Here is a 114663-nt window from a genome sequence, read left to right as displayed (position 1 = left end):
AGCTGTTGAGGATTCTGGTCACGAACAGATCACAGAAAATCCAGGGGTTCATATATGTGCTCTCAGCTCCCCCTCAAGACACAGGATGTGAAATGGTATGTGGGAAGATTCACGGAACTGATTTCTTTTGACCACCCCTTCTGCTACCTGAGAACTGAGAGATCTGGGGAGGACTGGTGCTTGGAGAGCTGGAGCTGGTCTGAACAGTGTTAGGGAACCACGACATCTGTTTATGATGCTGTTTTGGGGTTATCTTCCAGGCAGTTGTATGCACAAGGAGCATCTGAGGAGCTGTCTTCCCCGGTTGTCATCTTCATCTACAGCAACTTCTTTTTATAACCGGTATTGAGTCTTTTACTTGGACCAAGGATAAGAATGAAGCATGTTGATGGTGTAGGAGAGCAAGGGGAGAATGCTGCTTTTCAAGCAAACACCTTATTTACTAAGAGCACAGGCTCAGTCTCAGAGAAACTCATTTCAAATTCATGGTGAATGATTTTGACCAGGAAAAACAAAGAACAGAAGGACAAAATGTCCTGCACCAGTGTTTTAGGAGGAAACAGCCCCTATTTTCCACTTTGAAGAGACATTTGTTTTGAGGTCTACTGTCACGGGATTCTCCAAACTTAAACAGGAGATGAAATGTTTTATTCAAGATGCTTTTTGTCCCTTCTGGTATTTCAGTTTAACCAGCAAGCTAATAAAACCTATTATTTACAGAATCCTGATAAGCACAGACCCAGCAGGCCATGCTGCCACAGTAAATGAGGGTTTGATTGTGCAGTCCTCACTGCAGGATTTAGCCCTGGGAGATGAGGAGGCAATTCCAGCCCTGGCCCAGGATCCCAAACCTTGCTAGGATTGCAGTGCTTTCAGAGGGAGCCGCCCCAGAGCCAGAGAGTCCTGTATGAGCCTGTGTACATCTGCAGCCCTTTCTGAGTCCCACTGTGCTCTCTCAAAAGCTCCTTTGCAGTGTCAGTCGTGAAATCTGTGCTACCTGCTCCCGCATTGGTGGGTGGTGGTTATGACTGCAGGCTGGAGCACAGGCAAAGCTCTGCTCTCCCCTTCCTTGTGCAAGGGGCTGGTCCCTCCTTGCCTCAGGCAGTGCCAAAGACAAGGAGTGTCATTCTCCAAAGGAGACTGTTCTTCTGGGCTATGTCAGGAGTGCTGTACTGGGGGAAAACAGATACAAGTGGAGAAAAGTATTAACCCAAGGTGTTTAGGAGCTCATTTCTGCAAAAACTCAGGTTCTTGGCATTTGCAAAATCCTCTTTCAAGGGTGGAGGAGCAAGGTGACTCACAGTGGGACTGGAGGACCCTGGGCAGAGAAAGACCCCACAGGGCTGTGTAGGAGCAGGCTGGCAGAGCTGAGGATGCCAGGACAAGGAGCTGCTGGGGTATTTGCAGGCAGCCCCTGCCAGGGCCATTGCAGCAGACAGCTCTGAAGGGCTGGATGGAGGTGAATTTGCTCTTCCTCCTGTCACTGCTCCACATCATCTGTCTGAGGACAGAGCATGGTTAGAGCCACTGTCCTTGATGCTCACTCTCCTCCTGGTAATGAACCGAGGCTCATGCTATTACCTAGCCAGTGCATCCTCCGGGAGCAATGCAGGTTCCCGTGCCAAGGTTTCCCACGGATCTCCTCCCCAGTGCTGTGAGCTGTGGCAGAGGCAGAGGCTGGTCAGGCTGCAGCATCCCGTGAGGCTGAGTATGCTGACACACCTGGGATGAGAGCGGTGAAGGATGTCCAAGGAGAAGCTCCTTACAGGGTCCCTTTGGAAAACTTGGAGGATGAAAAACCCTGTATATGCCTCAACCCTTTTCTCTGAGCTGGGGCATGTCCTGCATGGTAGAAACATTTGTTTACTCTACCAGGGCATTTGTTCAACATAGCCAAGGTTTTGTCTTTTTCAGGCTCACCAGGCAGACCGGGCACAGCAGCAGATGCTGCATCTGGACTCATCAATAACCTCTCCAGCTGGGCTCTGGCTTCCTACCATTATAGACAGCAATGATATATGAAGTAGACAGGACACAGTTTGGTTTTTAGGTGCTGGAATGAACCTGCCATGCTGACATATTAAAAAAAAAATGTGTTTGGAGCCTGAACAAACGTGATGTGAACATTTTCCAAGGAGAATGAAGGGTGTGGGAGGACAGCCCAGGCCGTAGCAAGAGCTGGTGCAAGCTGTCCCAGAGAGTGACAACAGCGTTGACGGGAGCAAGATCTTTACTTTCATCCTCTGCTGCTGCGTCAGGCCGGGCCTGAAGGAGTCTCCACATCTCCTCCACTGTGGACAGTTGCTCTTCAAAATTAGTTGCTTAGTGGGAAGAGATCACTAAACTGATGGGTGATCTGATCCTGGGTGTCAGAACGATTCTCGCTGTCAGCCTGGGGATGGCAAAGATGCCGTTTCCTGCACTTTTGTGGTTCTGCTCTTCTGGCGCTCTCTCCAGATCAGAGCCTAGCATGTTACATTCCTCTTAGGGATCAATATGTGAAAAGAGAAAACGTACATGAGAAAGGGTGGGGTGGGGAAGAGAATTGGCAGCATTTGACAAAAAAAAAAGGAAAAATCTCAGCAAATGGAGCACCAAGTGTTTCAATACTTTTTCAAATGGAATTTGCAGCTATGTTATCTGTACCTCTGATGTTATATGTCCAGTACAGGACCATAAGCTGGTAGTTTAGCAGGTTGCCCCCCAGAATAACTCTTGGGCAATACCTCCATATTTTAAATACTGTGCAACTGCTGGCACAAACTTTGGGGACATGCAGCTGCAGGAACAGAAGCAGCTGCTTCCTTTCACTGTAGAAATGCAGCTGCCTCTGATGAAGACACACTAACTCCTTGTCAACCCATGCCACAACAGTTCAGGGTAAGGGAAAAGGAGCCAGGAAGGTCATGGAAGCAACAAAAACTGTCATTGGGATGCAAACTGTAGTTCACACAGTGATTCCTCCCCGGGTTGCTCAATAGCTGGGAAAAACCTGGGCTTAGGTCTCTCCAGAGGACACGCTGGGATTCAAAGCAGAGCCTACAGATGCAGAACAGTGCTCACAACCAAAGTCCCATGGATGGACCTGGCCAGCAGTCACCATGCCTGATGCTTTCTCTGCTGCAGCTCTGAAGGCACAGCTGAGGGCACATCATCACCCACTGGCCTCCGTGGCAGGATTTAAGAGAGTGAGAGAGGGAGGCATGATTGCCTTTCATTGTTAACACCCTTAGGCATTTCTGTCTAGAGATGCGAGGATTTCAGTGACTTCACTATACACTGGCTCAGGAATGTTTATACACCAGTAAATAATGTTAACTGCTCATCTGTGGCCGCGTTTAGCTGTTGCAGTTACAGCCATTTCCAGCAGCTGGTCTGGGTCCTGCGCTCTGCTTTCCCTCTTGCCCCAGCTCTGTGGTTTGCCTGGCAGTTTGACCTTTTGTCAGCCTGAGGAGAAAGCAGGGCGGTTGGCACTGGAGAAACCAGTGAAAACAGCTTTCCTCTCAGAGCCGAGGCAGAACGGGGTCCCTCCTGTGGTAGGTACTGGGTGATGTGGGGTCACATACGCTGTGTTGCTTTGCTGTCTGTTACGGAACTGACTCTGAAGCCCTGGGATGGATGCCGGCAGCAAGCTTGTATTCTCACACCTCTTTCCTTCTTGAAAGCTACTAGGCATGTTCAGAGCCTCTTTATTTCCCTCCTCTGTGAAGCTCTGGTGTCTCCCCCAGCAACAGGGGGAACTTCTCGTTCAAGTACCTAAACGCATTTTGGAGGGGCTGTTTTTTGTTGTGCTGTAGGGAGGCAGTGCTTGGGACAGTGGTGCTGCGGTTGCAGTGCCACGCCATTAGCAAGAGCTCATGGGGGAGGTGACAGGCTGAACGAGCTTGGCACGCCTCGATGTACTTTGCCCAGCCAGCGTGCAGGACCCGCAACACACACCTGCTCATGGCAGGGACAGTGCCTGGTCCTCGCCTGGAGCAGCTCGGCAGCCTCTCTTCAACCCCTGGCCCAAAGCATCGGTCACCCAGTGGGCAGAGAGCATCCTCTGTGCTTCTATTCCCCACTCCCAGATGGAGGGACTGCCTCTCCTTCCATCTCCTCTTGGCCCAGGTGAGACACAGCAGGACAGCTGGCCCCCATGGCAGCCCTGGGAGCCCCCCATGGTCATGCCAGCAGAGTCCCCCCTCCTGGCATCTGTGGCAGAGCAGGGCTGCTCTCCCACTCCAGCCTCCATTCAGTGGCCAGCTGCTTTCCACTGCTGGCACTGCCACTTGCACCCTTCCCACCTCCACACCCTTGTAAACCTCTGTGATGCTCCTCAGCCCATGTTTGCAAAGTATGTGGAGAAATGCCAGCACTGCTCTCTTCCTCAGCTCCAAGATCTCCCGTGAAACACTGACCCAGATCAACCCTGTGCTGTGCACAAGCTCAGGCTGTGCTGCTGTGGCTGCTGGGCCAGGTACCGCTTCAGGATTGTCCTGGTTTTGGCTGAGATAGAGTTAATTTTCCTCTTAGTAGCTGATGTGTTTTGGATTGCCTATGTGAAGAATGTTGATAAACACCCTGATGTTATGAGTTATTACTAAGGAGACCAAGGACATTGTCTGGCTTCCCAAGTTTCACTAATGTGCAGGTGCAGGAAACTGGGAGGGGTATAGCCAGAACAGTTGACCCAAACTGGTCAAAGAGAGCATCCCATGCCATGAATGTCACAGTCAGTATTTAAGTGAGGGTGGGCTGGTGAGCTGGCTCTCATTTTTCTTTTGCTATTCGGAATTGTTCCGGGATCGTTTACATTTTTTTTTTCATTCTGTGATTGCTGCTCAGGATGGGCTGTATCAGTCATTGGGTCATTGGGTGGTGAGAAATTGTGCATCATTTGGGTTTTTTGTTTGTTTGTTTTGTTTTTTTTTTAAATTACTATTATTATTACTACTATTGTTTTTCTATTATTATTATTATCATTATAATATATATATAATTATCACTTTCTTGGCTGTCCTAGTAAACTGTCTTTATCTCAACCCATGAGTTGTCTTTTCTTCCTGATTCTCTCCCCCATCCCCTGGGGAGGGTGATTGAGCAGCTGTGTGGTACTCTATTGCTGACTGTAGCTAAACCATGACAGGGATTTTACTTTCCAACTGAACAGTCCTCACACCTCATCAGATGGAAATCCAGACCTCATCTGGCCAACGCAGTCGGTGCCACAGTGCCCAGCATCCACCATCCCCCTCACACTCAGTTTTCTCCCCCTCCATCTCAGCCCCTCCAGTTGCCGAAAGCAGTAAGTGGCAACTGAAGTGCAAAGAAGCTGACACTGTGAGCTGCGGCTTTCGTGCTCAGTGCCCTCCAGCTTCTGCACTCCTGCAGTCATCGGAGCAGAAATGGCAGCACACACAGCACCTCTCCAAAAGAGAGATGCTGGCTCTAGGATCTGGTAATTGCCAGCACATCAGGAATGAGAGATCTTCTCATAATACTCACTAAGCTCCAATCTTAATCTTGTTCGTTGCTGTTAAGTCTCAGAGAAATCGGGCCAATGTGTTGAAAGGAGGTAAAATAAAAAGATTCAAGAGGAGGATGAAGTCTCTTCAGAAAACTGAAAAGAAATAATCTTCAAAGGTTCCCACAAGCCTGCACGCCCCAACTTGGAAAAGCGGAACAGATAAACATGGAGAACAGCAGCGGGAGCCTTGCTGGAGTTGTTTTTTAGTCTAGTATTTTGTGGGAGGAGACAGAAGAGTTAAGGCTGGAATATCAAAAAGCAGTTACGGGATCTCAGCACCCAGGGCTTGACCCTTTCCCTGGGACTCCATTCCTGGGGCCACTGCTGCCTGGCAGGCTCAAGTCCCTGAGGCAAGGCCCAGTTCTCGTTTACCCACCAGACTGGGGACCAGCCGGAGCAGCAGCACATGTGGGGCTGGATGCTTTTTCCTGGATGAGACCCCCAGGCAGGTCTGTAGTCCAGCTGGAAAGATCTGCAGAGAAACAACCTGTTCTGGGAGTATTGAAGGAGTTGCCTTGGGCAGATGGCCTCTGCTTATGTCCACGTGGGGGGTTTGCTTCCCATCATCTGAGGCTCTTGGGGCAGGGAGCCAGAACAGTGCAGCACTGTGCTCCCACCACCCTGCCTGGGGCTGCCTCTCCCCTCCCGCATCCCATCGCCTTGCAGCATCCCTGCAGACAGCCCCGTGCCAGCACCCTCGCACAAGGGACCCTCTCCTTATGTCCTCCCCTGAGGCCTGGGGGGTTCCTGCAGTGGAAGCTGCTTCGAGATCTGTCACTGCCTGCTCAGCTGCTGCTGAATCTCTTCCTCAACTCACAGGCACTTTTAGCCTTCCTGACAGCCCAAGGCTGTCAAATAAGGCCCTGTGATGAAAGACCCTGCCCTTTCACCTTGGAAAAAGTGCATTTGTGTGGAAGAGATCCAAGATCACCCCCGGCATACTCCAAATGCACCCCAACGCGGCACACCAAGCACGCACACCTTTGTCCCATGCACTGCAGAGGTACGTGCCCAGCCCCGGGGTGCTTGCAGAAGGGGTCATGGTGCAGAGATGGAGATAAGCTGAACTAGGTCTGTGCAAGCAGGGTGGGATCTAACAGGGCTCCCGCAAAGTGGAAGCAGCCTGTCTGCAGGCAAATCACCAACTCCCCAGGCAGCTCTATCAGCTTCAGGCTTTGTAGCAAATTTTGCCTTTCTCATTGCCCATGTGTTTGGTGGACAGGGGACTCCGGTCCTCTAGGACGCTATTAGAAAATGCCTTTCAACAGCAGTCAAATTCATCCAAAAGAAAAAAAAAAAGAGAAAGCCATAATTACACCCACACAGCTCTCCACACTGTGCTAAGCTTCACCCCCCTGTCAGAAATGCACCCACGCCGTTGGAGTGGATATGTTGATTAATGGTACTCAATGACTTTTCTGCCTCAGTCTTCACTGACAAGAGTTCTGTAGAAGGTGCAAGCAGGGACTGCGAGGATGAAGAACCACCCACTGTACTCGAAGAGCAGGTTCGGGATCATCTGAGGAACTTAAAGGTGCACAAGTCCATGGGACCTGATGAGATCCATCCACGGGTCCTGAGGGAACTGGCAGATGAAGTTGCCAAGCCACTGGCCATAGTATTTGAGAAATCGTGGCGGTCTGGTGAGGTCCCCGATGACTGGAAGAGAGGCAACATAACCCCCATTTTTAAAAAGGGGAACAAGGAAGACCCGGGTAACTACAGGCTGGTCAGCCTCACCTCTGTGCGTGGCAAGGTCATGGAGCAGATTCTCCTGGAAACCATGCTAAGGCACATGGAGAGCAAGGAGGTGGTTGGTGACAGCCAACATGGCTTCACCAAGGGCAGATTGTGCCTGACCAATTTGGTGGCCTTCTATGACAGGGTGACAGCATCAGTGGACAAGGGACGAGCAACGGATATCATCCACCTGGACTTGTGCAAAGCTTTTGACACTGTCCCGCACGACATCCTTCTCTCTAAACTAGAGAGACATGGGTTTGATGGATGGACCACTTGGTGGATAAGGAGTTGGCTGGATGGCCGCACTCAGAGAGTGGTGGTCAATGGCTCAATGTCCATGTGGAGACCGGTCACGAGTGGCATCCCTCAGGGGTCCGTGTTGGGCCCAGCCCTGTTCAACATCTTTGTCGGCGACATGGACAGTGGGATAGAGTGCACCCTCAGCAAGTTTGCCGATGACACCAAGTTGTGTGGTGCCGTCGACACGCTGGAAGGGAGGGATGCCATCCAGAGGGACCTTGACAGGCTGGAGAGGTGGGCCTGTGCCAACCTCATGAAGTTCAACCAGGCCAAGTGCAAGGTCCTGTACCTGGGTCATGGCAATCCCAGGCAAAAATACAGGCTGGGCAGAGAATGGATTGAGAGCAGCCCTGAGGAGAAGGACTTGGGAGTGCTGGTGAACGGGAAGCTCAACATGAGCCGGCAATGTGCCCTTGCGGCCCAGAAGGCCAACTGCATCCTGGGCTGCATCAAGAGAAGCATGGCCAGCAGGTCGAGGGAGGTGATTCTGCCCCTCTACTCTGCCCTGGTGAGACCCCACCTGGAGTACTGTGTCCAGTTCTGGAACCCCCAACACAAGAAGGACATGGACCAGTCGGAGAGGGTCCAGAGGAGGGCCACAAAGATGATAAAAGGGCTGGAGCACCTTTCCTATGAGGACAGGCTGAGAGAGTTGGGGCTGTTCAGCCTGGAGAAGAGGAGGCTCCGGGGAGACCTGATAGTGGTCTTCCAGTACCTCAAGGGGGCCTACAAGAAAGATGGGGAGAGGCTGTTTAGTAGGGCCTGTTGCGATAGGACAAGGAGTAATGGTTTTAAAATAGTGGGGGGTAGATTTAGATTAGATATTAGGAAAAAATTTTTTACAATGCGAGTTATAGAACACTGGAACAGGCTGCCCAGAGAGGTGGTGGATGCCCCATCCCTGGAAACATTCAAGGCCAGGTTGGATGAGGCTCTGAGCAACCTGATCTAGTTGGGGATGTCCCTGCTCCTTGCAGGGGGGTTGGACTAGATGACCTTTGAAGGTCCCTTCCAACCCTAACCATTCTATGATTCTATGATTAAAAGTCCCCCAAAATGAACAGATCAAGAGAAATCTGCCATACCCCTGCAGCAAGGGTGAAGTGCTTTTTAATTAAGGACAAAGAGATGCAAATGTCCTGAATCATCACAAGCAAACAGCAAAATAGCACCTGTCAGAATATTAAAAAACAAGCACTCAGCGTTCCCTTGTGATTGGCTCGAAGGAGGCCTTGAGTTAAAAAAAAAAAGAAATTCCACCGAGAGTTGAAAAATGTAATAGGCTGAGAGTGAGAGACAAAAATGGCTCGATAAAAACAAGTGGTGATTTTGGTGCGGGAACATGTCAGCGCAGCCGACAAAAGCGTCTGGAGCATTGCTGGCCCCAGTGCAGCCTGCGCCAGACCCACTCGGAGGACGGTGCAGACACCTGCCTCGGGGATGGCACACGGCACCGCTGACCGGCCCAGCCTGCCCGCCAATGCCTTCTCGTCAGTGGCAAAGCCCCGCTCCTCCCAGGTGCGAGATCCCTGCTGCGACCCTACAAAGCCCATAATCACGAGCACTCAAATAACCCCAGTCAGCTGGTAAAAAACAAATTAATGCACACTGAAGTGCTTTGCTGGAGGATCAGCCTTGGGGTGCGCTCCATGCTGATCCCCTCGCCCATGTCAGACCTGCCCATGCCAAAGGAGAGGGGATTTAAGTCTTTCTGGGTAATGAAGGTGACAGGGTTGCCTTTCAGAGCCATTCTCTTCCTTGCTGTGCATTTATTTGTGAGGCAGCCTGTGCTGCAGGAAGGGTCCTTTACGTGTCCAAGCCTTTATTATTAGGATTGATTACAGGAGAAACTTGCTGGAAAGGATGCCTGGATGCCGATGCCACTGGGGACAGCAGGCAGGTGATCTCAGGCTGATCAGGGCAGATGATTTTTTTCCAGAATAAAAAGGTTAAATGGGGAAGTTTGAGGAATTCTTTTTGGATATTTTCATTGCTATTGTTGCTTACTTTCCCCTAAACTAATTTGTGTTCAGGTTAAAAACCCAAACGTGGGGGGATGTGGTTCTACGAGGAGTGCCCTATGCATGCAGCCTCCCCTCTGGCCTCCAGCTACTGGGCTGCACCCCAAGACGGTGGCCTCAAGCACCCCCCAGCTTAATTACATGGCTGAGGCCCCCACTGTCCCCACTGCTGCACCAGAGCCAGACAGGGATGAGGGCTGGGAAAGGCAATGAAAGGAGCAAGTGTTGGGAAGCGTGGCGAGAGCCAGCGCAGCCCAGAAGCAGCGACAAAGGGCTGGGGCTGTGAAAGGACGGCGGAGTGAAAGGGAAATGCCTGGAATAATAACTGATGGATGCATGCCTTTGAAGGGGACTTGGATATCTTGGGTCTCCCGCCTGACCTACTTAAAACTCCCGTAATCTTATGAAGGAGCATTGTCGTGGTTTTGTTAGTGAGGGGGGGCCTAAGGTGGTAGCTTCTGTAGGAAACTGCTAGAAGTCGCTCCCCTTTGTTCAGTGGACTTGGCCAGGCCTAGGGCGGACCCACTGCTGGCCAAGGCCGAGCCGATTGGTAGCACAATGTTCCATTATAACGCCTCTGCGATAACGTATTTAAGAAGGGGAAAACAGAAAAATAAGGGAGGAGATAAGATGTGAAGAAGCTGAGTGGGGGCAGAGGCGCAGAGGGGGAGGCGCGAGCCTCATGGGCCTTGCAGGCCTCACCCTCTGGCCTCTCGCCAGGCAGCCGACTGGGCCCAACTCGGTCCGGCCCGGCTGCAAGAAGTGGAGAGGAGATGAGAAATGAATAAGATGTAAAAAAAGATCCTGAGAGACATCTACCAGCGTGTTGTGAGGAACGGCTGCAGACGCCAAGGTCAGTTCAGAAGGAGGGGGAGGAGTAATGCGGCTCCTGGCCAAAATTCCCCTGCAGCCTGTGGTGACGACCATGGTGGAGCAGGTTGTCCCCCTGCAGCCCATGGAGGTCCATGGAGGAGCAGAGATCCACTTGGAGCCCGTGAAGGACCCCACAATGGGGGAGGTGGATGCCTGAAAGCAGCTGTGGCCCGTGGAGGGCCCGCTGGGACAGCTGTTCTGGAGGGACTGCACCCGTGGAAGAGATGACCCACGCCGGAGCAGTTCCACGAAGGACTGTGGCGTACGGGTGGGACCCCACAACAGAGCAGGGGGGGAATGTGAGGAGTTCTTCCCCCAACCATGAAGCAGCAGCGTGAAACAACATGTGATGAACTGACTGCAACCCCCATTCCCTCTTCCCCCCTGTGCCGCTCGGGAGGGGAAGGTAGTAGAGATAATGTTAAGCTTGGGAAGAGGGAGGGGTGGGGGCAGGTTATCTTGTTCTCTGTCTCATTATCCTGCTGTTTGTAGTAATAAATGAATAGTTTTCCCCAAGTCGAGTCTGTTTTGCCCGTGACGGTAACTTTAAGGATTTCTCCCTGTCCTTATCTCAAACCTCAAGCCGTTTTTCCTTATATTTTCTCTCCCTGTTCTCTCGGAGGGTGGGGGGAGTGAGAGAGAGACTGCATAGTCTGGTCCTGATCAGGGCTGAACTACGACAGTTCTAAATAGAAACTTCACTCCTCTCTATTTAAATTCCTTCCCTCTGCCACCCAGGGGTAGGACTGTGGCCGACAGTGGGGTGCAAGGCACTGTACACATCCCATAGGTCCCAGAGTCCTGCAGAAGGGCCCCTCGCCGTCTGGGATTGCTGGGCACCCCAGGGAGGCTGCCGTTCTCTTTTCCCATGAGAAGGGGCCATGCAGCAGTAACACAGAGTCCAAGGGGACAGCGCTGGCATCACACGGTTTGCTAGCAACCTATTTATGAACAGAAGCAAAACTGCACTGCACAGGGCATTGCCTATAAGGGAATTCCGGGACGCACTGCTGTCAGGTAGCCATTCCCAGTGCAAGGTGCAGAAAACTGCACATCAGGACCCAAAAGTCAGAGTTCTCACATTAGCTCCTTGTACATGTGTGATCCGCAGTCAAAGATTTTTAATTTTCCGTGAACTGCGAATCTGGTGCACAACAGAGTCCTGAGGCATCTAAACAACTGTCAAATTTAGGCAGATTTTGGCAATTAGTTTAACTGAGAAGAAAAACAAATAAAACCACAATCCAAGAAAAAACAGCTGTAATCAAAGCACTTTTTTTCAGCCTGTTTTGAAATAAAATGTTTTGCTTAAGAATGCCAAAATGTTTCATTGATCGATTTTCTAAATTAAATGCTTCAAGTTTTTCCACCTCAGCACACCATTGTTCATTTAAAACCTGACTTTCTTTAAATAAAAAGGGTAGCAAAAGAACCACTGTTTTGGTTTGAACAACATACTGAGATGACAAGATGAATTTTTTTTCATTTTTCCTGTTTCACTGGAAAGCCATATTAAAAAAAAAAAAAAGATGTTTTGATTCAATCTGAACCAAATTTAATCCATTCCTCACTCTGCTACAGAGCAATTTCCATATCTGCAATGTCCATTCCCTGGAGAGCTGCTCTTGCTGCAGCCCCAGCCCCGTGCGCGCTTCTAGCATGCACAGCCAGAGCCGGCATGAAGTGGATGTCCAAGCAACAGTTGGCCAGCTTTGTCCAAGCAATTCAGCAGCGATGAGGTATCCAGCATGGGGCCAGCTTTGTGAGGGAAATAGTGACTGGAGGTGGTGAAGTTCCAGCAGAAATTAAGAGCCCTAAGCAGTGAGCTGGCTGAGGGCAAAGCCGGAGAGCAGACGGCCTGGCTCCACTCCCGTGGAAAGCCCAGCAGCAGCATGTGTGCTGCTGAGACCGGGACACCGTGCTGTCCCCAGGCAAGAGCTGTCCCCAGGCTGCCACCACCCCAGACTATTGGGCTATCACCAGGGTCACAGTGTCTCTGCTCTCATTCTTCCTGCACGAACTACAAAGCCAGGATGTGCCAGAGGCTTCTGGAGATCCAGGCCTTCCCATTGCCACATGGGGAGCAAGGCAGGTTTGGTGAGAATTCCCAGCAGATCAGAGTAAGACTCATAATATTGTTTTATCAAGGGCTTTCGTCAAGCCCTCACAGCTCCCAAAGGATATAACATTTCTAGTTGTAGACTCTGGGACTCTGTGAGCTATTTAGGAATGTTCATATGCTTTATTCAATTTCCTTGCTTTGGTGGCAAAAATGTATGTGGGATTAGAAAAGAAAAACAATTAAATTAAAAACCAAGTTATTACAGAAAGTTAAAAAGCTGCATGTCTCTCAGTACCACCATCAGAATTAGATGAGTTTGTTCCTTTTGTGGAGATAGGCCCCGTTAATTTTCTTGGTAGGATCTCCCATGTTAAAGCAACAAGGCAAATATTTACTTTGACTTTTTGACAGTGTTTGTGAACCCCAGGAACACTGGGGAAAAACAAAAAAAAAAAAGATAAATTCTCTTAATCTGAAATACTATGCACGTTAATTTCTGCAAAGCTCAAATTTAGGCTCAAATTTGAACTGACAGAATCTCCTTGAAGGAGGAGGAGGGGCAGAAGATCATATTTGGTGAAGAGAAAGATGAGCCAGGCAAAGTGGATTTTTTTTAAGCTCCCAGGGAGATACTAAGCTCAATAATCAGACAAGAAAGGCAATGAGCAGCTATCAAAGCAGCAGCCGTTTTAAGAGCTGTACTCATCTGAAAGCGACTTTTAGTTCTTGTGGAAACTGCTGCCTTAACAGCTGTTCCAATTAGAGCCAGCCGGAAATTTCCCAATAAACCAACATTTTTGTCAGAAAATAATTCGCTGAGTCTGAAATGCTCCAAGTTGACTGAACTTTTGTTGAATCGAAAAGCAGGGCTCCAACTGGGTCCGGTGCTCAGCTGCCAGGTTTGCACTACGAGCAGCAGCACTGACGGAAAAGTCAATTTTGCTGAGCAGCTGCAGGCGCCAGGAAGTGCCTGGTTCCCATAATTTATGTTTGGGATTTGGATTAAGTTGAAAAAAAAAAGATAAAAAGGCAACTGAGTTCCTTATAAACTTGAACAGGAGCCAGTCGAATTTGCTCATGCCATGATCCCATATGCCTGACCCATTTTTGGATCTGGTGGCTGGATCTGTGAGAAAAAAAAGAAAACAATCCCAAAGCACTGTGGAGAGGCCAATGCTGGAAGTGGCTCCTGCCAGGAGAGATGGCTCATAGCTGTGCCCACATCTGCCCGACCCTGAGGCCAGCACGTCTCCCAGGGTCTCTCCTTCCCTGGGGTGGCCCTAGCAGGAACACCTTGATGCCACCTTCCTTCTCTTTTCTTTTTTTTTTTTTTTTTTTAAATATAGCAAAAGCGATGACTACAGTTATTAGTTTTTTTCCAGCTACATCTTTGAAAACTGAAGTGTTACCACTGGACATATCACCAGATTTGTTCCAGCTGCCCCACTGCATCAGAAATTTATTAAAAGAAGGAAAAAGTCAACAAAGCCTAGGAGAGACCATGCAAATCTTTGTCTTAGCATGGAGAGATTTTAGCTAGCTGTATTAAAAAAAAAAAAAAAAGTCTGGGACAACCCAGACTCGGCTCAGCCACCCTCCACGGGTCTGCCAGGCTCCGAGGCAGCTGCCAGGGCCAAAGAAGTCCCTGGTCCAAACTGGAGCTGTGTTTGCAGGGGAAAAAAAGCTGTTAGTGCTCTGTGTGAGTCCTGACCAGCAGGGAAAAGCCTTTCTGTGAGTGGTGATGATTAATTACTAACAATAATTAACCTACAATAACAGTGGCACTCAGAAACTAGAGCAGGAGCACACGTCTCATCATGTGCAGCTCTGAATGAAAACAGAGCCTGTTCCGACCCAGGGCCATAGCAGGTTCGGGATTGCCTCTGACTAAATTAAGGTGAAACAACACCAAACAATCAATTTAACATTTTATTTAACATTCAGTGGAACGACTTAACTTTGAGAACTTGGAAAGCATAAAGGGGTTGGTAGCCAGGGCTCCTATCAGAACGTTTCTAAGCAGGAAAAGGAGAAGATGGAAAAAAGAAAGAGAGGGAAAGAGCTGCCACCGCCCTTGCAGCCAGCAAGGATGATGACGGGCAGGCGCATGCATTCCGCTGGTGGCGGCGCGCTGATGGGCGGCCGTGATGATCTTCCAGCTGGGGAGGGGGTCGCAGGCGGCTCCCTGGGGCTGGGTCTGTTACAGCCTCATCCTCCGCTCCACGGGCTGGTTCCAGAGAGTTCTCAGTCCTCTGCGCAGGCGCCGAGCGGGCGCTAAATGCGAGGGGCAGCCGGAAGCCTGTTTCTCAGATGGCGACTGTGCGACCCCGGCCGTGCGTGGTGAGTGCTCAGAGGGGCCCATGGGGCTGCGCATCCCCCTTGCGGTGTCACCGGACTCCTCCCCCCGTGCAAACCGCACCCTGCCCCACACCTTGTCTGAGACATCAACGCACATTAATTCATTCAGTCCCTCACAGAGCCCCTGCCCCGAAGGGATTTCTTTTTAAAAATGCCTAGAAATGACAGCTGACATAACTGGAGCTTTTCCCCACGCGAGTGCTCCCCAGGGGCAGTTTGCAGGGTGCAGAGTCCACTTGTAGGTAGTGGTCTCCCTTTCCACACTGCCAGCTGTTGCTCACGGAGTGACCCTGCTGCTTCACTTAGTAGAACCGGGTGCATCCCCCTGGGTCTCTGCTGCACCAAGCTTCCCTGGTGCCCCAGGAAGAGGAGCTTTGTTGGGGTCCCACCGCCTCCCCATCACCAGTCCCATCTGGTGTCCATCACTTGCTGGCCCTGTCACTGCGCAGGCACACACCAGCGCTGCCCATTGTGCTGCCGCTTACACCCAGCAGAAATGTAGGGCTATGGGGCTGCAGCTTGAAGTCATCCCCCTCTGGGCCATTAAAGTGATGCTAAGGGCTTCTTGCTAAGGGCTGTCTGAAGCTAGTTAAAAAAAAGAAAAAAAAAAAAAAAGCACCTTCCACATTCTCCATTTCATTTTGCAGGCTGTGAGATCCCACCCCTCTCACTGCCTATCCTTGATGACAGCTGTGCTTCCTACAGAGCAAATGGGCTTGAAACTCCGCGATCAAAGTCATTTGCATTGATTTCCATGGCCTGGTTTCTCTGCCTGTATTCTCATCTTTGTAGCTGCCCCACTCCTTCGGTGCTGAAGCACCAGTGTCTTGCCTGTTTGGAGTTTTGCTGTATCTCTGTTTCCTTCCCAAAGGAAGAAAACAAAATACTGGTGCTGGATGCCAGTGTTTACCTGCAGGTCTAGCAGCACATGCACTGAGCTGCTTTTGCTTGACCCAGTCTCAGGGCAGAGGCGGATGTCTTCCCATACACCGTTTCCCATCCAGCTTTCTCATCTCTGCTCTCTCACCGATCACATCAGCAGCTTGCCTGTCCCCGGGCTCTCTGTTTCTTACCAGGCCAGCTTGCTCGGCAGCCCCTGTTTGTGCCCCATAACCAGCCAGCCCCCTCAAAACCTCTCAGACAAGGAGCTCAGCCCCCAGTGGGCTTTGCTGCGGTGGGTGGCAGCTGGTGTACCCAGCCCAGTCACTCCTGAAAGGTCTGCTTCTGCTTTCTGTCCTGCTTAGAAAAGGACTGTAAGAGCATCTCTCACTCTTGGAGAAAAGAGGGTCTCCATGGCAGCTAGGAACAGCACTAGCATGACAGTAAGACTGTGCAAGGAACTTGGTGATTTTTTTTTTTCTTAGAGAAAATGCTTCTATTTTTGACAAAGGGCCTTTTTGAGGTATGAAACCTCTTATGAAACTTCTCCCACATCAGTGCTTTACATAAACTATTTTGCTGTAGTTGTGTTATTCATTGCACACATGTTACACCAGTGTGAACTAGTTTATCTCCAGAGAATGGAAGCCCAAGCCTGGCTGTGGAGCAGGGCATCCTGCAAGCCACATCCTCTGCAGATCATCTCATCCAAGCCATGCCCATCACAAACACTTCAGCCTGGCACAACTCCTCCGAACAGGGCAGAACCACACTACAGAGTGAAAAAAAGGTCTCACCAGCATGCACATCACCTGTAGCCGTGCTGGAGGAGAGTGTAAATGGGGAGGAAACATCACACAGATGCACCCTGAGTGACAGTCTCTGCCAGTGAGAGTTAAAAAGGTGAACAGCATTATGCTGATGTGCTCCCAGAGAGCCCACAGCACACCTGGAGCACGTGGGGAAGATGGCCAGCTATGTCCTCATAAGGATTAACAGGGTGAAGAGTCCATTCATTGCATTAGTATCACAGCATTATTTTTTTTTTTTCGCTCTGAGCCTGAGATGTCAAGGCTGATAGCAGATAGTTTGTTTCACAGCAAATAAACAGTGATAGATCAGGGGAACAAGTGAAAATGGCACCTTTGAGGGGAATTAGATCATTAAAATGTCACAGTGGTACCTTGGTGTCATGGTTTTGTTAGTGAGGGGGGGCCTAAGGTGGTAGCTTCTGTAGGAAACTGCTAGAAGTCGCTCCCCTTTGTTCAGTGGACTTGGCCAGGCCTAGGGCGGACCCGCTGCTGGCCAAGGCCGAGCCGATTGGTAGCAGAATGTCCCGTGATAACGCCTCTGCGATAATGTATTTAAGAAGGGGAAAACAGAAAAAAGAAGAGAGAGAAGAGAAGATGTGAAGAAGCTGAGAGGGGGCAGAGGCGCAGAGGGGGAGGCGCAGGCCTCATGGGCCTTGCAGGCCTCACCCTCTGGCCTCTCGCCAGGCAGCCGACTGGGCCCGATGCGGTCCGGCCCGGCTGCAAGAAGTGGAGAGGAGATGAGAAGTGAATAAGACAATGTAAAAAAGATCCTGAGAGACATCTACCAGCGTGTTGTGAGGAACAGCTGCAGACGCCAAGGTCAGTTCAGAAGTGAGGGGGAGGAGTAATGCGGCTCCTGGCCAAAATTCCCCTGCAGCCTGTGGTGACGACCATGGTAGAGCAGGTTGTCCCCCTGCAGCCCATGGAGGTCCACGGAGGAGCAGAGATCCACTTGGAGCCCGTGAAGGACCCCACAATGGGGGAGGTGGATGCCTGAAGGCAGCTGTGGCCCTTGGAGGGCCTGCTGGGACAGCCGTTCTGGAGAGACTGTACTCCATGGAAGAGATGACCCACGCCGGAGCAGTTTCACGAAGGACTGTGGCGTATGGGTGGGACCCCACAACGGAGCAGGGAAGGAATGTGAGGAGTTCTTCCCCTACCATGAAGCAGCGGCGTGAAACAACCTGTGATGAACTGACCGCAACCCCATTCCCTCTTCCCCCCCGTGCCGCTCAGGAGGGGAAGGTGATAGAGATAATGTTAAGTTTGGGAAGAGGGAGGGGTGGGGGGAGGTTATCTTGTTCTCTGTCTCATTATCCTGCTGTTTGTAGTAATAAATGAATAGTTTTCCCCAAGTCGAGTCTGTTTTGCCCGTGACGGTAACTTTAAGGATTTCTCCCTGTCCTTATCTCAAACCTCAAGCCGTTTTTCCTTATATTTTCTCTCCCTGTTCTCTCGGAGGGTGGGGGGAGTGAGAGAGAGACTGCGTAGTCTGGTCCTGATCAGGGCTGAACTACTACACTTGGGAAGCCAACTGGAGATTCCAGCTGCAGTTTCTTGCTCCCTCTGCTAGGAAAAATAAATAACATCTGCCAAGCAAAACCCGGCCTTTCTTTTCTAAAGAGATTAGTGGGGTTTTTTTTTATATCACCATTGTTTCACACCACTCTGCCAGCAAGAGAATCATGATCTCATTTTCCATTGCCACAAAATCTGATTTTGGGAGAGTGAAATCTTTCCTCCAAGCCTGGGCTAAAGGATAAACAGAATGCTCTGGGGGCAGTAGCACAGAAGGGAAACCTATACACCTCTCCACCTCCCATCATATCCAAGGAACACTAATGCCAGTCCTATGCTAGGGTTACTCCCTTTTCTGAATTTTCACCCTCAGAGCATTTTTTCCAGCAGTGATTTGACTCTGTGGGTCTTTGTTTCTGCTTTCCCATCCACACTGCTAGTGCTTGCCATCTAAGTGCCAGACTTTCCTCCCATCATTGGGGAGGAAATCCCTTCAATGTGAAGAAGCATTGTCCATTGAAAAATATCACGGTGTAGGGCTGTTTGCAGCTCTGAAACTGTCTTGGCTGGAGCCTGCAGGGGATTTCTCAGTGCTCAGCTCCCTAGCTGTGTAATGGAAGAAATAATCCTTATCTTTAGCATGTGCCCTTGGCACTGAGGAGCACTGCGCTGCTGTCATCAACCACTATCCTTGTTAGAATTTTTCTTTCCGAGTACACATGGAAGGAGATCTGCACAGTAATAGTGCATTTTAGAAGAGGCCACAGCAGATAAAGTCAAGTCCTCACTGTGCCTCTTGTCCCATCTTCCAGTGGCTGCTCAGAGGAGATGCTAAGGAAAGGGGCAGGTATTCAGATGGTTCCTCCCTTTCCAGGAGGACTTTCCCTGTTCCAGCAAGTTGTCTCTCCTGAGTTGCCATTGTCCTGTTGTTTCCTTGTCTCCTTTCTTTCACAGGCTCTCGCTCCCCACTCTCCCTTGACAGGGCTGGGAATTGCTTCCCACACCAGCTCAGGATGGAGAAACGGAGCCAAAAAAGACTTCGCTGTCAGGCTACCTTATCTAGGTAGCCAGTCACAGGACAGCTGATGGCAGCAGCTGCCACCACTCCTGGCTTTTCTTTGCATTTCTCTCCTTCTGCTTCCCCTCTGGATGACCAGCTCCACAGCCAGCCCAAACTTTCCTAAAACTCTGAGCACTCAAGCCGTTGAAGTGGTGACCCCTTTGCTCTCCCCCTGCACCATGCCTCAATGCCTAGTTGTTCTAACAGTTTTTCAAAGATTTCATTCATCTTCTGCCATAAATCAAGTCTTTGTTCCATGCCATGGTGTGGAGGGAATAAAGCAGAGGACAATGAAAAATCAGACACTGAGGGGCAGATGACACCTTCCCTTTGACCATGCACACAAGGAAAATCAAAGCTACTTGGGTTTTTGTTTGTTAACACAAATCTGGTCCAGACAAGATAATAACCAGAAATACATGGGGCTGGGGTGCAAAGAATGGGAAGGGAGCACACTGTTGTGGCTGGCTGAATGGTTTAACTGCTGGCAAAGCAAAGCCTTTTGTCCACCTACTTTTTTTTTCCTTGCAGATTACTTTATTGGTTACCTTTTTTGTTTCCTCTCTCTTTTCCCAAGCATCTTATTACTGCATTTGGAGGATATTTCCAGAAGTTTAGGGGAGCCCAGGAAAGTGTAATTCAAAGCAAAGGCTTCGCTGATCTGAACCCCCACTTCTAAAGAGGATGTCAACTCTGCACTGGAATCTGCATCAGTTGAATTCACCCTGGCAAATTTTTTACTCTTTGTCTGGTACTTTTGACTCTTTGCCACTTTCAGCCTGACAGGCACAGATTAACTGTTGGGTTCATCTATCTGCAAGGTGATCTCTGTGCTGCACGGTCAGCCAGCAAAGCCCAGCGAGTCCTTTCCTATCTTTGATTGGATGATGCGATGATTTTTTAATCAGAAGAATCACAGATAGCAAATAAATGTAAAGTTAAAAACAAATTCATATTTATTTATGCTAAAATTCGCTGCTCCTTTTATTTGCAACATATCCGTGCATCAGGAGAATTGTGATTGTTTTGAACTTCTCTGACCAGCTCTAGCCCTGAGCACAGGAAATAAGCTGGGAAGATTTGGAGTCATGCCAAACAAGCAGATTCAAGGCAGGGAGACACCTAAGAACCAGAATATATTCACAACTAAGACTTTGATTCTCCAGTCCTCCTGGTGTTTGCAAGGAGGGGGAGAGAGGGATTGTTTAACTTTGAAACTCCAAAATGGCCTTGATGTCCACAAAGGTTTTAGAGAATGCTTGCAACACAGCAGGAGCCAGGGATTAACTCTAAATCCATGTTTTGTCCCTGAAAAGCTGTCCTGATCACTAATAAAGTGAACTCAGTGCTTTCAAGAAATATTTATCAACATCATTAAAACTCCCTGCTATTGTTGCGCATGACTGGCAGCCAGCAGCCGGGAGCAAAACCGTAGAAGCCCTTCAGCCTGAGCTTGGTGTCCCGGCTGAGCAGAGCAAGGGCAAAGATAGGGTTGGAATAGCTGGGGGGTGCCAATGGGGACAGAGGTGCCTCCTCAGAACTGCGACAGCATCATTACCAGCCCCAGCTGGAATAGCAGGGAAGAGGGAGTCAGGGCAGAGGGCCGATCCTGCAGAGGGAGGGAGGCTCGGAGACAGCATCTCCACACACCACCACTACCCCTCGTAGCTCGCATCTGTCCCTCGTTTATATAAGCCTCGTTCACTGCAAGTGCTGCAGAGGAAAGAGCTGCAGCGTGACAACACCCATTCAATCCGCTCCCGCAAAACACAGCGCTTTGCAAAAGAGGCTCTGCTCTTCTTTGGCTCTTTCCAGGAGGTGGGGAGCCCTCAAGTGCAACTGGTTGTGACTCTGCAGCCTGTAAGAGCGAGGGGCAAGGTGACTGCTCCCCGGAGGGGATGGCTATGGTCAGCTGCTGCTACTGACATTTTGTCTGGGAAACCACTTTGCACAACCAATGTGAATACCACAACCTGGGCAAGACTATTAGAGAGCTGCAGCCCTTTCAGGCAGTGGGAAAGCAATGGAGCAAGGGAACCAAGCCTGTATGCCACACAAGAAGTCCTAGCATGTTCTCTGTTTCCCAGGCTGATGCAAACTCATTTTTTGAAATGCTGTCCTAGAAACCATCCTCTGGTGTGCTGCTGCAGGAGCACTGCACATCTCACTGGCCACGGGAGATCCTGGCACATGGGCACAGAAACTTCAGGGCCCTGCTTGGAGTAAAACATCAGCAAAGGCACTGCAAAAAAACCCTGGGCAAGGTACCAAGCAGCAAGCACACAGCTAAATAGCACTGGATTGTATCACATCAACCCTGCCTCTTTGGGCACTGGCCACACATACACCGTATTGCAGCTCCCTAGCGCTCAGCTTTTGCACAGGAGCTGCTGTACTCAGAGGCATAGCAGAAGTAAACGCACCGCACCTTTGTCCACCACAGCTTGTCCCAACCAGACCACTGGCTATGCAGACCCCTTGGCTCCCTCAGCCCCCAGAGCCATGACTGAGATACTTAAGACGGGATATCGTGGATGAAGTTCAAGTGTATAATTGTGTGAGGCAGGCAGAGGATGAGAAGGTGAACACTTGATCCCTGTCCTTCTAATGCAAGCACACAAAGAGAGATCAAATGGAAGGAGAAAATCATAGCCCCCAAACCTAAATGAAGTGATTCTTTATACCACAATTAAACCAGGAAACTCCTTTGTGCAGGATGTTGTGGACACAGCTGACATGAGTTTAAGGAGATGCTGGACCAACTCACAGCACAACAACCACCATCAAGAGTTATTAGAATAGATTATTTTCAGTTGGAAGTGACCTACAATGACCATCTAGTCCAACTGTCCAGCCACCTCAGCACTCACCAAAAATTAAAGTATATTATTAAGGGCATTGTTCAAATGCCTCTTAAACATTCACAGGCATGGGACATTGATAACCTCTCTAGGAAGCCTGTTTCAGTGTTCAGCCATCCTCTCAGTAAAGAAATGCTTCCTCATGTCCAGTCTAAACCTCCCCTGGTGCAGCTTTGAACCCTTCCCACACATCCTGTCACTGGGTACCAGGGAGAAGAGATCAGCACCTCCCTCTCCACTTCCCCTCCTCAGGAAGCTGTGGAGAGCAATGAGGTCACCCCTCAGCCTCCTTAACATAAGGATAACATGACATAATTAAACATAAGAATATGGCTTTACAGGCAAGTCCCTGAGCCACAGATTGCTGGAGGCTGGGAGACACCCTGGTGAAGCTCTGCAAGATGCATGAGAGGGAAAGAGACCCTAAGATTGTAGGAAACCTCTGCTGTTTGACTGCTCTCAGAAATCAGACACTGTTTAGATAAGGCTTCGGGGCTCTTCCAGTATAGCAGCTCTTCTGTACCTGCAGATTGTGAGCCCAGCAAACACTTGCACAAATGCTGGGTTAATTTTAGGAATCCTTGTCTTTTCTCCTGCACATAGCTGGGCCATAATTTTTCAGCAAATGTCTTATTTGCTTTAAATAAATGCGATTTGTAGGCATCCAAAGTGATGCAAAAATTCAGGTCAAACTCCCTGAATAGTTTCTGCCACCAAAAAAAGCAACAAGCGCTCTGAAGGGTTGAGCAAATCACATGGAGAAGGGTTGGAGTCCTTTGGAAACACTCCTTTTTCACTATTTCCAAAATGCTTCTATTTCAGGCACTTCTGATATATGCCACTTGCGAGCCCAAGAAGCACAGACCCGATTTGCTGCTGTCCCCTGACGGTTACATCCCCCGAGAGCTCGCTCCTCGCCACCGTGCTCCATCCTCCCGCGGGAACCTGCTCTCGTCCTGCCAGGACTGGTGCGATTCACAGGAGCTGCTTTGGAAATCAGTTCCAGCTCTGCCACAGTCCCTACACTGGCTGCATTCCTCTCCAGCCTGCCCTCCAGGCCCCGGAGATCCCTTTGCTTCAGCCAGATCCTAAATATTCTCCACATGGTGCCTCTGCTTCCTGCACCAGTTTTGGGGCTCAAACTGGCACCTGGGGTTTCATTTTGTTATCCCCCTCTTTCCCCAAACCACCAGTTGCAGCTGAGCTGAAACTGCTTCCTTTCCCACATGCCTTGAAGAAAAGTACGTTTTCTATGCAAGAGTTAAAGTGCCGAGGGATTCTTTTAGCTGCAGAGGAAAGTTCCCCCAAACAGCCACCCCGTTCCAGGCAAAGAGACACAGCACTTCAGGGTGGTGTGAGTTATGCCAAATAGGGTTTGGATAAATGTTGCAACCCAGATCCTAGTAAGAGCAATGCACCAGGTTCTCCTTCCACAGTATGGTCTGGCCAAACAACTTCACTTGCAGATCCTTGGATGTCCCCTTGGAGATATTTAGGGCACTACAGAATCAAAGACACCTGACCAAAGTGTTGGCTGGATCCAGATGCTAAATGTTGCATTTTGTGGCATGCCTTTGAGTTCAGGCTGATTTTCACTTTGAAAGGAAGTCAGCACTACACATCTTTTGCCAATTTTACAGTGTCTCCAAACTGGGAATCTCTCTTCAGAAGCCCAGGGCTTTCCAGCTGGAAATATCTCCCTGCAAGCCCAGTTCAGACTAACTCATATCCAGAGGGGCTAACATCACCCTGGTTTGATTTTCAGAGAAGCTGCAAGCATTCATAATGAAATCTCTGAATAAGTGCAGATATCTAGCTCTGAGTGAATATCTTGTCTTTCAGAGTATTTTGACTAATGTAGTACACATTGACCCAAATTTTGGGAACAGAGAGGCTTATTGATTCAGACTGGCTAAAAAACAGCACACTTGTGGGGGATGCATTTGAAACTAATTGAAGACTACTCCCATCAGACCTGCTTCTGTCCCTCTTCGTGCCTCCCCCAGCCCAGTAAGGCTGCCCCAGTAAGGTCTCCTTACTGGGCCAGCCCTGAGGGCTGCTGGACTGTCTCCCCTCACAGGGAAAGGATCTCTTCTCTCCAGGGCTGAGTTTTGGGGGACAAAGCAGCATTAGCACATCCTGATTGTGTTTAACTCCCGTTATTTTGTAGAGTGCTTCATGAAGTCTTAGTTTTGCTAAAAGTATTTTCTTCAGCTAAATTCCACTCCATTTTCTTCAGGCAATAAATGAATTTTGTTTACAAAGTACTTCAACAAGATTTGAAATTTCAATTTATGGAAAATGGGCCTCAGACTTCCAAGGCGTTTGAAAACATGCTGAAATACGGCAATTTCAAGCACTTACCTGTCTCTTTTCCGCAGGTCTTTGAATCAAAGGTTACCATGACAACGAAGCCCACTTGCGGTCCAGCAGAATGAATTGTTTTTATGTGACGTCATTATTAGCCAGGACCCAACAAAATTACGCAAATGAGATCCCCAGACAGCAGGACTGCAAAAAGCCCAAACAAGCAGCATAACAATTACACTCTAAACTTAGGAAAGGAAGGAAAATTTCACCAAGGTCCCCAGCAATAATTCTTTAAAAAACATACCAAAAAGGCTGACGTCCTCCCAGTACCCCTGCATGGCTACAGAGGTAGACCAGCTCTGCCCTATTACAAGTTGGACTTGAGTTCCACCCTGGGAGGTGGCATGGTTGCCTGCACATCCCAGCAGGCAGCCACTAGTGTTCCCAGTGGGGATGCTGATGCCCAGCACGCTCCCAGAAAGATGGTTTGCATTATGCTGTCTACATGGAAACCCAGAGACAGAGGAGTTGCTGCCTTGGGTGAAACATAGCTTCTCGCCACCTTGAGCTTCCCATGGCCATCGCATGATGAACACAAGGCTCCTTCCCTCTAGCACCTGGAACAAGGTAAGGAACTCCACACATCTCTGCTCCTTACCCAGGACATCACAACACCACCATGTGATGACAGACCTCCATCTCAGGGCTTCCCTGAGTTAAATCCTGTTGGCGGCCGGTCACAAGCAGTGTTCCCCAGGGCTCAGTGTTGGGGCCAGTTCTGTTTAATATCTTTATCAACGATCTGGATGAGGGGATTGAGTGCTCCCTCAGTAAGTTTGCAGATGACACCAAATCAAGTGGGAGTGTCAATCTGCCCAAGGGTAGGAAGGCTCTGCAGAGGGATCTAGACAGGCTGGACCGATGGTGAACTGTATGAGGTTCAACAAGGCCAAGTGCTGGGTCCTGCACTTTGGTCACAACAACCCCATGCAACACCACAGACATGGGGAAGAGTGGCTGGAAAGCTGCCTCGCAGAAAGGTGGCTGAACATGAGCCAGCAGTGTGCCCAGGTGGCCAAGAAGGCCAACAGCATTCTGGCTTGCATCAGGAATAGTGTGGCCAGCAGGAGTAGGGAAGTGATCATGCCCCTGTACTTGGCACTGGTGTGGCTGCACCTCGAACACTATTTGCAGTTTTGGGCCCCTCACTACACGAAGGATGTTGACTTGCTGGAGCACATCCAAAGGAGGGCAACAAAGCTGGTGAGGGGTCTGGAGAACAAGTCTTATGAGGAGTGGCTGAGGGAATTGGGGTTGTTAGTCTAGAGAAGAGGAGGATGAGGGGAGACCTCATTGCTCTCTACAACTACCTGAAAGGAGGTTGTAGGGAGGCAGGTGTTGGTCTCTTCTCCCAAATAACTTGTGATAGGACAAGGGGAAATGGCCTCAATTTGCACCAGGGGAGGTTTAGGTTGGATATTAGGAAACACTTCTCTACTGAAAGAGTGGTCAGGCACTGGAACAGGCTGCCCAAGGAAGTGGTGGAGTCACCATCCCTGGAGGTGTTAAAAAAATGCGTAGATGTGGCACTTCAGGAGATGGTTTAGTAGGCAAGGTAGTGTTAAAGTGATGGTTGGACTTGATGACCTTGGAGGCCTCTTCCAACCTTAAGATTCTATGATTCCCCTGCCCAGGACCAGCTGTAGATCAACCTCCACATCTCTTCTGAGCCAGGGCCCTCACAAGCCAGTAGCTTAGAGATGCTTCCCTTTTTAACTGTGGTCAGGTGAACCCAATCCTTTCCTCCCGGTGGCGATTGGAATGAGGTCCTCCAATCCTAGTTGAGTGAGGGTTCACACTTGAAAATGAGTATATTCTGAAAGCAGCTGTTCTCCAGAGAAGGGAGAGGGAGTTACTCAGCAATGAGTTGCTATAGATGGTCATTCAAGCATAATAAATCCTCCTTATCAACCCTGTTTTGCTACCGCTCATAATTTAAGCTGGATGTAATAAGGCAGTATGAAGGCAAAGGCTAGTTTTACAGTCAAACTGGGGATTACAGTCTGGCACAGATATTTAAAGATTCACAATAGCAAAGAGAAATTGTAAGAGGAGCCTAAACAGCTTCCCTCGAATGCCGGGAGATAGTAATTTCCAGCACAGGTCTGGACTGAGGTATAGCTGAACTGGGGTCAGACTGGAGACTTAATGCTCCCAGGCTTCTTGAGCAAGTCTGAAACGTGCATGTGCTGAAAAATTGTGCATTGACTTTAAAGAAGGGTTCTGTGTATTATATGCATTTTAATAACTTTTTGTTTTTTTTTTTTAAATCCAGATCACTGCATACTTTTATTTCTTTCTCTAAATAAACTCAGCAATACTATTTTGTGTCATATTCTCCCTCATTCTTCCAAAAGCCCAAGAAGTACCTTCCCCCTTATAAGCAACTTGCCACTGCATAGGAGCCCAGAGCAACCCTTCCCAGGCCTAAGCCTGAAGGTTACGGCACCACATCTGAAGGAGAGTTTGTAGGCCTGAAAGCTTGGCTTCATTTCCCCAGCTGTGCTATCTATGCAATAAGAAAATATTATTTTTTCCTACCAGCCTTGCCTCACTTATGTCCTTAGACTATCACAACCACAGTACTGCCTCTGCTAAACCACTGCTGTCAATTCCTAGATTGCTATTTATCAGGGATCCCAAAGTGCTTTTATAAAATGCCTAATGGTCAGCTAGCTCCTACGCCTCTCCCCTTCTAAAGAAAATCACCCAGAGACATTTTCTCTCTGCTAGCCAAAAGGGTGGCTGTGGGGATGGTGGTGGCGCAGCCCAGGTCAGCCTGGAGTCCCTGCCATCCCCGGGCTGGGTGACTCCCCTTTCCCACCTGTGTGTCTTATGGCCATGTCTTCCACAACCCCCACTGCAAAACACCCATCATAGCGTGGGCGTGGGGTGTAGGGCGAGACCTGAATCCCACCTGTGGTACTCCTCCCCGGAGCAGGGACCACAGCAGTACGTGGGATAGACACCTGCTTTGTTGGAAACACTGCAGGGTTGTCCAAGAATGAGACCCAAGGAGCCCCACAGTCCCCACACTGGAGATGTGTCCCCCGCCCTGGGGTCAGAGCAGGGCTGGAGTAGGCTGCTTCTCCTGCTTCCCCTGACCAGGGGGCTCAGGGAGGCATTCGCTACTCCTCTGGGGTGAAGGAGCTTTCTGTGGGTGATACCCACACCCACCACTCCAGGTACATCACCCAGTCCCCTCCACAGTCCATTGCTTGCTGCCTGCTCAGAGGTAGAGGAAAAGAGGACATCCTCATCCCCATGAAGGACACTGAGGATCCATAGAAGGAGCTGAGCCCATCCGGCTGGGAAGCAGCCCCCGTTGCTGATCCGGCTGCTGTTAACACATCAGCTGTCTGCCAAGCACGAAAAGGGAAGGTGGTGGAGGCAGGAGGAAAGTCACAGCCACTTTTTTCCACCTCCGATTACAGTGAGCGGGTGCTTGTGGCAGCGAAGCCTGGAATCGCCTGCGAGGCCCCTGCAGCCTGCAACCTGCCAATGCGTGAAAGTGTAAGGGAGAATGAATCCCAGCAAGCCCCAAATCTGCCAAGTGAGGGTGTTTCCCGTGGAGTGGGGAGACCACAAAGTCTCAAATCATGTTCCTGCTGACAAGCTGCTGATGGATTAGTTTGGTCAGGAGGAATTGCACTTTGCAGAAGAAAGCACTGTTTGCTTACAAGGCAGCCAGCATGGCAATGGTCCCAGGAAGAGCCCCATGAGCAGGAGTCATACAGCGTTGGACCTACTCTTCTTACAGGGTGAAAGAACCAGAGAAGAGAGCTCCTTCCACAGAGGGAACCCTACCTTGATGCTGGGGTTCCTGATCATACCACACAAATGCATGACAGCTAGCTTAGGGCTGGCTTTGGGGCACTCACTCTACCTCATGAGGAGGTGGTTCGCAGAAGAGGTTTCTGGAACAGCCCCACCCTTCGGAGGCAGAAGATGACCACTGCACCCCCAGGGGACCCTTTCTGTCATGAGGCTGTGGGGCTGAGCCATCCCCGCTGGCCACATTACAGCCTGGCACAGGGGACACATTTCTCTGCTTCCCAACATCTGGCACATCAGGAGCCACACGTTGATGGTTCCCTTTCCCCACTGAGCACTGCCATAGTATAAGCACCTAATAATTAAACCCACCTATTGCATTTCTGACACCTGTCAGCCTGAGCACAGAGTGCCAGGCTAATAATCCTTGCTCAGCTATGCCTCTTCTCTGCCAATCTTACTGGCTCTGCCTGTTTTCATTAGTATTTCTTTTCTGTGGACACTGCAATTACACTCTGTTCCTCTTCAGGGCCCTTGTTCCAGGTTCAGATAGAAAAGTGATAATGCAGGGAAGCTTTTCACATCGCTGTTTATTTTTGTCTTCTGAGTCAGGAACATCTTTTCAGGCTGGGACCAAGCCTGTGCGGGTTTGATTGAGGAAGGACTTGGGTGGGGGGGTGGAGGTGGAAGGGAAAGGGGTGAAAGCTTCAGGTTCCAGTTTGTAGGACTTAAAACAGTGGTGGGCTCCTTCCCTGCCTGCTTTTGCCAAGGTCACAAGCTATGCTCCTTCCTCGGGAAGACATAGGTATGCAGCCTGTACTGCTAAGACCTGTGGTAACCATCCATCTGCCACAGCAGCTGTGAGCCCCAGCGCTCCCGAGCCTCTTCTGTCATCTGAGTCTCTGAGCAAGAAGGAGGATTCAGCTGAATGCAGCAAATTCAAATGCGTAACTTTTTTGTTCAAGGTTGCAATATGTTTGGAGATATTGTCCCGCCAGCAAGTCCCTCGTGCAGAATCCAGATGGTGCTCAGGGAATCCGGGGAAGACGGGAGGGCGTTTTGTTCCTTCTTCAGGCGTGGAAAACAACTGACGATGTCACTGGAGTTATTTGCTTCTCCTGCTATTTCCCAGTGGTAATTGAAGGGGAAAATGTCCTCATTTGATATGTGGGATTTGGATAAATCATCAATATTTTAAACTAAAAAGTAGCCCAAAATGCATAAAAAATCAGAGGAGAACATAGGATATTTCAAACCTGTGCAAAAGGAAGAACTTCAGCATTTCTTGCAGGTGATTTTTCTTCTGCTTTTGCACTTGAACAGATTTACTTCATTTCAGATCTTTCTACCCAGTGAGAAAAATCCTTCTTTCTATTAGTTGCTAAATATAACTTCTAATGCATCCAAGGAAATGCAATGAAGTGTCCAAATGAAGCCCCTACATCTTGAATTTCCTTGCCAGCAGACCACACAGTCACCCAGACACATATTAAGCTGTCCAAGTGATGTGGCATGCCAGCTATGTGCTATTAAAACTCCAAAAATAGGGCAGCCATAATCAAAACTCCTGCAGCAAAGGTCTCTGGACCATGGCAAGTCATGCCTGGAAGCTGTTTGGGTGGACCAAAGTGACAGGGAACAGCACAACAGGGTGGGTTGAACTGCCCACAACCTTTCCTTGGCACACATTTGATTTATCACATGGACAGACGTTGGGACTAAGGTCTGCCATATCTTTCTCCCCACCAGGGTCTCTTTAAGGCATGATTCAGCTGGAGAAGTGTATGTGGTGGGCTGGTGTCTCGGCCACTGCCTCTTCTTGTTGCCCCTAGAGCAGCAGAAAACTTGATTGATATTGTACATAGAAAAATGCCAAAAAGCTCTACTGGAAAACCAAAGTCTAACATGGGCCGCACACTGGAGGGAAAGAGCACAGCTCTGGGCCTCCTTATTGGCCACCCATCACATCACCACCCTCCCACCTTTGAGTTGGTTCCCAAATTCCCCAGCCAATCTGTCTTGAACATACCTTGTGCCCTTCCTTCCCTGTCGCTGGTAGGGAAAGCATTTTAAACACAACAGGAACTAAGGAATATTTTAAAGCTTTTTTTATTTTCCACCGAATATTTATTTTTTCATGGATAGCTTGTCTGCTCACCATTGGGACAAACTCCCCAGATGTGCAGGTAGCCTGAAGCCCAGAGGACTGGGCTCCCTAACCCTTTGTACATCAACATCATTTGGCTTTGAAAAACAGACCATGGAATAAACAGTGACATAGATATTTTTAAAATATGATTTTTTATTTGTTTTGATCGGAGTTTGAAAGAGTGGGCAGAGTGGAAAAGCGAAGTGATTTAATTCAGTGAAGATGTCTAGTCCCACCTTGTGTGTTAGATCAGGAGGTTAGTAGGTGGTCAGAAGAGTCCTCCTCCTCCACTCAGCTTGCTGATCTTATTCATGTAGTTCTTGTTTCTGATGTTTTCTAATCGCTCTTCAGAACTTCACTGTCATTTCTGAGACATTTTTTCTGTTGCTTTAACTTACTGAAAAAGCTAAAAGCTGAAAAAATTGCAGGACTCAAAATCCTGCCAATTAGAATGGGCAATTCTTTTTTTTCCGGCAAAGGTTGAAAAATACATTTGAAAAATACAAACAGGCATTGAACGTTGCACCAAAAAGCATTTGAAACACAAATCTCAGAAATAGAAAGAGAGAGAGAGAAACAGAGAGAAGAAAGGTCACAGTTTCCATGAGAAACCCCTTAAGAAACTGGCTACCAGCTAGTCAATAAAGAAAGTAAAGTCAACCAAAAATTTTTAAAAATGCTTTTTTTTTTTCCTAGTTGTTAATTATTTACAGCTGTAATAACAGGATTGTCATGCATTAAACTGCTGCCGGCTAGATTCTTTCTCATAGTGGAGTAAGGAGAGTCTCACAAGGTGGAAAACAAAGCAGAAGACATATTGGTGCGCAGATTGAACTGGAGGCAGTGAAAATGAGCATATTCTCTGGCAATTTGTTGTGGTGTGATGGGCTGCCCTAGCATGATGCTAATGCAACTTTCCCTACCCTGGCCCCAGGGCTGCAGCTAAGGAAGCAGCAGGTGCCCTCACCTTCAGATAGGACATTCACCTGTAGCTATCCCCAAGTCAATCCACAGTGAAAATCTAGTTGATGAAGGGATACTTGTGGCTACCTGACTAGATTTGGTGGGCTGAGAAACTCTCTCGTGACAACCAAGAGGAATTCTTCAACTCTAAATACGGCCTGGCAAAGGCAATGTGGCAATGACTCAGGTTTTCCAACTCTGTCCCTATTTTTTTATGGTTGCAAATATCAAATCGTTCAATGTATGATTGCTATTATGTTTGCTGGGTGCCCTGCAAAAAGACAAGAGGAACTGACAGACTTTTCACGGGAAACAGAGTGTTGCTAGCAGTGTAACATGAGCCAATGGACTTAGCGAGTTGACAGGACCTTCAAGCAGCAGCAAAGAGAAGAGCCAAGAGCCTTTGAAGACTGTGGGAGCATCCTGGCTCATGTAACAAACCTGGGACCAGGTTTCCCTCTCTAAGCAGATGGGATCATTAAAGCTGTGTACAGGAAAGATCTGCACTGGTGGGGACTGGGACAGTGGGGAATAGGAAAGAGTAGCTAGAACATCATATTTTGTCCTAGAGCTTTATGAGAGAAAACCAGCATTACCCTGCTTGTATGAAGGATGACAGGTCAAACATTAGGACTAATCCAAGCTTAAGGTTCTCTGCTGTTTAAAGCAGCACAGATTCCCGTGGTGGGAGGCAGACATAGACCCAGAAAGAGAGCTAGCTTTGTTTGCTTATGGGTGGTGACATCCTTCATTCTCACAGCTGGGACACCACAAGGTACAGATAGCAATTGCTGCTGACCCTGACAGCCTTTCTCCAGAAGCAGAGGAGGAAACAGAGGAGCGATGAGTGCAGCTGCAGGTTCACTGCCTAAATGGTTCTTCTGAGACTGGGGGAGACAAAGGGGCGGCATTAAGGGGGCTGATGCTGGGTACCATTGCTAGAGGCTGCACACCACTCACATACCGTGGCCCCACCACTCGTGGGCTGCTCAGCGTGTCTTTGGTCCCACTTGTGCTGAGGTGAGATAAGGCGCAGGTACAGGACTCAGCAGCAGCAAAGGCCTCTGCTTTTGCTGACCCCTCCCACAATCAGCACACAGTCAAGTATCAGCTGGTCCCACCTGGATGAGCAGCAAGCAGTGGCCAAGTGCCAGCACTTCCCTTTGCTCTGCAGAAGAGCTCAAGCTGAAGCGCTGGCCCTCCCTGTGCTGTTCCTCTGGCCAGGGACAGCTGGAAGGGATCCCACCAGGTTTTGTGCTCCCTTCTGAAGCAGGCTCAGGGTGGAGACCTCGCACCCCTTTGCAACGCTCAGCTACATGTACCCTGGTTGTGTTATGGGGTGAGGACTGATTGCTTATGGCATTCCCCTGTGGAAAAGCCATCCTGCCTTCCTGGGAACATCCTAGTGTCTGGGCCAGGACATGGGCTGTCTTGGAGAAGTTGTGACATCTGGGACTAAGTTTTCCTGAAAGGTGCTGGGCAGCGCTGCCAGCAGTGACCTTGGTCACAGCAGCCTGCACCGAGACCCCAGCACGGAGAGAGGCTCTTCTCCCTTGCTCCCACTGTTCCCTGTGCCTCCCAAAGCCAGCTGAGGACCAGCGGGGAGGGATGCACCTGCTTTCAGAAGACTGAGCAAAGAGAATGAGAGGGAAGTAAAATAATTGAAAGTGGCCATTTCCTCTTTCAAAGAGAAGAGGTTTGACTTTTAGATATAGTTTGTGAGCATAAATATACACATGCACACATGCGCATATATATGTATGTAAAAACCTTTGTCTGACTGAACAATAACAAGGTCAAACAGTAAATATTTATACCTGGAAGCCATCAATCTCATCTGTGCTATGGCCTCTTGCCAAAAGTGCCTTCAGGAGTAGTTTAGCTTGATATGGAGACAGGACTGGTGAATTTTGTGTTTTGTTTTGTTTTTTTCTCCCTACTTTGACATTAATAGAGCTTTTATGTTTTCATGAATGTGCCTCTCACCCTGGCTGAGCCCTCCCTACCCCCAACAGCCACCAAGGAGTCAGGGAAATTTGTTTCTCTCCAGTTTGTAAAATCCACACAGATCTTTGATGGGGTGGGTTAAAGCGTGGCCCCAGAGAGGCATACAATTTGGGGAAGAGGGCCTGGAGCAAGGCCTGATGCTGCATGCTGCAACGGCCCGGCCTCACGACCCGGTGCCAGCTCTCCACCACCCCAGGACCAGGCGTGTGGAAGGGAGGCACTAGCATGTCCCTGCCAAACTGTTTCCCAAGTGACCCCATCAGGACTGGCCTGGTCCTCTCCCACTCACGGCGTGCCCTGGCAAGCTGGGAGAGTGCAGCACCTGTCCTCAAGAGCCAATCGCCTTTGATGAGTGGCCCTTCCTTTAACAGCAGTGTGTGTTTAACTGCTCTGTTCCTCCAGCAGCTGCAAAGAGCACTGCGAAGAGCACTGCAAAGAGGCCGTTTCTACAGCACCCTCCAGGAGAGGCAACAGCTTCAGGTTCCTGAAGGTGTCAGAGAGGTTCTCAGCAGAACAGAGAGTCTTCCCATGTCAGGTGATCTGGCATAAGAAAAATCCCTTCCTGGTATGTGATGCAGCCCTATAATCCTCCCCAAGGGATGGCTGAAAGGAATTGGAGATATGGACAGAAGAAATCAAGGCAGCAGATGAGAAATGAATGCACCTTGTGTCCATAGGACAGGCCTTGCAGAAACAGGCTAGTCATAACCTAGTTTGCATGCATGGCTTGTGTCTGGGAACAGCAAGCATGGGGTCTGCTTGCACAGGGGATGTCCTACAGCAAACGAACTAGGACCTTGCCAGTGCCACCAAGCTGGCAGGGATCAGGATGGGGGTGAGCTGTGCTGGCCACAGCACCTGCCTCTAAAACCAAGGGAGTGTCAAAGCCAGCCTTGCTTATGTTGAGCTCAGTGCGTGGTGAACTAGGAAGCTCTGTCTCAGGTGTCACAGTCCTGCTCACCGATGTTCAAGAAGCTGTTGAGATGTTGTATGGGGTAACTCCATCAGCCCTTCAGAAGAATGCGCGGCACCGAGGGACTACTTCTCCCCCATCCTTCTCATGTCACCCCACAGAAATGTCACAGCACTAACACAGCACTCACAGCCACCATGTCCTGCCTCCCCAGCCTGCTTGCAGGACCTCAGCCGAACCGTACCCTGCCTCCCGGGGGCACCAAGCTCCCAAAAGCTGCACTGCTTTTGCCCGTGTGCACTTTCAGAGGAGGGAAGGGGCAAGCTGCCAGTGCTAGAATGGCCCTCTGACATTTTCAGGAGGAATGCAACTGCAGGCTTGGACTGCACTGTTTGTCCCCCAGGTGGGGTAAGCTACAAAACAGGAGCACAGACTGAATAGATCATTTTTATCACCCTCAAAGATTTCTAATTCCTGCCTGGGAGACTCTCACCAAGTCAGGGAAGCTTTGGCCCTTGCCAGAAGAAAAGAAATACTGGAGTATTGAGGTCCACAGTGAGACGAAGTGCCCACTCTGTGCACAACTGTGGATTAGACTATACAGATAGTATAGTCTATTAGATACAGATCTATTCCTATACAGGACCAATTATAAAATTGAAGCCCTTAGATACTATCACAGCAAGCAGTAAGCTCCAGTAACTGATGCTAGGTTAGCTCTTGCCCGTCAGGCTATTAGAATAAGCCCCCATCAGCAGCCTCCTGTTAGCTGGGAAGGAAAGGTCCCAATTTGAGCTGCTGACAGATTTACAAAAAAAAAAGAACATTATCTTCTCCATGATGTCTGCTGGCAGCAGATGTTAAACCACTTATTTATAACTATCTTCCTGAAATGCTTCCCTGCTTGGAAGCCAAACTACAAATCCTGTTTGGTTTGTTGTCTTTAACCAAAGGATGCCGGTATTTCTGCTTCCAGCTGGCAGAAAGACTCACAGCCAATGCCAGGCTTTGGTGGGAATAGACTTGGATTTCAAGGCGTGCTAACACAGATCAAGGAAGGCAGCCTTTTATCAGGCAGAGAGCAACGTTTCTGGAACAGAAGAGCAAAGATGAGCCAGCAGACAGTGTCACTGGCAAGCCAGATCTCTGGACTGTGTCCTGGAGAGGGACAAGAGTTTTGGAGCTGCAGGGAGGGAAGGACTTGGGGAAGAGAAAGGCAGGAGATTCACCCCGACAGTTCGGCCAGACACATCGGATCACCTGCAGGAAGGGAGGAGGCTCAGATGCTGCCCTGATGCCATGCCCGGCACCGCAGAGAGGTCCAGCCCCGGCACCTTGAGGATCAGTCTGCCACACCGAGCCTGTGCGGCCCTGGACAGGCAGCAAAGGCACCTCGGGCTGCTGAGAAGCCTATGGTAAGACCTGACAATTTATGGAGAGCTCTATGAAGCATGCATCAACAGACACAGGAACATGTAGTGAGGCAATGCATGGTAGGACATGGCCCTCAGGGTAGAGAGGATTTTGGAGAATGCCCAAGCTAGCAGAGAAGACCCCCTCTGCACCGGGGCCAGCTCAAATCAGCTAAGTGGATCCCTTATTTAAACTTGTCTTTGATATAATTCTATTAGTAAACACAAAATACTCTTTGCTACCATTTTATTGTGTTTGTTTTGCTTTTTGTAGGGTTTCTATTCCATTCACTTAGGCCTGAGTATTATAGTGACATAAATGTTTTATGAGATACACTTCATCTAGCTTATTTAAGAAAATGACATCCAAGTAGTTTCCAAAACAAACAGCTTTACGGCCGATTAGCGTAGCACTTCCAGCTGGAAAGCCGGGGAGCAGAAGGGTGGCAGCAATGGCACTTGCTGCTGGAGGGGAGGGTGCTGGCGTGGAGGGAGCAGAGGGGACCTTGGTGGTGAGGGCTATGGGGGGTGCAGCGGGGCAGCGCTGGGGTGGCCAGGCTGGCCTGCAGTAGCAGCAGGCCAGTGCCAGGAGGAACTGGGTGCCCCAGGTGCAGAAGCAGCCAAGATGTCCCCCCTGCCTGGGAGAAGGGCTGGAGACAGTGCACACTCCCTCTGCTCCTCCAACCCAATGCTGGGTGCAAAGGGGAAGAGCTCCTGCGCTTTCCCCTCCTCACGACCCAGCAGGGAGCCCTCAGGGATGAAAGGCACTGCAGAAATGTCACAGGCGGTCTGGGGTGCAGATGCTGGGGCGGAAGATGGGGAGAGAGCTGGTTTTCTTAGCATTGGCTTGGGAGAGGGTTGCCATCTCCTGACCAATGCTGCCTGCTGGTGTGGATGTGCTCGTGGACTGAACATGCTGGGGACTGAGCAAAATGTCTCCGAGCTCCTCTCCTCACCGCAGCTGTAGGCAGGGGGAGTGACTGCACTGCTGTTGAGCCAGCGAGATTGGCAAGGGACAGGCAGGACACACACTAGTGCCACCCACGCTGCAGGAAAAAGTGCCCTGGCCTTCCCCACTCCGTCCAGCTGTCCCCATGGATATTCCAGGTGGGGCAAATGCTGTGCCTTGTGCTCATCCCCACTCCTGTATAGGTAAGGGGAAACTAAGCTCGGCACAGTGGCTCAAAACAATGCTGAAGACATCACCTTGGGGGTGCTGGGGCCTCGGGGCAGAGGTGCTGGCAGGATCCGTCCTGCCCGTGGGCTGAGAACTCACCACGCAGAGGATGTTCTTCCTTGTAGCAGGACAGTGCGTCCATGGGTCCAGGCAACAGGAAGGGGGCACAGATGGTTTGGATGACACCACCTTGTGCTGCTGCTGGGAAGGCGATATCACTGGTTTGGGTCCTTGACTGTGGTGGCTGGGAAGTGAGAAACAGCCTCTCTCCAAGGCACTGGAGGGCTTTTCTGGACAAGTGTACAGGTGTTAGAGCTGGATCTTATCTCAATGGCTTTGTGGGATGGCACCTGGCTCATATGGTTTTCTGGGACAGCAGTATCATCCTGCTGCTTCAGAAAGCCCCTTCTGCTGTTGTCCCATGATGCGGAGGATGCTCAGCTGCATCAGTCACCAGGGACAGGGGACCAATCGCTCCCAACTCACTCCCACAGGTGGCAGATGGCCCCTGGTGTGTCCCACAGGTAATAGCCTGCACCTGAGCTGGCCTGAACCAACATCATTGCTGCTCTGGTACACTGGAGCAGGGATGTGCCATGAACTGGACTTCCCCAGGCTATGCTCCTCCCCGCCAGTGTGGCTTACCAGAGAGGCAGGGGTTTCTCTGCCTAAATCCACCTGCAAGCAGTGAGATACTACTGAGGGCTGCTGAGTAGCCAAAGGAAGATTAATGAGGAGTTGGAAGAAGGTGTTGGGACAGAAAGGAGATGCCAAGAGGGATCTTGGCATGGGGCCAAGAGATAAACCACCCATCTGAACACAAACTCTGGTGGCCAGTCCAGACGCTGAATGCGTGCGGCCTCACTGTCTCCTCCAAGGCATTATAAAGCTCCTGTCTTGACTTCCTGACTGATGCTGAGGCTGAGAAAAATTATGTCTCTGGTAGGAACCACCCCACCCTTTAACACGAATTGCCCCAGTAGTGCAGGATGGGAGACAGACAAGACGTTTCTCACTTCTTGTCTAGGGAGAGATATAGGGGAAACCAGCAGCTGGGTTTGGTGAAGACAGAGAGGAAGAAGCCCTGTAGATACCTACAAGATGCTGCCACCCTCTTCCACCCTTGCAATGGCTCCACTGACCACTGCAGTGGTGGGTTTGCCCCCAGCAGGCACTGGGCTACAAGCTGGCCCATGCCACACAGCTCCCTCAATGGATCAGCTCGCCTGCATCCGCAGCCCAGGGAGTACCACTAGCACGAAGTGCCAGGCACTGAAAAGCAGCCTGACTGACTGACTGGCTCTAGAGGCCTCCACATCCTCGAGCCCAGGCCACCACAAGCATCCACCATGCTAGAGCAGTCCATTGCAGAAGAGGAGGAGGGGAGTGGACTGCAGCAGCAGCCCCCAGCAGAGCAAAGCATGGAATGGCAGTGGCATGCAGACCATGAGAAGAGCAGGAGGTGGACGAGGAGAGGTGGAAGCACAGGGTGAATTGGGCAGATGGGGGACAACAGACTCATAATGTTAGAGGCACAACTTGTTATGATAATTTTTTTTCCTTTTGTCACCAAAGTAAAACAAAACTAAAGGATACGGGATTAAATTAAAATCACAGTTTTGTTTACACTATAAAAGAACAATCTAATAGTAGTAGTAGCAGTAGTAATAATGATAATAATAATACCAAATGAACAATAATAATTAAACAAAACAGGAAAGAAGAAAGCCCTGGATAATTCCAGCCTGGATGGTGCTCACTGATGGAAGGTTTGTGTGACTGGTTTTATTGTTTGGGGATCATTCCCTTGATAGCTGACTCCCGGTTTACATATGTGGCCCAGTAGACTAAGTTGAAAATGGCAAAGAGGACTGGAAAGACGATGCGGGACATCTTGTCTACCTTGCTGACGCTGTTGTATGTCTTCTTACTCTCTGGGAGCTTCTCCTCTATGCGGGGCATCTTGGGGGCTACGTTGGTGGCAGCAGCAGTGGCAGCAGCACTCTTGGAGATGGTGGGCAGGCCAGGGTCCTTGGCAATGTTGAGGGCATATGTGGTGCCAACAATGTTGTAGGTGTTGTTGGTTTTCTTCGCTAGTGCCACTGGCTCTTTTTTCTAGGGAAGGTGGAAGAAAAAACATAATAGAGATGAAGTGACTGTAGAATTGCATGGAGAACACTTTGTCCTCTTAGTTTACCTGCTTGCCCAGATGAGAAGATGGAAAAGGGTGCGAGGAGCAAGAGACCAAGAAGGTAGCATTGTGGAAGGGAAGGAAGATGTGGTGAGAAGACGACCAGAACCCATGACATCTGCCACTTCAGGGCTGCTGGAGCATATGGACGTGCTGGACCAGGGTGGATCAGCTACTTCGGGTAAGCCTGGCATGCAGCACATAGCACAAAGAGGTCCTGGCCTGGCAGCTAGGTCCTGCTGCAAGTGAAATAACTGAAGCCGCATAGCTGGGCTTGTAACCTCCTTGCAGCCCATTAGATCAGAGTAGTGGTATAAAAAGGTGTGCACAGCTGCACTTGATCAGTAGCTGCCCCAGATGGGTGACTCCTTGATTGGCCAAGTGCTGCCAGGTCTACGCTGCATATCGCCAGATCAGTATAAGTGAATACAGGCTCAAACTGTACAGACTCTTCGTTTTCTCTCTCAACTGGACAGTGTTACCTGTTGCATGTAAGGTTCAGCCACCAAGAGACGATCCAGGAATGTAGTCTTTAGAAAAGAATGACACCCTATGTGGTCATCCTTGATGTTCTGCTTTGCTGGCCCCCTTCCTGGGTCAGGTGAAAGGAGGAGACATCACAAAGGATTATATTTCTGGGGTTTTTTTTGTTGTAGTAGAAAGCCAGTGGCTTCAAGAATGTGGGTGACAGCATTGCACTATTTTGGCGCCATATTACAAGGCCATACACACACTGCCTCAGTGCCCCAAATACTTCACAGGAATACTTCACAATTTAACATCATTATGTCCAAAATGCCCCTGGGACCCTTTAGAGCACTTCATGACCTTCTCGGGCAAGATACAGAGCAGAGGGAAGGCATTTGCACTAGCCCTGGATTTCAGGATTGCTTAAGATGGCACTATAGGGCAGAGGAAAGCCTTTCATCTTGCCTTCATATCTTTGGATTGCTGCAAATCCAGGGAGATAAATGCACTGCTCGCACAAGGCTCCAGGAACAGCTATGCTGTCCAGGCTGAAGGGAAGAGAGTTTGCATAGCAAATGGCAAAAGAGGCACTTATGTGTCAGACATGATGCACTGAAGGATGATGGAAGATGCTGAAGACACACAGTTCAGGTGTTAATGAAGATGAGTGGACAGGAAGATGGAGCTAGGAAGTCACAACAGGTGTTGCCCCCACTCTGAGGATCTTCCTGTTGCTGTCAGGGACCTGAGACCAGCTGCACTGTAGACCATATTGTCTACCACGAGAAGCCCATTGAATGAAATCTATTCATATGCTTCAGGCACCCTACACATCCCAGCACTCATGTACTCCATGAGGTGTCCACTGTAGTTACACCAAGACCCAGCATTAGACGCAGCAATGACTTATGGTGGGAATCTAATATCGGAACTCAGAAGAAGGTGTGACTTTGGATCTCATTTTCTATTCAACAGCAACTGAAACACAAGGTAAGGCTGACCCAGGCATTACCCAAGAGTTGCTGGCATGGTCTTGCGTGTATGTGTGAGGGAACCACGTACAAAATGACCATCCGGAGAAGGGAAGAGTGTGCAGCTGGCAGGACCTGTTCATCTCCTGAGCCCAGCCTGGGAACTGGTAGCAGGCAGCATTGCGGGGTATCACTGGGAGCTGGAAAGGTCAGATTCGCCCAGTCTGCTCTGCAGATGTACTCCAAGGGCTTTAGCTTTCATGTTGTACTTCCATTTCAAATGTGTCCACAATCACCATGGATATTTCTGGTTACCTCAGGAAATGAATTTTCCACAGTGATTTTCAGAGGGACACTAAAAGCGGACTTCTGTGCAATCTTTAAATCCCTGTCCAATAACATCATAGCCAGGCCTGCAGCCTTGTAATAATGCTAACAATTACAGAAATTAACTTGCTGTTAGGAAGAGGTCTAAATGTCTTCAGACTCCAGATCAGACTAAACCACCGATCAGATTATATTCATAGTCCTTTATGGGAGACAGTGTTATGATCTTTAACGATTAACTGAGTGATTTCTGCAATCATTAGAGCCACATTAACTTGTATCCCCTGCACAGGAGGTGAACTCTTCCTGCTAAAGAGCTGACAAGAGGCAAATAAAGGACTAAAGATGTTTCACCTTCTGAAATATTTAAATATACTTAAGTATGATTACTTGTTAACACAGCTACAGGAGGTAATAAAATAATTAATAATCAGTAATGAAATGAAAAACAGATTGTTGTTTGCCGAATGTAATTTGAAGTGCACTGTGATTATTTTAGTATTAATCAGCCACGTTATTATTTACAGGAACAAGATGACTACAAGTGACATGACACTTCCAACCTGGCTAGCTTTTCTGCTCTAGAGCTTGGAAAGTGGATCTGTCTTGCCTGGCCAAAGGCGTCTGAAAACACCAGGCTGAAACGGAGGACAGTCAGGCAAATGTGAATGTGGTGATAGCAAGCTACTGCTCCTATTAGCGTGACCCAGAGCCCCCAAGCACCAGCCTGGACTTCTCTGGACATCAGATCAGGCTGCTCTGGCAGTGCAGAGAGGCTTGGGAGCCTACAGCCAGGGCCTTTTTCCCCGCTGCCTATGGAGTCTTCAGCCCTGGTCAGAGCTGGGAGCCTGGGTAGCCTCCGGGAAGCAGCCAGAGCACATGCTGCCTACGCCAAAGGACGTGTGTGTGCTCTGGGTGTGCTCTGCTCCTGAGATGTCAGAAGAAATGGTTCAGCCTGAAGTTTACTGGGCTGGGCTTTATAAATCAGGGTTTCAGGCAAGATTTTGACAATCAATCAAAGAAAAACGTGCTTATTGCAGCCAGCTGCAAAGTAGTCCCCAGCCATCCCCCTCTACCTTTATCTGTGAGGAGTCCCATGTCCCACTGAAACAAATGGAAAGAATAGAAAAACAGGAGGAAATCCCACATTTGCTTTGACAACTTGTCCTATTTAAAACATCTATGTTGTAAAGCAATTCCTGCCTTTATGGCCCAGTTTGGGCACAGGGAGACTGAAATGCTGCACAAAGCAGTCCTGAGGGAAAAGCTGTACAAGCTGGTCTAGAGATAAATACATTCCCTGGATATTGCAGTCTGACAAGTTCTTCCATAACACACATACTGGAAAATAATAGTATTTTTGTTAAATATTCTTATCTTCAAGCCTCTCTGTTGAGGAGCTAATGGCTGAACCTCTAAATTATGGGAACTACTGGTTCTGCCTGTGATCTGCTGAAGATACAGTTCTCAGCATCTGCTCCTTGGCTAGAAATCTGAGTTGGAAGCACTATCCCTCTCACAAGCCACTCTGAAGGTCACCATCACTATTATCTGCAGTACTTGAGAAATGCAAGGTACCTGCCACTTGCCATTATAGATAAAAGTCACTTTAATGACCTCCAAGCAGCTCTAGTCTCTGACATACTAGCAATCTAAAATTCAAAGCCAAGCAACTGCAGTTGCTGTTCCAGCAAACATGCCACTCCTTCCTCATGCCAGCCAAAGTTCCCCTCTGCAGTGTGCCAGAGACTTGATCCTATCAGAGAACAGCAGCAAAGTGTTTTACACTTAGACATCTGTACCCTGAGCAAAGCCAAAGGCTCCGAACAATGCAATCTTGCATTAACAGGCAGGCTACATCGGTGCCAGGTTACTGTCAGCTGCTGTTGTAATCTTTGGCATCACTCATGCCTCCCATCTCTTCATTCAGATTATGTGGGACTGAGCCCAATGATCTTATGTTCCCTGGATCACCAGATAAAGACTCAGCAGTTGGATGGAGTCAATAATCAGCCCAACACACCACACAGATAGTGCTGAGAGAAAGAGGATGAAATGTTGCCAAAGGATGATACACGGACTCTAGTGAAGATGCTGAGAACACAGATCACTCGCAGTGCTATGGAGAGCTACAGGTGATCACAAATGCAGTAGTACAAAGGAGATAAGGGTTTGCTGATGCTTCTGATCATGCAGAGCATGATCAGCAAGGGAAAGTCCCAGCAAAAGCATATTTATCATAGTGAGGCAGAAAAAGAAAAAAAGAGATGGGTGGTCTGAACCACCCTGTGAGTCTGTAAAACTTCAAACTGGTTGAAAATGGTGGCCTGTCAAGGTCAGTTCTAGTTCCTCTCTGTTGGCAAGGAGGGGATTGAAAACAAAGATGCTACAAATGAAAAGAAATGAAAGAGAAAGAAGAATGATTCCCAAGTGACGTGGATCAAGGGGCAAACTTCAGAATTGCTGAAGACTGGGTTGGACAAAAAGCTAGGCTTTATTCTGTCAGAGGAAAATGCACCTAGTGCAAATGGTGAGCATGCCTGCCACTTCCAAAATACAAGAAAGAAAACCATGATGATCATACCAACAGAGAGGTTTTGAGGATGCTCTGATGACTTTCTCTTAGTGAAAAGACATGTGAAAAGTACATCAAAAGCCTGGACCTAACCTTCTCATCATACACTACAGGATTATTGTCTTAAAGATGAGAAGGGTAAAGATCCCTCCATCCAAAGTGTGTTCTTCCTTGTTCTCACGTGTCTGATTGTAGCTACTTGTATTGTTTTTGTTGCTTCTTGCCACCCAGGATTTCAGGGCAATGTCATACAAGCACAGATACGGAGCTAAACCAAATTTTATGCACAGACGTTGCATTGCAGGCAGAAGTGGGCTTAAGTAAACGTCTTCCAAAGATCCAAAGCATGTTCCATCCTGAGGAACAGATAACACTTTCTTGCATGAAACTCCCTGGTAAATGTCATCCTTGCAGACTTCATGAGCTTCCCAGTGGCGAAGTCACCATCAATGGTTGTCTCTCTGGATCCTCACTGTAACAGCTGTTCAGGGAGTGACCTTGTTGGCTCCAGAGATGGCCATCCCTATGGTTGGGATGGATGGGATCTCACTCTGTTCAAACACAGCCCTTCTGCCCTGAAGTGGATCTTTGTAACAAGATATTTTGAAGATGCTGGAGACAGAGAGTTTTGCTGGCTACTAAAACCACTCATCTTTCAATTTCTCTGTCCTCTCACTCCTCCTCAACTACTGCCATCTCCCACCTTCCTCCTGATAATGTTTTATTTAAAATCACCTTTACTAACAAGCTTTCCACATTGGATCCAGATATCTCTCTCCAATTCGATCTGCACCTCTAGGTCGTTTGCAGCTGCTCTGCCATACAAAATAGAGGAAATCCTTCATCCACAATTAGCAATTCCGGGTGGCAGGCAGGAAAGCCTTAGAAAATCTTTGGGTCCAAGAAGCATTAGTCAAATCTTATCAGAGTGTGCACTAACGGGTGTTTTTGGTGACATCTGTGGTAATATATCCCTGCCTTTCATTAGAGGAGAACTGTAGAGAATGTGTAGAGTAGCTCCCAGCTAGAACCAGAACCTGGCTATAGCCAGAACATCACGACGATCGTTTCTGATGCCGACACCAGCGATTCACCCTCATGTTGGATCCTACCTGAAGAAATGCTCTGTTCCCATCTAAACTGATGTGTTTGCTGAAGGTGAGAAACAAAGACTGGAACCAGCCCTTGGGAGGGCCTGTCAGCAACCAGCAGCTTTTGCAAGGTAGTGATCTCTTTCAAATGGGATGGGAAGCATTGCTGTTGTCTACATTTGAGGTGAGGGAAGCGCTGATGCTTCTGAATTTTTTTTCATGTTCATGCAAGGAAACAATCAAACCTGGAGTGAGGATCTTTGCCATCACATCAATAAAGAGCATTCTTTTTGTCTGGGAGGAAGGTAGTTTTACTCCTGGTACAAACACCTTAAAATGCCAATAATTATTCTTCTGCCTCCTCTTTCTTTTGTGGTTTCTAGCACTTGCCTTGTCAATTGTTTCAAGAAGAGCTAATTAAAGGCTGAAACTGAGCCAATGAGGCACCTTCATTGTGTAGCAAATTCACTGCTTGGAAATATTCAAAGGAATAAAGATGAAAAGCAAATATGGTGACAGATCGTATTCCCAAGCTCCCTGAAAGCCCACCACTCTTCAGGGAGCTCTGTGAGCTGCAGAGACCCGGAGTGGGTTAGCCTTCTAAGATAAAGATCAGGGTTGGCTTGTAAAAGCATCCACAAATTTGGAGTCCTTCCTGATTCTCCAGCCTGATACCAATTGCAGCAAACTCACAAAGAGCACTCCCTCTGAAACCTTCCTGGTCCTGCTTTGTTTTCTTGTTTGATCACCACATGCACAAACATTCTGCATGCTCTTACCCTATTGTTTTAGCACTGTTAGTCTTGCAGTGCTGGGTCAATAAATAAATTAAGGAGCATGCTGCTTCTACGACAAACTGAAGCTTTTGACCCTTTGCTTCTTTTTCAGCTGTGCCCAGTTCACATAATTGCCCAAGGCTGTGTGAATCCTGACTTTACCCATCCCTGAAAAGGACATGATTGCTTTGAGAACCTGTTCTGATCCCTCACTCATGGTAATGACCTGGGAAAGGCTTCTCTCATCTCTAGAGGCCAGATAAGCATTATTGTTCATGATGGAGGTGGAAGACCATCAACTGGCCTACTCTGGATCCTTTCTGCCATGAGACTGTTGCTCAGACCACAGCTGCAAAAGCAAACAGAGAGAGACAGTCCAAGAAACACAAGAGACAGGCATTCAACACCCAGGGATGGCCGTGGTTCTCCACAAGGCATCTGTTCTCCTGCTTTGACCTCCATACCAGAGAGATGACTGGCTGTTGCCTTCCCAAAAGTTACTGCAATTCTGCCACGTATTTGCATACAGCCCCACAACAATTTTAAACAACACATTAAAATGTAAAAGAGAAAAATATAAAGTTCTAGAACCAAGAACAAGGACAAAGCTGATTTTCAAATTGATTCAATAAATATAAACAAGGAGCGGCATGCTACAGTAAATTGTTTCTCTGCGCGGCGAGATTAAATGAGTTAGGAGGGAGGGGGCATGAGCAGGGGTAGCCGTGGCTGTCAGGAAGGAAGCTGCCAGAGAGGCTGATCCCGAGCGAGACAGGAAAACGTGGGTGATGCCAGGCACTAATTTACTGCCAGGTGCTGTTTCTGATTGCTTGCTTCCCACCCACCCTCTTGGACAGAGGTTACAAAGCAGCAGCTGCCAGCAGCTGTGGACAACAGCACGAGCGTTAGACTTCCCCATCACTGCACCATGCTTGGCCGTGCCAGGGGAGACCTGCAGTTGGGGACAGCAGCTGCAGGGGACACAGTGGAATGGGACCGTCTCCATTGGCAAGGCTGACATACCGTGCTGTATTTGGGTTTGTGTGGCATGCTAGCAACATGGAGCCGGGTATTTATGGGTTGGAGGGAGAAGAAAGGAGAGAGAAGACCACCAGTGGAGCAAGAGCAAAACATGCACGGATTCATGTTTCCACCAGCAAATGGTTGTGCAGAAGGACAGAGGGAAATGTAAGCAGTCATGCCTGGATGTTTTTCTCCAGCTAAGCACAGCGACCAGCCCTTCAAGCCCGTCTTCCCTCAACCCTCAAGAACCGCTCCAGTTGAGACCTGAGCTGAGGACCCCAGTAAGTAGCATCCAGCCTCCCCGAGTGCTGTGGGGCTGCATGTTACCCACTCTTGGCCCCAGTGCAGCTCTCTTGTGCAGCGCTTCTTCACCGCCCGCTCATCCCCGGCCTTGGCCACAGGGCTGACCTTCATCTCTTGGGCCTCCAGCACCTTCTTGCCATCCCAAGCCCAGCTCCGTTTGGTGAAGTAGTTGACAGTGGCAAATTCAATCAGCGCAGAAAACACAAAGGCGTAACAGACGGCTATGAACCAGTCCATGGCCGTCGCGTACGCCACTTTAGGTAATGAGTTTCTTGCGCTGATGCTTAGTGTGGTCATGGTGAGGACAGTGGTGACACCTGCAAAAACACAGCAGGAGACAAGGATGGTGTGAGATAATCTATCCACCTACTTTCTCCTCAAACCACACAGTTGGCATTTCCATCATGTAAATTTAGGAGCCATCTTCTAAGCATGTGTCCCACATTCCAGCTGTAATTAAGGGAGCCTTACACAGTACAAGTCCATTGTGCAATTCATAGAATAAAGAAACAGTTCAGGTTGGAAGGGAAGCCAGCTTGTCCAATGCCTGCTCGCATCAGGGCCAACTTCAGGTTGTTTAAGGCCTTCTCTGGTTCAGTTTTGAATAACTCAAATTTACATAATCAATGGCAAACATCTGCCTTAGGACAAGATTAATCTTCCCCAACTCCATTGACTAGATCTCTGCTCACTATAAAAGAGTGAATGCTCATAGACAGGCTATAGATAGGCATTCAATTCCTCATCTGTTAGTACAGTGAGCTGTGTGATGCTAGACTCAGCTCCTTCATGTAGAATACACCATGCAGAAGCCTATGGTTACTTTTGTAATAAAATAAAAATAATAAAATAACAGTAAAAAGGACAGCTAGATGGTTTGGAACTTCATGGTGGACCAGAAACTGGCCACTCATCCAATGTAATTCTCTCAACATTTTGGAAATAGTGTCTTGTGTCCTGCATGGATGGACACCTGGGATCCTGCTGGCATGGCCAGGGACCCATCAGGGGCCCAGGCTGCCAGGAGTATCACTATGATTTATCCTAAAAAAATGATCTGTTGCCAAATGCATTTTAAAGCTTTTTTCATTAAAGCAAGCAATCATTGCTATCCATTTTCCCCAATAATGTGCTTTTCAATTAAAAATGCATTAAAAATGTTATAAACATATTGACTAATTTTCACTTCCCTTAAGCCATACTCCTGGTAATTGTGGAGTTTCAATAATATTGTTGACAATACTTTCTGAAGGGTAAAAAAAGGAATAAACAATTGGAGTTCTCATTATTTTCTTAATAGGAAAGCAAGGCAATTTGGGAGCAAAGATATTTTTCACAAAGGTAGGTTTTAATTTTTCAGTCAGCTCTTTCCTGCTCAATCTGAGCTGCTACTCGAGGAAACCTATCTAACTGCAAATCTCAGGACAACATAGGAGGGAATCCAATATCCTCAGAGAAGGGCTCGCCACTGGTGTTGGGAGTACAGAGACACCCCAGAACCGATGCAGACGCAAGAGCCTACGTGAGGCATGGACAGACATGGGGTCTGTGTGTGCACTCTGTGAGGTTTAGTTGCAAATGATTCACAGATAGATGAGTGCGGAAAGTTCATCAATGACTCTCTATATGCCTGAGCTCGTCCTATTTTCCATGTAATTTCTGCCTGAGCCCCCCTTTTCCATTCTGCTGGATGAAAACACCAAAAAGTGGGTGTTAAGGGGCCGTATCCCCTCTTGTTCACTGTTATCACTGTTCAACACAGCTCTTGCAGTCTGGATCATGCAAACCAGTTTGGTCATACTAACTGCCCAGTTCCCCACAGCTGCACTTGACCCTGGGGATTGCTGTAGGATTCGCATCACCGGGGAAAGGAAGGCAGCCTGGTGCTAACGGTAGAAGCTAGAGTCAACCATAAATTTTAAAGCTTGTTCATGACCTACATTTCACAACCCCCAGTGAACACAAAAACCATTATTCCCTTCTAGATCATTTAGGAGGGTGCAGAACCAGCTGTGACTCTCCCTGCAGTCTACAGCACAAGGAACAAGGTCCAGGACTGCAGAGAGGGTCTGGAAAGGAGGACATCAGCCTTGTTGAATTTGTGGGAGTATTTCTATAATGACTCTTGCTACAGAGAAAATGTTTCATGATCTTCGAAACCACAGCACTTTCTGTCATATTCAAAAACACAAGCAGGTGGTACCATATATCTGCTCTCTGCTTGGTGACTTCTGTCCAATATACTCTCTGTGAAGCAGTATCTGCTGGGCACTGCTATGTCCAGGAAACACAATCCTGCAGCATCACACCTGCTCTGTGAGCATGTGTGTGTAGATCCTGAACTAAAGGTCTTGGCAGGAAAGCACAAAGCAATTCCATTATTAAATGTTTGTAAGAGCTTTTAATATATGTGCAATACCATCCTGACACTTTGCCTCAGAGAGAGGAGACTTAAAACTAGCTGAAAAAAATAACAACCATAGATTTACCACGCAGATATAATGCCTCAGCCTGGGAACTTGTCATGTGGCACTCTGACCAGAAGCACATTAGCAATTTCAAAGGTAGAGCTTTAAAGGCCTCCCCATGTACCTATCCTCTCCTCAAGTCAAAATGCAATATAGATAAGCAGACATAGACAAATGTACATAATTAGATGATCAATACCTTGATTACTGTTAATAGTTATGGCTTGGCTTGTAGCAGAAACATGGACAGGAGTATTTTTGCAGTGATTCAGTGGAAGCAGGGGCACTGGGGAGACACTGAGACCTATCCTGGGAAATGACCAGCAGCTTCACTGATGCCAGTCAAGGCCTGGAGAATACCAGCTCTGATGCTCAGTTTATTTCCCATCATTCATGGTGCCTTTCCCCCCTGACCTGAGAGGATGCCCCAGTGCTCCCAGACTCACCAAAAACCGTTCGGGCAGGAACAGACTCCCTGTTAAGCCAGAAGGAGACCTGGGACAGGATGACCGTCATAATGCAGGGCAGGTAGGTCTGGATCACAAAGTACCCGATCTTCCTCTTGAGGTGGAAGTGTGTGGTCATGACGACATACTCCCCTGCAGAGATAGCCAGTTTCAGATGCTCAGCTGACGGTGCTTTCCAGGATGGGGCCAGCTGATCACCAATCCATCTCTAAAGCACTAAAGATCTGTTCTGAACAAACTTTCAGCTTCTTAGATGAAATGGCAGTGTTTATGTGTCTTATTGCTACTGGCTGGCATACACTTACAGAAGTGCAGGCCACCCTAACAGCCGTGCAAAGGAGGGATGCATGCTGCGGCACACTGTTGGCACTGACTTTCCACATCCTGCACGTGGACACACAACTGCTGCGCCTGAAAATTTTCCACCTTTCCTCACTGTAACCATTTCAAAAATGAGGGCAAGTTCTGTCGTTAAAGGTCTGTAAACCAAAGAATCAGCTGTCCCTATTTTCCCTCAATGCCCTATTCCTCCACTCAAAGCTTTGGGTATTTTGTTGGATTATTGTGGCTTTTTGTTGTGAGTGTGGCTCTGCTAAGTCATTACACACAGAAGCCTTTAGCAGCTTTCTTGCCATTTCAGGTTATTCATCTGTACATTTTACTACAACTTAAATAGAAAGATGAGCCAGATATGACATTTAGTTCCCTGGACTCCCCACATTTCCCCAAGGGAGGTGATATGAGTTGTTACAGACAGACACTATTAAAATCAAGTGCACCAGAGAGGAAATAGCCTCAAATGAGAGAACTACTGGTGCATACAGAAGAACAAAAAAAAGAAAATAAAGAAAGAAAGATGAGAGACACACATGAGATAACAGAAGCTATCAGTACCTGGATTCAGAGGGGAAAGGAGGAGCAGCAGATGGGAGAAAAAGATTATTAATATTGGTCATTAATCAGAGGAAACATTTGTTTGGGATAATCTTCTATTAGCTATGATAATATTTGTGTAAGCAGATGCAGTGAAAATCACACTGAACATTATGTTGTATTCGCCTCCTCTGCCCGCAATGCTCTCCTGAGGGCCTGGAAAGGGATCCAAGACAAATGAACCCACAGTACCAAAAACCAGCTGGGCAAGGTGGGGCAAATTTTCCACACAATAGATCATTTTTAGATACTTGAGATCAGTTTTCTAGAGGGTATGGGTGATAAGGCTCTTTCAGTGAAGATCACTAAAGTAATGCCTTTACTGCCTCTTGGTGACTGCTCCAGATCTCCCCAGCCACATGTGGCTTGGGAAGTGCTGTGGTGCTCACTGCACACAAGTACTGCCTCTAAAATTATGTCAAACCGGCGTTCAAAGCCCATGGGTCCATCTCATCTGTCAGTGTGCTCAGCCCATGCATTGCATTGTCGTCCCACAAGTACCTGTGCTGGATCGAACCATCTCTGTCCCAACAACATGTCCCAGCAGGTCATACTGGTTCAGGCGAGATCCACCCTTTGCTACTTCCACTGACTTATCCTTCCCCAGTGTCCAGGTGTAGATCACCTCCGTCTTTGTGTAGGCATCTGCAGAGGAGGAGGAAGAATGAGGTTTGTGCTTCTGCCTGACCTATAATATATCAAAATTAGCCTGTAGCCAAATTAATCCCTGCTGCGATGCATTCCTCAAAGCCACATGGCTGAGCACAACCAAGCATTGCCAGAGACCAAGGCAGTTCATCAACTGTTAAATCAAATGACCAAAAGGGAGCTGGAGTTTTCAGAAAGGAGCTGGAAGAGGGGGCAGAGCCCTGTCATTGAAAGACATGCTGTTCTCTTGACATGCTGACCCTGCAAAGGCTGGCTCTAAGCAGAGACAAGATAGGATCAGCAGGCTGGTGGGGCAGCAGGATGGCCACAGCCCTGCCATCCCAGGGACCAGAAGAGTCACACTGGCAGCAGCTGGTGAAAAAGGCTAAACACAAATGCGGCTGAATTTTTAGGTTAAGGAGAAAAAGTTAGATATCTTTACCCTCACTCAGAAGCAACTCTCTCCAAGCCTCTCAGCTTTGGAGGTGGTGTGCCCTCCCACCAAGACGCTTTTTCCCCTGTCTTTGTGAGCCTCCAGGCCAATCTGCCAGACAGCAAGGGAGGGCAGTGCTGAGAAAAACCTGCCTGCACATCGCAAGAGAAACAGCAGGCAAGTGCTGCTGGGCTGCTGCATGGGGTAGCACCAGGTTCAGGGCAAGGGCATCCCTCCAGAGGGTTGCAAGTTCCCCTCTCTGTCCCACCTGCTCAACTCCCCATATGCAAACACCTTTCCTAACACACACAGTCACCATCACGTTCACAAGCCTTTGTGACCAAACCCCTGCTTGTCCTTATAGCCACTCCCTTTCCCAACAGCATCCACACCCTCTTGGTTTTGCCAGTCCTACGGTATCCAGAAATTGAGTCTCTCCAGACTCTACTAGGAGCTATTTCTCCCCAAAATGCCCAAGCTTCCTGTCCATATTCACTCTCAACCAGTTCTTTATGGTGAACAAAGTTCACTAAAACATGAAGTTTTTAATTATTTTTTACCATCAGATTCTCCTATTAAGACATTAAGGAATTCTCTGGCTGAGGTCAGGTCAAGCAATGGGTCAGGCCTACTACAGAAATGTCTCAGCTCCTGCTTTGTGGAAGAATGTGTGCTGAGAGAATCAGATTTCTCCAATCTTTTTAAAACAATCACTGTTACCTCTGTACCTGCCAACCTGTTAAATGCTAAGAAGGCACTGTGCAAAGTGAGGGGAGTGGATTTGATGATCAGCCAATGTTTCTCAGCACGCCAGTGCTGGCACCTCTCATCTGGTGTGCTTCTCCAACCCCTCCTTCCAGCTCTCAACATGTTTCTGAAGACCTCCATCCTCCTTCAGGCTTAGCTTTGTACAGGTCTGCCAATGGTCTTTTGCCTCGATGGGCAGCACCTTCTGCTCTAGCAGTCACAGTTCACCCACCACCACTCTTGGTCTACAAAGGAAACTCGCCCACAGTTTCATTGCCATCATCCCTGAAAACAGCTGTCTACATATCTTGTTGTCCGTGACAGAAGTGTATCTGGTGTCACCTAGGCAAGGCATGGATGCTTGAAACACATTTAATGCCATGAAGCTGTTTTGATTCTGCTCAAGGCTTCACTCAATGCAGTCTAGTTCAATGAAAACAAGGACAGCAATTTGTCATTTAGTGGAGCTGGTAACTTCAGCAACATCTTCTGCTAGCCCAGTCTCAGACAGCTACTGTACAAATGTCCTATGATTGGCTTAGAAACAGTTACTATCTGCTGCGTACATCCATCTTCTGGGCACATGATGATCGGTAAAGTCATCACCTTCACTGCATTTGGTCCAAGGAATGACGCAGGCGTGCAGCTGGAGTGTCTGTAATGCCTGATGCCCTTACACCTCCTGCAAGCTCTCTGTCTTCCCTCTTTGGGTGGCTGCCATGGTGGCACAGGGACAGGAGGCCACTGATGAGGCATTCAGGTTGTGAGGACCACTGGAAGGCGTCACTGAGGCAAATTCAGCTATCCTTTGAACAGCATGTGTCTGGCCCTAGCACTGTTCTTCTGCTTACAAGTCTGACCCACTCTAAGCTTCTTGCAAATGAGCAGCTTCCAGCTGTCAATGGCTTTTTGGTGCAAACACTAATCTAATCCTACTCCAACACAGGAGAGGTGAGCTCAGATGCTATGTGGATTAGTGCTTTAGAAAAAGCTGTACTAATGTTAATCAGGGGCAGCTTCTGAGCTGCTTGTGTCAAAACTCCCATCATTCAGAGGCCAAATCAGTAAAAATATCCAGAAGAACTCCAAAGGGTATTCCAGCAGAAATACGCACATTAATCTCTTTTCCTCACCAGGAAACATTATAAGCAATTAGATGTGGAGTAATCTGCCTTCCTGCAACTCTTGTAATAATCCCAGAGTTTAGGCCTGAGGTATGAAACCTTATATCCCTCCTCACAAGGTCAATTAGCATTAATAATTCATCGTTCTCTAAGGCTTGCCATTTTACTGGCCTTAGTAATGTCTTGTGGCAATGAGTTCTCCATTTAATTAGGTTTGCCTAAGAAATAACTTTATTTTAGTAGTTTTGAATAATCCAGTTTCATGGATGCATTTTGTCACGAGGCAGAGGAACAGATGCACATGATAAACATGATTTCTTCCAGTGTCAATCAACCTTTTCAGCTTTCTCCTTAGTTAACTCCCAAATGCCTACAAGAAAGAAGTATCAGTTTAGAAAGGTTGTGATTTCTCTGTTTTCTTGGAGTCCAAATGGGAGTTTACTGGTGGGGGCTTATTCTTTATTTGGAGGTAGGGAACTCTTCTATCTAATGCAAACACAGACTGAGAGTGGTGCTTAGTTAGTTGGACCTGGAGGAGACTCCAGGCAGAGCGGGACTAGGAAATTTTTTTCCACATTTTGGTGACCCAGTGGCTAGGTGAACAAAACCAAAATAAATTTAACTTGTATATGGGAGAGATCAGGGAATTTGTTCCTAGGCAAGGTATGGGAAGTCCAGGCAGATGAACAGCTGCAAGACTGGGAGGCTGGGAGCAGCTTTCAACTCACCAGCAGCCTGCAAATCTTCCCTAAACCAGGACCCTTGGGTGTTGAGAATGAGATTCCCAGAGTTTCCAAGCTTTTTACTTGAAAGCAGCCTACCTGACAGAAGAGGAGCAAGGGCTTTTAAGCTCCATTGGAGCACAGAGCCAGAGCAACCAGAGATTTCAGGCTCTCCTCAAACTGGTGGGAGTGATGTAGGGAAGCTGGACAGGACACTTTGCAGCATCTTCACAAATCTATCTCCTAGGATCACTTTGTGATGAAGGAAAAGCACCACTGAGTTTTCCACCGACACCAGTCCTGCTGAGGCAGCGCTGAAGAGGCAGCACTGCCACCAAAGGCAGGGAGTGCAACAGAAAGCTGCTCTTCCCACTTCCCTAATAAACTTACAGCAAAACCATAGGTGTCTAACCCATCCTGTGAGTCTGAATTGACCACAGATTTGCTTGCTGCCCATTTCTGACGATGGTAGGAATTGCATATATGAGATATCAGAAACAAATTCTTGGTCACATTATCATTACTGATAATTAATAACACTGTAACTAAAATACTGGAAAACACTAGTCACACAAAGTACTGTTCTTTAGCTCCATACCCACCTCCTTGCAGTGGCTGATCAGGGTACTTACAGCTCCCAAATTTCAGTGGGCAAGCATGCACATCCATTGGGAAGTCCTCCAGGTGCATGGGGCACTCTGCATGAATCGTCAGCCTACAAGACAAAACACAGGGCATGATCAGAAGCACACGGCTGCAGAGCCTCTCACCTGGCCCTTCTGCTGCGGTGACTTTGCCCTGCATCCATCGAAGGCAACAAATGCCTCAACGCAGTCACTAACCTCTGGGTCTCTGGGCAGAAGGCCATCAGCTCTGGAGAGAACAGCACGCACACAGATCTGGCCACCTTTCCGCCTGTATAAACTCAACCTTATTGACTGAGTTCATCTTTATCCACTCAGTGCAAACAGAAAATCTGCCAGGACTTTGTTTGCTTATGCACTGTGCACAAAGAGCTCATTAATGCCTAGGGCCACAGGACATCTCATCGACCATGCTGGAAAGGACAGGTAGGGCCTCCCAGGGAATGTGATCCTGATGGTCTGGAAGGAGCCAAGGGCTGACAGATTGTCCAGTCAGAAAGCCACAGTGCTACTGGGCTTGCTGAACAAAGTCAGAGCCACGAAGCTGCACATCATCCCACCTCCCTTGGCTCTTCCCTCGCTGGTGGCACTGCAGAGGATACTGTGGGCAGACGCAGCACTGTGTGTCCTGGGGCTGTTTGGGGGCATGCAGGACAACTTGTGCACTTTACGCAGCCACCAAATCCCAGTAGGATACCTCGTTACGAAGTGGTTTTGTGAGGGAGGAACAACCATAAAAGCAGTATGTTGCAGAACACGGGGCCAGGCATAAAAAAATCCTTTATAAAAGGCTCTTAAAAAGGTAGCACTGAGCTTGTGTTCCTTCCTAAAGCACTGCAGCCTAGGATGGGGGAGCCAGGACAGACAGCTTCCCAGGAGATGTCTAATGCAATCTTCTCTGAAGGAACCATTTGTAGAAAAAAGGACCCACTTCTGATGGCTCGGCAAAATAACAAACTGTGACAGGAGAAACAGGTGGATGCAAAGGGCGAGTGCACAGACCTAAGGCTGAAGGTGGATTGTGGAAAACTCGAGTCGAGGAGCACAGTGGAAAGCTTCTATTGAGATATTTTCCTTCAGCTGGAAAAACGTTCAGGTAAATTATTCTTCACAGAAAATATTGAGGCTTAGTCAAATGCAAAACAAACCCTGAAAAAAATAAGGGTTCAGATTCTGTTTGCAAAAAGCAAAGAAAAATTTTAAAAAGGAAAGAAAAGAAAAAAAAGATTATTTCTTTCAGGTGGACAAACCTTAAATGATTCTACAAAAAAAAAAAAAAAAAAAGAGGAGGACTGTTTTTTAAACTTGGCATAAAAAAAATTGGCGGACAAAACCAAGCACTCCAGAAATTGCTCTAAAAACCCTTGCGGGGAAACAAAGCAGAAACACAGTGGCGTGGAGGTGGCAGGGATCCCTGAGGCTGCAGTGATGCTGGCTGCCAGCGGCAGATGGGGCTGTGACTTGTGACACCAGTGCGAGCAAGGGACAGAGCAGCAGCAAATTCCCGCACAGCTGTTCCGTGTCAGCTGCAAGAGCAGCCCAGGCCATGCTGGAAAATCTCCATCGGCTGTGCATTTTGCTCTGCCAGGTGAGGAAATGAACCTCGCCATTTCAGATGCACGTCCAGCCTCATCTGCTTCTTTTAGAGGGACTTGGAAAGCTGAGGTCCCTGTGAGAGGCTGGCAAACGTATTAAATCAAGAAGTGGAAGAGCAGAGCTGGAAGCTGCCGTAACTTCGATGGGGCAGTGCTGGGCAGCCAAAACCCTCCTGTGTGACCCAGAGCCGCTGCAGCACCCACAGTAGGGGTGTGAATCCCAGTAAAGCCAGCCTTTGGGAATGTCTGGGAGGTTGGGCATGTGACCCCTTTGCAGTGGTCACTGGGCTCACAGTGCCACAGAGCAGATCGCACCACGGGGAAGTCTACATCTTATTCTTGTATGAGCTGGCAAAGGAAAGCAGAGCTTCTGAACCCAGCCCCACAGCATTTCAGTGGTACATCCCTGCTCCTTACTGCAACAGCAGCACATATTCATTTCTCCTGTTTTTCAGTGCCAGGTACCACTGTCCTGTCTCCACTGGGCACATCCACCCCACTGTCCCCCAGGAGCTACTCCACTGGGGGAAAAAAAAAAATCAAAGCAACTCCCACAACCAAGACAGGCATAAACAGCTCTCAGCTATGCAGCACCAGCAGGACATGGTCCCCGTACGCCCCATGGGGACTACTTGCACTGAAGCCCTGAAAGGCTGCCTGGTGAGTCACCATTTTCTGTTGGGTCCCAAGGGCTCACAGCCCAACTGTGGCTGACGCGATGCCTCATATGAGCGATGCCTCATACTCTGGCCAGGTTAATCACAGTGGGTTTACTGGGTCTATGCAGGCTGACTCCATCTCTGGTAGAGAAGGCCAGTGGATGCTTACAGAGAAGTACAAAACCTGGATGAATTCAGAGCAAACCACACGTTGCTGTCGTCTCCCAGCAGCCGGTGTCTTACGGCTTCCATGATCCAGAGGCTGTATCCTGGCGATTGATTGCACCAGAGACCAAGGACCTTTTCTACTCTGAGTCTGTCAGTCCTTTCTGAATGCATGTACACGGATAGTTACCACTATGTCCTGTAGTAATCATTCTACTGACAAAGAGATGACAACGGCTGTCCTGATTGCATTATGTCTTGCCCTAGCTTGACATCTTCAGCCAATCCAAGAACCACTGTGTGGCTAATTTAACTTTCTTGGAAACAAATCACTCTTTCTGACTTGCTGATCTCTTCTTCACCTCTGGACTGAATGTACCTGTGTTACATGAGAGAAAGAAGAAGACTTGATCTTTAGGACTTCAACCAAGACTCACTGAAGTCAATGGAAAGACTGAAAGTTATTTTGACAAGCCTACGAGCACATCGTTGAAACTATTTTCCTCTGGACACTCAAAGGCCACCATGAAAAAATTGCTTATTTGCTCTGATGCCTCTCTTTCTTAATCTGGATGAAGATCAGGGTTTCAAGAAGCAGGTATGAAAACCCGGTAGCAAGGTGTGGACTCGATAGCCTTGCTCCTCCTGTTCTGTTTCTTTTATGATGCTTTCTTCCATCAGCTCAAAATTCACTTGGGGAGTGTTTCAGGGTTGGCAAGCTTGTAAAGCATGTTCTCAAGGATCCTACTATTCAATTCTTTCTGTGTCCTTTCCAACTGCAATGGACTTTTTGCTTCTAATATTTGTCACTGTCACTTGTGTAAAGGAAATGTTGATGCATTTCCCCTCTCCCCCTCAGCAGGCCACACAAGACTTTTCCTTTTTACCTTCTTATTCCTTCATTAGCTTCACTATTTATTATTTCAAAAGGCTCTTAGCTGGGTGTTCCCAAAGTTGCCTTTTCCAAAGGACCTCTCCTCTTATCAGTGCTTTCCTTCTGATGTATCCTGAACGCCCCAAAACCACAGAAAGGCCTTTTTCATCCGCTGTACTGTTTGCAAGTCTTTGGCTGTGATCAATAGCCACTATGAATACAACTGAACGACCCAAAGGACCACAGATTGTGGAGGTGGTGGTTGAGTGGCATTCAGAGAAGCCAGAAAGAGTCTCAGAGGGGATCAGAATCGCAGCAGAGACCAGATGGGCACAAGCTGGCCTTGGCCATATCCTTCTGCCCTCTCCAGGCCATAACCAACAGGAACAAGTGTTGTCAAGGGAAGGAGACAACTTTATATGGAAGCTGGATGACTCCGGAGGTGTGTGGGAATGCAGAGGTCACATTTTACATCTAAAGTGTGTTTTATAGGCTGAGCCAGTAAACAAATCCAGCAACAAACCACTGAAAAAGCAACCTAATCTGCCACTTCTCCACCTACAACTGAAGGAGCTTTTAAGTCTCCTGAAATCAAACAAAAAAGAAAATGCCATACCATTCCAGCGAGGTGAGTCTGGTTCAACAAATTTCGCCAGCCAAAGTCAGCACGTTCACAGATAGCACGCGAAGGGAGTCAGGTTCCCTGCTGAAGGGGGAAGCAATACAGGCATTTCCCCTCCCAGGTGTTCTCTCTTGTCTAAAACCTCTTCGTTTTGCCCCCACACATGCTGGGATGTGCTGGCTCCCTGAGATGCTCTCCCCACAACCCCCATGCACTGCTGCTCACTCCTGCTCGCCCCTCTGCCCCTCGCACCCCTTGGCCATCTTTCACTCCCCTCCCGTAGCCTCTCTTGCACACACTCATCCTTCAGGACGCTTATTAGTAGAGGTATTTAGGTGAGCTGTGGAATCAGTCACTGCTCAGGAGAGCACCCATGTTCTCCTTCCGCTCCCATGCCCCACTGGCCTTCCCTGCCACCTCCTGTTGCTGGTGAAGGACTCCTCAGCACCATATGCTTTGTCTAATGAAACATCAAAATGTCAAACTAAGAAGAATGTACCTCACCTCCCAGACAATCACTACTGCCTCTGCAGCATCTGAGTAAAAGATCCTGTTGCAGAAATTCTCATCTTTACCCCTTAGCCTGTGCAAGGGAGCTTATGGCCAGCTAGCCACAGAGGTTTGCTTCATTGCTTTGAAGCCCTGTTCAGGTCCAGACATCTAAGCCCTGAAATGTCATTATAAAGCTGTAACAGCATGTGAAAAATTGTGCCAGCGATCACATAATCCAGCTGTTGTATCCTTTGGCTCATCTGTCCCAGGCGCTAGCAGTAACTTAGGCAGAACTGTCCTGAAATCAAACCTCAAACTCCTCGTGTTTTCTCTTTGCTTTGCTGGCACAATGGCACCAAAAGTGGAACATCCAGGAAAGAAATCATGTTTTTCTCTTTAAAGTCATGGGAAGTCCTTTGAACTGCTCAACACAATGGCAAGAAGCGTGAATCAGGCTAAACATACCTCTCCCAGGGCTGACGGTACAACAAACCACTTCAGCTTCGTTCTCATGGTTACCAGGAGCTTAGCGAAGCCTTTGATGTGTCATTAAAGCCCCTGTCGTTACCTGCATGGTGTTGCAGGATGAGCGAGAGTCTCAGTCCAATTTCTGGGACGCAAATGTAATAATCCCTTGGTGTATGTGTGGTACAAAAACATGACAGCCCCCTGCACAGCAGAACTGACTTTGTTTATGTCAGGGATATTGCTTGAGTTTTGTCCTGATTTCTCCTCTACAAGGTTCATTAATAACCACAGTTAGGCCGAACAGGGTTTACGGTTTAGGCTGTGTGAGAATCTAGGTTAGATTTAATTGCTGAGGTTTGAGCTTGAAAGCCAAATTGCTTCTAGGATCCTTATGCTGGAACTGAAAGCACTGAATTCTGTTTGCAATCTGCCCCAGTCCCAGGAGACTTCAGTCCATGATGGCAGAAATGCAGTGAGATAAGGTAATCTCTGAAGATTTCTCCCTCCTTGGACAGCTTCCTTACAAAGTCTGCCTGCACAAAACCAAGCCTGGAAAACAGATCATTTCTGCCTTTGGATCCACTCTGGAATCCATAAGGCAGGGAAAAGCAAGCTGTGCAAATCTCATCTCATCTATTTGTCTGCTTGTGCGTTTAGCAGTCTAGCTTTGGTCTGCTTGAGTCCGTTTGTGCTGTTGTCTAGGATCAGCCCTGATGGGGGATGCAGCCAATCAGCTGCCAGTCTGTACTACTCAGAGGAGCTGGTGCTGGCATGGCCCAGCTGCTGCTCTTGCAGAAAGGAGAATGACGGTTGCACCTCCATCGCGTGGAAGGGTTTTGCAAGCTCCAGCCTACAGCTGGCACAAGTTGCCTGGGGGTTAGAAAAACCTGGCAGTAAAGACAAGCCAAAGTCTTTTCTGCTTTTCTGGGAGAGACACTGCAAAGCTCTGTGATTTCAAAAGCAGCCTAGGAAGCTCAAACCCCCGAGCATGCCACAGTAGGTGCAGGACTTGTTATCTCGGGTTCAACAGCCCCGGTAAGACTGCACGTGTCCTGGGTGCCTTTGTATCCAGCTTTCCCTCCTGTTGTGCTTCTGCCTCACGCAATCCTCCTTCCCAAGTGCTCGTGCACTGCCACTAAGGACTTCACGTTGTCTTTAGTAATACAGGTTCTTGAAGCAGTCTTTGGACATGCAGCTGAATGTGTCAGACATCCTTTAAGTGTATAACTTGAGCACATATTGTCTGCGAACCACTCTGACAATAACCACAAAGCCTCAACATGCCACTTTGACAGTCCCTGTGAAAAGCAAGAGAGCTCTTTAAAGCCTGGATTCACAAAGTTGAATCCCATTGGCACAGCATTAAGCTTTCACTATTTTCATATGCTTCAAGGCCAGGAAGAACCAGAACATTATCTATGTGCCCCACACAATTCGAGTCAGAGAGTACATCCAGAGATTGCTGCAGCAGCGGAGTTTTTGTCTGTACCTTATGTAAATCCATGCACAATTCCCAGCTGGTTGTACTCAGGTCTGACACCAGAGCTTTGAGGCTCTAGCTGGGCTTTTGTGAACTACTCGGATCTTGTAGGAGCTCCACAAAAAAGACTGCAGAGGCAGGGCTACATAATAAAACTGTGTTCCCCATGCCCTCTAAGGCAGCCAGAGTAGCAGGGAAGAGACAGAGGGATCAGTAATCCTGTCTCTTCCTCAGCAGCCAGAAGAAGGGGAATAAAGAAATGCAATTTTGTGCTGCGGTCGCAAAGGCCATCTTGTCACCCAGGTGCCAAGGGCTGAGTCAGTGATCAGATGTTTGCACCATGACATTGCACCGATCCATGAGGAGGCTGTGCCATGCCTAAAGGAAATCTCTGGATGCTCAGCTACTGCTGATGTGCGGCTCCTTGAAGCTCAGGTCAGTGATAAAGAGGCTCTCTCCAGGAGCTATAAATATTGTCACACAGGTGTAATTTTGCTGGATGCATGTGTCAGAGTTGCTGTTCCACCAGAGAAACTTCATCTGTAAATGTAAGCCTTGACTAAGAGAAGTTGGCTTTCTCAGCAGGATAACTAGGCAAGAGACATGCCTCTAATTGCACATCAGCAGAGCTGATCCCTCAAGGATATTGGCTGGTACAAGGTAAAGGATACGTCTCCGGAGTCAAGCTGCATGGCAATGTACCAGTCTAGACTGAGCCTGCAAGGGATCACCTGGGCAGTCCCGCCAGTCCAGGTGAAATCTGCTGGAGGTCTAAACTTGCTCCCTAGTCAGCAGGACAGTGTATGCCTCTTCGGGATTTGCACTTTGCTGGATGTCAAGCTGTGTGGGGCTGAGATTGGCTTCACGGTCTTGCTCCTTCCTTTGAGGACACATGTGCATGCCACTGGGCATGGGGGAGAACAGCAAATGTGCCACTTGGACATAAAACGTGAGTCTCCTTTGAGCCCTTTCTTGGGAGGAGGTTTCAAAGCACTTAATAAGGGAGGGTGATGTCATCATCATCATTTTACGGGAAAATTGAGGTGTGAGTGGCAGAGGCAGGTAGGACTTGGTCTCTGAGCCTCAGGCTGATGCAGAGTCCTGGACCATGCAGTCTGTGCCCTTGCATCTTCCTTTCTGAGCCTCCACTCACTCAAAAGACCCTGCGTGGCCCTGAGCAGGCATTTCCTTCAGCAGCAGGGAGGAGGGTAATCACTGGATGCACCAGGACAGACATCCCATCCTGGGTGTGTTGAACTGTAAGCCCAGAGGAGCCCTGCTTCGCCCCTGACACACTGTCCTGTGCAGCGGGCAGTGCTTTCCAGATAGCCATCTGGCCAGCTCTAACCACATCACCAACATCAGGCTGGTCCAACATTACCTGGAGCCCCACCAGGACAGCTTCACACACATCTGCACAGCAGCAGTCTGCGCTGAGCAAGGAAAAGATCTCCATGCACTACAGCTCCTGGCATTGTGCAATACAACACGTGATGAAAGGCCTGATATCCAACCCTCAACCTTTGGGTATCTCTGAGTGCGCTCTTCAGCTCTCACAAAGCCTTACACATGCGTTTAAGGGGGGCAGGAGCAGAAGCAAAGGGAGGTTCAGACTCTCCTTCATCCTCACCTTCTCTGGGAGACAGCTAAACTGAAGGATGTGTTGAATTTATTTTTAAAAAACCCTCATTATTCCATTTTCTTCAAGAAGCTCATTCCCAAGAGCCTCGTGATGCTGCCATCCTGGCACCTGCCCAGCCCTAAACAGAAAAGTAAATCCAATACTTTTTCAGTCACACAAAACTTACTGAAGCTAATGGCTGTTTGCTGAATAAAGAAGAAGTGAAATGATGTAAAAGCCCTGAAATGGAGTCCTTTTTTTCTGTCTTATGCCAGTAGCTTCTATAATACTTTACAGTCAGACAACAATATAGATGAGGGGAGTGTTAGTCATCCACATGCAGGTCAGAGAGCCGGGAGGAGAACAGAGCCCTTAAGTCAAGTTGGGCTTCTCCCTTCATTTACCCCATCTGCCTCAGTAACGTGAGATCACTGATGTGTGGAGACCTAAACCCTCAGGGCACTGGCAAGATTAGCTTGAGAACTGCTGCACAAAAGCAGAGCATTGTTTATAAATGTAGGCTATAAAAGTTGCTGACACTATGTAGATTCACAGCCAGCTTAAATATGAAGAGATGAAATTCTGTGTGGTCCTCAAAAAACAGAGGTGAAAGTGCAGCATCTCAGCACACAGAATCCACAAAGAAGCCTGTTACTAGTTAGGATCGGATTTAAGATGGAGGCAGAGAAAATAATTTTTGAAAAGAAAGATTTACACCATTCCAAAACCAACTCTATACCTTTCTTGTGCATCTATTAGTAGCTTGTTGTTTTATTTATAAGCCCATTTACCTCAGAAGGCAAATTAGTACATCAGCCCCAGGTGGCAAACATTATTTACATGGGTGAATAGTTTACAAGCATACAGGACTACCTGAATAGTTCTGCAATGAACTTATAATTAACCCAAAGGTGTTTCTCATCATGCTCTCCACCTGTTGCAGCTTAGTGATAAAGGTACGCACCAGGGCTCTTCTTGAGAAACACAGAGAAGATGACTGCCCAGACATGTGGTTCCCCAACAGTCACTCGTGTTTCAGAAGGAAGGCCCCAGATGCTGGAGCTCACAGTGTGGTTGCCCGGGCTGTATCACTGCATGGGCTACTGCATGTTCAGGGCTCAGCTGAGAGCTCAGCTGGGGACAACACGGGCTGGGTTAAACTGCAAATTTCCAATGGCCTCTCCAAACCTGGCACCTCCAAAGCACAGCTTTTAATAAGCTGGTGATTTTTTTTTCCTAATGATTTGCATTAATTACACAGATTTGGATTTTTGATTCCATGAAGTAGGAAAAAAAAAAAACCAACCCATTGTTCTCACAAGCAAGCCTGGGCTCATTAGATGTTTCAAATGACTCCGGTGTAACATGCTGAACAAATTAAGATCTGTTTTCAAGCTGCTGAAGAATAAAAAATTCTCCCATCCTAATGGTTCCCTACCAATCCTGGAAACCTGACTTCATATCCCATCAGAGGTCAGAAACAAAAATAAGTCGGGTGGCACATCAACACCACAAACTGTAGATCCCAACACTTTCACTTCATCACATAAAAGAAAAAAAAAAAACAACGTGAATTATGAAAAAAAAAGCTACCTGTAAAAATGTGCCTCAGTTGAGGATCAGCGACGCTACATAGGTAGGAAACAAGGAGCGCAGCGAAAGCAGCAGCGTAAGACTCAAGTGTGCTCACAGTCAGGGGAAGTCTGCACAAACCCTGCTGTAATGTACCCTGAGGGCTCGTCCTTGCCTGCATATGTATGGGCACCTGAAGACCATAGCCCAGGAGACACAAACTTACCTCATGGTGTACAGGAGGGTGCCATTGTCCACCAGTCGCAGCAGCTTGTTGGGTGTTGTCATGTTATGGGCAACAGATTTCTTCCCATTGTGGAAGAAGGTATCAGGAGTCCAAATCTTACTGGCCAGAAGGTTGTTCAGGGGAAGTATTTTCATGGGACCATCAAACTTCAGCCTTTCATCTCTCCAGGACTGCCGGAAAAAGACATCAATAGTGTATTCCTTTGTGGAGAAAGGAGAGAAAAATAAGCCTTGTTTTACTCAGCTCTTTATTGCAAACAAGCCACTTCAAGAAATGGTAAATATCTTCAGTCATTGAGCATATTGTGTTTGGCACACTTTGGCTGACATGAAGCCTTATGCAACAAGAAGTAGTGATTAAGAGCAGTGGAGAAATCTGTGGAGGACAGAGAGCATTCACCACATTTTGTATAATGACTTACCTGTGATGCCAAAATTTGCATTTCAGTGTTTCTCACCACTGCAGACAAACTGCAATACAGCCTACAGTGGCTAGTGACCAGTAGCCCTGGTTGCACCACCACCTTTATCCAGATGTTTCAGGGGAGAGAACCATTGTGTGCAGCTAGATGGGAATTTTAAAAGGCAAAAATAAAGTTCCTGGAGATAGCATTTGGCCAGGATACTGGTAATTATAGCCCTGCTCATTAAAAAAATAAAGAAATAAAGTTTCTTGACATTGTCTTAATGCTATTTTGTTCCCCAGGCCACCTCTAGAAAAGCATTGAATCAAGGACCTCACAAACTTGCATTACAAGATCCTGACTTTCTTTTGTTCTTCCTTACTCCTATTTTTTTTTCTTTTTTCTTTTCTTTTTTTTCCTTCTCTCAGCTAATGTAGAAGTCCATTTCCTAGGCCAAATTCCAGTTGGGGCAATTAGAAGTCATCTCTTTGAAACCCTGCAGCCAAGGCCAGCTCCTCACTTGGTGTGTGCAGCCTCACAAGCGACTTGACCAAGCAGCAAAGGTGCCATGGCTCCACAGCCACCCCGAGACAAAATTAGATCAATCTAGCCAATGCCTGGCATAAGGGACTGCTGTTCCTGTGACCTGAGCCACTACATGTCCTCCGAAGTTCCATGTCACTTGAGGGAAAGTCTTCAGTCTGTCAGCATGAACTGCACCACTGCCCACCTCTACAACACACACCTCCTCTTGCTAATGAAGGATCTCATTAGCTCACAAGGCTTTTGGAGAGAGACGGGGGCTTTGGAAAATCTGTCTGTCCCAGCTGTTCTTCCCCTGCCATTGCAGATTCATATGCTTTATTTACAGGTTCCTGGAGGCTGCAGGACCAACTAAACTTATCATTGTGAGTGATTTCTTTCCTGCAGCTCTTCTCAGCAGCATTTAAAAGCTGCTGCACATCAGTTTCCTACAGGTCACAGTAATTCCTACAGGTTTTGCAGCAGATGGCAGCTGAATGAAAGCATCTCAGTAAAGAAATTCATCCCTGCTCCCCGGCCACAGAGCCACTCCTGCTCAAATGTGAAGTTTCTGGAGCCTGGCTGGGGGAAGTAAACAGAAGATCCTATGTTTCCACAGGCTCTGCCCGGTACAAGATATTCTGCCTCTTCATGGAAGTGATCTTCACTTTGTGGTTTTAAGCTCAGTAAAGAGATAAAACCAAAGGAATGAGCCCATGTGCAGTCCTGGGAGGTCTGGGGAAAGTCCTTATCAGAAGAAAAGCCACCTTAAAAAAACCCAAAAGTAGCAAAAGTTTTATAATAACTTCCCAGGCCCTGGTTTTCTTCTATGCTAAGGAACCATTCCCAAAGAAAAGAGAAACCATGTTCAGATTCTTTTCTATTCATCTCTTTTCTATACTTCTTTCCATGAGAGCATCATTCCCAAGTCACTCCTTCCAAGGAGCACATTTAGTTCTGCATTATGCTTCTCTCCTTATCTTTGGCCTTATAGAAGCGACCGAAAACATCAAGATTGAGTCTGTCTCCAGAGTCCATCCTCCAAAGCATAAAACTCCCTTGAATTTTTTTTTTTTTTAATTTTCCTGGAAACTGAGGCAAAGCTGCAAGAACTGACTACCGAAGATTCAGGCATATGTCAGCCAAACTGAACGAGAGATTAGAAGTCTTTTGGAGCATCTCAGGGAAAAGATGTTCACGTCCTCCTCCACGCTTCATAACCAACTGCTCTCCTCCATTCTCTGCAGCAGCTTTACCTGCCTCTCCTCCATCATCATAATTACAGTTTCTGTCTGCATCAAGATGCGCATGAGCGGCTTTCCATCGCAATGAGTAATGGCTGTGGGAGGGATGGGAGCAAGATCACCAGGCAGGTGCGAACGGGGAAGGAGGGACTTCCCCACTCCCGAAATGAAAGGAACCATTGCAGAAGAGTAAGCTCTCCCCATGCTTTCTGAGGAGAGGGAGTTTCTCTCTCTCTCATGTTTCTGAGTGCATTTAGGACCAGAACAGCATACTAGAAAACATTCACTACGCATTTGTAAAGCACATTGAACTAAAGCATGCGAAGGGGAAATAATTTATTATTCTTTAACTGTCTTCCTAATTTTAAATTCATTTTGTCAAATCACATTGCAGAGAATACCTTCCTCTTTTCAATACCTCATATTTCTTCTTCACAGTTCATTATACACGCTCCCTTAATCAAATATGCTCCACCTTGGAAGTAATTATCAGATACTCCCCAAGGGCTAAGATTGCTGAATATATTATGGGTCTCTGCTGCGGTAGGAAAGCAAGTAAGATAGAGAGAACTCAGATGAGATTAATACTCTCGGCTACACTGACATCAAGTTAACTTCTAATGCTGGAGGGGGTTTGGTCTTTCCGAAGAAACATGGGGTTGTATGATGGGGGTAGCACCTCAATGAAAGAGAGATTTAATTCTCCCCCAACTCCTCTGCTTGCTAGCACAGGATTGTCGGTGGGGCAACTGAAGAGATACTCATGACCATGAACAGAAAATGAAACTCTCTGAGCTCTGGAGAGGGCCTGAGAAGCCACAGGACCTTTCCCCTTCCTGACCCAGCTGGCGAGAGCAACGCCTGCTCCCTCTGCTGAAGTGGGCTCTCCAAAGCCAGGACTGCTATGCCAGCACCTCTGGGACTGTATGCGTAGGACGGTCTCAGTCCTGAATGGCATGACTGTCCTCATGTGGCACCCCTGAAATGTTAAGCAGCCATCAACAGCCAACTCTTGCCTTGGTGCGTGTGGAATACGAGCTCCAAGAAATGCTGTTGAGAAAGCTCACTATTAATTATGCTCCACAGTCCTGTTTTAATTAGAAGACAAACTGTTGTGGGAATACAAGTCTAAATCCAGACCTCAGGCCTTTTGATTAATAATTTTCCCTGAACATGCCAAAATATTGCAATCAATTAACTCTCTTTTTTCTCTTTTGCCTCCCTTCTGGCTCAAGCACTAAGGACAGTTTGATGGTGAACCGTTCTCTTCTGGCACTGCCACCAAAACAGAGCAGGTTCTGGCATCCTCCCCTCTTCCCAGGGAGCATCTTCCTTCCTCCATGCACAGTTTGGTCAAGAAAAGCTGGCTACAATGAAGGTGTTTGTCACGGCATGTAATGGGTGTACCATGCTACATATAGGTCTTGGTCTTGAGGGCAGATCTACTCATTTCATTAGGTTGCATTTGCAGGAAAGAAAAAGATCCTAAAGCGTGCAATGTGCTTGAGTGGTGCAAAGGCATTGACCCTCCAAGGTTGCATTTGACTGTATCAATTGGTTTCTAAAAGCCCAAATGCACCTGAGAAACAATCCCTGCCTACCACCCGCACTGAGCTCTGCTTGGCCTTCAAGTTGACGAGGCATATTCTTGCCCAGGCAGGCTACTGGGATGCTTGCTTGTGTTCCTGTCATTTAGGAAAATCCTGCTTTTGCCCAGATAGTCCAGGGATGAGGGTGGGACACATCTGCTGCGGCTGCAGGAGAAGCCATTTGTCCTCATGAGGCGACCAGCCAGAGACACCTACCATATCTGTGTCCGAGACAGGGCCGAAACTCGTCACGTAAATGTCTGTCTTGACTTCAGTTACGCTGTCTGGGACAAAAAAAAAAAAGGGAAAAAAGCAATTAGACAACTGAATTTGCCTGTACAGGGAAGGGTTTGGATTTTGCTGCATGGTGGTTTTTCCAGCCCTCAGCAAGCCAGCATCATGCTCTCTGCTGTGCCCTGAACAATGGCCGATTTTATAACTTGTAATTGGGCAAATTCATCTCTGATGTAGCTCTGCTGTGTTCCATGCTTACACCAAGGATGAATATGTCCTGCACTGGCAGACAATGCATATTTACAAGAGGTATGCAGCTACCCGATGCATAACGTGGTACAGATCCACATGTTTTCAATAGAGAGGTAAGCCCTGATGCTTTGAAACTCCTTTTAATCTGAAATCCCTTTGTGTCTCCCAGCCTGATAAACAGCCTAGCAATGTTCCACCAGTTTTAGGAAACCCTGGGTTTGTTACAGCTTCAGGCTTATCTGTATGTAAAAAGAATCAATACTCTGATTGCCTTTTACTGCCATCATGTTTGCTGTTCTCCTAAGTGCCTCGCTCCTGGCGAGTGGCTGCTCTTGCAAAGCTGATGCTCGCCTGCATCACACGCTCCCCTGCATCTCAGGCTGTCCCGCCCTCATGGATGCTAAGCAGCAGCCTCACTGCCCCAGCAAAACCACACAGCCTCAGTTACTGCCCTGAGCGCTGAAACCCGGGGACAATCTTAATCACGTGCCTTCAGGTAAAGATAAACTGAAGTCCTGGGCAGAACACAGCCACCAGCAGGTATTATTCACGCCAAACAGTGCATACAGCTCTCATTCTTCACTTTATTATGATTTCGGTGTGTTTCCTAATTGAAATCTCTGCTGCTGTCCCATTTTGCAGGGAAATCAAGGCACAGTGATTTGCCAGATTCATGGTACTACGCACTGCCCACTGCATTGTACTGAAAAAATTACGGATGAGGTGCCTTGAGTTTAGCACTATGTTACCATAAATCGTCACCACTTTAGGGACAGATCATGCCATTGTGCTCCTTTTGTATGGCATTAGCTGGCTCAGAGCTGCTTTACCAATGAAAGAACCAATTTAGAGCCCCAGAGTTCATGTTTTATGTGTAGTAGTCTGTTTTGGCCACCGCAGCAGCTTTACAAGTAGCCTGGATGGCTCATTGCTCAATTCAGTTATGGAAATCCTTCTGTCCCCTGACAGTTATTTCACGGTACTATGAAGCTTAGTTTTGTGCTTCAAAGTTTTGTATCCAAAAATAAGGTAATGCATTCTGGCAGGGTTTTCTCTTTAATGGCTAAAATATATGTATACATGTCTTTAGTTATTATGGCTGGAAAGCTTCTGACGCAGCCTGTGGCTGATATTATTGTGCTATATAAGTAACCCTTGATCTCATCTTGATGAAATAAAAAGAAGGTTAAAGAGAAATACGTATGCAGTACACTTTCTGAAACACCCAGAAGCCAACAAGACAGCATTCTGAACAAAATGAGTTACTCCTGTAAGGCTTAAACACTCAGAGTATTCTCTCTGTCTCCCGCCAAACAAATCCCCAAATGAGAAGCACAGCAGAGAAGAACATTTAGAGAAGCGAGGCTCTTTCTGCTAACACATGCAGAGAGAGAAAGCTAATTATGTTTTAGAGAAAACACAAACTCTCTCTCCCCTCCCTGCCTCCCTTCTTGGCATTCATAGAATCATAGAATGGTTAGGGTTGGAAGGGACCTCCAAGGGTCATCTAGTCCAACACCCCAGTTTGCCCACGATAAGTAATTTACAGCCATGGTTATGAGATCGGGATCCACGGCTGCCCACCGCCCGTGAAGCCAGTCCTTGTGAGGTGCAGAATGAATCGTCCCCTGCTCCTGAGGGGGCAGAGGGACGGGGTCCATGAAAGGACTCATGCTTCACAATGTGATCCTCAGGGTCCAAGCACAAAGGAAGGGATTCAGGAAGTGACGAGGAGGTACAAAGGCAGAACTAGTTTTGGACACCTTTTGATATGACCCTGCTATCTTTACATGGGCCTTTATGTCCTTATCATGCTGTAAGCTGGCTGTCACAGAGCTCCAGAGACCCCTTCCCACCCCTTTGATCTGCTGGCAGATCCAATCAAAGATAATGGCATTAATAAATGCCATTAATTTATTTATTATTACTAATAATTAATTACAGATCGGATCTGAAGAGGATCCCCCATTTCCAGACTGCAGATGTACCCCCTGGGACAGGCCATGTGAACTCACCGAACTCCGTGGGACCCCTTTGCGCCTGCAAGGCAGCGCCTGATGCAGGGACGAGCTGGGGGGTGGCTTGGTCGCTGGCTCATTGAGGTCCCCCAGCACTTAGAAAAATGGGCTCCTTGCACCTTTCACGGCAAAAGCCAGACTGAACTTCCTCTGCTAATGTGTGCTCCTAAGGACAGGATTTGGCTGGGATCTGGAGGAATTTCTGAAATTAGATCATTGCTAGGCAAGCAGGGATTTCAGCAGAGCTGGGAAATCCAGAGATAAGTGAAACATCAACAGAATTGAGCGAGCACCAGCCTCAGAGATTCACTTCCTTTGTGATCCTACAGCCCAAGAGCATCTGCGCTGCTTGCAGCCCTGCCGGAGCGCATTGCCTCTGTGACGGTGAGACCTTCGCCTCCAGAGGAATCAAGAGACACTCAGCCAGCCTCCCAATTCCTTACCCTCATCCCTACCCACCCTGAGCCTGAACAAGGAGAACCTGCATCTACTTTTGCAGCAAGAAAAAGCTGAGAGAGGAGCATCTCCTACCTCTGCTCAAAGATGTGGCAGGGAAATACCTATCTCCTCCTCAGTCCACAGGCACACTCACACTGCAGCTTGGCTGTCTTACCCAGATCTCACCAAAGATTTAATAATTAAGGATTGTACTGTAGAGGGTTAGGCACTTTCCCTAGACCTGTTGCAGAACTTTAAATGGCATTTTTCCTTTCCTAGCATCATCCTTCCCTGTGACTCAAAGCTTTTTTACATGCAGAAGTGAGCTGAGCCTTCACTGCTGGGGTGGCAGGCAGATGCTGCCAGTCCTGTTTTATAGTTGGGGAAACAAAAAAAAAGGGAGATTTGGTTCAGGCAGGAAGCCAGAGCAGAGCAAGGACCTGAGTCCAGCTCCAGCTGCCCTGGGGAATGGCACAGGCTGGTGCAGTGGTGCTCAGTCGAGGGCTTGGTGTTGCCTGTGGCACACTGCACCCTCTGGTCACACTGCTGAGTGTCCCAAGCTGCTGCCACCTTGGGACTAGGAAAGCAAAAAAAACTTGAGCAATCAGGGAACTAGAAAAGCAAGGTTTCAGGTTCAACATGTGAACACGGGCAGAACTTAGAGACCCGAGTGGCACGCCATGTTCCTAAGCCATTTGTTTGAGGCTGATTCCCTTGTCTGGGGGCTCTTCCCATTTACAGGCTCAGCTTATTCCCAAGCTTCAGCACAACTGTTTTTCTAAAACCATCTGGAGCAAGCGTGTGAGCCAGAACAAGATGCCGCAGTTGGATCAGAGCTGCCCCTTCTCCCACGAGGTACAAAGCCCCGTCCCTGCCTGCCAGGACATGCTGCCTTGCTCCCGCCTCCAGAAATCCCCACAGCTGGGCACATCTGCAATGCAAATGTAAAACAAAAGCTGTAACATCCCTTCCCACAGTGTTACCATGGCACTCCCTACACCTGCCTGCTCTTCAAAAGCTACCCCTCTCCTTCTCCAAGAATTAGCTGCTTGCGCAGGCGATAAACATCCCTATTATTTCTGCATGGAGGGCTGGATCCTGCCAGCCAGAGCCCCACGCCTGCAGGCTCGGTTGTTTCCCTTGTTCGTGCAGAAGGTGTAAAGCAGCAGCGGCCACTGCTGGGGTGCTTCAGGGTTTCCATTTCCCCTGTCCCCCTCTCTGAGTCCCCATGTCCCATCTTCCTGGCCTCAGCTCAAGGCAGACGTCCCCCCCTTCCTGCAATCTCTCTTTTCAGTGCTCCTGACTCCCTGGGCCTGGGAGGAGACAGCTATTATTTACAAAATGACGGAGTGCTATTTTTACTTGCTTCTTGGAAGCACTAGGAGCAGTAGCAGAGCTGGAATACAAATCGTGCTGCCTCGCTGCCTCTCCCCTTGCCGGCTGAAGATTGTAGGGCTGCCTCTACAAGTGATTATGGGAGGCGGGGGGCACAGGAGGCTGAGGAGGCTCGTATTAAACATCCCGCTGCACTCATCAAGTGCTGTTTATTTAAGAATCTCAGCTGTAGTATAATCGACTCGGCCAGTTGTGTTTCACCTCTTGAGGTTTGCGGATATGCTGAACACAGTCATGTTTCCCAGGCAGGGGTTCCCAGAGACTATGCTGCAAGCTGGCAGAAATGACGTGCCTGCATCTGAGCACCGGAGGCTCCCAAATGATGCACACTACTAAAACAGGGGCGAAGCCACTGCGGCTTCGTGCAGGGGATTTCTGGCTGCTGCGCTGACGTCAGGGAGGCTGCACAGCCTTGTCTCAGAGATAGGCTGGATGAGCCGGGGATGGATGGGGACCTTCTTGACACTGTGCTCCAGTTCTGCGCCAGGGCTGCAGTGGGACCTAAGAGAGCTTGGAGGCAACAAGCCTGTCTGTACTGGTGTTTGTGTGAGTGATGGCATGGCTGAGACTAGAAAGGAGGACAGTGCTGTTCAGGACTTCTGCACCCAGGGACACAAACCCTCAATCTGTTCCAGGCCAACTCCTGGAGGTAGATGTTTCTAAACTGGGCTCCCTACGAACTGCTCTCGACCCCAGCCAGCCCAATATCCCATCTCCAGAGGTGGTCACAACCTAAAAAGTGCAGCAACAAGCTGATAATGCCCCTTAACACCCTCCTACACTGCAACTGCATTTAGCCTCAGCTCAGGAGTTTCTCAGTTTGATGAAGTCCCCTTATTCAGCGATCCTCTTCCAAGGACCTATCCAGTGTCCCCTCAAATAGAATCATAGAATCATAGAATGGTTAGGGTTGGAAGGGACTTTCAAAGGTCATCTAGTCCAACCCCCCTGCAAGGAGGAGGGACATCCCCAACTAGATCAGGTTGCTCAGAGCCAAATACACAAAATCCTTTGGGAAGGACTCCTACCTATCTGTGGTGAGGGCAGTGTCACCGCAGAGAGGGGATCCTGCATAGCTCCTGCATAGCACATCACAGAACCCAAACTGAGCATGCTGGACAGGATGGTGCTTTACAGCTAACTCAGCAGCTCCAGGAAGGGAAACACAAGACATTGGTTTGTACTACTGAATTCCACCTCACGCCCTCTCACAAACCCTTGCCATACTAATTAATAAACAACAGAAGGTAATTTTTGCAGCTGCACACAGACGCTTTTGGGGTGTTTCATTCTTCGTTTTCTCAGTCTGTCACTGGGGGGATTTAATTTTCCTTCCAATTTTAGCCTCTGGAACAAAAGAGGCTTCCATGACCTTTGCTGCAAGACCCATGAGTCTGATGGAGTTGAGCCACACCACAATCCAGGGCAGTGTTTGCCTTCAGAAGTGGCACACTGCAGCCTCCAGCCAGAAACTCCATCCTCGGCTCCCTCCTCTCACTGACAGCTTCAGTTCCATCGTGCCAGGGCTGCTGCCTTTGCCAGCTCCCGCCTGGGTTTTTCAGATGTCCTTTTAACCAATGGTGTTGCCTTGTTTTGGGAAGTAGGAGCTGAGTTATGTCTCCTTTCAGTAAGAAGAGAGGTATGAAGAAGGAAGGGCACTTCTCTGGGTGGCATGGCACGGGGCAACCTCTTTGAGACTTTGCCCATGGGGTTGCCATGTCAGTACTGGGAGAGGACAGGGAGGCACATGCAGAGGGGTACATGCCGAAGGGGAGAGGACAACCTTGCCTCTCTCCACAACCTCCCTTGCAACAGCTAGAGAAATGGAGACATGACATCTTCTACATCACTAACCACACACAAGAAAACCGTGCTGTAGCCTTCACTGCTGCTCTCCTGCTGCAGGGCCAGCAAGACTCTCCCACATACCTTAGAGATATTTTTCTTGTATTTTTTTTGCTAGTGAGTTCAGGAATAGCAGCAGAGAAGGAAACATTTCAGTGAATATCACTGCAGTGCTGTTAATGCCTCCTAGGCTTGTCCAGCCCAGCCAGGGGATAAAGTTGACTCCAAGGACATAGGCTGATGGAGTTCCTGTCACTCAAAGGCAATAAAGCAGCATGAGCTATTCCTAATGTCAGGACCACAATCATCCCTACTGCACCTGGGATGCTTTTGCACCAAGTATCCTGGGAGCAGAGGCTGTGCCTGGATCAGAAGGGGAAGGCTGGGGAACAGACAGTAAAAAACCAAGAACATACTGGCATTTCCTCCAACATCTCCGAAAGGGAGAGCAGAGCTGGAGCGCAGAGAGATCTGGGCAGCTCTCAGCACTGCCCCTTCTCTCTCCTCAATTGGTTTTGACATGGGGAGCTTAGACAACACATAGAGAGGTCACAGTCAACCTCTTCAAACTTCCAGCCCCAAAGTCAAAACACGTATTTTCAGATGTTGCTTCGCTGTTTTAGTGGCTCAGCATCCCTGAATATGAAATTACTTGTTCAGAAGCAAAAGCCAAGTCTCATGTCACAGGCATTCACCCAGGTTTGACAAGTTCAGCCTGCGCATCTTTCCCAACAGTGGACAGCAGTGTGCACGTGTTGTCAGAAGAAAAATAACCCAAAACATACATAAGGTGTCTCAGTCCTGTCAACAGCCTTCCTTACATAGCAATAAATTGTAACCACCTCCATATATAGCATTATACAGAATTGAAACAGTTGAAATCAGTAAGAAGCAACGGCTTTTGGTAGCACACCACACAGCCTACAGAAGTCAATGCCGAACAGCAGTGATCACGGCCCAGAGTGTCACCAGGAGGGCTGGCAGCTGGCCCAGTCCTTCGCCAGACAGAGCTAACAGCGGCGTCAGGTTTAATTCCCCAAACTACCCAAAACACCAACACCAGGAAAACTCATTTAGGCAGAAGCATCAAGACACAACAGAGACCCCATTGACCCCATTTTGTCTATGGGGGGAGGGTAATCCCAGAGGTAGGTCAGCCCACCCAGAACTGACACCCCCTGACAGCATCTGCCTCTCTCTAGTAAATGTAGAGATGAGGATGATCAGGGTCCCATGGAAGAAGGCTGGCCTTAGCCTCATGCTCCCACCTGGTACAACATGGTTAAAGATGACGGGATGCTCATCCACTGCAAAGTGGGGTCAGCCAAGGACTGAGCACTGGGAAATTTGTACTCTGCAGAATAAACCACACAGCAAGGAAAGAAACAATATAAATGTCTGAAACAAATGTCTTATCTCAGCAAAAGCAGGGGTGAGTAAAAGCCTGCAGGCCAACAAGACCTTTGGATCAGATCCGTATCTAGCTCTGCCTATGTGTCATGAACTATTTGTTTAATACAGTTTTGCTTGGCTATTTGCTTGCTTACAGAAGTGGTCACCCTGTCTCACTCGTAAACCTGAAATAACTCCATCTGTGTAACAGATCCAACCCCCTCAGTGACTTCTGCAGAGTTATGATCAAAAAGGAAACAAGGCTATCTGCTGCTCTCCATGAAAGCATCAAGCCTGTCCCTCCCATCCTGGGGTGCCAAGGCATCTTTTCACAGGGGTTGGCTTATCACCCACTGCTGCTGCTCAAATCCCCTGGGACTGCCAGCATTTGCTGTACAGCCAGTTCCCAAGGAGCTGCTCTGTGAGCCGTGGTGATTAATCACTGCCTTCTCTCTGGTGTGATGGCACATCAGTGTCTACAATTGCATGTCCTCCAGCCAGACTAGAGAGAAGTCATCAAATCTGTAAACACAGATACGCAATACGCATGTGATATCACTTCCAGCTGTGCTCTCCCTCTTTTCTCCCCTCAACTTGGATATTTCAGCATAGGGGGAGCAAGAAATTCAAAACAATTTCAGGGGCTCTCTCAAGAGGCAGCCGAGAACAAAACCACTCACACATGATGAGAGAGATCAGCATGGTCTACAATTAAATGTGCTTAATTTTTCAGCCCAGAAGTGAGATGATGCCTGACAAATCCCTCAAAGAGACAGCCTGCTGCCCTGGCTCTCTTTCTTAGCAGGGCCAGGCGAGAGCTGATGCAATGAAGAGATTTATTCCCTGCCTCACACAGCGTGTCACATCTGCAGCTTTCTAACACGGCTCCATCCAGTGTTCTCTGCAGGAACTAGATGCAGGACCATGAAGTGACCCAGTTACCAGTAGAACATGGCTTGTCTAGGATTTATAGCACACTGCAGTGCCTAGATAGATGTCTAATTCCCAGGTGATCCCTGGGGCACAAGCCACTCGGGGCATAAACTCCTTGGGTTACTGTGGGAAGACTAGCTCAGTTCTTGGAGTCTCCGAATGTGCTACATGTGTGCTTGTGGCTCTAACCCAGGTCTGAGCTCTCTCCACACCTACGTAACATGTTGGATATGGAGTTTGGATCAAGGCACACCCTGTTCCTCCTTGCTTCCAAGTGAGCGAGGAGCCAGTGTCTCAGCACAGCACTGAGAGGCACACAGGGCATCTGCTTGTTTTTGGGTGAGAAACTGCACTCCCTCTCTAGCATTTCCACGTGTGTACCAACACAGGATAGCCCAGTTTTCTGGTCTGAACTTCCCACACAGAGCATGCTACACTGCCCCTTTGTCTCAACACATGATGGATGTCTAAGCACACCTGACCTGGTGGGTAAGTCCACGTGTTGCTGTAGAAGGTGCTATAGGGATTTCACATCCCCCCCCACCATGCTGGAGAAAGGTGTTTTCTCACATTTACCAAGAGTGGAGGATGCAGGTTAGAGCTCTATCCAGCAGAACAGCCTAGGACAGATGCTGCTCTGCCAGTAGCAGAGCCAACAAACTCTGCTTTCCCACAGATGAGCTTTTCCTGCCTGTTTTTCTGATGCCTAACACCAGTTGATCACATACAATAACCTCTCTCTGCTTTGGTTCTTTTTTCACTCAGCTGCATAATTCCACAAATCTTGCAGGGACTTCAAATTTCTGAGATATCTACCTTTCTATCAGGTTTTGTTCAGATCAGCCAACAGGCTCAAAAGCTTTTAGAAGACAAAAGGCAGAAAGAAAGAAAGATGTGACAAGCCTTACTCTATTAGGAGCCCAGGCAAAAAACTACCACAAGACTCAACACAACTATGCATTTGGCTTAAGTAGTTCAATTTATTTTTTCGTCATTGCCTTGTGCAGGCATGCACATGCACATATCCTTAAATGACATAAATGCATTAAATGACATAAAATACACATATAGAGGTTAGAATCAGGATGTGGTGCAAGTTATTGATAAACATGAAGTCCAGGCAGAACAGAAGAGAGAGTCAGAAACGGCAACTGCTAGAGGATGTGCTGTCATGGAGGCTTTACACACACCCCTCATTCTCACACATACGGACTACAAACAAACAGACTACAAATTAGTTGAGCTATTTTTGCTACAGACAGAAAAGATGGAATGAACAAAGCTACTGTAGTTACTATTTTAAGGACTCAGGACACCCTCAGATGCTACGAAGACAGAGGAAGAATATGTATGTATGAGCATGCTTTTAGAGGTTCTACAGCGCTTTGAGACCCTGTGGTAATGGAAGAGAGATGCTACATAAACATGTTTGTTATATATTACAAATACAATGAGAAAATGTGTGAGTATAAATTAGCATGCATAATTTAACACACTCAGTATTAAAATCTGCCCTTGATGGCTAAGCCAGAGGCGCTCAGGGAAGGGAATCCCTGCCGGTCCCAGTGAGCAGAGGAGGAGCATTCAGACAGCGCCGTGTTGCCAGCCAGTACACGTGTCCGTGGCCCTAATGAAATTAAAGCCAGGAGAATTTTGCTTACCACAGTCCTGCAGTGTGCCTGCATGGCTGTATGCACTGGAGGGAGCAATGAGGTGAAGGCAAAAATGCCTGACTGCTATTTCAGCATTAGGCGAATCTCTGTTACCTGCCAAACACCTGTGTTTCATTTTAGGTCTGCCTTCCTGACCTCATCTTCAGTTAACTGTCCTCTTTAGGGGTCAGTGACAATGTTCTTGTTGACCACATCAAGGGATCCTCATGAACAGCATCCTCAGGGACAGACCTCAGCAGGTCCCATGCCCCAGTACTGTGGCTGAAGTTGCACATGAGAGACAAGGCGCCAGAACAAAGCAGGCACAGGGCTGCTGCCTTTGCTGTATCCCTTCACACGTGTACAACTCAGCTGGGAGAGTAGGTCATTAGACCAGGCTTACGCAGAACCTGCGCGGACACAGCTTCTCCACCAGCGAGCCTGCAGACTGCCCTCAGCAGGCTATCACTTACTCCCCTTCCTAAAAGCACTGAACCTTTTGTTCACTCATTCTCAGCAAGTCTTTCTTTAACAGATATCATCACCTCCCAACAGGCCACTCACATGCTTGAACAGGAGCTGCAAAAATCCTTAGCATTTGTAAAGCAATTACTGAGCTCTGTAACTCATCAGAGCTCAAGGCAGATCCCCAGGAACAGGTAAGCACAGGGGTGCAATACAAAACTGCTGCTGCTAACCTGATAATCATTGACACACAGAAAACAACTGGAAAGACTGGAAAGCTAGAAAATAAGCAGGGCAATGCAAAGAAAGAAATCAAATGAGAGATACACTGCGTTGCGTTAATTTTATGTCATTGCAAAGGGAGACAGAATAAACAAGATGTCTCAGTCAAGTGCATGGGGCTTGCAGCTGAGGTCTGAGCTCCAGCTCCACTATGGCACCGAGCATGCAACGCAGTTCTGCTGCGCCTCATCTGTGTTTTAGCCTCAGCGCTGCCTTCCCATGCCTCTGGCTATATCTTGTTCCAGGCTGCTATGTCGGCTGAGGATTGCCAGATCGCACGATGGACTGTAGTGTGCAAAAAAAGAAAAAGAAAGTGGCTCCTGGGGCTTGCTGTATAGCTGGGAGGAAGAGTTCATTTAATTCTCCAGCATGTCCCCTGAGGCCAACACCAGGTACTGAGATGAAGATACAAGAAAACCATGGCAGGGAGCAACCCAGTAATTTGCACTCTGGTTCCCTTATCCTTTAGCTCTTGGCTGGCATTTCCTTCAGCGGGAGAACTTGATCAGCTCCTGTGATGGTGTGCCTCGGGTGATGCTTCTGGCTTCTTTCACCACCACCCTCAGGGCAACACAGACAAGTGCTTTCCCTTCCTTATGCATGCCAGCGTGGTCTTTGCCCGTGTGATGCTGGGCTGTGTGCAGAGCCAAGGTCTCCACCGAGCTGTCTCTCCCCCGTCATGCATGGGTCACTGGGCTGCATGGCCACTGCTCATTTAGTTTGCAGCAATGCCAATACATTGTATAAATATGATTATTTAATTCACATTGCGCTGCACCGGTCAATTTAGTATTTCCTCTTATGCTGGAGTCCTGTGGCACCAGCACGGGAAGCTCTCCTCACCACCTGGCTCACCGAGCTCCCTCTGTTACCTCTGCGCACGCTGCTGCCATGGCACCAAAAAATGCATCAGACAGCACAGACTGCGAGTCCACCGCTGCCGCGCGGAAGTAACTCCTCCTGTGTTTGCTGTCCCAGAATTGCAAGGATAAACAGAGAGTGTCTGAAGCACAAGATAAATCCCCAGACGTGTACTGTGCCCCTCCAGCACATCCCCTCTCGCCCTGTTTCCCGGTGCCTTCCAGGCAAGCCCCGGGCCAGCAAACCTTGGGAGCAGCAGGGTGATCCACACGTGGCAAGACGGGCTGATTTGTGTGCACGGGCTGTTGTTTTATCCCCACGTGAGCAAAACCCTTTTAGAAGAAATTCCATTATTGCTCTAAATCTTCCCCTCCCCAGCACCAGTATTGTCTGTCCCATGGACAAGAAGGCTTTTTATCACAGTTACTCAAAAAAAATTTGGCAGCAAATATCAAATTTTCAGTTCTGCCCACTACATGAATTACGATACGCTGCATAATACTCTGATACTGCCATCAGAGACAAGTACAGGGCAGATGCCTCCAGATGTAATTTTTAATTTCCTTTACTGGGGATAATGTTTTCTTGTTTTAGTGACATGCGTTCAAAGCGTTCCAGTTCCCATGACAACTCTCTGCTTCCACTGGAGATGGCATTTTTCATGCCATCCCTTCAGAATTAGACATCTCCTAGCAGAAGTTTTGAAGAAATGTCTCTGTTAAACATATATTTATTAGAGACAGTGCCTGTGAGTGTGCTTTATTGACATGCTTCTTAGGCGACTCACAGCCTACTGAGGAGAAAGCTGTCTCCAGGAATATGCTTGCTGCCAATCTGCCTTTTCTCAGCTTCTATTTTCAATCAGAACTCTCCCCTTTTTTTCTGCCACATACATATTAGCCAGCACCTGCTCCCTTTTTTTTTTTTATTCCTTTCTGTTGCCATCGCTCTCCCCATGCCCAGTCTCGGCCCAGCTCCCCAGTAACGCAGGCACAGCAGAGCAGTGCCCAGCCAATTCAGCACACGCTGGAAGTGTCTGCAGCCAGTCACTGCCTGCTGGTATGGGTGCTGCCCAAGGACCCCCTCTTCTCCTGCAAGCAGGGCCTCATTATATATTTGCATGCAGAGAAAAACACAAAGTACTGCAAAAGAGAGACCACTACCAGAGCCTCTCAGCCTCACAGAGCAGCATCAGGACCATCTGCACCATCTCTGCCCCCAGCTGCTCTCCCTGTGCCATCCGGCTGTAGCCTGCTGGGCTCCACATGGCCTCTGGGAAGGGGTGAGAACATGAGAGCACTGATCCTGCTCCCCAGTGCAGGAGACTGCGCATGGGGCTCCTGCACTGGCTGTGGAAAGGATTTGTGCTCCAGGTCTTGGTTATCTGGTGCCACTCGGGCACCCCCATCACAGTGGTTCACAGCGTTGCGGGACCTCTCTGGGCTCCATGGGTGCAGAGCTGAGGGATGCTGAGATGGATCTGCCTTCCCTGCTGCACCGAGGCAAGCCACCCACCTCTGCTCCCGCACAGTCCTTGTCTAACCATCACACCCAAAAAACCTATCCCTTTGGCTCAGAAACCCCCTGCAAAAAAACTGAGATGCAACGTCCCACCCACAACAGCTTCCAAAGATACTTCGCAATACCCCCAGGGAGAGTTTCTATTTCAGGCTGTGCAGGCAGCCCCCAGCCCCGCTGCCCTCTCACCCCGCAGGGATTTCCAGGCTCCTCGGCTCCGTGGGGTCCCAAGTACTGCAGTACCCACAACCCTCACTTGCACCGTGCTCAGCATCTCCCACGCGAGCTCCAGACAACTCATCGGAAAAAGGCGGTGGCAGCCCCGGTGGGGGTCCCAGCGGGAAACCGTGCTGGAGCTCTTTAATAGAACTGTAACTGTAACATCACAGCTTCAAATTGCCTTCTTTCAGGAGACAAATCCAAGCAGGTAAATTGGTAGGAGCTGAGTGGATCCGGAGGTTGATGCAGCTAATCCCAGGCACGTTTAAATGCAAAGGCCCAGGGAGCCTCACTCAAACCTGACATGATTGCTGAAGCTTGCTGCTTAATTCTCAGGTGCAGCGTGCTCACAGGGGTCTGAAAAGCAGGGGAAAAGGCAGAGGACTGGGAGCAAAAGTCACACAAAGGCTTCAAGGTCGGGACATCAGCCCTCAGCAAAACCATGCACCAGCCAAACAGCAGCTCCTGCTCACCCCATTGTGGAAAACACATGGATAAACAACATTGTTATCCCTCAGAGAAGTTTAGAAACATTTTCTTAGCCCAGCCTCCAGCAGGGACACACAGGCTCAGGGGACACTTCTTGCTGACTCCAGACTTCACATTAATCACACTGTCCCACCAGCCATTAATCAAACATCTTCCACTGGCATTTTTATTGAAAATCAATTTAATAAAGTAGGTGGGAGTCCACATGCTTCCATAACATCAGATAAATATTCATGGGGGCTTGTGCTGCTTTAGCTAAATGAGTTTTTTAAATTTAACTGGTGCAATTTCCTTGTTCTTTAATATATAGCTTGGCTTGCCCTTGGTCGGGAATAGTGGCGAGGTGGGACTCGGCCCTGCACTGGCTTGCTCTCAGGCACACCACGGAACAATCCTGTGCTCTCAAGCCAACACCTTTTGGCAGGATGCTGTCACCCCTAATTAAAAATACAGGTCTGCTGGGGTCAGCGAATCCCCAGAGCCAAGGCTGAATCCAGACCAGCCACTTGGAGTTGAAAACTCATTTCCAGCCAGTAAGAGCATGGCCATCATTTCTGCCTCCACTGGTGTGCCATCTTTTCCCTCCCTGTTTAAGCAGCTATTGTGCTCCAACAGGAAAAGCTAGTGAAAGCCATCAGAAAACGCATTCCCCTGATGCTTACTGAACGGGGTTAAAAGTCTTCCAGATACCAAAATACACAATGCACCAGTGAAAGGACCAGAACACACCCACACGAAGCTTCAAAATCTGTGGGGCACGTGAGTCCTAGGAGAGGGGCTAAGCACCAAGCTCACCGTTACTGAGACAACCTCTGCCTGCAGCCCTGCGAGCATCTGCCCTGGGGAGGGCAGGTCAACCCCTCACTCTCCGAGGAGCCCACAGAGCAGCTGTGACAGAGGCTCCCCGCTGCAGTCCTCCTCCTCAAAGGCAGTTTATTAGAGTCCAGATGGAAGAAAGGAAAAATCTGACACATTGATCAAGTTTAGTAGAAAGGCAGGATTCAGACAGTCCTTATCAGTGGAGATTTTACAGCGTCTAAGAGCTTCTTCGTTAACTGGATCAGTGAGGAGCTGAAGCATCCAAAAAGCGGCAATGCAGGGCAATTCAAGCACTGCCAGGATTCTTGTTATGTTATCCTAGTGATACCCTTCTCTTGAAAGGCCGTGCTTTAGAAATCAAGCGCATCATCATTTTACCTTTGTTATTAACGCAAACTGACTTGTTTTCATCCTTACAGCCTCGACCTAATTCCCTGTGCACACGCTCCCTAGAGCAGCTCAGATCTCTGGACAGGATTTGCTTTACCCCATGCTTTAATGACATGAAGGTTGTGACTGGCCCTGCAGACATGCACAGATAGCCCAAGCCCAGGAATAGGCTGCAAGCAGCCCTCCCTGCCCCATGTGCCTCCACACACGAGCTACCGAGGCTCACGTTTCTGATGCCCCAGCTCCAGGGTGGAGGTGGTACAGAGATGAATGGAGCCCATGAAGTGCCACCATAACAATTTTCCACTCATTCCCAGCAGCTACCGATGCAGCAGAGGTGGGCAATGCCCACTTTCTGGTGCTATGAGACAGTCTAGTCACTCAAGTTCCTCCCAAAACACAGCATCTGCTGTGGGGACAGCTCTGCAATCCACCAAGCTTACTGATTTCTCCGATTTCCCCCCTATTAAGACAGCAGTCCTGCTTCTGACAGATCACCCTTGCTGGAGACAAACTGCCTGTCAGCAAACAGCATTAAATACAGGGTATCATAGCCGACAGATAATGGCATGCTTTTAGTTTTCTCTCTCTTGGATGCAGGTCACACAACTAATGTCATCTCCAAACGCTGAAATCCTGCATGTGAAAAGGTAAAGCTTAATTGCCTTGAAGAGCAACTCTTGTATTGACTCCAACAGAAGGCCCATAAATATTAATACAGCTATATTTAGCCCCTTTCAATTATACATACAAAATTAAACATCTTTCTGGGAACAAATCAGTTCAGATAGAGTTGTTTTGTTTTTTTTTTATTTTCCCTTTTTAATGCATTCTGCATCAAAATAATAATAATTCTAATAGAGAGCTGAGGCTTAAAAAAAAAAAAACAACAACAGTATATGAAGGCAGAGGCTCAAAGATACTTTCACCTGGCTCAACCAACTTGCTCCACAGGTATTCAGAGGCACTTGAATACTCCTAACCTCATCCCTGCCCCACCTGGTTCCCCTCTTATTTGTTAGATTCAGTCTCTTTTCTGGCTGGCAGAAAACTGGGACCCACTGAAGGTGTGCTGGGGGAACCAGCCCAGCCTGGATCCTCAGGGTCCCAACACCACTGCTGGGATGGGGATGCTGGAAGAGGGACTCCTGCCCGGCTGGAGAGGAGAGGTCCCATCTGCAGCATGGCCATGCCCACGCAAGGCCTGCAACAGTTAAAGACCTTCTCTTTTGTATAAAAATCACATCCACTCTCCTGTTTTACAAATTAATTATATGTGGCTTTCCTTGCCAAAGTGGACTTAATGGTATTAATGTTACATGGCAAAGAGAAGCTATCAGAAAGCTTCTCTCGTAATGATGGCTAGATTGATCAGGAAAGAAGAAAGGACATTTCATCCTTTTGTTCTTTAACCCTTCCTCACATAAGCAGACAGGGCCCTTTTCTAGGAAAAGGCTTTTTCAAATTCTCAGGCGAGAGCAGGTGCATCTCTCCAAAGGGAAGAGCTCCAGCCTCTCAAGTAAAAAAGCCTGTAATTCAATTCCCACATGTGGGACAGTGGCCTTCACTGGCCAAAGTGACATTCACAGCTCTTGAGGAGACATGTTTTCAGGCGAGTAAGTAGGAATGTAGGACTGCAAAAATCTGTTCTGGCCTACACAGACACAAACAACTTCCTCGACAAGAATTCAGATGGGATCAGTAAGCCTTGTGCAGAGCCTCTGCCACCTTCTCCCTTGCAAATTCCTGTGCTTTTTTGTTGGTTTTTTTTTTTTTTATGGTCATCAGATCCTTTCCTTGACAAAGTTTCTTGTATCAGAACTGATTCTTCCAAAAAAAGAGGCATCTGAAATTACTTTTGCAAGGCTGAAATAGTGTCTTGAATTTTCAGACACAATTTATTTTGCTCCAGTCATGAATCATTCCATCCACTGATTAAGTCTGAACTTTGTCATCAGTAGGATTTTCCAGTAGGTTCGGAGGAAAAAACCTAACTCATATGCTTTTTCCATGCCTGTTGTTCTCATCACTTTGGTTTGAATTATGTTCTTCTGGAAGGTAAAATGAACGGGATGTCCTTTTCTCACAATGCAAATTGCAGATTAAAAACTCTCTCTAGGCTACACTCTAATCTTACAATTGCCAGTACTCCACAAAGACTTTTTATTTTTAATAAACATTAGCTGTATGTCCTTCAGAAGCAGGTTTTTAAAGTAAGCTACAGGTTACTACATACAGACAAAGAAATTACTACACAAAATTCCCACCCCACCAGACTCAGTGAGAGTTTTGCCATTTACTGCAACAGGGTGAGAATTTCACTCTGGCTTTTAACAATATTTGGTGAAGGGACCCTGCATGGTTTAGACTCACAGTCTTGCAGCCACTCACTCCCCAAAGCCCCATGCATCTCCCAGAGTCTCATGAACACTCCAATATTTTTATTTAATCAAACAATAACCTTTAAATAAATGAAACAGCATTAATAAGCTAACAGATCTGTTTCAGTAGCATTAATCCCCCCACCACAGGGGGCCCAGGTAGATGTGATTTGATTGCCTCTTACAGATGGAACCCAGCTGAAATTCACCACTAACACGATCAATGACTTTGCCTCATCAGACATAATCAGTGCCTCTGTATAGGTACACAAACTGCTGCAAACGTCTAGCTTGACAAATGAAATAACTGCTGTTTCCTCAATATCTGACCAGTTGTTTCACCACCAGTTTCCCAGAATAAACCAATTAAAGTTGTTTTTAAACTCTACAATACCCAATAAAAAAAAAAAATCTTACGTCACAATCCATATCAAATATACATTATAAGTCATTTACATGGGACTAAACGAATGGAAATTCTAATAAATGTGGAGCTGCCACAGTCCAACAGATCAATAAAGACATCCTGCAAGCAGTTTATAGCCATCTATAACATCATCTACTAATGTTCTTAAAACCATCTAACACATGTTCAACATCCTTAAATATCAGCTCCCCCTGCCTTCCCAAGTCATTATAAACAAACAGCGTCATCCTGTCTCCAACATGCGCCCACCAGCTTCCCCTCGGGCAGGGACCAGCTGCCCACCATTCGCACTGCTTCACTGCAGGTGTCTGATCCAGCGCTGAAGCTCTGGGACGTTACTCCACCACAAATTACTGGGGTAAAAATTCCTCCAAATGGATTCACTTTCCTAGCAAATTTTCTCATCCTTTGGGAAAAATCTTACTTCTTGCCTATATGTGTAGATACATGGAGGCGTTAGCAGCTTGAGGCAAGACTCCTCATTGGAACCACGCACAGCAAATTAAGCCACCATTGTATTGGGTTTGCATGGCAAGGTTTTGGGGGCTACAGGGTGGTTTCTGTGAGAAGCTGCTGGAAGCTTCCCCCATGTCCAGTAGAGCCAATGCCAGCGGGCTGCAAGAGGGACCTGCTGCTGGCCAAGGCTGAGCCCTTCAGTGATGGTGGTAGCGCCTCTGGGATAATGTATTTAAGAATGGGGTAAAAAAACTGCTGGGCAACAGCAGCCAGAAGAGAGGAATGAGAATACGTGAGAGGAGCAGCCCTGCAGACGCCAAGGTCAGAGAAGAAGGAGGGGTAGCAGTAATGCTGTTCCTGGCCAAGATTCCCCTGCAGCCCGTGGTGCAGCCCATGGTGGAGCAGGCTGTCCCCCTGCAGTCCACGGAGGCCCACGGAGGAGCAGAGATCCACCTGCAGCCCATGGAGGACCCCACGCTGGGGCAGGCGGATGCCTGAAGGAGGCTGTGGCCCATGGAGGGCCCACACTGGGGCAGGCTCCTGGCAGGACCTGTGGCCACGTGGGGAAGAAGAGCCCACGCTGGAGCAGGTTTGCTGGCAGGACTTGTGACCCCATGGGGGACCCATGCTGAGACAGTCTGTTCCTGAAGGACTGCACCCCATGGAAGTGACTCACACTGGAGCAGTTCGTGAAGAACAGTAGCTTGTGGGAAGGACTCATGCTGGAGAAATTCATGGAGGATTGTCTCCTGTGAGAGGGCCCCCACATTAAAACCTAAAAAAAGGCATCCAAAATAGCATGAGAAGCACCTGCCCCTCCACAGTCTAGGGGCTTGGTTGTGGCCCCTTGGGAGTGCCTACAAGCATGCAGTCCGAGGACAACCTTGTCGCTGGAGGTCAACTCGACTACCCCATAGAGAGGTTGGCTACCCCACAGAGATGCCCCATGGCACCACTCCCTCCCACAGCACTGCAGGATACAGGCAGCTGTGAGATGCCCCCAAAGGACCTGGTGCTGACCTGAAGCCCAGGTGCCATTTCACACTAAAAGCTATGAATCTCTTTTCACAATGGGTTTCTGAGCCCTCCAGAGTGTTTGTGATATCCCTTAAGCTTTGATACAGGCTTGTTGCCCTAAGCAAATTCATAACTTATTTAAGAGAAGACTTTCACCCTTAGGCATAGCCGTCAAGCCCATATTTCTCACTCGCCTTCTGATGTGTGCATGCCTTTTCACACAGAGCTTCCTCTCCCTGTACGCTGTGGGTTTAAATAGCAGCACAACTGGGACTTCTGCATGAGAGAAGAGAGCATCAGGACTGTGTAAATCCGTGGCAAAGCTGCCTTTGTAGAGCTGCACCCAAGGGGAAGACAACCTTTTTAAAATTTGTTCATAGATCTTAACTTCAGAAGTTTGATGAGATAGAGCAGGGGTCCCGATTGCCCAGAAAGGTAAATAGAAGAAAACACTGTTCAGGTAATGCCTCAGCTTCAAATTAAGACTCATCAAGGAACCTCAGACAAAGACAAAAATCTGAGATAAGACATGGACTTTTTCTAAGAAAGGATCAAATTCCTCCCTGGAGTAATCAATACAAGGCATAAAGTCATATCAGAGAGAAGAGATGAGAAGTTGGGAGAGGTGGAACATTAAGACAGGAAAACAGATTAAACAGTCCTGAAACCCTGGAAATCATAACAAACCACTGGGTTTGTCATCTAAGGTTTCTCTTGCACAAACAGTAGATCTAGATAATGTTTATGAAAAACTGTAGGTAACTTCATCACGCACAGGTGAAAAAACTGCAGAAGAGCTCAAGGTCAGCCCGAGTCCAGCTTCCCTGGACACCTGGGGACGAGCTCTGCTGCAATGGGGAGCGGGACACGCTGCAGCAGGACTCTGCCACCACTGCTCCAGTGGCCTCACAGTGACAGGCAGTGCCCAATGCGTCTGCCAAGGGACCAAGAGCAGCCCTGCCTCCACCCCTCTGCCCGGCACTGAGCGCCCGAAAGCCAGGCTGCTGGACGCTGTGACTTTAAAAGCACACAAAGAGCTTGCAAGGGTGTCTTCCCCAGGGCTCTGCAACCTATTCACAAAGGAAAAGGACAATTTCAACATTTCATCCAGATTTTAGGAAATACAAGTTCTCTAAACTTCAATCTGGACAATTTAACAATTTCTACTACTATTATAGGTTATTCTTACAGCAAACAGATTTCTTCTCGGATCTTGCCAGCCAGATAAGCCCTCACTGTTACAGCTTGAAGAGCACTGTACTCTCAAGAGAAGGCAGTTCTATAATTTAATTATTCTGATTATTTCAGCCCCTCTGCCTTAATGCTCACATAATAACAGACAAGCCCTTACCTGCAGGAGGTCAGGACAAAATGACAGATGCACTGAGATGTAACACACCGAGCATCTCAGGGAATGTCTCAACCTAAAGGGAGCCACTCTGAACCTATGTCCAAAACCTCTCAGCCATCAGCACTTGAATCAGTGAAATACAGGTGGCAAGACAGCGATACAGATGTTTCTCGCTTGCTCAGAAGTCATCCTGCCAAACTACACCATCATTAAAAAAGCAGGAAGAAACCCTCCACCACAGAAAAAAGAGGCAAGAAAAACTCCAACGAAGGTGCGCTCCACTTACAAAAGAATAAAGGGAATATATCAGCAGAATAAATATTAACAAGTGGCTACAGATCAAAACCATTAGCAGTGCAGAGCTGGCATAGTAAGGCCAGATTGAAAGCACTGTAGACCCACATCAAGGATCCCTGATTTGAGTCCTATTGCGAGACACAGAGCGTGACTGCAACAAAATCCGCTCAAGCCCAGGGGTGTCTGCGCTGAGCCCAGTGTGGTCAGGGAGATGCTGACACCAAGCCACAAAGAGCAACCCAGCGGAGAAGAGGAAGAGGAGGCAGCCATGAGCCTGGGTTGGTTTCACTCTGCAAATATATCCAGATGGGACGGATCCACTTGCTGACAACCCTGAGGACAAGGAACGGGTGCCATGCCCTGTCCCCAAGGGAGAAGAAACCAAAGGGGCCAAGTGCCTTGTTCTGCCTAGGGAATTGCATTGCTTTAATCTAGTTGCCTGTGTTTGCTGGTCCCAGTAAACTCCATGCTCTGAAAACTTCAGAGGGCTCCTAACCCTCATCTGTCCAGAAGCACACTGCAGACACAGACCGGCAGGATGCTTGCCAGCAGAATGTTTGGAACAGCAATTTAGGGACTCCAGAGACACGTGGCAGAAGCTTCAAGGAAATACTGAGTTACTTTGTAGATGATGCTGGATCCAGGACGGATAACACCAATCTATCCTAGCTGCTTAGCATGGTACAAACTACTTTCTAATTGCACTTGGAGAAACTGGCTTATCTGGAAAGTCTACAGCCCATCTTTTAGCAAACTGAACAGCCAACCCTCTCCTTCTCTTCCCTGGGGCAAAATCTTTTCCTCCTTGGCATCCCCCGGAAAAAGCCAACAGTTTTCTGGAGTGCAGGCTTCCTCTGACCACCTGATACAGAGACTTTGTCCACCGCTGCTCCAGATGCCCTCTGGATTCTTCATCCTTACACTAAACAGCACCTCAGACACACCTCCAGTCCCTGCGAAGCAGACAGTCTCTGGCTGAGCTGGAAGAAATTCCAACCCTGTTTTGTAAACAGCTAGGAAAAGGCCCCACTCTGGGCAATCAGGTGCTCTCCAATAGCTTTGCATGGCCAAAGCATGTGAAAAAGATTCACAAGCCTGTAATGAAGGAAAAGGCTGGGGCAAGTCTGGAAACCTCCCCCCCGCCCCTCCCCAGGCATTCACAAGATGGTTGTGTTTTGGTTGCAACACAATGGACCCAAACTTCACCGGTTAGAAAACAAGGCTGCAGGAGGTACAGCTGCACAGGGACCATCACTGAACCTCAGACAACCCAACCACCACGTCTCCTCTCATAGCAACTGTGCTGGGCATCACACTGGCCATGGAAGGACTGCAGTATTTCAACCACCGTTCACAGTAAGCAGCACAGGATATACAGGGTGTTTCTGCACATCAGTCATTCTTGGAGTATCACTCATAGTCCCATCGCTCACATCCCACTCCTTAAGCAGCTCTTCTTTTTCGGTATATGATGTCTTTTCCCTTTGTCAGCCAGTTGTACCTCCTTCTCCTGGCCACACCTTCTCTCTCCTACTCTTGCAAGCAAGGCAAGCTCCAGGTTCAAAACTGAGGCCTCTCTGCATGCCAGCTCTGCAGGGAGCCCCAGCAAAGAGAATTTGAGCTATAAATAGATGCCCCTCACTGCAGCCCCTGTGGGGTCGGGCAGAGGATCTGCATGACTGCACAGCTCCAGACTGGGAGTGGAGGCTAGCGCTGTCCACAGAAACTCTCTCAGTGGGAGATTTTCTTATCCTGCAAGGTTGGCCATGACAACAGATGTCTCCATCCCCTCAGGCTCCATTTCTGTTCCTCTTCTGACTTAATAACCAATCTGCCCTGTGTTTTCCCAGGGGAAACACAGGTTATCTGCTGACAGTTCCTCCATCTCCTCACCCACTCTCAGTCCTATAACGTGATCTGGTTTTGCAGCTACCCTTTCCCCAAGCCCAGCCTGTATTTCAGTGGTCACAGGGCCAAACAAAAGACTCATCTCTGCCCCTAAGAGCAACCCAGCACCAGCTCACCTGGCAGAGACAGGCAGAAACCACCTACCAGCCACAGAAGACCTGTGACACCAATGGTCCTGTCCCCAGGGCTATGGGGCGTTCCTAGAGAAGGAGGGGTCTGACAGCCACCTTCCTCCCTTACCTTCTATCTTTCTAAGGTCGCCTGCAGTATGCTCACAAACCTCTCTGCACTGTCAATACTGCAAGGACTCCTCACTGGAGAGGATGTCCTGGGGGCAGGAGCAGCAGCAAGGCACAGGCCTGCCCTCGCCAGGAGCCTGGCTCTGCAGTGTCAGACACTCCCCAGCACCCTCAGCACTGGTTTGCTTCAGTTTGTGTCTGCAGCATCCTGGTAGGAAGAGGAGCTCTGGCATGGGAGCTATTAGAGTGGGTGGCAGCAGATGGTGAAAACAGAGGGGATAAGAAAATAAATACAAAGAGGCTATCTTGAGGGGAGAAGTCGCCACATCAACACTCTGTTGCTTACAGTCTCTTTTCCCAAAGCCTAAACAAACATTGCTCAGTTCCTGGCACACAAGGAATTGGCTCTGCCAAACACAGGGACGGGCCCCCGGGCACAGGCAGCACCGCACTGCCCCGAGAGGTGCTGCAGCCCTGCACCCTGCTCAGCCCCTCATATCCCAACCCAGTGGTTTCAGGGGGATGTCTCATACAGAGCAGGGAAACCAAGGCCAAGAAGGGAGCCTGAGCATCCTGCTTCCCGGTTACCCACCATTTAGGCCAGTCCATCTTTCCATTAGCCTGTGCGTGGGCACAATACCACCACGTCTGCCCTTTCCACGGACACCAGAGCAGGACTGCATGGTGCTAATTGATGTTCTCATCTGACATCTTCAGAAAAGCAAGTGGAAAGTATTCCTGAGGGAAATGGGGAGAGCCAGTGCTGGGTCTACAGGGACTGCCCAGTGCTGCTCGCAGGAAAACCAATGCACCCGGTACGTCACTGAATCACCCAGCAGCACAGCTGCTGATTTGAAGCAAACCACTCCCTTTCACAGATCTCACATAATCTTGGACAGCAGGAGCCCATCTCTTCCTGACTATCACCTCAGGATGCTCAACTAACTCCTAAGTCTGGAGTCTGCAGCAGGACCATTTCTGCTCCTCTGGCCACCAGCGGCAGTGGGAAAGGTCTTTCCCTCTAACACTCCTCCTGATAGCAGCCCAGACAGACCTCCAAGGAATAAAAGCCCAGACTTGGGGAAAACAGGTCTAGCTAAAAGCAAGGAAAGCCTGGCTCACCAGGCTGCCCCATAGACACACACATGCTGAGGACAACTTATTGCCAGCCAAGAGCCCCCAAAACCTGTAGCCCTTGTCAAAACCTCCCATCTGGGTCCACGAGAGTGCTCCATGAGGGGAAATCAGAGGCGAAAGTAGTCTTTAAACATGGAATGTCTGGTTCAGGCAAAGGCAATTTATTATGTTAAGCATGTTATTAAAGGATCTAAAGCAACAAAGCAGAGATATTCCAAGAAAGGTTTAAACTTCCCCAGCAAGGGACTCCTGGGAGTCCTCTTGTTAATACTTTGTACAGGGTTGTCTGCAACCAAGCCTACGGTGAACATAAATGCCCCCACAGTCCCCTTTCAGAACTTGTTTCAGTTAAATCAATACAGCCATCGCGGAGACTTGAAAAAAAGCTATTAGTGGGACTGCAGTTAATTCTGGGGGAAAGAAACAAGCAACAAAAGCAATAAAACTGATGGATGGCTTATGCAGACACAGTAACCCTTTCCTGTTTGGGTCCTGCAGCGTGGCAGCCCATGAGAGGTAACGATGCTCGCTAGAGAAACCCTTCTTTCCCGTATTTTGCATAGTCTCTGCTTGGTATCAAAGTACTCCTGGACAGGTGCAGGGCAGAGGGCCATGGCACACAGGTGGACACGGGGCTTCGAAAAGACAATGAGGCTGCTCTGAGGAATGGAGGGTGCAATACCAGGCTAGGCTCATCAGAACCCCTATCAGCATGCAAGAGCTCGAGAAAGCTCATTCCCAACCTCCCTTGGCAGCAGGACCTTCAGGGAACAGGGCGGGGCACAGGGGGCGCACAGGCACCAGCTTTGGGTAGGAATCGTGGTCCAGCAGCACACCTTTGCAGCTGCGCAGGAGAGCTCAGAGCAGTGCAGGGACATCACCTGGGCAGCCCACATGACACACAGTTGACAGCACCTGAGAGGGGTCATCTTCTCTGCCCCTTGACAACAATGGATCAAGAAACCACACAGGCCCACGTCTCCCTCATCTCACCAAGAAAGTTCATATCTTCTTCCCCCTACATCTATCTCCCTGTTGCTTCTGCCTCTTTACAGCATGCTAAATGTATGCCATAAGCTTTGGGAGAGGAGGTGACTACCAAGGTTTTGCTTTCTAAAGCACCTTAAAAATCTGTACATGCTTGGAGAGAAACTCGGCAACATTAGCTCTAATGGCAGCGGTGTTAAAAGCAGCTAAGGAAACAGCAGAGCCTAGCTAACTGCCTGGTGCCCAGACCAGCACACATAAACGAGCTTGCCAGGTGAAATAACTGAGAGGATGTCGAAATAGAGGCTGTGTAGCAAAGCCTACTCATTCAAAAGCAACACCAACATGAGTTGAGGGTCCTGCAAACTGGTATAATCATACTTTCTGAAATGGTAATGCCTATAAAAGTAGGAGAAATAAGTTTAATAATATTTGCTCCATCTACAGGCCTATCAATGTAATGTCATAGAAGAACACAGCAATCAGAGACTTGAACCTCTCATCTCACAAAACATCAAGCAACAAGATAGCATGGACCAAAAAAGGGGAAACCAGCAACAGACTGGCTCTGGTACTGAACCAGCCTCTCCTCCTGACACCACCAGACTTATTAAAAAGTCATTGGTGCAGCCTCTAATTTCTAAAGCTGCACAGCTGTGGAAAACATCATCTCTCCACCCAACTGACCTCCAAGTCCTGGTCTCAGACGGTTGTCGTATCCATCCAACAGCCTGTCCAGGATGCGGGTGAAAATGGTGATGTTATCTTTGCTGTCATCAACGACATCTGAAACATGCTTCTGAGAAAGCCTGACACACGGGAGAAAAAACATCATCAGAAGAGAAACCTACTCTTTTCATGCTGTGAATAGTTACTGGAAATGAAGGGACCTTGGTTCACGCTCCAACCTGTGCTGCAGTGGGCCCTGAACTGCAGGATGGGGCACGCCTGTTGACGAGGCGATGTGCTTGCAGGACCCCCCACAGGACATCTCGAATCAACTCCCCTCTGTCCTCTGCCACCGCTGCCCTCACCATGGAAGCTGAGGCATCCTGGCTTCCCCCTCCCCACCTTTCCACACTCAGGGCACCATGGGTAGCAGTTTAAGAGCCCTGTTTTTTCAGGGAGCCTTCCCTTGCCCCAGCATCCCTTGCCTGCCTCTAAGAAATGGCATTTTATGAACAGAGGTTGTGGGAACCTCAGTTACTCAACTGCCAGTATCTCCTTATCAGCAGCACGGAAGAAGTGATGCCAGTTATTTACGATATCAAGCCATTTCCAAGTTCTCTGCTCCTGGGAAGAGGGAAGGGAGGCAGAAAAGCAGGAATTCATTAAAGCCGGCTTGAAGCCTGAGTCCATCATTAAAACTCTTTGTGAACTATTTCTGTGGTTTGTGGAACTTTCCCTGTTTATAAAACCAAATGAGTTTTCACATTCCTATCTCTGCTCAATGCAAGAAGCCTGGAAGCCCCTAAATAAGATGATTTCCTCAGGGCATTTTCTGCCCCAGGTGGAAAAAAAAAAGTTGTAAATTTCTCAAACAAAGCTCATCTCACCAAACGAAATCTTCAATGCAGTTTTATGAGCCCAAGGGGCTCAAATAATACATTTGCATTTTACGTCTCCCTTTCGATAAGCAGAACAGGAGCCTGCAAATCCTTCTGAAACTGGCTGTCTCTAAAAGAGATTTCAGACAACACAGAGTACCAGTGCTGTGGCTCCAAGCACAGCTTTCCCCAGCAGAAATAGCTGTTAGGACCAAAACAAATGGAAAGGCAGAAGATAAAGTAACAGAAAACCAAAAGCAAAATCTATAGAGAAGCAGAGATTGCAAGGAATATGGAAAAAGACACTAATGAGGCCAAAGAAAGATGAGGAGGCACAGACAGGCAGCAGGACAAAAGGCTGCTGGAGCAGAGGGATCACCAGCAGCAGCACCAGGAGCCCCTCTGGAGCAGGGCAGCCCCGACTGGCAAATCAGCCCCGTGCCACTAACAGGAGAGATAAGTGACTGGAGAGCACTGCCCAGGTGAAGACCATGAATGCAGCAAACTAGAGAGACACTGGTGATTCAATACATGGGGGCAAATACCAGGGAGGGCACCTACGACCCTCTGAAGCAGGGTCTCATTCCCCACAGCTGCAGGAAGAGAAGCCCCTAAATTATTGCTTTCTAACACTTCTGCCTCTTTTCTTCTCGCCCCCAGCCTCATTTTCTCTTGCTCCAGTTGATGTGTGCAGCCACTGGTTTAAGCATGCATCAGAAAGTAATTGGGAAAAAACAAAAACAAAAACAAAACAGAAAGAAGAATATCATTTAAAGAGTTCAAAGCTTAATCCTGCTGCATCCCATTTGGTTAGACTAGTTACTCCTGACACTACTGGTCCATTTGTAAATACTCTGTGAAGGGTCAGTAGGGTGACAAATAGCAGAGCTGGCTTGGAGTTTTCTATCAAAATATTCTCCCAACAGAAAACCCAGCCTCTGAAGAGAAAAGAAGAGCAAAAAGTATTTTCCTGCAAGAGAGGACCAATTGAGAGCAGAGTATGGGTATTTTTAGAGACAGGCTGAATCAATACTGTTCAGCATGCTGCCGCTAATTGAAATATTCCATTTTGGGCAATTTTGACATTAATTTGCGTCGGCATCTATGACCAAACACTCCAGGAAACTGCATTTCAAATGCTTGACGTTCACTTCCCCAGGGATCGGACCCCACTTCTCAAAAGGCCACTTGGCCTCTGGTTTTTAGCAAACCAATACCTGCTATCATGGGAGAAGTGGTCAACCCAGGAAGCTCAGCCTACAAGAGCCCAGTGAGGATAATAAACAGCTTAAATCACTGTTCCCAGAGGGTATGGGGGAGTGAGGTATGGTCAGAAAACATCCATCCCAGCCCTAATGCAACCTGTCAGATCCGAAACGTCAAAGCACCCCTGATATTATGAACTGCACCACAGCCTTCAAGACTTCCCATTTGAATGAAAACACTGGTTTGGGCTTTTCAGCTGGACTTGAAATACTGGAAATAGCTGGACTCCCTGCAGATAAGTAGAATTTTGAGGAATTTAACAAATGCATACAGTAATTAGTGAGGTTTCAATTGTACCAACTTTCAATAAATGTCATGGTTAAAAGCAATCTGTACCAGTGTCTGCTGATGGGTACATCTATAACTTATGAATAGGTAGCATGCTCATGAAAGCTCATTCATTAATGTTTTATAAGCTATCTTTAAAAACTACCCAAAATATAAAGAGTGAGAGGACAGATTTTTGTGAAGGAACTCCTAGCGGAGGCTCAGCAGTTATGGGAAAAATGAGTTTACAAATTTCAAAGCCGTTTTGCTTAGCCTGACATCTGAGGTTTCGACTTCAATGTGAGCAGCGTGGGATTCACTCCGGAGGCACTGTGGAACGAGCAGTGCAGGCAGGGCGAGGGAAAGGCACAGGCAGGGGAAAGCCCGCAGCACCTCTGCCTGGCACCTGATTTGGGCTAATTCACCAGTTCAGCCGAGGTCTGAGCTGGCTCACCTAACCTTAACACAAAGCTAAAGCTGCCCTTTAGCAAGGCATAAAACCAGGTCTCATTTGTCTCTCTCAGAGCCCCAGTGAAGAACTCTAAGGATCTGCAAAGAGGTATAGGGATCATGGTTTTAAAATAATTAAAAGCCTTCAGGCAGAGAAGACAGAGGTTTACAGCAAATTTAATTAGGATAGGCTCGAGGAAAAGTCATTACCTCAGCACCCGTCCCTGTGCACACGCTCTCTGGAGAGCTGGCTGCCACACTGGCACGCTAATCTCTGAACAAGGGTCCCCTCATACGCAACTTAGGAAACAAATTCCCCCGTGGACCAGAGCGAAGCCCGCATGGCAGGTGGTGAGGGAGCAGTGGCAGCAGCCTCAGTGAATGTGTGCTGGGAAGCAGAAGAGCAGCGGTGGGGAAAGCAGAGACAGGGCTGCAGGCACAGGGGCTGCTGATGCCTCCAGTTCCACAGCTGGCACGGGGATCGGGACCCAGTCCCTGCGAGCTGGAGGGGAAGGCAGGAGGCCAGTTCCCCAGGGCAGCCTGTGGCTATTTAGGCAGAGGCGGGCAGCCTCAATACCAGGGCCAGCATTTACACGCCAAGGAGTGCTCCGGATGCATTTGCTTAGGCAAAGTTAGATCCCAGCAGGTGAAGTGGCGTGGGCAGGACAGGGTAGAAGTACGCAGCTGGGCAAACAGGGTGAAGTAGGAGTGGCAGCACTGACATTTTTTCATGCATGAAAATCCTTGATCGCTGCTGGACTTGTAACTCAGCAGATAGTGTTTCAGTGTCTGTACCTGGCACTCTAAAGGCTTTTCTAAATTTTTCATAGAAATCATGTATTATTTGCATTTCTCTCCCTCTGCACAGAGCTCTTCCCTCCCTGTGACTGGGAGCTTGTGCTGGAGGTGTCTCTGCCTCCGTCCCTCGAAGGGCTCTCCAAGCTCACCAAGCCTCAGCAGAGGCTCTGTCCGGATGCAGAGGAGGGCTGCAGAGCCTGTCACGGACTAACAGGCTTTCGTCTTCTCCCAACAGCTCCCAGAGGCTGGAAAGGCATGGCTGGTGGCAGTGCGCTCTGTGCCGGGACAGCCGGAGCCTGCACGCCCAGGGACACCCACCCAGGCAGAGGGCAAAAGCATGGCCAGCCAGAGCCCCGCCGTACTGCACAGATCAGATGTGCTGCTCGTGGGTCGTTACACCATAAACAGCCAAACAGCTGCAGCAGTTTCATTTTCTTCTCTTTAAAAGAGTATTAAAAAATAAAGGGGAGGACAGTCTCTCTTCCAGGTTAAAACTTAACCAAGCCAAGTCCTTGCCCTGAGTGAATTGTGCAGAGGCCAAATCTGAAAATTGGTTTTGTTGCAAAAATTGCTGACAACTGTCCTTAGTGAGAGTACCTCAAATAATGCTAATGCATTCAGTCAGCTCAGCCACGATGGACTGAACAGTCCCCGGGTGAAAGGCACGTGGACCAGGACGAGACACAGCAGAGACACTTTTTAGTGCTTTGCCCTGGACTACTTCACGCAGGTACTGGCCCCAGGATACTTAAGCACAGCAAGAGGACTGCAGCCTTGGCCAACAGCCACAGCGCTCACCAGCTTACCCAGCATCAGCAGGAAGAGCCCAAACCAGGACTAGGACTCCAAGGCTAACGAAAGCGAGTGACCTTGTTCCCGGGAGCCTCAGCGCCATGGTTTCAGCACACAGCGACCGGCAAGCAAGCCTCCAAAACCTGCCAGAGTGGGCAGAAAGGGTAAGGAGAGAAGAGAAAAGAAATTTTATTTACCAGGAGGAAAGCAATCCACTTAGTTTGGTTTTTCCCAGCAGTTCATCCATGTTAGCCAGCAGTCAGTATTTCTGGGATCCTGTATTTGAAGTCCCAGAGACCCTCCCAGGGACCAAAGGCAGCAGCATCCCCTGCAGCACTGCTGGCCCTGAGGAGGCCACAGCACGGGGCCAGAGCCAAGCGTGTACACACACATACAACCCTCGCCCCACGTTCACAGCATATACAGCAGCTCCCCAGGTACTTCAGCACCTTTGAACAAGTGCATAGCTCCACTTCTGAAACAACCGCATTGGTTCTTTTTCCACCCATTGCCTCCTCCTCCTCCTCATCCTGTACTCCTACTACGGTGCAGCCTTGGGGACACCCACACAGCAGAATCACTTGCAAAGTCTCAAGACCCATTTTTTCCAAACATCTTTTTTTTCTGGACAGTTAGGCCCTCATTTAATTCTGGTAATGACACTGCCAGAAATTATTAAGTTTGGGCACTGAGGCCCAAGGTAGTGGGAGTGTTCGACTGTACTGCACTTACTGTGCTCAGCTTTTTCATTAATGCTCAGTTTTACTTTTATTGTGGTGTTACTGCACATTTAACTCCCTTCCCCTTTTATGTATCTCATTATGTTGACGCACCTTGGAACAGCACTGCCAAGCAACAGCTTGTATAAATACAGCTTGTCGTGACGTCTCCCCAGCACAACACCTCATATCTGGCACACACGGGATTCAGAGGCTCGGCACCATGGCAGCCAGGCACAACCAGCCGGTGTGAGCCCCCAAAGCTGTAAATGAAGGCTCACTTCAATCACAGCCTGCAGAAGCCAGGACAGGATGTTGATACCAGCCAAATCTGACCTCTGGATTTCACACCCAACAGGCACCAACATTGCAGAGCCTCAGGCAGCCCTTTCCAACGCTGAAGGAGATGCTGGGTTGACAGCCAAACCCTACCACCTGAACGGCACTTCTCAGCTAGTGGAGGGTGCCCCAGCATGAAAGGGGCAGGTGAGCTGTGCAAGTGCTCCCAAGGAGCAGGGGTTTCTTCACATGGATGTGGGAGATGGGAAGCCCCAGCAGAAGTCCCATGCAGAGACAGCAGGGAGCTCAGCCGAGCCGAATGGAAACACCCGGAGGTCACGTATATCGCGTATGTGCAGCAATGTGTATCTGGCTACCCCTGCCACAGACGACTGGAAAAGAAAGAACACAGGGCCAGGCTGGGTCATGTGTTACTCCACCATTCTGCATTTAGCCACCCTTAGCTACCCCACAATACTTTGGCCATACAGTCGTCCTGGATGCTGTGCCTGATCCTTGCTTTTTAGCTTAAGTACAGCTCTAGGAGGACACGAACTGCCATGCAGGCAGAACGTAAGAGCCAGGCACTGCAAGTCCTTATCCACCCACCTCTGCTTTTGTTCTGGCAAGATATTCACTAATGGCAGGCACAGGGAAAAAAAATAGCCTTGGGCCCCAGCAAAGAGCATACTTCAGACATGTGTTACCTGTATCTTCCTCCCCATCAGCCACTTAAAATCCTTGCAAATATCAATGCATGCATTAATTTTGTGCATGTGAGCATTTGCCAGTGTGCTCGGGCTTTATTTACTGAGGGTGCTCCCTAGGGATGCGCAGCCCTCACACCAGAAGAGCACACGCTTACCAGAGGCTACAGGAGCCTTCTGGCAGGGGCACACCTACACCTCTGGTGAGACAAGCCCTGATTCGGGATGGCTCCTCTGGCTCCTGCCACCCTCCAGCTGAGAAGGGACAGGCAGTCTTACAAATTCAAGCATTTGCTGATGAAGCACGAATTAAGAGGCTGAACATCTGTTCTGTGGGAAATTCCAACAGTTAGGGGAGACTCGTTCCAAATCACAACAAGGACAGCTAAAATGTTGATGTTTCTTACAAGGCAAATTCAAAATTCATTCAATTAGCAGCTCATCAACAGATTTCCTTTCAACTTTTCCCTTTCATTTCACTTAAACTTGCATATTATACAATAGGATTCAATTGATTTTTTTTTCCTAAGGCAATTTTGAACATTAGTCAAAAGCAAAAAAAAAAACATTGCTGGCTTCCCTCTCCCCTCCCCACACCACCATTGAAAAATTTCATTGAAATCCACACTTTCCCATTCAACTGCTGATTTCATTAAATGGTTTGTTTTGAAAGAATTTGCACTACCAGCAGTTTTTAACCAGGGATATCCACAGAAACAAGGACCCTTTGGTTTTGCAGCCAGTGCCTCTTGGCTCTGCAGGAACTGTTTTGACTCCTCTAGACATTTTGGACCATCTTGATTAGATTTGGTGAGACCGTGCGCTGGGGAGATTACACACCAAAGGTGGGACAGAGCACCTAAGGAAAAAAGGACCGGAATATGAGGCAGCAAGGAAATTCTGAAAGGGATACAGTCAGGAATAGTGACAAAAGCCAGAGGCACTTACATCTTCTGTGTAGGTGTGTATAAGACATGCCTGTCTGTGCCAAGAAGCTCTAAACCACTGCATTTCCACCAAACCTTGTTCATACAGTTTTCCTTCAATGTCATATGGAGACAAAGGGCTAATTTTCCACTTCAGATAGTTATGTTGAGGAAGGTGCTAGCCAAGGATAACAAGGCTGCTTGAATAAAGTTAAACCCATGCTTAAATCTCATTTTAAGCACCAAAACTAGTTCTATATACCTGCACTGGAAGAAAATTCTGTTTTCACTTCTTGCCCAAGTGGTTACTTTGCCAGTCATGGCTCAGTTTGCTTGCATAAAGAATGCCCCCAAAATGGAGAGTGAGTGTACACAGATGGCTATGGCTGCACTTATGGACTCAGGAACGACAACGCAGCATAGAAAATAGCTTGCCACTGCTTTCTACCACTGTCCTTTGATTCTTGTATCTTACTTTTCCCAGGGAGCTGGATAGAAGAGGCTGTGCAGCATTTTCCTTGTTCTTTGGCTCCTTAGAGATGAGTTGAGAAGCAGAACCGGTCCTGAGGATTGTGGTTGACATTCCTGATTAACACAGGGGCTTTAACTGTTGGTGATGAACCCTGGGAGCCTTGTGGCATTGAGCAACTTCCCACTCAGGAAGGCTCTAAAACAGTCAATGTCTTGATCTGAATACCTGCACGGATCCTTGAGTCTCTGGGAAGGGGAGGGAGGATGCAGGCAACATGCATTTAACTGCATGTAACCACATGAGGGTTTAGAAATGTTAATTGGATGGTAATAGTCTCAAAGAGGGAAAAAAAAATCTCGTAAAACGTCTTGCTGAAAGGAAACTGCATAGTATCCATGAAGAAAAAATCAGAATCTAAAGATTTCTAAGCTCAGAAAAGAGTGGTACAACTACTTAGACTGACTCCTCTTTCACATAAGTTAAAGAACATCACCCTATAGCTTCTGGTTATCATCTATGCCCATGCAAGATGGAGCCTGTAGGGATGGTACACGTCCAAAGCAGCTCTGCACTCCCTTCCTCCATCTGTCCATTGCTCATTTCTTAATGGCACAGTTAGCAAATGCATTCATCACTAATTCTGCAGTTGCTGGTAACCTCCACAGCTGAATCAAATGCAGATTTTCTAAGGAGCCCTGCTAACACTTTGCAGCTGGAATCCAGCAATACTTGAAGTTTACAGTTCTGTGCACTCTGGATTTTGGCAGATCTTTTTATAACCATATACCTAAAGGCATCATAAACATGCCCACTCCTCTCCAGCACACACTGTCCAATCTCCAGAGCATCATAGCATAACCACACTCCTGAGAAATACAGCCTTCCTGCTGGATGTGCAGTTTTGGAACAAGAAATCTGAAAAGCTTCCTTCTCCCCAGGACAGCAACATGCTCCAGCCCCTGCTCCTATTGAGGTGGGTTTGGGAACCAAAAAAGTGCTGGTACGTTCCAGATCAGTGAGGTACCCTAGTAACTATGTTAACACTGGTAACTCCTGACTCAGCATACTGAGCCTGATCTTTTCAGAAATCCTTGTTCTGGAGCCATTAAATATTCCGAAATGCTTTCCTAGGAAAGAGTGATTAGCACAGGCTTACTGCTCACAAGGGAAAGACAGATAGAGCTCCGGAGGTGGAGACTGAAAGGTAAAGCTTGCAAAAAATTCTGGGAGAACAGCCCAGAGAGGGGGAGACTGCAAGGATCAGAAAGGGAGCAAAGACAGAATAGGCCCCTAAACCCACCTGAGTACATTTGTGAGAGTTACACCAGTATCTCTTCCAAATTACTGCCTCCTTTGAACATGCACAGCCAAAGGAACAATCCAGTTCACTTAGCGATACTCTTCTCATGCAGGCGGCACTCATGAAGCAGCCCAAAGGACATATTTGCCCCATCGCTGCACCCAGCGATGCTGTGTACCTGCTGCGCGCTTACGTCAGCACGCCCACGCGCCATGCACCCGCACCAGTGGCATCAGCTGAGCAGTGCTGAGTGCAGCTGTGCCACATCTTTGCCAAGTCAGGTATTTCAGGGAGGGGCACGCAATGAGGAGCTGATGCTGGGCAAGCAGCTGGAAAACTGATTGGGAAGTAGAGGCAGCCTCAGTTCAAAAGCCCATTCAGAAGCACTTCCATGTAGGGAGAAGAGGGTGGTCTAGACCCGATGGGTGCCAAGCACTTCCACCCACCTGCACAGTAGCACAGCCAGGCACAGCACTATAGGTGACCTCACAACACCTGCACATTTACCCCTGAAGTCAGGTGCACTTGCACAGCACAAGCAGCTCCTTAAAGCCCTTCCTCATTGCACTGGTGCCTCTGCAAAACAGGTCACAGGCAGCAGGAGAGGTCCTCCTACACCTCTCAAGAATTCCAAAATCATCCAAACTGCATGGGCTGTGCTGTGCCCAGCCATCCCTGATCCTTCGTGAGCACACTAGCCATGTGATGATGACTGCTATGCCTCTTCTAGCGCTGCTATGGGTAAAGCTCCAAGCTCTCTCTGCAGAGAGGGGCGGCCAGCAAGTGCTCCGTGCAGCAGCAGCAGCAATAAATGCAGGCGATGCACATGCTGCCCCATCTCCCTGTAGGGGAGGTTTTGCTTCAGTTCTCAATCACTTCAGCTGAAAAGGAGGGTCCCTTGGAATAAAACTACCTTTTTATTTGAGGGAAGGGGCAGCAATGAGCAGACATGGTTCATCTGGAAGCCTGGAAATGATGGAATAAGACACCATGGTGCTTCTCAAGACCCTTGTCCTACTGGTTGTTTGCATCCCTTTGTTCTGAAATGAGCTAACTGGGATGCATGCTTATACTGCACAGTGCAGGCAGAGACACCCAAGCCAGTACATACTGGAAGCAGTCCAGCCCTGCCAGCACCGCACTCCACCTGCACCAGCCAGCACAGGGAAAGGGCTCGGTGTGTCGGCTTGGACCGAGGGGAATGCTCTGCTTCCATCATGTGAGATAGCCTGGATTTCTCTGACTTGCCTCTCAGTATAGCGCTGCTTTGTGCCATACACCTGCTGCTGAAGGCCAGAAGCTACTATAGCGTTTAATAGGAATCAGAGAACAAAAAATAGGCAGCAGTACCTCCGCCTACCTGAATCAAACTCACTGTTTACCATCTACTTAGAGAAACAGCACTGGCTCACAGCAAAAGGCACATGGCAGAGGAACCACACAGTCTTCCACTCACAAGCATGAAAATGTTTGTGCTTACCTACCCCAGAGGCACACCTTGGCTCATCCTCACAAACACGGACTGCACAAGCCATAAACAACCTTCCCATGAATCTGTCATACACATAAGGGACGAGGCACACATGATGGTTACCGAATGCCTTGATTGCATCTCTTGTGGAGATGCCAGCTGAAGAAGACACTCAGAACCAGAGACACAAGGCAAAGAAATTAAAGGTTCAGATCAACATGGAAATCTTGGGAGCAAGCCTTAAAGTAGATCTCCTCTGTAGGAAGCTGGTAACAGAGAAACAAGCTCTGTGCCCAACTCCCAACCCAGCCTTAATTTTTCAAAACGAGAAACCGCCTGACAGTTTTTCCTCATCAAAACAAAATTAATCCCAGCATTGCATCTCTCTACTCAAAAACACATCCAGAGGGACTGTAGAGTGATTCACACCCACAATCGCTACAGGAAACCGTTTGCACTCAAAGTATAACAAGCCAACACTGATTCACCCACATAATTACAGGCAGACACTGATTCACAGCTACTGCAACTGCAGACAGACTCACAATCAAAGCAACTACAGACAGACTCCAGCTCACAAGCACAACTGGAAGTACAACCATGCTGACAGTGCCCACAGTCTGCAATCATAAGTACACACAAATCGTTGGAAAACTGGCTAGTATCCCAGCCAATGAAAACGCAGGTAGCCAAGCCCTGTGCTTTTTGCTGGTGCTCTTGACCTTCACCCCACAGCCATCCTTCCCTCACCAACAGAACAATATCCACACCTCAGCAACTGTTCCTTCCCTGCCAGCCCTCACACTTTGCCAAGCACGACTGTCAAAGCCTGGATCCAGGAGCAGAGCCATACGATGCATATCCAGACACACGATGCACACAGGCACCATAAGTGTGTGCGGTGCAAGACGTCAACATACCTCCACTTTGGTACCAGGGATCTGTGCACTGGCTGCGCTGACTTAGTGCTTACAGAATACAAGTAAATGCAAGCAAGTATAATACATTTAGCTCACGGGCAAAGGACACAGCAGAAGACTCACCACTGGGCAAAAGCTTGAAAGGCAAGATTATTTACTACACTCTCTGGCTGGTATGTAATTATGTCAGTGTTCAGCCTGGGTATTGTGCTACTTTTTGTAAACAGTTGGCAGAAACACTCCTACTGAGAAGAGGAGCTGGGCTGCTTCTCCAGTGTGGAGAGGAACAGGCTGAGGAGGACAAGTTCTACTCAGAGAAAAAGAAACTGAGGTGAAAGAATGTTTTAAGCAGGAAAAGATGAAGGAGAAGCTGAGAGTGGAGTCGGACAGGCAGCAGTCTACAGACAAAGAAGAAAGAGGAAAGGAGAAAGAACAGAAGGAAGAAAGCTGTACAATGCAGACTTGTGATAAGAAGCTCCAGAAGCAAGGAAAAGCAGCAGCCTCCCCCTGCTTAGCATGTCTCTCAGCGGTGCAGAGAATGCATCTGTGCATACCCATGCACTGAGGTCTGCTGCACACTGCGAACCAGGAGGAGATTCCAGGGGAAAGGATGCAGCCTCCAGCCAAGCATGTGCCACAGGGCCTAGGGTGCAGGCGCAACCCTTCCCGCTGCTCAGGGCTCTCTCGGAAAAGAGCAGGAGTGTCGGACTCATGCACTCCTGCCTTTAAGCATGTGCGTGTGTGTGTGTGTGTGCTGCGGGGCACCCAGCCACCACAGACACAGGCTGAAGGGCAGGCTGGCAAACTCCACAAAAACAGCATCACCTCAAAACAGCCCGAAATCCTTTATCCTCCAGGGTAAAGAGAAAGTTAAGAGACAGAATACAGAAAGAAGAGGACTTGCCAGAACCACACGTACCGTCTTCTAGTTGTAGGCTGGACCTGTCCCACCACCTGTTATTTTTCTTCTTTACACTTCCCACAAGGAAGCTAAGAGGACCAAGAGGTGAGGGAGCAAACCTGCTCTGTTGCTGCTGTCAGAACTCAGGTGAGCAGCCGCTCAGAGCTACTCTTGCTGGCTAGTCCACAACAGTGGGAGTCTCACCAGAGGGTCCGGGTTCTCCGTTTCTGTCTGAGAACGCTGCTGCATTTGCAGCCAGGCAGCAGCAGATTCAAGGGAGAGACTACGGGTGCAATTGGCCAGGGAAATGAAGTATTTTTTCAATTATATTTCTCTTGTCCAGATGAGAATCGTTCTGGCAGAAGGCAGAGCAAGGAACAATGGATAAAGTGTTGCTGTGGGGACTGTCTAATGCTTAATTGTATTACGCTACTCCTTTTTAATGATCCATATCTCAGTCCTAGTAAGTCGGGGGGTGGGGGGGGGGAGGAAAAATCTGGAGCTCTTTTCCTTTTCCTCCCATACCACCCTCAGAAACTGCAGCCCCTAAAACTCCTTTCCCTCCCCGCGTTCCTCCCCTGAATCAGTGGCCATTAGGCCCGGCTGCAGGATTCAGGGGGAAATTTGACTTTGCTTTACTACATCGTTCTGCCTGCTCAGCCCTGCATTCGCTGGCCGGCTCCAGGAACCGGGCTCAGTATTCTCCTCGCCCAGATATTTTCCATCGCGGCCGCTCACACCTCTCCCCGCTCTCCCGCCGGGGCGGGCTGGACCCCCGGGGGTCGCCGGCGTGGGGGGGACCCCGGCCCGGCTTGGGCGGCCGCTCTGCTCCGCAGCAAGACGCTCGGGAGCGGCGGCGGGGAGCCGAGATGCTCCGACCTCCCGACCATCCTCCCGAATCCCCTGCCCGGGTGCGAGCAAGGCAGAGCCCCGCCGCCGCTCCCCCTATTGTTTCCCGGCCCCAGGACAATGGCGGGGGCCGCGCAGCACTCGGGAATCCCCTCCGCAGCCGGGAGTCCGCACTGCGCCCCCCCCGCCCCCCCCCCCGCCCCAGGAGGTTGTCGGCTCCTCGGTGCAGCCGCCGGGGAGGCGCGGAGCGGAGCGCGGAGAACCGGGGGGCAGGGACGCGAACGGCCGCGCCCCGCACGCACTCACCGCGGGGAGGGGGTGGGAGAGCGGCCGGAGCCTGCTCCGCTCCGCAGGGCTGCGCGCCCCCGAGCCCGCAGAGCCGCCCGGCCGGGGCTGCCAGCCGCTGCCTGCTCCGCTCCTCCGGCCGCGGGGATAGAGGGAGGGAGGGAAGCAGCCTCCCCTCGCCTTCCTCCTCCTCCTCCCCGCGCCCCGGAGGAGGGCTTACCCACCCGCTTTGTGCGGAGCTGCCCTCCCCGCAGCGCGAGGACGGGGCGCTGCCGCCCTCCCGCTCACCTCGGGTTGGGGCCGCCACCCCCGGCGATGGCCCCCGCGCCCTCCCCCAAATCCCGCCGCCCCTCCCGCACGGGAGGATGAGCGGGGCCGGGCTAGCTGCTCCCTGCGTCTACCTGTTGAAGGGGGAAGGTCCCCGAGGCGCTGCAGAGGGGGTGGCCGACGCCCCCGGGGGTGCGCTAAGCCCCGGCTTCTGCCAGCCGGTCCCCTCGCTGCGGGGCCGGGCCGAGCCCCGCATCTGCCGGCGGGGCAGGGAAGTTCGGCCCGCAACTTGGAATTGCCGAGGTTTATATCGCAATAAAACGGCGGGCAGAGGAAAACAAACACGGAGAAGGGGAGGGAGGAGGAGAAAGAAGAGAGGTTCAAACGCAGCGAGGAGTAGGCAGTAAGGACAGATGCGGCGTGGCGGTGCGGGGTTCCCAGAGGAAGGGCGATGCGAGATGCGCTGGGCTGAGCGGGCCGGGCTTTGGAGGTTTTGCGGAGCTGCACGACAGTGAAGCTGGAAAGGCGAAAGCTGACAGCGAGGCGCACTCAAAATATATTGTCCCTGCAGAGCTCTCCTTGTTAAACACGCACTGCAAGTCTCAGCCGCAGCTGTGACTCTAAGGTACATAACCATTCCTCTGTCACTGAGGATGCGGGATGAGATAAAGGATCATGACTGAAGGCAGTAGTGACCACCCCAAGATTCCTCTAAAATACTCTTGGTTTTGAATACTTAAAATAACATGCAAACATACTTCATGGCAAAGGCCCTCAAGGCATAAGTGATTAAATCCAGTTTAACTGTCAGTTCTCTGCATTTCAATATCAGAAAATGACCCAGTTCTCACTGGAGAACCCAGGAGAAAGTTAGGGGCAATCATTGTTCTACCTTATCCCTACAGACCACAGCCATCCCAACTTTGGTGAGATAGGAGCCTTCATCATGACCTGTTTCTGGACAGGAGGAAAAGAATATAGGCTCTCTTCCAAAGCAAAATTTCAGCTTCCCATGATCTGAGCATGGTCTTTACTAATCCAGGTATCCAGACTTACATCTCTTAGCAGCAGTTCAGATGCCAGCAGAGTTCTGCCTTCCTCTGCTGGGTAGGGGCCATAGGCAAGACCGGATGAGTCTCACAAGATCTGAAGACCAATATCTTGAGCAAAAACTGAGCTTAGTCCAACACAGTGCCTCCAGAATCAAATCTGAAATCTCTTAGAGTAGAATGGGAAGAGTCCTTAGCATTACTGCAACAGTTGGCTCTCTTATGGGAACTTTGTGGCCACCACAAGCTATACGTAATCAAGGTAAGTTTCTCCAGCCCTCAACACCACATCCAATGGCTGATGGAGATTAAATACTCACAGCATAATTTTGAAGCAGCAACAGCCAGGCCTTCAAGTTGTTATTCTCTGATCTCAGAAAGATACTTTGTCTGAGCTGCAAGGACCTTACTTTTGAGATCTGATGTGGACAGCTAACATTTTCATTGTCCTTAGACTGCTCATACATGAGCGACAGCAACCAGTATATAGTGTGGGGCTGTTCCCATTTTAAAAAGCCTGTTTCTGCATTGAATTCCTCCTGCCATAATCTGAAGCATCACTCAGGAACAGAGCTGCCAGTAGAGGAGCATGCCAGTAGAGGAGCTTTTTTGCTGGTTTCCACAACTGGGGCAAATCATAGAATCCATAGGAACATTCACACTGGAAGAGATTTCAGGACATAGAATCATAGAATCATAGAATGGTTAGGGTTGGAAGGGACCTTCAAAAGTCATCTAGTCCAACCCCCCTGCAAGGAGCAGGGACATCCCTGACTAGATCAGGTTTCTCAGAGCCTCATCCAGCCTGGCCTTGAACGTTTCCAGAGATGGGGCCTCCACCACCTTTCTGGGCAACCTGTTCCAGTGTTCTATAACTCGCATCGTAAAAAATTTTTTCCTAATTTCTAATCTAAATCTACCCCCCTCTATTTAAAAACCATTACCTCTAGTCCTAAATCTAGTCAAACCCCCTACTCAAAGCACGATCAGCTAATGAGGAGCCATGTGAGCCACACAAGTTGGCCATACTTATTCACACTGAATTTCTGCTTACATCTAAGTTTCCTCCAAGGCATATCTTCCATTCCTGATTTATATGCTTGTGAGCACAAGAATGTTGGCAAGGGAACAAGGAAGAGCTCAGAGGGAGTCCCAAAGAACAGCCATTCACTTGGCTGAAAGCCTCAAGGATCTGGCTCATCATTTCCCAATGGAAGGTAACACTCCATTGGAGAATATCACCAAGATGACCATGCCCAGAGGTGGGACCAGATGTAGCACCTGGCTAACTCAAGAACACTGGTTGCCTGGAAGCTGAGAGCAGAAAAGGCCCTAATACTTCTTCTTCCTCCTTTCCAAACTGACTCAGCTGCTGGCATGAACTGCCTTGGATGTAAGAACAGGCATGAAACAGAATCAGTGAGACGAGCATATCCGGAGACAGAAATGACTCAGGATTTTAAATGGCTCATATTGAAGAACATTCCAAGATTTAAGTAGTGCTAACAATAGTCACAGGCAACGGAAACCATGCTTTTCTTGAGGCCTGTTCATCCATGAGCAACAGCCATACAGGCTTCCCCAGGAGCAGCATATCTTACTCCACTCTGAGATGCCTTCTCCAAAGACTACCTCCTCCGCTCAGAGGTCTCCTCTGACACTGCCAGCAGCCTGAAGTAGTCTTGGGCACGAGGCCCTTTATTGGAAAAGTTTTTCCAGGAATCTAAAAATCAAATTAAATCCTTCCCCTGTAGCCACACCACATGCCAAATTCTCCTTACAAAGGTGGGAGAAGTGGCCATAATTGGGGTCAGACAGGAAAGCAAGCATGAGGTAAGGAATCACAAGGCTGTAGTCACATGAACAGTGAGTTGCTAAGAGCAAGAGATACAGCACCTAAAAAGCACCCTAAATGAGGAGGTCAGTGGGCATCCACATTGCAACCCTTTCTGCCCCTCCAGATATGCTGATCCACACTGTATCAGCTCATTCAAATCCTTGGCAGAGCAGGCACCTGTGCACCACAGGAAGGCCTGCTTCTAGCTGCCAAACAGCAATAATCAAAATCTCCACCAGTCAAATCCCTCCTGGATTATAGAGGCCGCACCAGACAGACTCCAAAGCTTTGTATGATCTGTGTCCCTTATGGTTTGGCTGCAACAGTAAGGGCTGGCTGGCTCACCCCACCAACTAGCTCTGCAGAGATGTCCAGGGAGGCCCTGTTAACAATGGAGGCAGTGGAAATCTTCCTTCATGCCAGCCACTGCCGAAAGCCAACTGGCCTCTAAGGGAGGAGAGTACTCCTACCATCTGGCTAGTGCACAATGACAGGGTTAAAGACACAAAGGCTATCCAGCAGTATATGGCTTTGAACAATAGGGAATGCTGGAGCAGGGAAGAGGCTTTGGCCAGGGAAAAAAAAAAAAGCATTACCTAGCCCAACAAGTCCAGCTTTAGAGAACCTCTTCTTTGGGAGGTAGGGGTAGTGTTATCGACAGTTGGCATTAGCTGGCTGGAATTGTCTTGATCTCTACTCTGTTCAGAAGGCAAGATAACCCTCCACTAAGAGCATCAGTCTCTGTGGATACATCCATCAATTTAGGAGGCATAAAAACATCTTGTGAAACCTGTAAACAATTATCTTTTAATGCACCACTGCATCACAAGGCTTTTTGTTTCCTTCTTAAAATAGATAACCTCCCTCCCCACCCACCCCGCTCCCCTTTACCTGCTGGAACACCTGCCTGGACTCTGGCACACTCTAGGAGGATATAGCTTTGAGGCAAAATGCTTTTTATGGTGATCAAGGTTAAAATATGGCTGTCACCATAGTACTGAAGAGTAATCTCTCAAAATGGAAGTATGGCAGCCTGGGAATGTCTTGCTAATAATTAGCTAAGCCTTTCCCTCCCATCACCCTGCTCAGCTAGCCAGAATAAAAGTATGCTTAGTTTTAGGTCCATGCTACAGTGCCCTTGAGCTGAATGAGATTGCAGAATTAATCTCTACTATAGCAAAGCAGGCGGGTCCTTTCTGAAGGTGCAGGCTGGAGCAAGAGATTAGGGATGTGCAGCACAGCTCCCGTACAGCCACTTCTTTGGAGGCAAGTCCATGCCATCCCCATTCATCCTACTCAACACCCATACTCTGCATCCAAGGGAGCTGGCTGCAGTTGCGTTGCAACAACTGGGATGGAGGATGGAGCCAGGGAACAGGTGACTTTCCTCAGTGCTGAAAGGCAACGTGCGGAGGGAGACATGCCTCCATAACACCCGGCTCCCCAGGGGCACTGGGTGGTGCAGACCTGCTTCGAGGCTGAAGGTTCATCAGCACGGGGAGGGCACTGCAGTTAGAAGGGTCCTGACTGCCTTGGCATGGAGCAGGTCCTGTTTTCCCCACACATAAGCTAACTCTGAGCACAGCAGAGTCCTTTGCACCCATACTACGTGAGGTGGCCTCTGCAAGCTGAAATCTACATGAACTTTGAGGCCGTCTCATTCTGCCGGGGGAAGCAGCCAGCTTACAGTCGCTAAGCAGACAGGTGGTTGATGTAGGCAGGAGACCAGAACAAAAGATACTCTCCCTGCTTAGGGGTCCAACCCCTTCTCTGAAAGCTGCTAGTTCCACTCTGCCAAGGAGCATGTTGCTGACACATGCATACCCCCCAGCCCCAAAAGAGCTGGGAGAAGGGGGCTTTTTTCTCCCATCACCCCCTCCTTTCTCAAAGCACCGAGGGCCATCTCAACAGCCCGACAGACCCAACTCCTGCCCCACTCTCCTGGTGCTTCCCCATTCTCGCTCTTCATCCCCACCAGGCCAGCTGCCCCTTCTCCCCACCCACCCCGCTCCTTGTAATCGTAGCAGTGTCAGAGCCGGCTTCTGCCTGGTGTTTTATTAGCCCATCTCCATGGCAACTTGCCTACAGCTTAACTCAGAGAGACCCCTATCTCCTCTTGGCCATAGATCAGCCACCCGCCTGTGTCCTTGGTCAGAGATGGGGGTCACCGCTCATCCTGCATGCTGCTGGGAGCCTTGCTGCCACCATCCCAGCCTCCCTGCCAGGGCTGTCCGGTGCATGGCAGAGCTGCCGTTTGCCCTCCGTGGCACCATGTTTGCACCCCTCAAGCAAAGTCTAGCAGTCATCCAAAGAAATAGTATCAAAAAGCTGGTCGTTTTCCCAGTTTGCAGGCAAACTAGAGCCACCCATGCAAACGAGCAGTGAGCTGGTACTCTTCCTCCTTTGGGCAGGGAGCAGAGTCCTGGGTCAGCCCCCAGCACACAGTAGGCTGAGGCAGAAAGGCTGCACGGGCTGAGGCAGACCCCTCCCCTCCTTGTCCATGGTGAAGCCCTCAAAGCCTGCCAGGAGGGGACAAAGAGCCACCTAAAATGCTGTGCTGTCCCTGGTATCCAGAAAGGGCTCCAGAGCAACATTTCCGCTAGCACGGTTCAAAGGCAAGGCTCCCCTTCAAAGTGTTCTCTCATCAGGACTGTCCTTCGGGCACCATCTTACCAGTAAACCCATTGGCTGTTCTCTCACATCTGCTGGCAAGTTAAAACTAGGTGACTGGTAGGAATCTGCTGGTCCCCACAAGTGCAGACTTTCCCACACACTTTTTCTGCTGTGGCAGTTGTAACGTGCTGCAGGACATGCTGCTCTTTTCACCCTTGCAAACACACAAGAAAATGTGTTCTTGCTGCTGAAACTCTCCACCTCTAAACCTTAGCCTTAGAAAATGGAGAGAGCTTTTTATTTGTATCCCGTATGTTATGCAGTTTGTCACTTCATTCATAAATTTCAAGCACCTGGATAATGCTGGGGCTAAATCTTGGCAACACAAATGCAAAAGTGGCTCCCAGCACCAGAAGTTCAGTTTATAGAAGCCTGGCAAAGTAAGCGAGAAAGGAAGCATCCTCTTTAGAAGCTGTTTGGGGCATTGCAGGGCTGTGTTGGTGGGAAGAGGAAGGTGATGGGCTAAGGCAGAAATGGCTCACTTGAAGCCATAGACACAATCCATGACAAAACAGACAGATCTAACATGCACTAGTGGAAAAGATGGTGTTTTTTTCTCTTTCCACATTCCCTGAGAGGTGCTGATCTACATACATAATCCCAAGGGATGCTTGAGGTAAAATGTGGTGTTTCTATACAAGGTCACATAATCCTTGCTGCTTTAGATAAGGGCTCTAAGTACATCTGAGGTTTTACCTATAGCTTAGATATGCCCAAAGAGATCCAGAAGTGGGCACTGAGATAGCTACGTGTCTTCATTTTACATAGATGCTCAACATGTATACCCATACAACAACTCAAAGAGCTAAAAAACCCTCCTTGCAGGACACTACAGAGCTCGAGATCTGTGTCTCAGCAGATCCTGGCAAGGCAAAGAGCTGGAGCCTTGTTTCTATGACAAAACATGTCCATCCAAATCTCCAGAAGCCAGGTCCAACTATCTGGAGAAGTACCAGAGCTCTTTTCGCAGGGACAGCTGCCTCGAATTTCAAAAACTATATGCTGGCAGTCGAACAAATTCATAAAAGCTAATGGGCCTGAAAGAGACTGTATTTGTCCTGCAGTCCCTTGGCAAGGGCAAAAATAAACCTGGAGAGAAAGACCTGTGCACATACTCTCTCTTTTCTCTTCTGCAGTTACAATAGCGGCATCAGTTCAAAAATGCCCCCATGGAGTCATAAGGTTTTAGATGCCCCAGCATTTCTATTTCTAACATTGTGCATGCTTGTCAAGCCCAAATATGCTTAAGCATTTAGGTACT

At 48.6% G+C, this 114663-nt stretch overlaps 1 protein-coding gene across 1 annotated transcript; it reads right to left on the bottom strand.

Moving 5' to 3' along the window:
* Positions 1-38526: 38526 nt before the first annotated feature.
* GABRA3 (gamma-aminobutyric acid type A receptor subunit alpha3) lies at positions 38527-107722 on the bottom strand. The gene is made up of 10 exons (XM_086756369.1): positions 107598-107722; positions 98762-98890; positions 94315-94436; positions 68442-68509; positions 64447-64667; positions 54661-54743; positions 50856-50999; positions 49401-49553; positions 46592-46803; positions 38527-38876 (listed from the first exon to the last, which is right to left on the bottom strand). Exons 2-10 carry the CDS (start codon positions 98848-98850, stop codon positions 38547-38549), a joined length of 1422 nt encoding a protein of 473 aa, XP_086612495.1. The 5' UTR covers positions 98851-98890; positions 107598-107722; the 3' UTR covers positions 38527-38546.
* Positions 107723-114663: the final 6941 nt, after the last annotated feature.

Source organism: Chlamydotis macqueenii, chromosome 11 (assembly GCF_036417535.1).
Source record: "Chlamydotis macqueenii isolate bChlMac1 chromosome 11, bChlMac1.mat, whole genome shotgun sequence".
NCBI classification, from domain to species: domain Eukaryota; kingdom Metazoa; phylum Chordata; class Aves; order Otidiformes; family Otididae; genus Chlamydotis; species Chlamydotis macqueenii.
This window is presented reverse-complemented; position numbering and strand designations above follow the sequence as displayed.

What these genes read in the sequence shown, in the direction of transcription:
- GABRA3 (XM_086756369.1), bottom strand. Translation starts at nt 98,850, where the DNA reads ATGGCGCTGAGGCTCCCGGGAACAAGGTCACTCGCTTTCGTTAGCCTT. An exon ending in TCTGAGACCAGGACTTGGAG is followed by an intron (nt 68,510 to 94,314) that starts GTCAGTTGGGTG and finishes TTTTTGTCCCAG; the next exon opens with ACAGCGTAACTGAAGTCAAG. An exon ending in CCCACTGAAATTTGGGAGCT is followed by an intron (nt 51,000 to 54,660) that starts GTAAGTACCCTG and finishes CCTCCTCTGCAG; the next exon opens with ATGCCTACACAAAGACGGAG.